Raw genomic sequence first — 119,170 nt, 5'->3', positions numbered from 1 at the left:
GTATTAACAAGCTCTAAATTATTTAAACCATCTGCAGTATAACACTAACAGTCCTTTGTTTGTTCCATACGCACTTATTGTCTACATTCACTCACTGAATGTAGGAAACGTAGCTTTGCCCAATATGGTTCGCTGTTGTATAACAAACTCCCACTTTCTTATCAGTCATGCACTGATGCACATCATGACATTTGTTCAAAAAGCAATGCCATCTTTTTAGGCATGATTCTGGCGTTTTAAAAAAATTGACCAATTAATTGAAAAATTATATCGTTAACTTTTAAAAGTGCAACAGGACTACTTTACTTTATTCCTTTTGTAATTATTTTAGTATATCTGTTTATCTATTTTTAGTTTTTGTTTTTGTTTAAGGCGTCGTAATTGTCAGTGTAATACTTCAGTATTTATTTTTGAATAATTGATTATAAATATATATGATTAAAATAGTGTTGTTTTTAAAAGATATATGTCTATGTTGATATTTTACATGTAATCCTGCGTATGCAGGCCTGCATGTATGTACAATTTTCAATGTTTGAATTATTATAAGTCGGTATACTGTGTTATTGTATTATGCACATCTTTCTTGAAAAGCAGGTCGACTGGCTTTCAGTGGAACTGAATGAAACTACCCTGTTGAAAGAAATCATGAATAAATTAAAACCTCAAATTCAATTAAGTACCTGCACCTTTACAAAATCATTCGGCAAACAAGAACCACGCAGAATTTGTAAATGGCCATTATGTCTTTTCATTTTCCCTATTTAACAACATTACATCCGAATGCATTTAAGTTCAAGGTTTTTTGCTGTAAATCACAGGTAGTCGTTTTACAAATGTATTTATTAAGGAGTTATGTCTAATAAACTAACTGTTATAGGTATTAACCTCATACAACATTTCCCTTTAAGCTCCAAAAACAGTATAGGCCTACTGTTTTTGTATATTGTAGACATTAATGTATATACAGTATATACATGAATGTTCAGTCGAAATGCACCTTCCTCAATGCCTGACCTTAGACCTGTTTTCACTATCTCGAGATTGCCAAATATCCAGCTATTTGAACTATCCCGATCGCAAAATATCCAGCTAATTTGCGTCTTCATCAGACCGAAGTGGCAATTAGCGGGATATTTGGTCGGGATTGTCATCCCAAGATATCTTGAGATAGTTTGCAAAATATCCAGGTATTTGTCCTGTATGTCTTCACTAGACCGAAGACTCGCACTATGCGCTAACGCTGAGCAAAATATCTCGAGCTAATTTCTCAAGGTCGAGTTTCAAGTTTCGAGGTCGAAACTCGAGCTGATGAAAACGCAATTTGTAACTTCGGGATTATTTCCCAAATCAGAAATAGCGGGCTATTTGGCAATCTCGAGATGATGAAAGCGCGCCTACATGTAACCGAAAGGGGCATGAGTCCCAATATTCCAATAACATTATAATACACACCGGTCAGAGCAGGGAGTGTTTCGAGCCATCAGAGAATAAGTACAGCTTCGGTCTGACAATTATATTATTTGGAAGATTGTTAAGCTGGGAGAAAAACAGTTGGTGAGTAAAATACTTTAACTCTTTGTATTCACTTAAATTTATATGTTCGATATTCAACCGTGGTGTATCTATAACTTTTCCATGTCGTACCTTGTATTTAGGCATATTAAAGTGGAATTTTTGTGAGAGAAACACAGGAAGCAGATGGTAAGGGGCCATATCATTTATTTTTATATCATACCTTTGTTCTACCCAGTACTTTGCGATTAAATAGATCATTTTCGTAATATAATCAAATTGAATGCATGAATATTTGTTAATAATAATTACCCTTGCTTATACAGCGCCTAACACTTACTTTCTCTAAGCGCCCTATAATGCAGCATAATTACCCTGGCTTTAGCAGCTGTTAAGCGCGGTGCGTTTCAAGGAATACATTTCTACCAGGTACCCATTTACTTCACCTGGGTGGAGTGTGGCAAATGTAGATCAATGTCTTGCCAAAGGACATGCCATGCCATGTTACAAATTATTTCATTCACATTTTATGAATTATTGTATTTTAATAGAAATAGTCAGAATTCAAATTACTTACATGTATTAATGTAACATTAATTGTTGCCATATAGGAAGGACAACGATTTTGACTTGTCGTACCTAACAACTCGTAATTTGCGATTCGCATTCTGACTAATGAAATTCGTAACAGGTGAATGAAATTATTTGAAACGAGGTAACAAAGATTTGTACTTTCAACTTGATTTAATTATGAAAATGACGGCCTATTGAATTGACTTATAGCTGTATAGACCTACACTCCTTATAGTGGGGGCTGTTAGGGATATTTTGGTGCAGATTCTTCTAAAAGCACCAAATTTGGCCCAGAGGTAGATTATTATACAAATAATGAATGGTTATGAGTTCAATAGTGCGAATATGTTCATGAGTTGAAAGATTAACATTCTATTCAACGAGGCGTCAGCCGAGTTGAATAGAATTAACGTTAATCTTTCAACGAATGAACATATTTGCACTATTAAACGAATGAAAAACATTCATTATTTGTTTTATACAACATCGAAGAAGACCTAATAGAACGTTAATCAACAAATTATGCTTTACTCCTTATAAAGATAAATTAAAGTTCGAGTCAAGCCTTCTCGATTACATGCAGATTGCCTTCGCGTCAGATACACGCAGGGATACGCGCACATGCAGCAGAGAGGTATACGCAGTCTGCATATAACCAAAAATGCACGGCGCATATAACCAAAAATGCACGACCGTGCAATATACCATCTATTGAATATCATGTGACCAACAATCGTCCAATCAAATGACAAGGATCCACGTAGGTGTTGTATAAACCATATTATACAACACCTACGTGGATCCTTGTCATTTGATTGGACGATTGTTGGTCACATGATATTCAATAGATGGTATATTGCACGGTCGTGCATTTTTGGTTATATGCAGACTGCGTACCTCTCTGCTGCATGTGCGCGTATCCCTGCGTGTATCTGACGCGAAGGCAATCTGCATGTAATCGAGAAGGCTTGACTCGAACTTTAATTTATCTTTATAAGGAGTAAAGCATAATTTGTTGATTAACGTTCTATTAGGTCTTCTTCGATGTTGTATAAAACAAATAATGAATGTTTTTCATTCGTTTAATAGTGCAAATATTTTCATTCGTTGAAAGATTAACGTTAATTCTATTCAACTCGGCTGACGCCTCGTTGAATAGAATGTTAATCTTTCAACTCATGAACATATTCGCACTATTGAACTCATAACCATTCATTATTTGTATACTATTACGATTTCTACTGTTTATCTATTTTCCTTGCCAATCCTCGAAAACGAATTTATTATGCATTTCACTGAGGAAAGTTTGCATATTGATGAAACCAGGGCTCAAATTAATTTTTTGTCCACGGTGGCTCTTCCCCCCCCCCCCAAAAGAGCCCACGTGAGCCTTCTCACGGGGGCTCTTTTAGTACTGACGGGGGCTTTTTTATACAAATATCCATTGAATTGGTACCTATGATACTCCTCAATTATTTGCTATTTCATCATTATCATTCTAATCAGCATTTTCCCTCTTACAAATTTACAAGCTACATAGCTGTTACTGACTTTCATCCCGTGATGACATTCTCTCGATTTTCATTATTTCCTCCACATTATTCGGAGCAACCTTTACATTCTTTCTTTACTGAGCCGCGTAGCGGCGAGGCGATTTTGTGTGTGTGCTATTTTGGACAGGCGCGGATCCACGCGCCGATTCTACCGGCCCGCCCCCCCCCCCCCCCCCCCTAGCCTCCCAAACCGGTAAAAAAAATAGGATAGTAACGTAAATTTTACCTTAAAAAATAAAATTAAAAACGCCCGCCCCCCCCCCCCCCCGACCTGCCAGTGACACAAATGCGGCATCAAAATATTTGTGCTTCTCTGACCATAATTAAATGCCTAAAACCCCTGACCCCCCCCCCCCCCACACCAATATACGCTCGCTACCCTCTACCTGATCGTAAATACTTTAGCCCCCCCCCCCCCCCCCACTTTGATAAACGTTCCGCGGGGCCTGTGTATATATACGCATACAACACTGATCTTTATGATGTCTTTAACGTGACATAATCTTCTTCTCCCCTTGCAAACGAGAAAGAAAACAAGGTCGTTAAAAGGGATTAAGCGACAAATAATGATTGTGATTCAAATTGATGCGAATATTTGTTTGAATAAGCACTGCTATTCACCCGAATCTTCTTTGTAAAAACAACTTTTACAAATCTCAGCCATGCTTACTGAGTTGAGACGTTCCATTCAATGTAAAATACTCATTAAAGAATACACTTCTCCTAATAGTAATAGCTAGTTTTTATATAGCGCTTTTCAGGTCCGAAGGCCCTCTCAAAGCGCTTTACAGAAATATATATATTATTACCCCGGTCATCGGATTCAGGCTTACCCGCACACAATGTATGCACATTCTCCACTCCCTGGGGAGCATTCCAGCCAGGCGTCATTTTTACAAGCGCACACTTGCTAATCTAAGCACATCTGAAAGTGATCTTACAACACAGTGGCAGAATTGCATGGCTGAGATTTGTAAAAGTCGTTTCTACAAAGAAGATTCTGGTGAAAAGCATTGCTTATTAAAAAAAAAAAAAATCCTTGCATCAATTTGAATCACAATGATTATTTGTCGCATGATACTTTTATTAAATAACCTTGTTTTCTTTTTTGTTTGCAGGGGGAGAAGAAGCTATGTCACGTTAAGAAATCAGAAAGATCAGTTGTATTATGCGTATATACATAATGATACCAGAACAAAATGTTGATTATCAGAATGTCATTTTGGAATACCTCTATACAAATACCACATTGTCTTTAGCCCGTATCAGTATTAGTATGAGCCAATATAAAGCTATTATTCTTTATTCAGTTCAGTATGATGCTTTTCCTCAAAAATAGTTTCGCTATTTTTTTAGGGTTGAGACGCTAAGATATGGTTTCAAATGTACATTTCACTAACCCTGAACCATTGCAAAATGATGGTGGTTCTCTCTCTCTCTCTCTCTCTTTATTTTAATCATGCATTATCAACTACATATAAAGCAGCAACCAAAAGCTTAGGGTTATCTGAGATAGGTGAAAGTAAGTGTTAAAAAGAAAGTCATGCTAAAACGGCGCTTCACCTCCCCCCCCCCCCTGAAAAAATAAATAAATTAGTGGTCCTCCTCTCCAGCATCCCCCCCCCCCCCGCTGTAATATTCACCGGCCGGCTGAGTCGGCGCAAAAATGTTCCCCAAAAACTGGACCCCCCCAAAAAACAAATATACTATGTGCATTTATCCAGCCCCCCCCCCCCCCTCCCCCTCCGCTCATTCGCCGATCGCCGGCTGGCTGATTCGCCGCTAAATATTTTCTCAAGATTTGGCCCCCACCCTCTTGCCGCCGGCTGGATCCGCCCCTGATTTAGGACCCCCGTAAGTGATGTTTCGTCCACGAGCCGCATAGCGGCGAGGCGATTTTTTGTTGTTGCTATTTTGAACCCCCGTATTGTTTTCCTGGCATCTACTAACATCTTACTGTGTGGGTCGACCTGGCGTTTTTCTATGCACATCACATTTTCACTTGGCAGCCCAAGGGGACCGGGGGGGGGGGAGGGGTTAAACCCCCTAACCCCCCCCCCCCCCCGTAGATCTGCCCATGTTACCATATCATTCCACGACATCTTGGTCTTCCTCTTCTTCTGAATAGAGACTTTTAGATTTGCGTGGACGTGGACGTGTTCTTTTAAGGCACTGGCAGCCACACGTCACGTCCTTTTAAGCACTGGCAGTGCCTTAAAAGGAGGTCACACGTTTCAGTCCACGTTCTCATCGTGCACATCTAAAAGTCCCTAATATTGATTTACTGGTCGAGGTTCATTATTTGCTGGTCATTTGAAATCATCAGATTTCAGCGGGTTTACGCTTTCACAACGAAAAACTTGCGCGATCGCCTCCATAGCTCCAGCAGACATGGCGCGGCAGCGTGCACACGTACCGTTACTAACGGCGCAGTAGGCCTATAACCACTGCTGACGGCGGCACTGTGAGCTGAATCGGTAATAATAGGCCTACTCATATAGAACGAGAAATCTTGCACGCTAATCTAAGTTCCATTTCATTGGGAAATTGAAAATCAATATTGTGTTAAAGTTATAACAGAAAAGATAATCTTTATTTTATAATTCCACGGGGGCGATTTTTAATTTTGCAATCGCCCCCTTGAGCAACCTGACGGGGGCGATTATGTAGCTCACGAGGGCGAATCGCCCACCGCCCCCGTATATTTTGAGCGGTGGATGAAACATATAGGCGCAGGCCAAGATTTATACCCACTCAAGTGTGAATTTGGCGCATCTATACCCTCATCTTCTTCAACCAGGAAATGTACTTCATTGTAGCCTTAGGACAGGATGATGACATAAAATTGATAAAAGAACATCATAATCGGATTATCCGACCCCGGAAACCCCATGAATTTATCAACTTTCATCATACTGGTCTTTTTTCCTTTTGGAACGACGATTGACCTTTAACTCGGATGGCAGCCATTTTTTATTTGGCCAATATGGCCAGCATGACAGCCCCAAGGAGACCTGTAATTGATACAAGCAACATCATAATCAGATTCTCTGACCCCGAAAACCCCTCACTATATAAACTTTTATCATACTAACCCTTTTCCTTTTGGAACTACAATTGACCTTTTACTCAAAGGTGGCAGCCATTTTAGATTTGACCAATATGACCAGCATGACAGCCCCAAGTAGACCTCAAATTGGTAAAAGAACATGATATCCAGATTCTTTGACCCCGAAAACTCCATAAATACATAAACTGTTATCATTTTAGCTCTTTTCCTTTTGGAACTACTATTGACCTGACACTATCAGATGGCGGCCATTTTGGATTTTACCAATATGACCAGTATGGCAGCCCCAAGGAGACCTCAAATCGATGAAAGAACATCATGATCGGTTTCTTTGACCCCGAAAACCCCAAATGTATAAACTTTTATCATACTAGCCCGTTTCCTTTCGTGACTACACTTGACCTGTAACTCAGATGGCGGCTATTTTGGATTTGACCAATATTACCAGTATGACCCGAGGAGATCTCAAATCGATGAAACAATACCATAATTAGATTCTCTGACCCCGAAAACCCATAAATATATAAACTTTTATCATACTAGCCCATTTCCTTTCGTAACTACACCTGACCTGTAACTATCAGATGATGGCCATTTTGGATTTTACCAATATGACCAGTATGGCAGCCCCAAGGAGACCTCAAATCGATGAAAGAACATCAAAATCAGATTCTCTGACCCCCAAAACCCCATAATAAACTATTATCATACAAGCGCTTTTTCTTTTGGAACTACACTTGACCTTTAACTCAAATGGCGACCATTTTGGATTTGCCCAATATGGCATACCCAGAGGGTGCCCTTCTTGGCGTCCGGCAGAAATCGTAACAGTATGGTATAATCTACCTCTGGGCCCAATTTGGTGTTTTTTAGAAGAATTTGCACCAAACAACCCCTATTTAGCCCTAACAGCCCCCACTATTAGTGATGGAGCGCCCTCCTTATACTGCGCCACGACCACATACAAATTACCTCAGAAAGAGCCCTCTCTATTCAGCCTCAAAACTTGTCAATAACCTACCGGCAAACATCCGATTAGAAAATAGCCTGGGAACATTCGCACGTCTTATATCCCTCTCTTAAATAATACACCCCCTCCATCGTTTCTGTTATCCAAGTAACTTTTAATTCATTTTGTTTGTTTTCATCTTATGTTGTTATGATAATTTTTGTGATTTCTTTTGTATATAATTTTGTATTCGTTTACTTGTTATGTTGTTGTTGTTCACGGCCTTGCAGGCTTTTTAACCGTGATTAAATAAATAAAATACAAAAATACAAAAAAACAACATACTATACAATCCCGGTTTGTCATGAATGTGACTGTGCCAGTGGGTGGGGGGGGGGGGGCTAGATGTCATCAGTATTATGCCCAGACACACCTCCTGAGATCGATGGCCCACGGATCGACTGTTCAGTTCACAAGACTAACAATTCACGAACTTGACCGATTTATATGTCGGATCCGTGGGCCTTCCAATAACCTTTTTCTGAGGATTGACACGAGACTGACATGTCGGTCTCGTAAGCCTCCTGTCAACTACTCTAACATTCAATTAAGCCCGACCTTGTGTCTGTCTAGATCACGTCTATTACAAAGGAACAACTTAGAGTAACTATATATAATATTTTTACTTTTCTTTGTAGATTAGCAAAACATATATTATATAGACTTCAGATTCAATTAACTTATTTTGTTTCGACCCTATGAACAAAAGCTAAAGATGAACGTCGGGTTTTTAAATGTTAGTAGCATCATGGACTGTCATGCCTGTGTATGCGTAGTTTCCCTTTTAATCTTTTCAAATTTTTTGAGTAATATATTATATATAATTTTCAATTCAATTCCGGCTAGGACTGTTAGACGTAAAGAAAACCCATAAAGACCAACACTTGCAGTAGGGTAGTCCCTGTCAAGAGAGTTAGATAGATAGTTAGATAGATATAGAGAGAGAGAGGAAGAGAGAGGGAGAGAGAGAGAGAGAGAGAGAGAGAGAGAGAGGAATAATACGCCCATTTCTGGATGCGCCTTGCTCACAATTATGCGAGACAACATATTTCATACATATTGGTACAACTTACAACAAATCAGACTCATGTAAACAATTAAGCTGTGAAATCAAAATTCAGTAGGCCTACTGGTAAAGAAGAGATAGGCTAACAAAATGAAAGAATAATATAGATCGGAGAAGTCGGCATAGTCAAGAGAACGCCCACATAGTGAAGAGTAGAACGCCCATAATAATAGGGGAGGTATAGGGACGTAACACATTATGTATCGATCGCTAATACGCTCCAGCCGTTTACATGGGTTTTTGAATGAGTCACTGTGTTAGATCCCAAATCGAGAAACTTTGTAAAGAATATCAAAACACCTGTTACGCATTGGCGGAATACACGCAGTGCTAGACTTGCATGCGTGCACGGTGTTTACACGTCCACTGAATAACACAGCTGTCTTGTTAAACAGTTTTGATCTGTCACCGATTGATGAATCTAGATATGATTATGATATGTTGATGATTCTAATACGATCAGATGATGGCACCTTTACGAAGAGTACGGGGGGTGTTTTGGTTGCTTTGGGTGTGTTATATTCCGGTGGCAATCCACTCGCAGAACTCGTCAACAATAGTCACAACAAGTAAGTTTATAGTCGGTAGGAAAACTAATGTGTGAAAAGTTCGTGTGTTGAAGTGAGTTGTAAAACAAGGGAGCCGGGAGTTCATATGCGATGTTTGTCATGTTTCTTGTGTCGTGATGGGTGTGGTATGACTGTGGACGGGCTGTCAGAATCACGAAGAAGGCCTATCATCCGTTCTATTAAATCACTAGTCTAAGTTTACTACATTAGATTAATAAACACTAATTGCATGGAGAATTACTTTTATAGTCAGTACTCGGATATAAATAGAAAAGTAAGCAATGAATATTGGTATTATTATACTCATCTACAGTGTGCTTATGGCCTATGGCTTTACCTACATGTAACTAAAATGTACAGTATATATCTGGATATTTATTAGAAAAGCACATGTTGTGTCACCACCTATACACGGTCATGTTGTAGGTAATACACAATGCGAGGAGGGGGGGGGGGGGGGGTTGACCATAGGGAGGACAGTCAACAGACTCTACTTAAAATAACATTCTCATTTACTTTTTATTTATTATTGTTAATTTGTATTTTTCTGTACATTTATGATAAAATATGTTTGATATCTTTGATTTCTTTCTTATTTGTATAAGTTACTAGATCAAGCCAATTATGTTTTCCTTTGTTTTGATATGATATGTTTAGTATTGCATATGTTTTTGTTTTGTTACATTTTGTTACTGGCTTTAGTTTTTATTATAATTTGTTCACACAGACTTCTGACCAACATCTGTTTTTGCTGAGAGGGTTACCGTTTTAAAATAAATAAATAAATAAAATGAAATGAAATTGTTTGACACTTTGAGACTTGCCTAAATCTAAAGCATATTGGTAATTTTTGTTTACAGTACAAGCTGATATACTTACATGTAGATGCCGGTCTATATATCTTGATCATGCCTATCATTAGCAGCTTTTACATGATGTATATGTTGTCGCATTCTTCTAGTAATCTTCGACGGGCTATGCAATGTTTTGGTTGCTTGAATATATATTTATTCTCTGTCCCTCTCTTTCACTCACTATAACTATCCCAACATTCTACAAGGAACCAAATGAGATTCAGAAATGAAATAAGAAACCAATAATTTATGCCGTAATTAAATTTCTTATACTTTGGGTCCATGCAGTCCTTCATGTAAATATTACACTCAGCAACACACTAAATGTTTACATTGTAGCAGTGTAGGCTGTTATATTTCATTTACCAGTAAGCCTTTTTCAGATTTTTGTTTGTTCTCCTCTCACTTTCCAAATATTTAAGTAGTGAGTTCTCTTCCCCTCCTGTAGCAAAGCAATGTGATGTACATTGCAGGCATATACATGCATATTACAGTATCATAGTTAAAAGTGATTCAAGCTGACAAATTGTGAATAAGATTTGTTGAAAGTATTTAAAGTACCGGTAAGATACAAAAATTGTAGTAAAATAACTGTTCTCTAGACTATATTTTAATTCTCTGTTTCCCAGTTATATTGTTTCTAATGTTGTTAGTGTGACATAATCACTAGAAAGTAGAAACTAGGGTTATTGTCAACCCTTCCAATCTACTCTTTCATTGTTCATTTGCAAAATTGTACACTTTACTGTAAGTTTTCCAAAACAAAGGATACTTGATGCACTCTAAATCTGTTACCGGTATTCTGATCTAATTCTGCCTTTTTCACTATAAAGCTGACCAAAATTACAGATTATTGTATGGCAAATTTAAAGTATTTTCAATACTACATGTATAAACAACCAGATTTTAAAAGGAGGAAAAAGTTTGATATGTGACTTCTTAGTTTCTCCATTTTCTGTCACATGAAATAGGGTACTTACTAGTTTGCAGGCTCAGATTGTCATTATAATAACATTGATGTCTCATGTTAGGGAAGCCAATAACTCAATATTAAAAACCAAAAGCTTGTGCCCACGTACAGTAACAAGAACAACGAGATAATGTGTAATTGTATAAATGTTTTATAATGACTAAACTTCATATATATATACAAATGTACATGTATGATGTAGAGCATACTTGCTTTTAAATTTGGATTATTGAATAATTCTTCTATGTAAGATGTATCAATGGGCCCTGGTCTAATTTCTAAACTACTGCACTTAAAGATGGAGTTGAGTTCTGGTCATGCGATTGCATTGTGAAAGAAATGTTGTGGAATCGATCAGAAAAGGTTGATCATCTAGCATATACGTATTCTGGAATCATCAAAACTATAAGAAATTTGGCCCAGTCTTGGTAAAGTTACAAGCACTGTACACAGAAAGATGTGTATAGGACTGCATGAACATGTGGCATAAAAATCTGTCCTGATTTTTATGATGTTACATGCCATATTTAGAATATTTAGGCATTTGAAGAGCCATGCTGCTTTTCAGGGAACATGTCTTATCTGATGTTCTTCCGCACTTCCATAATACAATGATAATGCTCACACATTATTTTTCTCCTCTTTCTAGAACTCAACCTTCTCTTTAAAAGAGTTTGTGAGTGTAGACTACACTGTAGTTGATAATTCAGGGCACCTCCCAGTGCTCCCAATGCTCCCATACCATCTGTTAGTAGATCAATACTTTACTAGTTGATCACAAAATATAGAATTGCTTTAACCTTCCTTACCCACTTTGCTGTGCACTGTATATGTATACGGCCTTCAAATTTATAGCATAAACTATCATGTATTAAAACTGTTGGATTTTTTTTTTTTAGTGGATTCTACATGTAGCAAGAATTTTCATAGAGTTCTGTCAGAGTTAAAGATAAACTCCAGTTCTGGTAAAAAAAAAGTAAATTAATTCCCACAGAATCAAACGAAACTTACACTGAATATTCAAGATTACAAATAAATGACATATGCCAAACAATTTTGGAAGAAAATGTAGACTGGCTGAGTAATGAGCATTGGAAGACAAGGAAATCAAGGTAGTACTAGCCCCGACACCATGTGTGTTGTCCCATATATAGCTTTCTGTGTACAGTGCTTGTTACTTTACCAAGACTCGGTCAAATTTATTATGATTTTGATGACTCCAGAACCTTGCAGTGCACACCAATACTTACATGCTACATGATCAACTGTTTCTGATCCTTTCCACACCTTTTCTTTCACAATGCAATCGCATTACCAGTACCGATACTAAAGTTTATCTTTAAATCTCAAGCTTAGTATTTAATGGGTTAATGTATTCATTAAATGCTGGCCTTAGTTATATTGATGTACTTTGTAAGAGCTATTCAGACTATGTGCATTATGAACAATTGTAGGTCATAGACTCACAAATATTATTGAAATATGAATTTGCAATATTAGCATTAAGCTTGAACAAGTAGATTTTCTGCTCCACCTTTATTTGAAACAGGATCTGTAAATCCTTCAACTTGTACATGTGTATAGTTTTCTTTTCCTTTCTCCCATCATTACAAGTGTTGGCACTTGGCAGTCAAAATGTTAAAATGTCATACTGGTATATATTTACTTGGTTTTCAAGACTGACCTATCTCGAAGTAGATTGGTAAACAATTAAGATTCTTATCTCGGTGAGGAAGCAAAGATTTGAACTTAAATTTATGCTGGGTGGGGTTCTCATTAGTGCTGGTATTACTGGTGCAAGGTAGATTGGTCTTCATTACTTGGTAAGACTTTGATTTTCAAGATTTAACAGGTGTATTACAACCTGCAAATTGCAGGGTACAGTGTACAGGTTTGTATGTTGAACATTTGAGTAAATGATGGCGATGGCGATGGCGATGGTGATGATGGTGATGATGATGGTGATGATGATGATGATGATGATGATGATGGTGATGGCGATGGCGATGGCGATGGTGATGATGGTGATGATGATGGTGATGATGATGATGATGATGATGATGGTGATGGCGATGGTGATGGCGATGGTGATGGCGATGGTGATGATGATGATGATGATGGTGATGATGATGATGATGGTGATGGTGATGGCGATGGCGATGGCGATGGTGATGATGGTGATGATGATGGTGATGATGATGATGATGATGGTGATGGCGATGGTGATGGCGATGGTGATGATGGTGATGGCGATGGTGATGATGGTGATGATGATGATGATGATGATGATGGTGATGGCGATGGTGATGGCGATGGTGATGATGGTGATGATGATGGTGATGATGATGATGATGATGATGGTGATGGCGATGGTGATGGCGATGGTGATGATGGTGATGATGATGGTGATGATGATGATGATGATGATGGTGATGATGATGGTGATGATGATGATGATGATGATGGTGATGGCGATGGTGATGGCGATGGTGATGATGGTGATGATGATGATGATGGTGATGATGATGATGATGATGGTGATGGCGATGGTGATGGCGATGGTGATGGCGATGGTGATGATGGTGATGATGATGATGATGGTGATGATGATGATGATGATGGTGATGGCGATGGTGATGATGGTGATGATGATGATGGTGATGATGATGATGATGGTGATTATGATGATGATGATGATGAGGATGATGATGATGATGATGATGATGATGGTGATGATGAGGATGATGATGATGATGATGATGATGAGGATGATGATGATGATGATGATGATGATGATGAGGATGATGATGAGGATGATGATGATGATGAGGATGATGATGAGGATGATGATGAGGATAATGATGAGGATGTTTTTGATGTTTTTTTGATGTTACGTATTATATCTTGTTTTCTGAAAGGGTTGGCCTCTGACAAGGTTTGTTTCCTTTTCGGCCACTGCCTTCCTCACTTTTTATCCTATGTATTGTCATACATTTGTCTGTTTATACATGTATGTATTTTTATCTGTTGAGGAGAAATAAATGAAACTGAAATGGAAAAATTGAAACTAATGATCATTGATGATGATTATTACCGTTATTATTATTATTAGTAGTGTAAAACAAAGAATCTTTCCTTTAATATATCCACAGTACCTCATGTCCAAAACTTGGGAAATCATTTTTAGACTTTGAGAAAGTTCTTGGCATGTCGGAGTGGTGTAGCTACCGGGGGCGCATTGGGACCTCTAGGATAGGTGCCCCTATTTGAAGGGCAAACAAAAAAAAGATTGGGGAAGGGGAGACAATATGAAAAGTATGCACCCTCTCCTCAATGATTGGATGCATCCATCCTATGCCATGAATATAGAGTACATGTATATGTTTTTTTCTTCTTCTAGATATATGGGATAGTACATGTAGGTCTAGCAAATATTATTCATTAAAATCATGAGTAGAACCTCTATTCACTGAAAAAAACTAGAAACTCTCATTGATTTGAAAGCAACACCCATTTGCAAGGCAAACTTTGCAAAATGTATGAATTCACATTTAAAGATAAACTTGAGTTCTGGTAATGCGATTGCATTGTGAAAGAAAAGGTGTGGAATGGATCAGAAAAGTTGATCATATAGCATGTAAGTAATGGTGTGTAATGCAAGGTTCTGGAGTCATCAAAATCATTATAAATTTGGCAGAGTCTTGGTAAAGTAACAATCACTTACACAGAAAGATGTATATGGGACAACACACATGGTGTCGGGGCTAGTACTACCCTGATTTCCTTATCTTTCTATGCTTATTACTCAGCCAGTATACATTTTCTTCCAAAATTGTTTTGCACATGACATTTATTTGTAATCTTGAACATTCAGTGCAAGTTTCGTTAGATTCTGTGAGAATTCATTTTCTTTTTTTACCAGAACTCAAGTTTATCTTTAAGGTAAGATTTGATGATTTTGATTATTTTTGTGATATATTAAAGTGATGAAACTCATGAATTTAATCCACTTGCTAATTATACAAACATTCCCACAGGTGCAAGTCCACTTTCTTTATCAGGATGTGTAACAGTAAATTAATGTTGATTTGATGAAATTTCTGTTGAAGTAAATGAGCTAATGAGGATAATGAAGCAATCATTTTCATATAAATATTGATTGATACGACTTCTATGAATTTATTATCCATTATATCATTCACAGCAGCATCCAATGATACAGCGACAGAACCTCTTCAAAATACATCTCAATACTCACCAGTAATCACCGAGTTGATTACAGAGTTATTTACAGTCTACGAGGATACAGACTCAACGACCCTAGAAAGCTCTACTGAGAGAGGGACTCGCATTCCCAGGGATGCTCATGATGAAAGAGCTTGCCGCTATCAACCATGTTTAGACAATGGAGATTGTATTTTAGATGACAGTGCTAGAGGTTATAGGTGTGACTGCAGACCAGGTTATTCAGGTAAAATCATATTTCTTCTTCACAACTGCTAGAGTGAAAGACGAGTAAACATTTCTTTGCTCAATATCTTTGAATGAAAACTGGTGATAAAAATTATTTGATAATGTTGAAAAGTAGTTAAGGACTACTGTTATCATTCAGGTAAAATCATTTCTTCTTCACAACTGCTAGAGTGGAACACGAGTGGAAAACATTTTTTTTTGCTCAATATCTTTGAATGGAAACTGGTGATAACAATTATTTGATAATGTAGAAAAGTAGTAACGGACTACTGTTTGTTCAAGTCGTAAACAATTCAAGGAAAATATTATTCATCTTTCTAGTTGTGTGTCTGTACATACTTAGCACGTAAACTTCACTGCATTGCTAATAGGAGGTTCCCAAATCATTAGTGGTTTGATTTTGTAAATATATACATACAGTATCTTATTACATGTACCGGTAGGTGTTGTACGTTTTGTTCCAACTTTCATGAATCTGTTTCTCTGAATTTGTTTGCTTCCATCTTGTTAAATGTCTATTAAAGGCCTAAAATGTATATATATCATATAATATGTAATATATAATATAATATATAATATATGATATAATATTTAATATGTAATATAATATATAATACAATATTTTATATATAATCTACCTGTACGATGTAGGATAGAAATTATTTCCTGAGCAAAACTGTAATTGTAAATTATCTCTGGTTGTGCATGTACTACTCTGTAATAGATTAGTTGATAACTTGTTCATTTCAAACTTTGTTTTGATCTTTATAGGGAGACGATGCGAGGTTTACACCGATCCATGTTCATTGAGTCCATGCTATGAGAACGAGATATGTGAAACTATTGTAGATGCAGACTTTACTTGTACTCTATTCAACATGACTACGCCTGCACCACCACCACCGGTTAGTACAAATCTTGATTTTTAATTTGTTGTTACTTCAAAATACATCTCAATACTCACCAGTAATCATTTCAGTCAGTGCTGAGTCATACTTTGCATGAATAAGGAGTAGTTCTAGAAGAAGGATTTAAGTGGGGTTTTTTTTTTTTGGGGGGGGGGGGCCGAGTTGTGGCTTCTTGCATTCATTTTTAACATGTACCCAAGCCTGATAATTACCTGTACCCAATTTAAATCGGTTTTCTGTTTTTTTCCTGATTTTTTTTTTTTCCGATTTTGTTTCTTCTTTTTCTTCCTGATTTTACCCCTATGTTCTTAGATGCCATTTTTTTTTCCCTGGCTCTTTTTTCTTTTTTTACACAAGGAGGTGGTGGGAGGGGAAAAACAAATCTGCATGTACAATGTACCCTGCAAAAACAAAAATTGGGGGGGGGGGGGGGGGGGGGAGGCTACTGCCTGCAGTGTACAATGCAGTTAGATTGAAACATCTTTTATCACCAGCAGTCCTTGTGATATACACTCATCTTACTCTTTTTCATGTTGTTATTTCAAATATGCAGTTGTTTTTATGCCTCCATTACGAAGTAGCCGGAGGCATTATGTTTTCGGGTTGTCCGTCCGTCCATACGTACGTACGTACGTCCCGTTCTTGTGATCGCGTTATCTGAAGAACCGATTGATGGATTCCTGCCAAACTTTGGTCATGTATGTATCTTGCAGAGCCGATGAACTGATTAGATTTTGGGGTCACGAGGTTAAAGGTCAAAGGTCACAGGGCTCATTATGTATGCAAAAACAGCTCGAGATCGCGTTATCTCAAGAACTGATTGATGGATTGCTGCCAAACTTAGGTCATGTATGTTACTTGCAGAGCCAATGAACTGATTAGATTTTGGGGTCACGAGGTCAAAGGTCAAAGGCCACAGTGCACATTATGTATGCAAAAACAGCTTGTGATCGCGTTATCTCAAGAACCGATTGATGGATTCCCGCCAAACTTAGGTCACGTATGTTACTTGCAGAGCCAATGAACTGATTAGATTTAGGAGTCATGAGGTCAAAGGTCAAAGGCCACAGCGCACATTATGTATGCAAAAACAGCTCGTGATCCCGTTATCTCAAGAACCGATTGATGGAATCCTGCCAAAATTAGGTCTTGATGTTACATGCAGAGCCAATGAACTGAGTAGATTCTTGGTTCATAAGGTCAAAGGTCAAGGGCTTATTCTGTATATGAGAAATTGCTTGTTATCACGATATTCTGAGAACCTGTCAATGGATTACAATTGAAATTGAATTCGAAAAATTTCTTCTGTTTTGAATTGCTCTATGACGGAGGCATCATTTTCGACTGCGCGCAGTCGAATTCCATCTAGTTTAAGCCCCAGTCCCATATAAAGCCGGACCAGCACGGACGAGCACGGACCACTCCGGACCATCCCGGACCATGGTCTGGGGTGATCCGGGATGGTCCGGGATGTTTTGTTAAAAAAAGTGTGATGCTTTTAAGCTACAGTCCCATATACGTCCCGGACCGTCCCGGACCATCCCGGACTCCATCCGGGGTGATCCGGGATTCGGTCCGTGTTGACACCGTGTTGGCACCGGGGTGGTCCTGGATGGTCCTGGATTGTCCTGGGCGGTCAATAACTCACTCCCGGACTGCCACGGATCAACACGGACCGCCCCGGCGCCACTACGGATGACCCCGGACCCAGCACGGTGGCTACACGGATCACCCCGGATCAAACTATTGTCCCGGACCGTCCCGGACCACCCCGGCAGTTTTTGACCGTCAAAAACATCCGGGGTTGACTCCCGGACCGCCCAGGACCATCCCGGACCATCCAGGACCATCCAGGACCATCCAGGACCACCCCGGTGCCAACACGGTGTCAACACGGACCGAATCCCGGATCACCCCGGATGGGGTCCGGGATGGTCCGGGACGGTCCGGGACGTATATGGGACTGTAGCTTTAGTAAGCACATCTTCTGTACCGATATTGTGGTTATATACATGTTCTAAAGAAAATACAATTGAATCTAGGCCATTGAAAGGTAGGAGATTTAGGCTTGTTGTGTTCATACAGTCATGTATGCCCTACACTAAAATGTGCATCTCTTTTTTTTTCCTCAAAAAGGGAGAAAAAAATGTCTGATACAATCACTGTCCAGTGTTATCCTGTATATATTATATGCTGTTCATCTATCCATGCAGAAATGCATGTGAGAGCTTTCCATGCATGCAATGAACAATGGCTGTTTTGGGGTTTTAAGTCTGCATTCCTTTTTTACTCAACCAACCCAGTTTGTCTGTCTAATTCCCAACTGTGTTTTTATGCAGCAGTGTTTGTGTACTTCTTACCAAGGAGGAAGTGTATCAGTGTATGGTGTATTATCATGGATTACAATTGTTGTCACTCCTATGACAATCCTTAGGACATCGCTAGGTTTAAAACCCCCCCCCCCCTCCCCTTCCCCCCAAAAGGAGAAAAAAGAAAGGAAATATACATACCGGTAATTGAAAGCAGCAACTGATTGTGAAACAGAGAGAGAGAGAGAGAGAGAGAGAGAATTGATGGTTCATCATGAACACCGGTACACTGAAATACTCTGAAAACTCTAAATACTACACATAACTACATAATGTAAGGTAATATATACAGATGTAATTGTATCATCAAATCTTATGATGTTTAGACGTCTTTATAATTCAGCTTTTTCATCTTAATGGATCTTCTTCATTTTCTTTCTTCCCGACATGGTCCTTTTGCAGATGATGTATTATAATAGTTTTGAAAATTCATATCAATTTTCCTTGCATTCTTTGAAAATCTTACTTTCTTCATCTAGTAATATTTGTGTATATCATCATTAGTCTACTTATACTGGGATACAAACGTGTAACTCAACAGCGATACAGCTACATCCAAATTAGAATGTAAAATCAATTTTAATTGTATTCTATGAAAATCTTGCTTCCCATCATCTAGTAATATTTGTGTATAAAAAGATCATCATTACATGTAGTCTACTCATACTGGGATACAAACGTGTACCTCAACAGCGATACAGCTACATCCAAATTAGAATGTAAACAAAGACAATGTAAACATTGATAGTCATACTCACATTTCTTTTCCAGCTGCCACCCATCGTATCAGTCATGTAGATTTACTTGTACCGGTATATGTTTCCTATGCATCAGCTATCAAACACAGCTCATTCTTTAATTATTACAGTTCTAACACTTCCCTTAACAGCGATACAGCTACATTTAAATTAGAATGTAAACAAAGACAATGTAAACATTGATAGTCATATATACTCACAATTCTCTTCCAGCTGCAACCCAAGCATTGTGTTTGTTTCGTATCAGTCATGTAGATTTACTTGTATATGTTTCCTTCAGGTAACAGCTATCAAACACAGCTCATTCTTTAATTATTACAGTTCTAACACTTCCATCACAATGGGACATCCCATTGACATCTATGACATGCAGGCTTACAATACTCATCTATCAATACGCGGGATGATGTGTGTGAGATTGTATTGTCTGTTGATGAATATTGATTAATTAAATGAAGCATGCATACTAATGAGATAGTCGGCCATTAGATTGATATAGCTCAATCAGGTATCTTTAGGCTTATAGATGATGAATGTTTCATCTCTCATCGCGGTGCCATTTTATGTGTTAGATGCACATTGGGTAAGCTGAGTTTAAATTCACTTAGATACATTTTCTATCAAAGTTTGCTAATCATTATATAGCAGCACTTTGATTAAGAGTGTATTTGGCATGAACACAATAACTACTGTTAAAGATCTCGGCCATCATGTTTTATAACATCTTGATGTCTTACATGTATGCCGTATGTTTTGTATTGTATGTTCTGCTTAGGCAGTTATGAGCCATGACCGGGACTACTCTTACTACACTTATAATTATGTCTGTGATCGTGTAATTCTTTTATTTTTATACTATGTTCCTTTATTGAAGATTGACAAAGTGGTACAAAATCAAATTGTACCGTTAAGACCGGGCATTTAGATACACACAACTGTAGGTGTATGATTTCTGTAATTTGACATGTAGTTGTTATAATTGGTTTTTGAGATGGATGATGTATTTGGAGAATAGGTGTTAACTTATCCTTCTACAGCTAGTAATGGATATAGTGGTGATTATAGCAGATTGACATGATATTTGGAATGGGTGTGATTATTCATTTCTATCAAACACAATGAGATATTTGATTGTGGTACAATTAAGTAACCTAACATTTTACCTCCCTGATATCACATCCTGCTCATATATTTGTCTACATATACATGTGTATGTAGTAGATTATAATTGAATATCTTATTACAAAGGTTATATACATTAAGTTTGTAATTGTTCTGTATGTTACTATGTGTAATAAAATTACCTGCCACATGATGTAAATTGTATACGGTACCGGTAATGAGTTTCTCTGATTCCTGAGCAATACACTTACGGTAATACTACAAAATGCATGTAAAGATTATTTCTTTTATCTGATAATTTTCTTGTTTTTATTATTAAACACTCTTGTTTTGAGAATGTCTACTAGTCCATCCACATTTTATATTACTAGTACTACTATTACTACTACTACTACTACTACTACTACATGTACTACTACATGTACTACTACTACTACTACTACTTCTACTACTGCTACTACTGCTACTACTACTACTACTTCTACTAATACTACTACTACTACTACTACTGCTACTACTACTACTACTACTAATACTAATACTTCTACTACTACTACAACAACGACAACAACCATGACGACAACCATGATCAAGAGGATGATGGATCATGATGATGATTACGATAAATCTGAAAGTAACAATATATTGAAAGTGATAAAACTAACAACATCAGCATCTTAATCTGTAGATCACTAGAAAATGGGATCTAAATATCTAATGTTCCAAGCTTTAATCTTTTGTCCTATCCCTGTCACTAATGTTGTTGTAACAAGGCATCAATCAGTATTTGGTGCTCTTAACCCAGGTAGCAATGTTTGTGATACATGTAGGATGACGGACAAAAGCTGATGCAATTACCGGTATATGATAATAAATACAGCATTTGTTTTGCACCATCGATCTAGTAAACTATTTTGAGGCGCAAAGGTATAGAATTAGAATGAGTTACATAGAGAAATGAGAACAAATATGCATAGATGTACATTCAACATATAAGTAACTAAAATAACATGCGAACATGTATGACTTTAGATTCTTTTTAAATGTTTTGAGGGATTCTGCTGATCAGATCCTCAGTGGAAGAGCATTCCAAAGAGATGGTGCTGCAGAAATAAAAAGCCTTTTCATCAAGAGTAGACATGGTTCTCGGCTGCCATGTGATATGCACATCCTTGCTGTACTTTGCTGTAGAAGTAGAGGTGTGCACCCGAAAGCTGTACTTGCTTAGGAGGTTTTGAAACTGCTATGTGTTGGCTCAGTCAGTAGAATGTCCGCCTCACAACCGGGAGGTCATGGGTTCAAATCCTGGCCGCATCATACCAAAAGACGTTAAAAGACGGGAGTTGCTGCTACCTTGTTTGGCGTTCAACAATAAGGGATAGAGCAACGTCGATCTGGCGCTGCTCAGTGGCTGCCGGGCTCATGATCAATTGGGGAAAAAGAATTTCCATTTTCGGTTTACCTTAATAAAATTTGGAGTGGATTTGAAAAGATTGTTATTATTATTATTATCAAGATGAAAATTAATTTGGTATTTTTATTTTTCTATCCACAGCCCAAGCAATTATCACTTGGTACGATCATCTCCATTGGGGTTCTGTGCGTGGTTCCTGTTCTCTTTCTTCTCTTCATCTTATTGCTGTTGTGGTTGACAACATGGCGCCATATACATCAAGAGCCTCTATGTTCATCAGGTCCTAGTCATTCAGATGGAAAATATCAACAAGATAATGGAGAGGTCTACTATGATGTCTATAATGTGAGTTCATCTTAAAATGTAATTTTTACTTACCGGTAGATTTTTAGTTTACTTACATTGATTTGATCTATATGCAGAGCTAAAAAGCTGCAGTACTTGGGGAACCCCTGACATTCATGGACCACCAAACTTGAATAATTTTTAGTTTGTGGTTCAAAATCATGAAACTACAAAGCATTATTGTAAAATATTTGTGTGTAACTTTTGTCCATCTGTTTGATTCCTTTTCATGTAATATACCTATAGCAATCATTTCAACATATTAGTTCTCCTTTAAAAACAAAAGCATTGAGATATCAGACTTTTAAGGAAACGTAAATACATGTAACTTGTAATTTTCTAATCTTAGATATTTTCCCTTTATGTACCCCCACCTGTTCTTGAGTATAAACTCTGGTTCAATAACAAACACATTACAACTTCATATGGATAAAAAGAAGATTTAAATGATAAGTTCGTTTTTTAAATGTTTTTCCTCAACCTCTCTTTAATCCCTTCTAGTAATCTGCAATTCAAAAATTCACAATAAATTGTGTTTTTTGTTTGAAAAATGATTCTGTTAGAAAGACACTAAACAGAAAACAATAATGTTGATATTACAGAAAAGGGCATCTAAGATCTACCTGATCTCGAATGGGAATGCTACTCATCGAACGCAACACCTTCAAGAGAAATGGAGCATTCCTGAGAGTGAGCTGGAGATGGGCAAACTACTCTACAGCGGAGAGTTCTCATATGTATGTGAGGGAGACCTCAAGCAAGGCAGTGATGTCCCAATCAAAGTCGCTATTAAACTACACAGAGGTGAGTAATCCTTAAGCCCCACTGCACTACTTATAGCTACTTGCACCCTCTATATAGCAAACAATGCCTTAGCGGTGACCATTGGTCCCCCATGGTCCCCTTTTTCTGATGTAAATTGAGAGCTGATTTGATGAAATAACCACCTGTCAGTGACCATGCAGGGAGGTCTAATCCGTCCTGGCCAAACTACTGCTGAAGTAAACTGATCATCCCTCAAGTTATGTTGGCAAAGGGCTGCTGGTCTTCGGTAGGGATTGAGTTCTCATATGTCTGTTCCACTCTAATAAGGATGAAAATAATTATCTACCATTCTTGTATGGTACGTGTCCCAAGGTTCGCGATTCAAGTCCCGCTGCGGCACTAATGTCCTTTTGATCTACATTTGCCACTTGCAACCCAGGTGATAGAAGTGGGTACCTGGCAGGAATTAATTCCTTGAAATGCTAGAGTGCCTTAATGGCCATCTTGCTAAAGCCAGGTTATTAATTGGGCAGCGCCAGGAGCGTCACAACGAGGTGGACATATAAGAAACCATTATTATTATTATTATGATATAATGTCTTTATGCATTTCCAAAGGAATTTGGACATTTTTACCCAGTGTCATGTGTGCACATGCCTTCAATTCTGTAAAAAGTATTTATTTCTCTTTCTCTTTTCAGATGAGAATGATCAAGAGTCGATAACTGAAATGAGGAATGAATTCCAGGTTCTAGCCAACCTTGGCAAGCATCCAAACATCCTCATGCTCCTAGGACAATGCAACAGAGTCTTTGAACAATCAGGTACATATGTGAAGGGATGCCGGGGTAAAGAGGAGAGGGAAATATCTGTGTGATACCAGTCAAATCAATGAGAACAATACCTTACAGAAAACAGACCAAATACAAATTAAAGTACATCCTAGGCCCAGGAGTCATTGGGTTTCAAGTGAGTTTGGCAGTGCGTCTGAGGCATAAACAAAGGGTAAATAGATATAATGTTGAATATTTGATAGAGATTAACCATCCTACGTGTATATATGTGAGGGGATTATTAATTCTGTAAATTAGATGTCGATCTGGTGCTGCTCAGCGGCTGCCGGGCTCACGATCAATTGGGCAAAAAGAATTTCCGTTTCGGTTTAATAAAATTTGGAGTGGACTTTAAAAGATTATTATTATTATTATTATTATTATTATTATGTTACAGGAGGATTGGAAGAGAAGTCAATGATCTTTTGAATAGGGGAGATTAAAAATGGCTCTTTAAATAGCAGATATAAGGGAGAGATTACAAGTTATAGGTTGTGTAGGTGAAACGCTTTTAAGTCTGTTAGAAAAGAGACATATGGAATTGTGTGTCAAATTTGTGATGAGCACCTTTAAGGAATGATTAATACAGTTTAACCTGTCTGTAGCGACCGCCCAAGAGAAAACACAAAAAGTGATCTCAGCTAGACAGGCTCTTTTAGTACATGTTTCAATGAGAAACCATGTTCAAGGGAAACACAAAATGTGGTCTTTGTAGACAGGTGGTCACTAAAGCAGGTTTGACTGTATAAGAATGATTTATAATTATGATTATTACCCATATCAGACATCTGAGCAGTGGTTTTACAAAATCATATTACACTTGTTGTAATCCTAAAAGAGATAATCAGTAAATATGAGACCGTATTACCCTCTCATGAAAAGCCTATGGATTTTACATGTTAAAAAAGCAGGAAATAAAGTCTCATTTTCATTGCGCCCTATTTTGAGTATTATGAGTACGAGAACCTGCACACTTTGCACGCACTCTATTGTGACGTAATAATCACACCAAATTAGGTACACTGTTTGCAGTGTATCGAAAATGTTGTAAAGCGCTGGATGCACAGTGCTGGTTTGACAAAGTTTTTTTCAGTTCTATGAGATTGTCATGGCTGATTTATGTTTTTGCTCTAGATGTCTGATTTGGATAACAAATTGACTGGCTTAACTTTTGGGAGATACAACATATATTGCCCTCACAAGACCCATATTGCCCTCGTCTTTGACTCGGGGCAATATGAGTCTAGATTGGGAAATATATGTTGTATCTCCCTCAGGCCATTCCATATTATATAATTACTATGATTACTGTAACTTTCTTTGTATTTCTAATCTCTCCATGATATGATGCATGTTTTCCCCTACTAGTTCAAACATGCCTGGTGATGGAATACGTTGCTCGTGGTGACATGCTGCGAATTCTTCGTCGATGTCGTAGTCGAAAGCGAGATCAACCTCCTTTTGAACCATTGCCTCAGGATGAATTACTCAACTTTGCTTGTGATATTGCACAAGGGATGCGACACATAGCTGCTCTTAGGGTAAGTCACTAGGAACTTTTCGCGCGGCGACGTAAGTGCTGACTACGGGGTATTTCAATGAGCTCGCCACCCCGTACTAGCTCGACTCCCAACATAGAGCTGAATATTGTCTTAGGGTTGGATGCTACGTGGAAATTTTCGCTCTGAGTGAGGAACCCCCGTGAAGATTAGCGTTGTAGAAGGCCGCGTTGCCAGTTGCGAAAACTGCCTAATTACTAGTAGGAAGAAAGGTTTTTGCTTCAATCTCTTACTAGATATTAGGACATAATTTCAAGGTGTTATTCATCATATTGCCATATTATTCTTTTTATTGGGAGAGAAAAAATTTTGTTGTGTGGAATGTGTTAACCATAGAGTTCAGATATGACGCGGCAAATCTGCAGCGTTTTTTTTATGATGACATGAAGTGTAATAGGCTTCACATTTCTGTATTTTATAACACAGAGCTCTCTAAATATGCGCAGGACCTTTGTTGCGTGCAGTTGCTATTCACGTACACAGTTAACTCATAGCCTGCCATAAAGCTGCATGCACGCTACCGTAATAGTGCTTTGTACATGCGAGCGAGCCATTGCTTCGGTGCCTTGTGCATGCTTGCACGCATACGTAACAGTAGTTATTGTTATTCATAGAACCATCGCGTAAATAAAATTATCTCAAAATAAACTTGGCACGGGGGGATTTGGGGCTTGGCACAAAGGGGATTAGCCCTGTGGCATGATTAGAGTTAAAGAATGCAGTGGGTTAATTACTGTGTCGTATCTGAACGAGCCTTAGCCCATCAGATTGATCTTATTTCATGTTTTGTTATAATCAAACTGAGATCAATGAAAGTATATGTACTCTATATTTATATTAGTGACATTGAGTCATCTGAAATTATATGAAATCAGGATATTAATGGAATTTGTGTTTTTCTTGTTTTACTTCTAGTACGTGTACATGAACCTATGTGCCAAGAATGTTCTTATTACGTTCAACAACAAGGCTAAACTGTGTGATTTCAGCATGGCTACAGAGGTTCAGAAACCATTGAATATACCAATACCATTCATCGAACCAAGAAATGTAAGTATTCAACAAAATTTAGTCTTCGTGTATCTTCAGTAACTTAACAGATATCATTTTCCAGAGTATTTTTTAAACTCACCCACCACACACTATATGACCTGACTAGTCACTACTCTCTGATTTTTGAAGAATTTCCAGTAGCATTTGATATGAACATCCAAACATGTAAAATCGTACTAATTAAAGGTAAAGACCAGTTTTGGAAACGCCCCCCCCCCCCTCTCAAAAAATGAAATGGAAGCTCTTATTACTATTCATGTGAAAGAATATGTTTTGAGTAATACGTGATCATACAAATTTTGCCGAGAAACCGCCTACTAATTGATATATTTGGTAAATTATTATATCTATTTGGACCTGATAGATATAACGCACATGCCGTGGACGTGTTGGGGTAATCCCATATACATCTTTCTGTGTACAGTGCTTGAAACTTTATCAAAACTTTACCAAATTTCTTATCATTTTGATGATTCCAGAACCTTGCAGTACACACCAATACTTATATGCTAGATGATCAATATTTTCTGATCGATTCCATAACGTTTCTTTCACAATGCAATCGCATGACCATAACTGGTCTTTATCTTTAAGGTTCTGAACAATTACATGAATGACAAAATAACAATGTTGGCAATCTGCAAACTTTGTTGAAGGAGGAAAACTCATATCGGCTTGAAAGCTGATGCAGCTGTTACCCCGACTAACATTTGATTCTGGGCATATCATTATTTTGGAGGCGCGATAGCTCAGTCGGTAGAGCAGTGGTCTCGTAGTCTGGTGACCCGGGTACGAAACAAAGGCGATGCGCTAGTGCCCTTTGGTAAGGCATTAATTCTCATTACATCGGCCATCTGGTTGCTTACTTACCGTAGGTCTACTGTTTATACATGAAAGCAGGGCCGTAGCCAGAGTTTGATGTTTGGGGGGGGGGGGCACATACATGTAATGGATCGACGTCCTGGGGAGGGGTCTAAAAAAGCTCAACTGATCTTGGAAATTTTGGGGGGCATGTGCCCCCCCCCCCGTGGCTACGTGCCTGCATGAAAGGGAACCTGTAAGTCACATGGAGTTAGATAAAAGAACTGCTTTTACTGTGATATTGATTAAAAGTAATGATTCAAGTGTTTACGTGATACAGTAATTAGGCTCTTATTAGTTGCAATAAATATGTCATATTGTGTTAGAAACATTAGTTTCCCCAATTATTAACTAAGTGTTCATACTTAGAATCTCTTTTTGAGAGAGTATTCTATACTGTAACTGCATCTTACCAGTCCAGTTACCATGGTAACATCAATCTTGTACACCTTAATAATAAATAATAATAATAATAATAAATAATAAAAACGTTACTTATAAAGCGCTTACCACCGAAGTCTCTACCATTTTTTCCCTACAGCGTGGAATGAAGAGATGGATGGCTTATGAAGCCTTGTTAGAAGGCCAATATACCATGAAGAGTGATGTGTAAGTATCCCTCCTTCATTGTCAGACTGGGGAAGGGTGGGGTGAGGCAATGGAGGGGGGGGGGGTTCAGATGGGTGGCTTATGAAGCCTTATGAGAAGGCCAGTACACAATGCAGAGTGATTTGTAAGTATCTCTCCTTCATTGTCAGACCGGGGTAGTGTGGGTGAGGCAATTTTTTTTTTGGGGTGGGGGGGGGGGGGGGGGGAGAGGGGAGGGGGAGGGAGGAGGGGGAGGGGTTTCAGATGGGTGTCATGTGAAGCCCTATTAGAAGGCCAGTACACAATGAAGATGTGTAAGTATCTCGCATTCCTCATCAAATAGGGGTGGGGTGAGGCATGGGGGGGGGGGTAGGATGGATGGCACACAAAGCTCTCTTAAAAGGCTAGTAAGCAAATATTAATCGACTATGAGGGTAATGGTACAAACTATCATCGCCGAGCCGCAAGGCGAGGGATGACGGTAGCCCCGAGATCACTGACGCGATTATAGTTTGTATCCATTACCCAAGTAAAGGAGGTTAATATTTGTTTTATATCCCACATCGGCAATAATGTCTATTTAAAGTGAATTTTACATAATTAAAAGAACTGATTCTGCAGACAGTTTAGCTTCAGCTAGAATTTACCAAGCACTACATGCATACATGTATAAAGTCGATGCACGCTCATTTGACATTGACATTGACATTTTGCGTAACCTACTTTGCTATGCGGTATATGCTTATTCAATGGGCAAGTGCATGGGGCAGCAGCAAAAAATTATGGTACAAAAGTCCTATCGCAGGGAGTACTTATCCATCATTGATCATGTGACCTCGTTTAGACCAATCAGATTGCATGATTCTTAGAATGCGGGATATAATAAACAATGAAGAGTGATGTGCAAGTATCCCTCATTCCTTGTTGGACTAGGAAGGGGTGGGGACCGTGGGGTGAGGCATGAAAGGTGTGGGGGGGGGGGAGGTTTTGAAGATCTAATATGAAGCCCTATTAGAAGGCCAATACACAGTGGAGAGTGATGTGTAAGTTTCCCTCCTTCATTGTCAGATGGGGTGAGGGTGGGGTGAGGCATGCGGGGAGGGGGTAGGATGGAAGGCATATGAAGCCCTATTAGAAGGCCAGTACAAAAAAGAGTGATGTGTGTTAAAGTAGTCTTTAGTCCTAATCAGACTGTGACTCTGCAACTTGCAGATTTTTCTTTTGGTTGGTGGATATTTTCTTATGTTGTATTTGTTCAATAGACCTCTTTTAAAAGGGAAATCATTTATTAATGAAACTGCCTGCACTCTGTTGACACAAAAGAACTTGGCACAGTTTTGATCATTTCTTTACATTGACTTTAAAATCTGCATGCAGTGCATTTTCACTGACAGATCGCCTCACACACATCCATCATTTTATATCAGTGGTGCTTATTACATGTTTCTTCCATTCTTGTACTTCTTGTTCTCGATTCAGATGGTCCTATGGCATTGTCCTGTGGGAGATTGTTACCTTAGGTGAGTAAAATTCCTTATTAAAGAGATCTGGGAAGAGGTGAAAAATAATTTGTGAGCGTTATCATTGTTATTATGCAAGTGTGGAAGAAAATCAGATAAAACATGTTCCCTGAAAAGCATGCATGGCTCTTCAAAATGCTTTCATATTCTAAATACTGTTAGTTGCTGAAAATCTCAGATTGTGAGAGATAGTAAATCAATTTGCTTGAATCTCTTCATTCGCTGTTTATTCAGAATGGAAGGAGGTTATGAAGCAGCCAGAGTTACAGAGGAAGTCAACCAGATATAACTATTTTTTTTATCTTGATAAGTTTTATTGGTCAACAACATTTGTTTCAGGACATCTTGTATGGATAGGTAAGGGAATAGTTATGACATATGGATGTTCAATTTATGTATCGATGGATTCTGCCTGAAAAACTTTATTTTATTTTGAATTACTCAACGTATAATTGAAAGCTTCACTTTGACAGTTCTATGTACATTAGGACTTGGAGTTTGAATGAAGCAAGGAGTGCTGGGGGCGTTTCACAAAACTTCTCATCAGTGACAAATGACAGTTTTTGTTATAAGCTACTGAATTCCTTGCTTCTGATTGGTTATCAGCAGTTTTGGCACTGATTTTTGTCATTTGTCATTGAAAAAATGCTTTATGAAACGGGCCCCTGGTATCTCCTTGAATGAAGTAAATAATGAATTGAAAACCATTGTATATTTTCAGGTGGAGTGCCGTATGCTAACAAGCGTGAATCGGATGTGATCAATGAGCTTCGTGATCACAATCGTTTAGAATGGCCCAAGCATTGCTCCCCAGACCTGTATGATGTCATGCTAAGATGCTGGCACAGGAGACCAGAAAGCAGACCAACCTTCGATAGAATCCTCAAAGATATGAAGGCTCTCAAGAAGACTGGCACGGTAAGGTTCTTCTTTTTATCATGTAACCGTTATTCATTATAATAATTGCTCACTACCCCCCCCCCCCCCTACCCTTAAGCAAAATATCGGGTCGGCGCAATTTTCAATTTTCAAACACCCTCCTTGAAAAAATCCTGCGTACGCCACTGGTACAGTGCATATAAAAACAAGTTTATCCAACTGTGGTAGATTCCTATTTAAAAGTTAAAACTTATGTTACCTTGAATTATATTTAATTTTAAAGAGTACCTAAAAACAAAGTATTTTTTTAAAATCCTGGTGCTCAATCAGCTGTGGACATAAGACAGAAAACACATCAATTAGGACTTTTTTAAAATCTTCAGCTACCAAGTTTGGATAATTTTTCTTTTATTTAAACAGGGGCGGATATAGGGGGGGTTTGGCAGTTTAACCCCCCCCCCCCCCTTGGGCGGCCAAGTGAAAAAAAGGAAGGAAAATAGAAGGGGAAAAAAAGAAGAAGAAAAAAGTAAAACGGCATGATTTTTGGAAAATCCTGGATCCGCCACTGGGTCAACCCCCCCCCCCCCCCCCCTTGGCAAAAAGCTAGATCTGCCCCTGATGTAGATAACATTTTAATACTCCTTTTCATTATTCTTGTTTTGTTTGATCAGCCTCAGATCAATTTGAAGGACTACGCATATCAGATGTATGCACCCATCAGACTGGATCTAGAACCAAGCAATGGAATTACAGACTCATTCGTCTAATCAACTCAACAATACTCTGCTCTTGCTGTAGGGTAAGAATAGCCAGATAATGAAACGTGTTTCATTTTCTACGACCGGAGAATGAAGGCTTAAGAGCAACAGTGTAACAAATGTGATACGTTTACTTCAAAATGTTAGAATTATTATCACACGAGTATCATATGAACAAGGAATAATTTGGGTTTTGAATAATATATGATTATATTCTCATTGTAAAAGGGTAGTTTGCAAATTGTCTGTTTGGAGTCAGATAGGCGTTAATCTGTATACTTTGATACAGAGTTGATGCACTTCTGGCTCTGAACAAATGAAATATAATGTAAACAGGGAATGTTTGGGATTTTTAAAATATAATCTCATTGTATTTGAAGAATATTATTGTATTCATTGTCATAGATAAATTGTTGTATTATGGATGTAAACAATATGAATAATGTATGACTCATGTCAAAATGTTTAATGGCCAAATGATTCATTAAAGATATGATACAATTTAAAAGCCTCCTCAAAATGTACAATGTTATATCAATAGCTGATATTGATAAAGAGCCTTTCAATATATACTAAATATCAAGTAACTTATATATGCAACTCATTAATTAATAACAAGTGTGTTTCAATTAATTCTTTGTGTATCGATCATGTGTTTACTGTGTTTTCATGGTTTTGTTTTGTGGAACACACACCAGGAAATATAATTTTCTTCTTTAAAGGTAGCAGTACCTATTTGCCAAACTACTAAGCAAACTTCCATTAAATAGTAAATGACAACATTGATAGTAATGAAAAAACAGACAAATATGGAGCATAATAAACACATAATTATTATGTCTTTATTGAATATTTTAAGGACAAAAAAAGTATATAGTGTTAAGGTAAACATTATTTCTCTAATATAAATTCACTTACAGAAAAAAACGTTTATGACATTTTGACATAAGAAAATGTCAAATCTTTAAACAAATGCATGTTGACCAAAAATAATGTTATTCAAAGCAATTATGAGAATTCCTATCCGTTCATAGCAAAGCATTCGGTAGTAGATATTGTGGAAAGTAGACATATTGGAAAGAATACTTATCTCAGTTTTTTATGTGATATGGTACTTGTGAGAAAGATATTACAAATTTAAAATCTAAACATCAACTAGGTATACTTTGAGGCAAACTTGAAATGTTATTGTAATAAGATAGTGTACAAATAATACACAGCAGTGAGGGCATTAGTAAGAATTATACACACAAGGTACCTTTGGAACAGTCTAACACGCCCGAGGGTGTTTGGACTGTTTTGTAGGTACCGTGGGTAATTTTACTAATGCCCGAAGAAAATGATGTGTATTATTTGTTTGATAAAATGATGTTTAATAATATGATTTTACTAATGACCGGTCATTATCCAAATTACATGTTAGGCAAAATAAATGCCTGGTCACGTGTACGCTCTTAACCAATCATTTGATTAGGATTCGCTTCATCATCATATAAACTATTTCTATCTACATGAAAGTGTTTAGCTGATTGACTTCCATCGTACCTGTTAATCCATTAGTGCCTTGAAATAAACTACTTATAGAATTATAGTGCAGCTTGATTATGTGGTCTTCCATATGTTACAAAGAAAAAACCTTGAAAATATTCAGATATTAGTCTTTCATCAATCTTCCATTTTAAAAGTATTTATTTCTATTTTAATAGTCATTCATTAAATTTAAGATGTGACTTTATGGTCTTCCATTTAATGTGCTGAGAACAAAAAAACTGCCTTGATATCATGATGGACTTTCTTCCATGTCTGTATTATGTATTATCAATATTCATTGAAGTTGCCAGTGCCTTGTGTTATTGCTCTTTACAACATTTCATATTCATCTTGCATTTATGACATTCCTAGCAGTATCATTTAAACTTTTAATGTTACATGTACATGTATTCAATATGAATGACCCCAACATATAGGCTGATCAATTGCATATCTTTCTTCAGTACTATTAACTATTGAAAGATATTCTCTACGCCGAAACAAGGTAACGTAAGTGGAAAGGCTGAAGTATGTAAGTGCGTTTTGTTTTATCCACCAAATGTTTTAATATTGTAATCTTTCTCTATATTCTAGTTTTGAATGTACAGTCAAACCTGTCTATAGTGAACACCCAAGTAAAGCACAAAAAGTGATCTTTGTAGACAGGTTCCTTCAGCCAATTTTTCAACAACAAACTATTTTCAAGAGAAACAAAACATATGGTCTGTGTAGACACGTGGTCACTATAGCAGGTTTGAATGTATTTGCAGAATCTGCCCTTTGACAGTACTTAGTATTAATCGTTTACAGACATTTTGAAATGGAATAATATTGATGAACACTGTTTATGCTTTCATGTTGTGATAGAAGCATATTTTTGTTTACTAACGATTCAGATTCTTTAAAGGTTTTCCAGGAGTATACAATGTCAGTGAAACATTCAAAATGCTCATTTGAAAGTAGTTGAATCTTTTACAGAAATAAAGAGACAACAAATTCCATGAAATGCTTTCATATCGGGTATTTATTGGGACAATTCAAATGCACAATGCCTACCCTAATTTTTTCAAAGATTTCAAAGACATTATTTCAGAAGAACCTTTCATGCATAGTTAGCAGGACCATGGTCCCAATCTACACTTGTTGCAGGTCATACATTGTTTCATGGTACCCAATGTTTTTACGTTAGTCTGTCTGTTTGTACTGTGTTTTCATCAAATCAGTGTCCCCTCAATACAATGTATTTTCCAATTTAGTATAAAACAAAACAGCATTATGGTGTAAAGAAAGTTTGACATTGCCCTCATGCTACCTTTGAGGGCGTCCTCAAAATATAGCAATTTATTATAGTCATGGTGTAATGACAATGATAAAATGGTACACTCTCATAGGTATTAAGGGTCTTTGGTTCAATATATTATTGAGGTAGGGATCGCATATATCAATGAAGTTAAAGGTAAAGACCAGTATTGGAAATGCCCTAATTTCAAAAAATGAAATGGAAGCTCTCATTACTAATCATGTGAAAGAATATGTTTTGACTAATACATGATGATAAAAAATTTGCCGGGAAACTGCCTACTAATTCATATATTTGGTAAATTTGTTTCTCTCATGGTCTGTGAGAGATATAGGGTAGTCCCATATATATCTTTCTGTGTATAGTGCTTGTAACTTTACGAAGAATGGGCCAAATTTCTTATCATTTTGATGATTCCAGAACCTTGCAGATGCTAGATGCTAGATGATCAACCTTTTCTGATCGATTCCACAACGTTTCTTTCACAATGCAATCGCATGACCATAACTGGTCTTTACCTTTAAGGTAATGGAACAACAACTGATGAATATTATCCATAAATCTCCATTTCTTTTATCGGTGATGGAGTATATATATTTTCTTTAGTTATATTATATACTACTTAAATTATACTATACTAAAAGATATTGTAGAATAAATCCCAATTGTTTATATGGTGCAATTCGGGAAAAAACTAAACTCTCATAAGAATGATCGGGATCTGAAGTAAAATGACTTCATGGTGTATTTCAAACTGTGAATAGAAATTGTATGTTTTTGTTTGGTAAAATAGATAAACAAGTACTATCTGTTGTTTATTATGTCTGTCGTATATATTATAATGGTATGTTAATATCAATAAATATATATATATTTTGGTGATATTGGAATTTTTGTAATATTATTGGTTTATTCTGTTGTTTCATCATGTTTTTATCTCAGTAGTACCTATACTGCCTAGTTACAAGGAACATTCAAACAGCACATGCAAAAAACAACAACTTTGTATTTGATATGTAATATTCTTCGACGTTGTATTCATACCTGCCAACCCTCCCGCATTTTCCGGGATATTCCGCATTTCTGGAATTTTAGGACCTTAAAATGCGGGAGATTCCGCATTTTGGAAATTTAAGCCAAATTGGGCTTGTATTACCATTTGCCGCGATTTGTGCGAGAGCTCTCGTATAGTATACTGTGTGTGTGTTGATGGCCGCGGAAGCTCATTTGGCTTGTAATGACGATTTTGCAGCGTATTTGTGCCACTGATCTACAGCGTAGAGATCAGCATTATGTGTGTGTGTGTAGCGTCTGGCCTGGCATGTACTCTCCATACACGTACACACACACACACACACACCAATACAAGCGATGTACAAGAACATGCACACTTCACCAGCGATAAATTTTGAGCGAACGGGTTAGCTTCGACGTGTGATCGTGAATGGTTACTAAACTTGCAAAAAGTTTGTCAGTTTTACTTATAATGTCTTCCAATCCCAAGGAATACGCTTGCTTGATGGATTCATGGAGTTTACCGTACCGTACTAACTTTTCAATTGTCTAATCCAGTATTTGGAAGAAGTGTGTCGGGACTATGGTATACAGAGTGAACGCACGCTGCAGTGCGGTACCGGAGGTGAGTCGGTGCCAGTGGAGTGGGGCAGCGATGGCGAGGCGTACCGTACATGTACTGTGTATAGTTTGATCGATGCATGTCAAATGTTGCCGTAACTGAGCTGTGTTGGACAATCGCTACACCGAATTGAATTCAGCGTACCTGCCAACCCTTCCGAATAATCCGGAATATTCCATTTTCTGGATTTTTAGGACCCCAAAATCCGGAATATTCTGTTTTTTTTCTCAAAATTTCGATTTTTTTTTTGTTTTTTTGTTTTTGTTTTTTGTGTTGGTGTTGGTGTTGCTTAAGCCAAATTAAGCTTGTTTTATCCTTTGACGCGATGTTAGAGTTCACGTATTGCGTGTGTTGAAGGGCTGCATGATTAAAAACTGCCGCTGCATGTGCTAACGCCTGTTAAGTGTACAGATTTCTTATTTTCGAAGACATACCGCGCTAAAAATTCTTAATTCTCATTTTCAAATGTTGGCAGGTATGTGTATTACAGATATATGGACTATACATAATATAAATGGCACAACATATTAATGACAATCTGTAGAAATGACCAAACTCTGACAATAACCAACCATATTTCTTTCTAAAATCTCTCATAAATTAAAGACAATATTTTGTAATGAGAATAATGAGAACAAATCCTGAACAAGTCAACCAATTTTTAAATTAAAAAACAAAACAAAGAAAAGAAAGAAAAAAAAAAAGAAAAAAAAAATCCGTTTTCAATCCATCCGGGAAAAAAAATCATCAAAACAAAATCATCAAACATAACTCATATACACTCATATACACTCTCCACCCAGGTGTTAAATGGGTACCCGGTAGGATGCGAACGTTCATGTGGTTGAACGAGCAAGTGTGCGCCTGTAAAATGGCGACTGGCTGGAATGCTCCCCAGGGAGTGGAAAATGTGCACACATTGTGTGCGGGTAAGCCTGAATCCCATAACCGGGGTAATAATATATCTGTAAAGCGCTTAGGTACATCGTTGGATCGGTGTATTGAGCGCTATATAAAAAACCGGATTATTATTATTATATATTTAGCAATTTTTCATGAAACCTGTCCACAGTTCTAATAGTATGATGCCTCATGTGCTATGCGATCCAGGTAGATGGTCATTGTAGCATGAAGTCGCCACCAAGTTTCTTCATCCAGTCGTTCTAAACAATCAGAAAATAACAAATTAATACTTTTGATCATCATGTCCGTAGCCAGCACATGCTTGACGTATGAAATTGATTAACTTGCAGGGGGTTTTAGGCATTTAATTACGGTCAGATGAGCATATTTTGATACCTCATTTGTGACATTGGCAGGTAACTCATTTTTTTTCCTCTCTTTCTCTCTTTTTCTCTTTAACATACTTCTTCAAAAAAAATAAGAGGGCTCGAGCCCCCGAGCCCCGCCGTTCTGCAGGCCCTGACACGAAGGCTTCTAAATAAGCATATTTTTTCGCCCGACTGTAAATTTGGGAATTCTTAATTTTCCAGCAAACGCAAAAAAAAGGTATGATTTACCCCAAAAATGAGAAAAAATACCAGAAAATCTTGTCATTTCAGCATCATTTGTAAATCAAAACGAAATGCTGAATTGGTTATAGAACAATTGGATATCAAATCAAATGGTTTATAGACACAATGAACACTTGTCTTAGCCAGCGGGAAAGTACTAAACGGTTATTGGAATAAATGTTAGTAGGCGTAATGGTTATTAGACCAAATGGTAAAAGACCGAATGGATGATATCTTAACGATCATTAGACCAAATGATAAGAAGACGAAATGATTATTAGGCCATATGGATAGTAGACGGACTGGGTGTAGACCAAACAGCAATTTGCCGCTCTGCTCAATCTAACCCACTGCCCCCCCCCCCCTCTTCCAGCTTCCCTCCTTGCACCGGAAATAGATACTATGATTAATTAGAAACTTAGATAGATCAATGGATCTTTCGATAGATAAAATAAATAACAAGATGTAGATAGATAGAAAGATAGAGAAATCTATCACCCCCTCTCCCCTCCCCATCTCTCTCTCTCTCTCTCAGTCCTCTTTGTATCTCATTCTGCCGTATTATATTATGTCTTTCTTCATCAGTCAAATCTGGTTTTATGATGTAGCCCCTTCAGTGACAACTATTTCTTCTTTAAAGAACATGTCCTTGTTTGTAATAACAATGCCCCCGCGATAGGAAGCATTATCAGAAACGTGCAAATAGGTGTTAAAAAAAACGTTTTCAGGGACTTTTTGTTCAGAATATTGTACCCGCGCAATATCTTCTTTCTTGTTTCCTTTTTCTTTCTTCAAATTTTAGATTTGACAATTACAGTGCATTTGGATGCTGAAACGTTATTTCGTCCATTGATCTATAAAAGAACCAAGACCACATAGGAGAAATGTAATTGGGTTGAACTTGTCCAGTTAGTCTTTATTTCTGCAACAAACAAATGACAACAACGTGACTTTCTCATCAAAGTTTAGATTTTTGATGCATGTACATGAGCAGGATAACTTGATAGAATATATACTACAACATTATTGAGCAACTATTTGGAACGGCAGAATCAGAATTTATAAACCCTTTAATATAGGAAAGAAACAAATACATCATGTGTGACAATTAATTTGAGTGCCTATATTTGACAGTTGAAATACTTTTTTTGGGGGGGGGGGCGTTTCACAAAGCCTTTTTTCAATGACAAATAACAAAAATCAGTGACAAATCTGCTGATAACCAATCAGAAGCAAAGATTTCAATAGCTTATAACATAAATTGTCATTTGTCACTGATGACAAGTTTTGTGAAACGCCCCCTAAAATACTTTGGCTTGCAACTCGTGGGGCAACTCCCCCCTCATCGGGTGAATACCACGTACGTGTACAATGTTTTGACTTTGTGATGGCCCGCATATCGGAGAGGGCTATTGTAAATGAGTCATGAATAATAAATGAAAGGAAAAAGATAATAGTAACATTCAGTGCCTAGAAAAGATTGTCATGATTACAATGTTTCAAAAAAACTTTTAAAATAAAGATATACATGTATTCTAACACGGATTTACATTCTCACTATCATGACAATTAAACTTTTAGAAAATGGATGGTAATTTATATCACTTTGTTATCGTGAAAGGCGCATGATGCTACTTCGCTCTATTTACAGACCCTTAAAGTGTAGAATGATATATCTTCAAGTTCAAGAAAAACAAACACATGTTATTTGTTCTTTGAAAAAAGACATCACCTCTTCCGATGATTGCCAGATTAGCTTAACGAAGTTGCATTTGAACGTAATTAATACTAATGAAATGTGATATGGATAATGTATGTAAAGTAAAAATCGGTGACTGGTCACCTATTATGTCTGAAATGTTAAAGGTAAAACGGATCGAGATAACAACACAAATATATGATTGTATTTATTAAAAATAAAGCGTTTACTTGGTATACACTGTTAAAACTTTTCCATATTCCTTCTTCTTCCTTTTGACCTCTTCAAAGAGTATTATCGTATTATACTGGGGGTGTGTGCAGGTGGACCACTACACCGGGGTTTCCCCCTACTCTTATACGAATAGTGCAGTTGGTTCTTAACGTGCAAAGGTAGTGACTCTTCTCTACTCGGGGCATCAATTTTACGTCCTATCAGAGGGACGGAGTGTTTTCCACTTGACATAACCTGCGTCTATGAACAAGGGAAGGGGCACGTTAACACACAACGCAGGCTTCAGTCATCCGCCTGGGTGGGAGTCGAACCCGGGGTCTTTGGTTAGACAGACGGACGCTTTACCGACTGAGCCAACTCGCCTCCGAAACAAAACAAGGAATCATAATTCATCACCCTACACATCATCCTTCTTATCGTCATCTAATATATCCCAAGCTTCCGCCGAGTAGACACGAATCACCTTCCCCGTATGCATGATCACGAGGTCGTTTCCATAGTTACCAATGACTGGCCACTCGTCTGACTGGAAGTCTGCTGACACATCGAGTTCGTCGATGATTTTCTCGAGGGGACCACCATCTTCCAAGGAATGCTTGGCGAGCGTGACGATGTGGCTGCCCCAGAAGGCAGACAGAACGTAGAGGGCGTCACTCTCTGTGCAGGAGATGGACAAATACATCCTGCCAGGTTCCTTGATTTCAAGCTGGACTCCCCCGTCTTTGTCAGTGATGACGACGGCTTTCTTATCCCAGCGGAGGAACACCAACTGACCTGTCTTGGCGGCTGCAAGACTTTGAACCCTATCAAGTGGAACCTTGCAACTATCTGAAGATAACTGAGACCCTTGGTTTACAGGAGTACCACCAAAGCCGAAAGTAGGCGAGCGTCGAGGTTTACCCCTATAGAGTATCATGGATGATGTGAAGATGGATGACCCCTTCTTGGTGATTCTCTGTCTTGTATCCTTTCCTTTCGAAGCCGATGGAGAGATTTCGTTTTCTGCCTTGCTTGGAGACTTGTCGAAAGAAGATACTGTAAGAATAAAACAAGTTGAAACAAAAGGCTTGATTGTAACAGCTGAAAGAATTACAGATCATTGTCTGAAAATACCGCACACTTTCATAATTTCATGCAATTTAGTTCTTCAATTCATCAAAATATTCAGCCACCAAATTTTGTGATATAATTCATAATGAAAACGAAAACAGTACACAAAAAATGTATTGATACATTAGGGCATCTCAATGAATAAGCTTTGATGAATGCTTGATATATTAAAACGACATTACGTGGTACACATAAGGTAATACATATCTAATCCATTTGTTAAAGTTGCTATATGATTATCAAAGTGTTTTTACGTAAAAGATGAAAATGTCTTCATGAAGGTATAATCTTCAGCTCTAGTTATGGCGGGTGGAGAAAACATCAAATTGCATCCATTTCGAGGAATGTGACCGATTTTTTTATATAGTTTGAAATTAGCGATTACATCAATTTACTTTAATGGTTCATTATTTACCTGTCTGAGAGATGGGGCTTATGCCAGCAAAGCCGTGCTGATGTTGAGGCAGTGTCAGACCAAAGGTAAATCCACCACCACCCGCCGCCACTGGTCTCTTATTTGAGTTACCTCCTCTAACCAGAGAGACAGATGATGTGTTCACATTTGTCACAGATGGTGTCGTGTGTTTCCCCTTGGTTTCGCTGTCCGATTCGGACCTTGAGGTTGCCTGAATAAAACATGGCATGACAGGCTTGTTATCGGCAACAATGATGCGGGACTGTGAATCAACAGTGATTCTTGCACTGGGGTTCAGAGGACACGGTGGGACCGTTGAAACGGATGACGAAGGGGCGGCATGTCCATGAGATGTTGGAAAATCATCAAGTTTGAACGTGAAGAGTTGCATACTAGCTGCGTTGGTTTCAGCAATGAAAGAGAAGGTTAAGTCCGTCGGTGATATGGCCATATCTACCACCTGTTTGATGCCTGTATTATGATGAAGCTTCATCCAAGTGGACGGGTTGGCTTCGTGAGGCAACAGTTTCTTGAAAATCCCCTTTTTGCAAGCAACGTACATCGAGTTTCCATCGCAGAAAATGTTCACAATGTCTTCATCAGGAATTGGAAACATCTGAGTCTCTCGCCAAATATGCGGCAATGACAGCTTAGCAAAGCGCGCCAATTGCTCTGGCAACTTCGACCCTTCTATCATGGTAAATTTCAGAGCCATGAGATCCATAGAAATTGTCATAGTGACGTCTGATGACGCGATCAATTCTTCCAGTTCTTTGAGAACATCTTCAGGTAAGAAGGGACCTCTAAAGATGTCAGTAACATCTTTTGCCGAAACAACCTTTTTAGCCTTTGATTGCGCCTTTGTGAGATTTTCTTTTGTTGTGTTCATGTTATCTCTGAAAGCTTGCACTTTGTCGTTGAGTTTTTCCTCCAACACTTCAACCTTGTGCAAAAGTTCTTCCTCTACTTTGTTCAAATGTGCAACAGCCGTTGATTTTAGGTCCTGAATTCTTTCTTTCATCATATGAAAATTCTGGTTTGTTCCTATTGCTTGTACATCCACATCATTTAACAGGGTACTCACATGTTCCTCCTTTTCTTTGCAGCTTGTCAAACGATCGTTTAACTTCTCCTTTGATTCCTGAAACAACTTCTGCATTGTGGTGCAGTCATGATCAGGTTTGGTATGGTCGAGAACGATACAGTCCCTGCAGATACGTTTCTTGCAGGTCCTGCAGTAGAATCTCCGCAGCTCGCCGATATGCTCTCCACACTCGTGCGCCTTTCTCCACAAGCCCTCTTCCATCCAATTGATTTGGAAAGTCCCATTGATAATCTTGTCCAGGGGAACTGTATGGTGGTCCTTCAGCAAGAGTTTCATTTTTCCATGGTAAGAAGCACATGAATCGCAGATGAAACTTAAACAGTCTCGACAGTAGGTTGTCAAAGGTGACTTGCTGTTGCCGCATGCATCACACATGATTTGGCTCGCGTTTTTCTTTGCCTCTAGCACTTTATGTAGCCTGCAAACCAGTGGATTCCATTTCAATCCTGCCACGCCTTCTTCTGGAAGATCCATTACCTTGCTGCATGCAGCTGGGAATTTCAGCTCACCTGAAAACACTTCTGTTTGATCACCCTGTTTCAAACACTCCACACAGAATGCATGAAAGCATGCAAGAAGTTTCGGATTCTTGAGAGTATTCTTGCAAACTGCACAGACCAATTTCTCTTTGAGGTTCTTCACACTTTGGGCTGTTATTTGTTTATTGGCAATTCTAATGTTCGAGTATAATGCAGCTACACTACTTGTTTCCGCTCCTAGGCAAATCATGAAAAACAAAATGTGATGTGATGTCGCAATACTAAGTAGCGCAAGTTGCTCAGAACTGTTATCGAGTGCAATAGTTGGTTTATAAAATTGATCCTTCCTGCCATATTGCGCAATCCTTGGGAATCCCATCCATTGCGCAATCCTTGGGAATCCCATCCACGCTATAGGGCCCTGTTTCCTTAGTGTCACAACCCAATGACGTTATTCACTAACAGCCAATCAAATGCAATTATTAAAAGCAGCGTACACGTTTCATGAAATAGGCTCGTGGTTTTTGAAGGTCAACCTCATACATCTTTATGCGTTGAATATTATTACTATTTTGGTCATATGGTCAATTATTTTGAAAAATCATCTCATTCTCACGTGTAATTTCAATATCCTACTGTGAGTCTCATAGAAATCATGTTTGGAATAAACAATACGTCATTGCCATGTTCGCACGGTTCAATAGGTCATAGCAAATACGGTCGTGTTCAACATTCGAATAAAACTTTCTGCCTCAGAAAATACTCCACAAATGTGTCTTAGAAAATACTCCACAAATGTGTCTTAGAAAATACTCCACAAATGTGTCTTGAAAAACTTTTCCAAAATCATGCAGAAGTTCGAAAGAAACAAGGAAAATACTTGTAGGTTAATTAAAGCGTTTTTTTCGAAAGCAAATTGATTCTATAACAATCTGATTATAGGTATATTTGTCTTGGCCGAGAAGGGAAGATGGATGGGCATGAGCGTAAAAGGGGTGGCGATCAGTAAAGGATCCAGGGGGGGGGGGGAGCCCGGGGGCCCGCCCCCCTGTGAAAAAAGTGTATTTTTACTTTTTTTAACGTTAATTTTACCTTTTTGGGGAGATGGCAAAGGAAAAGAAGGAAAAGGGAAAGGGAAAGAGGAAAGAAAGAAGAGGAAGACGAAAAGAAAGGGGAGAAGAAGGAGATCAGGGGGGCCGTAAGAAGGAAGAAGAAAAAAGGAGGAAGAAGAAAAGAAAAGAAGGGGGATATCAGTTGCAATTTTCCCGCCAACAAGTTGTGGATCGGGGGGGGGGGGAAGGCCCTAGCCTTCCCCCAGCAAGCCTAAAAGAGAGAGAAGGAAGGAAAGGGAAAGGGAAGAAAAACAAGAGAAAGAAGAAAGGTAGGGGAGATCAGTAGCGATTTTTTTTTTTCCGCCAACAAGATGTAGATCTCGATACCGGTGATTTACAAATGTTGCTGAAATAACGTAACTTTCCGAGATTTGTCCTCACTTTTTAGTAAATTATACTGCGTTTGTTGGAAAATGACAAATTCCTAAATTTACAGTCAGGCAACAATGAGAAATATGCTTATTTCGAGGCCTACATGTCAAAGCCTTCGGAACGGCGGGGCTCGGAGGCCTCGGAGGCCTCGAGCCCCCCCCCCCCCATTTTTTTTGAAAAAACTTATTAAAGATAAATAGAAAGAAAGAGAGAAAGAAAGAAAGAATAGTGACATGTCAGTGTCACAAAATTATGAGATATCAAAATATGATCATCTGACCGTGATTAAATGCCTAAAACTCCTGAGCTTCCAGGGGCGCTGCCCTCGGTATGCCATCAAGGGCCCTAAAGCCAGCCCCTAGATGCTCATCTGAGCGTAATTTATTTCCTAAAACAACTGAGCTTCCGGGTTCGCCGCCCCTGGACCCCACGCCAGTTAGTTACCTGCCAGTGTCACAAATAAGGTAAAACATAAGCACATCTGACCTTAATTAAATTGCCTAAAACCGCTGAGCTTCCGGGGGCTCTACCCCCGGAGGCCACCTAGGGCTCTATACGGCGGACCCCTGGATGCTTATCTGACGGTAATTTAATGCTTAAAACCCCTGAGCTTCTGGGGGCTCCGCCCCCCTGGACCTCGCGTCAGTTAGTGTCCTGCCTGTGTTACAAATAAGGTATCAAAATATGTTCATCTGACCGTCATGAAATGCCTAAAACCTCTGAGCTTTTGGGAGCTCCGCCAAATGGTCCCCACGCCAATTAGTGTCCTGCCTGTGTTACAAATAATGTATCAAAATATGCTCATCTAAACATAATTAAACGCCTAAAACCTAAGAGCTTCCGGGGGCTCTGCCCCCTGAACCCAACCAATGGTCCTAGGGCGAGCCTATAGATGCTTATCTGACGGTAATTTAATGCCTAAAACCCCTGAGCTTCTGGGGGTTCCGCCCCTTGGACCCCACGCAAACTAGTGACCTGCCAGTGACACAAATAAGGTATCAAAATATGCTCATTTGACGGTAATTTAATGCCTAAAACCCTGAGCTTCAGGGGGCTCAGCCCCCTAGACCCCACGCCAATTAGTGACCTGCCAGTAACATGAATAACGTATCAAAATATGCTCATCTGACCGTAATTAAATACCCATACCCCCAGAGGCCAGTGCCCCCCACTTTTTCAAGCACCCGAAAGTGCCCCTTTTACGTAGGAAAATTGGCCCTTTTACTTTGACTTGTGCCCCTATTAATTTGTAAAAGTTCCCATTTTCCTTTGCAATAAGTGTCCATTTTCCATTCTCAAATGTGCCCTTTCTAATCTCTAGTAAGTGCCCCTAGTTAGGTACGAGAAGTGCCTCTTTTCACTTTTGATAAGTGCCCCTTCACCTCTGATAATTGTCCTATTCAAATCTGAGAGGTACGTGCCTCTTTTACTTTGACAAGTGCCCCCTTTTCTTTGTAAGAAGTTCCCCTTTTAATAACTTCCCCCATTTTAACTCGGATAAGCGCACCTTATATTTTCACATGTGCGCTTTTTCCTTAATGATAAGTGCCCCGTTAAAAAAGAGCCCCTTCCCCTTCTCATATGTGCCCCTTCTATGGTAATTGACCCTTTCACGTACGAGAAGTTACTCCTTTTCACTTCAAATAAGTGCCCCCTTCACTTTAGATAAATGCTCCTTTAAAATCTGACCGGTGCCCATTTTCTTTTAACTAATGCACATTTTCCTTTATTACAAGTGCCCCTTTTTTCATTCCCATAAGTACCACTTTATATCTGGTCATTGCCCCTTTTCAGGTGCGACAAATGCCTCTTTTCACCTCTGATAATTTCCCTTTTAACAATATAAATAATATCTTATAAATGCCCCTATCAAAATCTGATGGCCCCCCCCCCCCTTTCCGTCGACAAATGCACATTTTCTATTTTCATGACTGACCTGTTTCATCCCTTGTGAGTGCCTCTTTTGGAGAATGTAAGAAGTGCCCCATTTTCACCTCTGATAATTACTCTTTGTACTTTGGCACATGATCCTTTTCTTTCCTGATAAGTGTCCCCTTTTTCTCTCATCATCAAACGCGCCCTAGCTAATTTCAAGCGACTAAGAGCAATTTCCCCCAAATTTCGCACTCATCTATAGATGATATACTTATGTTACTTATCAAAGGTCTTTTCAGTCTTCCGTTATGAGAATGTGCTTACAATACAGTACCTGTAATAACTCCATTAGGATTGGGTTTTTGCCTCTTTATAAGATGTAATTTTTCGCACTGAGACCTCACACATCTTAAATTTTTTTCTCGCTCGCTCGCAACAATTTATTAAACAATCAAACCAAACTGCAAGGCATGATGCTTAAGCAATATCTTGTATGGTGTATAAAGTGAAACAAATACTGAAATCATACCTGATTGTTGTAATCACAATGTATGGATATGTTGTAAATTGGAATTTATGTTGTAAATTAAATAGGAATTATGTGGTGCAAAGATGCCCCCTTGCTTCTTCAGTCAATGACAAATTGTTTCCCCTCTAGAGGGATTCCCATTGTATTGTTTCCCCTCTAGAGGGATTCCCATTGTACTGTTTCCCGCCTTTTTTTGGGTATCTCTATTAAACTCTTTGCATGAGTGGATTTCTTTTGTGTGATTGCTAGCATTGGTGCATGCTATAGCAGGCAGGCAGCGATTCTAAGCTATGTTATAGGACTGCAAGCACTTGTACATTTGGCCTGCTGTAGGAGGAAATGTGATCAGACTTTGTATAAAGTCTGCTGTATTTCTACGAGCTGTGGATATGATACTTGGTAGCATGCATTCAGTCACTGTTGTTTAGCGTTTTGGCTAGTATTGGCCGAGGCTGTTTAACGAAGAGAAACAATAAAGTACAGACTCTACTTCACTGACTCCGGATGCATTATTTGGTCGTCATGATCTCGAACCCTTTCAGGTATACCAATTTCTAAAAAATGGTATATTTTCGATTTGAGATTTCCCTTTGTAGGGGCCCTTTTCCCCCCAGAAAGTGCCCTTTTTCTTGGTGCCCCCTCCACTTTGGAAGTCGCTCGGCCGCCCCTGCATACCCCCTGAGCCTCCGGAGGCTCCGATTCTTGACCCCCGCCGGAGTTTTGCCCCTAGACCCCACGCCAATTGATGCTACGCTCTACCTGATCGTATATAATTTAGCCTCTCCCCACCCACTTCGAAAAACGTTCAGCATGTAAAAGTGGGGTGATGCGGATTTTTTTCTTCTGCCCCTCCCCTAAACATTTTTGCTCATTACGCCACTGCTGGTCACCATTACGTACCAATATTTGGCTCGCATAATTTCAAATCCCCCCTAGGAAATCCTGGATCCGCGCTTGATAGACGATATCTATAGACTATTCTAAAAAACATCGCATAATGCTGAATGCTTTTTAAGACACAGGGATAAAGCAAATTTTCCATTTTCTATTTTTGTATGCATAATAATGCCAGAAAAACACAACACTTCTTAATTATACACATGTCTTGATAAACATACATTTAAGGCCAAATTGATGACCCTGTCGTCTATCTTATATATATATATATATATATATATATATATATATATATATATATATATATAAACAGGTCTTGATAAACTTGCCAATAATGTGAAGTACTTCATTACTTTCTGTATGGAATAGAAATAAAAATGATATAATTACCATTTGATGAATGAGTTGTTTTGAATACCATAAACCACCGTCTTTATGTGCACGTTGATAGTTAAGACGCCCTCTTTCACCAGGCATTTTGACAGGATTTGATTCGTCAACCTGTCATTCAATCAATTTAATCAAACTCATCTGTCTTATAAACCAACCGATGTTGATATAACGACGCCCCACAAAAGCTCTGAACGTCAAAAAGACAAAAAACTATAATATCTTAATCAATAGTAAGTATACAGCTTGAAATATTGACGTTTCTTTGGAATGATTATCGATGAAGTTTCTATACTGTGACTCTAAAACACACCATCAAAAATTCGTCTTGAAACTTTCAAACTTCAAATCTCCTTATCACGGAGTTGCGATTTGATATTTGCTTTGGTTAAATCAATCTCATCTATTTGTCGATTCAGTTGAAGAGTAAAGTTCATCCACTGTATACTCAGCTGATCGAAAATGTGAAAACATAATTTTGGTGCGAGGTAGAGAACGGACTATTTTTTTTAGTTTAGAGGAACGATACTTAACCTTTAAAACCCTTATTGGTGTAAGTTGATTTTATAGAAACGTATTTTGTCAATGTTACTTCCTTGTAATTGATTTATGGCATTGAAACATATATTTACATCAACCTTAAATCTTGGCAAAATGAGAAGTTGACATTAATTTTTCATATCGCGTGTATCCATCAAAGACGACATAGACATAAGTCTACCATCTTATAACAATCAAGGATCAATAATGATAATAATAATAATAGTAATTTAAACAATAATAAGTATGATGATGATGATGATGACGATGATGATTTATTTTGTATTTGTTTATTTGTTATGGTTGTACTTCAACAGGGTGGTCTCATTTCAAGTCCATTTACCTGCTCTCCCAGAGAGCCCTGCATTCACATAAAAAAAAATATGTACAATAAAAACATGAATGATGATGATGATAATAATACTACTACTTACTACTAGCCTCCTACGACTCTTTCTACTATTACTACTACTACTACCAATACTACTACCAATAATACTACCACTACTACTACTAATACTACTACTAATACTATTATTGCTACTACCATAGAACTACTACTACTACTACTACTACTACTACTACTACTACTACTACTACTACTACTACTACTATTACTACTACCACTATTACTAATATTACTACTACTACTACTACTACTACTAACTACTACTACTAATAATGACCATAACATTTCAATTTATACATGGTATTAGCTACTTACAGGTTCTAGATGACGGCAATAATCCAGTAGAAATTGAAGTCTGTCCGAGAATCCGCCACCGAAATGACTTGGGTCTATAGCAATGAACGTCTGTCCCTGTACAAACATGTTTCATACCTTCAGCATTGGCGTATCAAGAACGAGCAGGGGGTCCCGGGGTAACACATTGAGCTGTACATCCGTTTACAAATTGTTTTAATTTTATACATGGACCTTAGAACGGAGGAGAGGCGTATCCCCACTTCTGCCGTTTGCTGGACACGGCACTGATCATATAGTGTACAGTACAAAGTAAAAAGGAAAATATTGAAGTTTCGCAATAAAATTGGCTCCTACAATTATTGATATAGATTACTACTATATACGTGCGTTTTCCGCAAACAAGAAATGTGGAATATTTGCCCTGAATGTCTTTTTTCTAAACATTTTCCCTAAATGTTACAAAGGTCTATAAATGTGACATTGCAAAGTGCAAACAAACCTTTCTGTTTTACTTTCCTTCATTGCATACGTTTCCTTACATTACAAATTAAAAAAAGAAAAGAGCCATGAATTGTGAAAAATATGATCGTAATTTGATCATTTTGCCATGCGGACCTGTGTAATGTACCTGCCCACTTTACATAATAATGTTCCCCGCAGTTTTGACATAATACTTCCCCTGTACATTTGCCACCAACGTGTTGGAAAGCATCATAAAAATCACCCGATGGAACCAGAAGGCACTGCATGAGAGACATATTTCATTCAAAATATGTACTCCATCATGTGTTTGCAAAAGTAGAATAAGATTCCTTTTTTTTTTCTTCCCTGGATTTGATATGTATTCCTTGTATCATTGATTGTCAAAACTTGTTGAAAGGGTAATAAATCATTCATTGAACGGATGTAGCAGTCACGGAGAAGGAATCTATACATTTTTGATAGGGCCTATATACATTCTATCGTAGATTACTCACAAAATCTTTGCCAACGAACGCTCCTGACTCGCCATCCTTCTTCCCGATATCCGAAGAAAAGGCAGATCCAGCTAGAACACTGGTTAATACTTCGACTAACAGGATAAGACCAAAACCCTTGTGACCACCTAAGACCAAGAGAATAAGAATGAGGCAGAGAGAGAGAGAGAGAGAGAGAGGGGGGGGGGGGGGGAGAGAGAGAGAGGGAGAGACGGGAGAGATATATATATATATATAGAGAGAGAGAGAGAGAGAGAGAGGGGTGGGAGAGAGAGAGACAGAGAGAGAGAGAGAGAGAGACAAAAGAAGGAAGGGGGGTAGTATTGAATTTAATACTTTATATCAATGACTTTCGTCAATGTGTTTATTAAACAACATATTCAAAAAGCAAAACAATTATTCTTGTCTCACTCAAGTTTTACACTCTTTATATATATAACTACATGTATTAACAGCAATTTAGAGCTGTGTTATAAAATCAAAGATTTAGTACAAATCTATGGTTCTATGGTGTTAAACAAAAAGTTCCTAGCACGAACTAAATGTATATCATGTAGTTACTTTAACAGCTGGCTCAAATGAACCCAGCTATCATAATTGCACATCCATCAATTCAGAAATTACATAATGCGAGTGAGCAAGGCGAGCAAGTAATTTTGAAGATGAATCCACCATGGCCCCGTTGCATAGGACTTACAATTGATGGTAACTATGCCATCAATGGCAACTACCATGGTGACAGGGCAGCGGGCTCAACAGCTAATCAAAATCCAGGTTTCCATGGTAATTTCTATTGATGGCAAAGTTACCATCAACGGTAAGTTTTGTGCAACTGTTTTATTCAAGAAAAAATTGAGTAAGACATTATATGATACGTAGTTGATACCTGTTAACGGACTTATTCCACCTAGAGGCAGGAGGGCTCCATTGTTTAGAATACTAGCGCCATCTGTAGTTGGTTGACCGTTCTGATCCACACCCCATCCCTCGGGGACAGAGCCATCACCACTTTTTGTCTTCTCTTTAACCTAAACTCATACAAGTAATAATTTGCATAATTATTCTTATATTTCAACGATTTAGGCCTATCATGTAATTTTCAGCATTAAATCCCTGTCCATATAACTTCATGACGTGAAACATCATACTTTAATAATTGTTTAACATAAACCCAGCCAAAGACAAATCTAAAATTTGCTTGTGATTGGTATATAGATCATGTCGATCAATCCTTCTTGAGTTTCTTAATGGGTTGCGTGGAACTCAGAATCATTTACAGGGATCATGTGTTTCGAATTTGAATTTTATTTTGAATTTTACAATCATGATAATACGGATGGTTTCTTGTATAACACTCTGGCCATTTACGCCGTGACGCTTCCGGGTCAAGGCGAGTAGCCGAAATGATACCTAGAGCTTTCTATCGGGTATCCATCTACACATGGGTGGAAAGGACGTTAGTGTAAGGCTGGGATTTGAACCAAGAACCTTTGGACTGAGAGTCAATGAATGAACCACTATACCATGATAGATCCAAGTTGCATTTATATCATTCCATACCAATGGTTTAAACCCACCGTTTCAGGAAGCACTACCCTTTTTAGTCGTATGATTGCTCGTATTATACAAAATGAGGGTGTAAGCGCCCTCAGCTGATATGAATAGCAGTTTGAAAGCAAAGACTGACCTTTCGCATTGCGGTGACTGTTAACGCTGAATCAAAGAGAAGATAGTCTCCGTCCAGACCCGCTGCAGCTAGACAAATCGGGTTGGTTCCTAAGACTCGCTGTTTAGAGCCGGGGACTACGGAGGCAGGCCATGTATTAGACATACATAGACCCTGGGAATATGATTAAAAGTATTTCAATGATAATTTGCACACTATGTGCTAGGGGGAATTATTAATAAATGTACTATTTACTATTCATTTTGTTATAATAATTATGGTAATCAGCCACAACACCGCAATTGAATTGTATGGTTTATCAACATACCCCCTCGGACAACTTCCCCCTAGGACAACTACCCCCGGACAACTACCCCCAGACAACTACCCCCTAGGATAAATAGTCTCCCGGGGGAGTTGTCCTAGAGGATGGTTGTCGTATAGGGGGTAGTTGTCCGGGGTAGTTGTCCTAGAGGATGATTGTCGTATAGGGGGTAGTTGTCCGAGGGTAGTTGTCCGGGGGGTAGTTGTCCGAGGGGGTAGCTGTCTGGGGGAAGTTGTCTGGTGGGTTGTTGTCCCGGGAGGTAGTCGTCCTAGAGGGTGGTTGCCCGAGAGGATAGTTGTCCTAGGGGGTAGTTGACTGGGGTGGTTATCCGGGGGTGGATGTCCAAGGGGTAGGTGTCCTAGAACCATTTTTTTTTTACAGCAGCGGGTGATCCAGCGGGTAAATTCCGTGCTTAACGAAATCTTGGTTTAGAGGATTTACAATTTTTTTTCTCATTTATTTTTTTGATGACTATAGGCCTAATAATGTAAAGATAATCTTTAGCAGTTTAGTTCTATTCAAGAACGTGTTATGAAAGAAAACCATTTTGTTTGACAAATTATAAAGTAGCGAAGATGTTTGACACACTGATAAGAGAGTACTTACAATCATACCCTGTTGACATGCTTGCATAGAAAACCATTCCAGAGACCCAAGATGATGAGAACCTGAGCAAAGAAACAATGATCATTTAGGCAATAATAATGTTATTGATTGACGTTATTTCATGTCATGTCGAATAGTCCCGTTTTCAGGCAGGATGGTTTTTAAAAGGTAGTTCCTATAATTTTTACCACAAAAAGTGTCGGAAAATAATTTGTGAGCTCGCATCGTTCGGGAGCAAGGAGTTAGGGACTGGAGATATCGTATTCGAACATGGTACTGTTTAGATATGACTTGTCAAAAAACCGCGGCGTTTTTTGTTTTTACGGATGACGTAAAATGTAAAACACTACACATTTCCCATACGCGCAATTCTTTTGTTGCGCGCAGTTGCCATTAATTTACATGTACACGACGGTTTACATCGCCATATCTGAACAAACCTTGAAAGGACACTAGGGTCCGGCATCTGTCAATGTCTGTATTCATAAGATATGACACCTTTTGTTAAAACGATCTTGATGACGCACCTTTTGCTGTTACCCATCCAATGCCATTTTGAGCTGCTTTCTCTATGGCTTTCTTAATAGCAAAGGATCCTACGACTGCCCCTAGACATCCCTGTCCGTCTAGCCATGCTGATCCAACAGTCTCATGAAGTACCACGGGTTCAGAGTCCACTATACTGCCCTCTGAGATATTAAGTAATATCATATCTAGGACATAAAGATAATTGTAATTGAATAGCACATTGTCAACATCATAATTGTTTGTACATAGATTACCAAAGGAGTTAACTCCTTGGATAACCAACGGACACGCAGCAATCACTCAATATCATGTGGACTATAATATTAATCGGAAGTTGTGACCGTGTCCGGAGTCCGGACGCTTAAAGATAAAGACCAGTTATGGTCATGCGATTGCATTATGAAAGAAACGTTGTGGAATCGATCAGAAAAGGTTGATTATCTAGCATATAAGTATTGGTTGTACTGCAAGGTTCCGGAATCATCAAAATAATAAGAAATTTGGCCCAGTCTTCGTAAAGTTACAAGCACTGTACACAGAAAGATGTGTATGGGACTACACACACGTGCGCGACACGTGCGTTTATCTCTCACAATCCAATAGATAAACTAATTTACAAATTATATCAATTAGTAGGCGGTTTCCCGGCAAAATTGTTATCATCATGTATTAGTCAAAACATATTCTTTCACATGATTGGTAATAAGAGCTTCCATTTAATTTTTTGAAATTGGGGCGTTTCCAATACTGTTCTTTACCTTTAAAGATAAGAATGAGTTCTGGTAATGCGATTGCATTGTGAAAGAAAAGGTGTAGAATGGATCAGAAAAGTTGATCATGTAGCATGTAAGTATTGGTGTGTACTGCAAGGTTCTGGAGTCATCAAAATCATAATAAATTTGGCCCAGTCTTGGTACGGTAACAAGCACTGTACACAGAAAGATGTATACACAAAATGGTGTCGGGGCTACTATATACCTTGATTTCCTTATCTTTCTTTGATCATTACTCAGCCAGTATACATTTTCTTCCAAAATTGTTTGGCACATGACATTTATTTTTAATCTTGAACATTCAGTGTAAGTTTCGCTTGATTCTGTGAAAATTCATTTTTTTTACCAGAACTCAATTTGATCTTTAACAAAAATAACACATTTGGTTTTCGGTGTACTATGCATCAAATAGTTCTAACAATCATAAATATTCATCCTTTATAATATATAATTGTCTAAACTAAGTCCAAAACGATTCATGAAATATTGCATGATTACACTACACTTTTTCAAATTATCTACTTAAATCAACTGTCCGGACAAATAACCTGTCTGGACAAATAACGTCTGGGTATACAAAGAAAATCATAAACACTTGACTATTGACACTTGACGTCAAATTATCTCGACCGATCCAACCAATCACGGCAAACATGAAAGGAGAGTTATATTGACCATGCAGCAGTCCCGAGACTACAGGTGACATCAGGAGCACAATCCTCCTCATTTTTTCTCATTCTTTGTTTACATTGCTAAAATATATAAAATAATCTTCAGATTCGTTTGATCATTAACATTTTGAACGACATCTTACTTTAATTTCGCAATTTTCTTATTTAGACCTTCTAAGGGTTAAATGATTGTGCCCATCCAAGCGTGAAAGTTCAAAACTTGATCTTAATTTATATTAGTAGAGTAGTCATTTTCCTTTAATTTGATATAAATATTATTATATATCATTAATGGTTTGATGCTGCTTGTACGTATCGTCTTGCATGGTGATGTATATATACAGTAGGCTTGCGGGTGCACCATGTGAAAGACTACACCAATAGTCCTTTTCAGGACTACAAACCCCAAGAAAGATTACCGAGAGTCTTTTTCAGGACTCCTCAATCCTCCCTCTCTCTCTCACACATGGTGCACCCGCAAGCCTACTGCATACTAATGGTTTATATGAACATTTTGAACAATAAACTTTTTTTGCCGATTGTATTGGAACTCACGAAGTAATCCAAGACCATGCGAAGTTTTTCCTTTGCAGTCTGCGTCTACTAGTACTTTAGCTTGTAATTCAGCATAACTGGTCCGCAATCCAGATAACTCTATAGCCTCCTTGATGAACTTCCTCACATCATCGAGACGTACAAAAACCTTGTCTTCCGAATCGTTGACTGACGTATCACCCGAAGCAGCCATGATATGGTTGTATTGGATTGACAATCCTTCTTTGGAATGGTTGTTGCGAGTATGTGTCTTGTTTACATGTATTTCGCTCAATAAATTGTCTAGTCTTTGGACTTTGGTCTCGGTCAGTTCATTCATTTATGGAAAATAGAGTAATATTATGCAAATAGACCCCGATCCTAGAGGCAATCAGATAATAACAGAGGCGAATCCAGGAATTTCTTACCGGGGGGGGGGGGGGCACAAAATCGCATTGGGTAAATATATGAAAAACGATGGAGCGAAGCAACAGAGCGAGGCGACAGCGGTGAGGGAGAGGAGCGACCAAGCGGTGGTGGGTTTGGGAGGGGGTCAGGACTCTCTCCCTGAGTAGGAAGCATTTTCAATTTTAAAACCATATTAGGCGCATTTTCAGGCACTTCCTGGAGTAATATGACGCAAAATTGCTTTCTCCTACCTCCTCCAAGAGTAGGAATCTTTTGGAATTTGAGAACCACATTTGGCGTATTAATGTCCACCGGGACTTCCTGGAAAAAATGAGGCCTTCTGATTGGTTAGAAGTTAGAGAAAAAGTGATCTGTTACGTCGCGAGACGCTTCGTTGCTGCACAATGCACAAAAACGGTGGTCCGGTACTTCACCAATTGTACTTGCAAAAAATATCTCGAGTGTATAAACTGTGTTGTTATCAGGAGCGTCGCTATAGACCTTGTTCAGTGAAGTGGGGGGGGGGGGGGGGGAGGGGGGTGTACAGGCCACCGATTACCGACAAAACTAGCCACAAATTACCGACAAATATATTAATGCCAATGTTCCAATGTCTACAAATTTAACCCCATAAACCCGGGGCTAGGAACTAAGTTATTTTTTCTCCCCCCCCCCCCCGCGAAGTGCGGAAGCTTTGACACCTCATTAAATGATTAGAGAAAAAAAGACAATTCGTTGTACCGTTTCCGACTCTTAATTCTTGTTTCGCCCCTCCCGCGGGAAGTACGGAAGCTTTGGAATTTCATTTAATCATTAGAGAAAGAAGACGATTCGTTGTAATGTTTTCGACTTTTCATCCCTGTCTGAATTCAGTTACCTCCCTCCCGCGCGAAGCGCAAAAGCTTTGATGTTTCATTAAATTATTGTTCTCAATCCATGTCTGAATTCCCTTTTGCCCATCCCGCGCGAAGCGCGGAAGCTTTCACGTATCATTAAATTATTAGAGCAAGAAGAAGATTCGTCGAACCGTGAGACCTTTAATCTTAGTCTTAATTTGGTTGCCTCCCCCCCCCCCCCTCCCGCGCGAAGCGCGGAAGCTTTGACGTTTCATTAAATTAGTCTTAATCCTTGTCTGAATTCAGTTTTCCCCCTCCCGCGGAGGCTTTGACGATTTATCAAATTATTAGAGAAAGAAGACGATTCGTCGTACCGTTCTCTACTGTTATTCCTTGTTTGAATTCATTTCCCCTCCCGGCTATGTTACACAGTGCCAAATCCAGGGATTAGGGTGAACGGGGCAATAATTTTCGTATTTTGAAGTAGAGAATGATGCCACTGCATGATTTCTTTTTGGAATGCATACGAACATGATCAATAAATAAATCACTCATTAATGATTTCCCATGATCTGCAGTGGCAGAGTCATAAACTGCTTAATTTGACTTATTCTGGTTTTGAAAAAGAAGAAGAAATGAATGGGGAAGTATTTATACGAAAACACACATCATATTTAAGAAAGGTAATATTCTGATATAATCATTCATATATTATTATATATATAATATTCTAAGGGTAACTGACGTTTGACTGAACAAGCATAGTGTAATTGGTAAGGCACATTGAAATTAGTTCTACTGCCTCATTTTTATATTAATGTGACTTAAAAATACTTAAAATTAATGTGTTTTCATTAGTACAATTAGAAAGTGTTCTTAATGATGAACACAAATCGAGATTCAAAAAGGACACTTCCTTTTCTTTCCGACTACGACTAAATATAAGGCACATGATCATGAGGAATAACTGTGTGAAATCGTCTTGTTTGAAGCTACTGATTTATAGTCTGATAACATTAAAAATATACAAAAATCATCTCCGATAATATAGGAGAAAAAAAGTCTTCGCATACCCTTCCGATTTAGTGGCTATCTGGCCTTTTGCACAGAAAGTCTGCAATATTTTTTTAAAATTATGCAGGGGCAACCTCATTCTTAAAGAATTAATATCTAAACCATACATAAATAACCTCTACCATATTTTTAGGAACCCTCGGTTAATAGCTATTCTGTAATAGCCCAGCTGAGCAGTTTGATCCTTCCGAAATTATGTTGCCATTATCTCTATGTTTTTATAAATATATACTAGGTAAATAAAATCGATTATTCAATAAAAACCGCAGCTAGTTAAGGTTATTAGCTCTGGCAAAGAAACATATCCAAATTATCTGATCTCGTGTCAAAGATTTTCACTAGAATCAGATGATGTCATGTCTATTTTGACGTTTTTAAAGACCGCGTGCTTAAATGATTGAGTTTGGTGCCCTATACCGTTTTAGAATAACCATAGCAACGATTTCCTGACCATTGTTAAATGCGCTTGTGTTAACAAAAGATATTAGCGCATTGCATTGTCAAGTAAAGTGCGCAGACGGTTTAATTGTTTAGTATTAAGTACATTGAACGCTATTAGTACCCATGGCACCGGCACCGCGCATTAAGTGAATGCGCGTAATACAAACAAAGGAAAAAATACTTGATAAGCGCGCGCTATATTTTGCCCTTGGTCTCAAAACAACACAAAATACAGGGGAAAGAAACTTAAACCAGCCATGGATGCAGGGATAAATATTTAGGGTAACAGCGGGATCAGAATAAAAAGAAAGACATTTCGTCCAACGCGCGTGTGCATTATGGCGCATGCACGACACCTGTTCCTATTGTTGGTCGCCTTTACGATCACGATAGTGACTGCGAGATTGGACTTCAATCCAACCATCATCAACGAAGATCGCGGAAGAACCAAGATTCACGTTGGATTACTGGCAGAATGGACGACCGCAGACGGAGACCAAGGAACATTGGGCTTTCCCGCTCTTGGTGCTTTACCATTAGCAATATCACTGGCCAACCAAGATTCTAACATTCTAAATGGTGAGTCCTTTTCCTTGTTTTATTAATTTCTTCCAAAGTCATTGTGACCATGATGACTGTGTTGCATTCAAACTGTGGAGTGTTTTTTTTTGGGGGGGGGGGGGCAAAAAAGACCGACAAGAAAGGGCACTGACCTAGACTACAAAGGGAAATCTCAAACTTTCAAGGCGAAAAAAAAAACAATTTATTTTTTAGACATTAGACTCTAGATCTATACTACTAGGTCAATACCCCTAGGCCCTAGACCTACAATATGATTAGACTAGACTCTAGGCCTACATTTACATCATCAATATCAGGGATGATTTCAATATCATGATATTCGTTTCTCTTTATGCCTAGAATATATTTATAAGATAGGGTCTACTGCTTATTGCTTAAGCATCATACTTTGCAGTTGGGTGTGATGCCGGTCTGAAAATTCATTCACGAGCGAGCGAAACGAGCGAGGACATTTTTAAAGAGTTGTGAGGTCGCAGTGCATGAAATTATTTATAAAGAGGATAAACCACAATCCCGATGGGAACATAGACTAGGTCTGGACCTAAGCACATTATCATAACGTAACATCGAAAAGACCTTCGAGTTTGATAAGTAACATAATGATATCATACTAGTACTATAGTATTACATGTATGAGGCCGCCATCCATCTCCAGTCTAGCCGCTTACGATGGTGGTCTCCTGCGTTCTAAATGACCTCTCTAATTTATTGAAAAATATTTACTAGGGTCTAGATCTAGATCTACTTCTACGACGATACTCAGCAGGATCCATAAGTCAGGATGTAGTGCTGTAGTGTTGTGATAATGTGCTTATGATCTAGACTAGATCTGTATAGACTAGAATCTATTTCTTATCATATTTGTATGCTTCGTAGGTCTACATGTTTATTGTATGATATAAGTGTATATGATTTTCTGTTTACTTACTTTTGTAAACATTTTATTCATTGCATTTGTTATTGTTCGAATTTTTGTACTTTGAACTTGAGTTTTTATCTTTTTGCACTCAGAAATAAAATCAATCAAACAAACAAAAACCAAAATATTGAGAGAAATTGCTTGTAGACTACTGTCTTGTACTATTTGTAGGCGCATGAAATTAGGGGGCGCGTTTAATGATGAGAGGAACAGGGGACACTACTATCTAGACTACTTATATTTAAAAAATAGTCTAATACTAATTTTACATACTTTACATACATGCACATATAAACGCTACCTCATGTACATTAATCCGATGGTACATTGATGATTTTATTTAATTTATATTTTAAGGATTTGACGTTCAGTTTGAATGGGTTGACACCCACTGTGATATTAACATCGGAATGCATGCCGTAAGTGATTGGTGGAAACGAGGCTTTGTTGGTGTTATTGGACCGGGTTGTGGTTGTACCTATGAAGGTCGTCTTGCCTCTGCTCTCAACATCCCCATGATCGACTATGTAAGTATTACCTTCTTCCGCTCATCTCTCTTATGCGTCTTTAGCTAGAGCCCCTAATTCGCCAACAATTTGATTGCAAAGTTTCACTTAAATTGTATCATAATGTGGAAGAGGATGTCATTTAAGACATACTTCCTCAAAGAATCCCCTTCGAAAAAAAAAATGAGTTTGAAGACAATTATTGATAAAAGAATACATAGGTCTAGGTCTAGTCTAGATAGATCTAATATCTTTTTTATTTATTTATATATATATATATATATATTTTTTTTTTAGGGGGGGGGTCGTATTCAGGAAACCTAATTTTGTTATTCTTTCATCATCAATATTCGACTTCGAATACATTTTTTGGGGTAAAAATTATCTGTACAGAGAGCTGAATAGTTTTTCTTAAGAGGGATGACAGGTACTTCTAATCCTCGAGAATCTGATGATCGAGTAGTGAAGGCAATTGATTTGTAGATTAATTGAATTTAAAGAGAGAACTGTGTTCGGCTTTGGCCGAAACATTGAATATAATTGAGAGCATTATGATAAAATTGAATGCATTTCTTTGACTGCTATCAGGTTTGTGATGAAAATCCAGTATCGGACAAATCCATCTATCCAACTTTCCTTCGTACCATTCCACCAAGCATCCAAGTTGTCGAAGCCATGATCCTTACACTACAAAGATACGACTGGGATCAGGTAATTGATTCGTTCTTATGCTTCTTTCTGTCTTCTTTTCGATTTTTTTCCTAGACAATGCTATGTTTTTTCATCTCTCTGTTTTATTTGTATTGCAATACTTACATTTATGGTGTAGGTATCCTATTGTTGATTGCATTAATCACATCGGCCATTTAAATTTTTAGAGATCTACCTCTATACTATGAATTTTTAAGTGTGAACTTGCCCTGCCGCTACTACTGGGATTATTATTTTAGTAACCACCACCACCGCCACTAATATGTATTATCTTTTTTTGTTGAATAAAGGTGTCAGTAGTTGTTGAAAATATCACAAAGTACCGGAACATCTTTAACACAATGAAGGACAAATTTGATGAGCGAGATTATGAGATTCTGCACGAGGAGTATTATGCAGGATTCGATCCATGGGACTACGAAATGGATGATCCTTTCTCTGAAATTATCCAACGGACTAAAGAAACAACAAGAAGTGAGTATTGGTGGTAATTCGTGTCTATTTAGATGCACACTCTACCGGTCTCTTGCATTCAACTCATAAATTCAGACCAACTTGTTATTCAACCAATCAGGCTTGCCCCTGAGATATTCCTTTAAAAATTGGTTATCTGTATTTGAGTTCAATTGAAATGAATTGTTTAGGAGCTACATATTTTTTAATGGAAGAGGTCCCAGATTGTAGAAGTATTGTGGTCTTGCGATTAAGCGACTGCGCATAGCGAGGTATGAGTTTCGAATCCCTACTACAGAACTAATGTCCCTTTTGCAGGAAATTCATCTACATTTGCCACTCTCCACTCAGGTGAAGTAAATGGTATCCTGCAGGAAAAGTTTCTTGAGTGCTTTAGCGACTTATGACCTCTCAGCTGAAGCAGGGGGGGGGGGGGGGGGCTAATGAATATCGTTAGTATGGATAATTATGAGCATTTATTTAAATTTTCCAGTCGAATTGTTGGAATTATATTAAAGAGTATATTTTGTTTTATAGGATGATGGTTTAAACCACGACTTTTGTAAAGGAGAATCTTCTCGTTTTATCCATTTAAATATTTGTCCAAGGTAGAAATCAAGCTCAAAATCTTTAATTATTAAATAGATAAACAAATTTGATTGTAATACTCTGTATACACGGTTGAAGAACATATTGAAAGTCATTGTAATATTACCTGTCATCTTTGGTAATTTTCATTATGCTCGTGTTTACCAATCATTGCATCCTGTACCTTATATCAATGATTTATGTTTTATCTAGTTTATGTATTCTTTGGTGATGCTAGCGACCTTCGTCAATTTGCTATGACAGCCTTAGATGAGGGAATCTTAGACTCGGGTGATTATGTGATTCTTGGAGCCGTCGTTGATTTAGAAGTCAGAGACAGTCAAGATTATCATAGTCTCGATTGTAAGTAAACCTAATATACTGAAAAACCTGGAGTGCTATTAAGAGATTGATTTTTTGTCTCAGCGAGACAAAATACCCTTAGTGATAAAATCGTGCTCAGAATACCGCCCGGTTATTGTGTGTTTGTTTTTTTGGTACTCTGTGTATTACAGTATATATAAAACTCACTATTTTTTGCTAAAGATTTCTCCTAACATTTAGCTCGAACTTTCGAAGGGAAGCAAACATATGTCACGGCAACGGAGAGCTGTTAACCTAAGAAAAGTTTAAAAAGTACATGTACATATGCATTGTCTTAGACAATACATACCAATCATATTTGAAATTGTGACTATAATATGTATTTCTCTGTTTTCCTATTTATACGGTATTTCCCTTTCAATTTTATGTTCCTTCATTTTGATATTCATATTCATATTTACATTGTAATACAATGTTATCTAATGTTATACTCATGTTGCAGATATCCTGGACACATCTGAATACTTGAATCAGATAAATCCTGATTATGCACGACTCTTTAAGAATCGGGAATATACTAGAAGTGACAATGACCGTGCGCTTGAAGCTTTGAAGAGTGTTATCATTGTTACTGGAGCACCTGTACTTAAAACAAGAAACTGGGATCGATTTTCAACCTTTGTGATCGACAACGCACTTGATGCGCCTTTCAATGGTGAATTAGAATTAAGAGCTGAAGTAAGTGCTCGTTTTGTTTATTCATTTACATTAAGAATATTGAATCGTTCTGTTTTTATAAATTTACATTAAGAATGTTGAATCTGCTCTCAATCTATAGTGGATATGTAATCAATTTCATCAGGAATTTTAACAGCTCATTAATGTTTTTCTTTCTCCCATCCATTTCATTTTGTTTCTTATGTCTTGAATAACATGTGTCGTACTTCCATTCCTTCCATTCACCATGTTCAATTTTCATCTAATGTCCTTTGGCAAGAAATTGATCTACATTTGCCACACTCAACCCAGGTGATGTAAATGGGTACCTGGCAGGAATTAATTCTTGAAATGCTAGAGCGCCGTAATGGCAGCACAGCTAAGGCTGGGGTAATAATCTGCAAGTTTGGAAGCGCTTAGTGATTGTAATAATTAAGCGCTATATAAAAACTGAGGAATAATATTATTATTATTGTCTTTGACAGATTGACTTTGCATCGGTGTACATGTTTGATGCCACGATGCAGCTTTTGGAAGCATTGGATCGCACACACACGGCCGGGGGTGATATATATGATGGAGAAGAAGTGGTTTCGACCCTCTTAAACTCTACGTATCGAAGTAAGATTTGAATCCAATATCATTGGATTGTGTAAAGCTATGTAATATGTTTCCTACCATTTGTGTAAGGCACAGTGATTCCATCTTAAAAATAAAGTACAAAATAGAATCATACAATTTTATTGGACAGTGACTAATATAGATTCAAGGAGGCGCGATAGCTCAGTCGGTAGAGCAGTGGTCTCGTAATTGAAACCAAGTCGATGCGCTAGTGCCCTTTTGGTAGGCTTTAATCTTCATTACCAGGTCCCTCTGAGAGGACCTAAATCCATCGGCCGTCTGGTTGCTTACAAACAAGCATTTATGCTTTCTTAGTCTATTGGTCCTTATTCAGCCGAGTTAGAATGAAGTCAAGAATGGTGGCATGATGTGGAGGAGTTTAAAAAAAGGCATGCTGGGTAAGATAGAAGGCATTTCCATTGTAACATATCACAAAGTTCACATACACATAACAAGGTAAAAAAAAAAAGGTAAAGAATCATTTCCCTTTAAGTTATAATATTTTGGGAAGAAATTCCAAGTAGAACATGGCCAAAGTCTAAGCCATGACAGGATAGAATGTACAGCCTGATTCTTCTCGAGTAGAAAACCCCAGTATAGATAACCATTATGTTCCTCTGTCAAGATCACATTTCTTGCGATAGGAGTCTTTGTTCATTGATATAAACTTGATGCAAACAACTTACAGTGCGATTTTTTGTTGATGGTTATATGTTTTTTTTTCTCGCTTCGCCTAGTATACAACGATTGTTATTGACTTAAAAATAAGTGTAGGATCTCGGGATGTTGTTTTAAATATGGACAGTGAGCAATGTAAATTTGTCATCTCTTGTTGATGTTTCGAATAAAGCGCTTGTATTTCGATCTGTTTGTATATAGGTAAGACTGACACCTTCTATCAGTTCGATGAGAATGGAGACGGTGTAAAGCCCTATGTTCTACTGCATCTTATACCTATACCTAAAGGAGATGGAGGGGCGACTAAAGATTCGCTTGGCATGTATCCTATTGGAACATTTAATAGAGAAAACGGCCAATGGGTAAGTACATACTAATAAAGAATTCATCGCCCTGGCTCAAATATTTAGAAGACTGTTTTAAGACTTTTGCTACTTTCATTTTGTTTCAACATTCGTCTTAACATTTTCATGGATGGATAGTTTTCACGATTTTATACACTTTTTCCTCGATTTCTTGACAGGGTTTTGAAGAGGCTTTGGATGAGGATGCAAACGTTTTGAGACCTGTTTGGCATAACAGAGATGAACCTCCTCTGGACATGCCTCCTTGTGGATTCCATGGCGAACTTTGCACAAGTAAATAGTTATCATATCCTCATTTCTATCTATGTCTGTATTATTAGTTGGTTCCCCCAATTTCTCCTCTCCGTCAATATTAATTTATTCTACCCTTGTTTCCAATGCGCTTTGTTTTTTTTGTACTTCTCCATGTTTTGTTGTTTCTTTCGTTTTTGGGCAGTCAATGTCAATCAGTCTGTAGTCACCAAGGAAACACCTTAATTTAACCCTTTCCCTACGGGAACCGGCCGCTCTGTGTACAAAGTCTATGGGAATATCAGAATCTTGAAGGGAAAAGGTTAAAGGGGACCCTTTTCTCCCTACAAAAATAAGGATAATATTGCAATGTTATGAAGCAGTTACAATAATACGAGCAGATAACTTCTCAAAACTTACATGTACATCATGCCAGCTCAGTAAATTTATGTTAATTCTTCCCTTTTCTCTCTCTCTCCCTCTCTTCCTTCCTCTCTCCCTTCCATTTAGTATTATATTTACCCTATTTTTAGGATTATTTATCAAATACTTCTTAAAGGTGATAACATACTTACCTCTGATATCATTTCATTAATATAAATATAAACATTAACAGGGTTTTCCGCATATTTTTTCTTTTTGATAACGACAATATAGCAGCCATTTAAACTAACTTTTTCTAATCTAATCTATATGAATTTACTTCATAATTACATTCTTTTAACATCTTTTTTATCTAAAGATTGGGCACTTTACCTTGGAGCTTCTATACCAACGTTCCTCATCATCTTTGGAGGACTAATTGGTTTCTTTATTTACAGGTAAAATCACCTCTCTTTCTGTTAACATGGCTGCTTTGTTTCGAAGCTCATTGACCTTGATATTTCAAAAAGCATTACAAAAAGTAAATCAAAAGAATTATGGAATGAATTTCAGTTCGTTATGAAAGTTACAAAAAAGTGTAATAAAACTCTTGAGGTGATACTTAATGAATTGCTTGTAATTAGTCCTCTCAAATATTTGACCAGTGTTTTTCATGGAAGTTATAATTTGAATATGGGATACTCCCAAAACCTGTTTTGTATACAGAAAAAAGTTTACAGTCTATACAAACCAGCTCGCTGATCTCACACTTCTATTCATATTGTCCAGAAACCTTGTGAGGCTTCCCATTCTATAGTATATCCCAAGTTGGCCACCCAATATTCATATGTGCATCTTCTTTTTTAATCTTCATATATCAAATTGAAATCCAAATACATTGTACCACACACATCTGTGAATCTTGATGTACACCCCCCCCCTCTTTTTTTTCTCTCTCTCCCCTTTTACCAATATTTGTTCCACCATATTCGTATTATTATGTATCCACTGAGGGTAGTCATGCTACCAAGCTTTGCTTACTTTGTCAACCCTCCTGTTTGATGTTTTTGATTAGTTACTTTATTCGACATTATATTCTTTTGAAATGTGTTACATGTGCAATGTTTTGTTTGTTATATATTTGTAAAACTGCAAAAGAAAGAGAAAATCAAACGGAAATAAATAAATCAAATCAAATCAAATCAATTGAAATCGGGATGTAATGATTTCTTGTAGGAAGCGGGCGTACGAAGCAGCACTTGATAGCTTGGTGTGGAAGGTTGACTGGAGTGAAGTACAAACTAAAGCAACGGATACAAATTCTCAGGGATTCTCCATGAAGAACATGGTTATGAGTGCCATCTCGGTCATATCGAATGCTGAAAAACAACAGATATTTGCTACCATTGGTACATACAGGGTAAGTCGCTGTTTAGATTATCAATTGATGATGTCAAATTGCTCAGTTTAAGTGAGATGCATGCATGTATCGTTCATGATAATCATTCGCCCCACCATGTATAGTACTCGAATAGAAGCTCAGGTATTTCTAACGAAATTGTAGCTTTATTTCTTAGTACACATGTATGTACAGCACATGCAAAGTTGCCGTGAAGATATATTCTGTTGTTTCCACAAACGCGTTACAATAAATGTGTACATAAGATCGTTTTATCAATATATCTTTAATTAAATAATGTTTCACGACTTATTGAGAAGTATTTATTATAAGTGATTTTTCTTCTCTTTTTTATTCAGGGTACAGTGTGTGCTCTTCATGCAGTTCATAAGAACCACATTGATCTTACAAGGGCTGTAAGAACTGAGCTGAAAATAGTAAGTACTGTATACAGAATGATCATATCAGTGACCAGCTGAGAGGGGAGCAATTGTATTAAACTCTATTCAAATGTTACTATTATCAACATAGTTATCCTTATTAAGCAATGAAATAATGAACTTAACAAACTTTAGGAGACACAATGAAATCGATATGACTATTTAAGGAACTCGGGAGTTATATTTCACTTTATTTTCCGTTTCGGTTTAATAAAATTTGGAGTGGACTATTTGGCTATTATTATTATTTTTATTATTATTATTATTATTATTATTATTATTCTTTTCTATCGTACATTATTTTTCTCGAATACAGAGTTGTAATTTAAAAAAAACCCCGCTTTTACAGTTCTAATTCTATGGTTCTCAAAGGAAATGAACAATTGCTTCTGAATTTAGTTTGATCTGCAAAAGGCATATAGTGTGAACATTCTTCTACGATGCTAGAAATATTGGCATTTCCACCAAGGCCATTTTTTAACCAGTTTGTATTATTTTTGATGTACCTTCTATCAGATGCGTGACATGAGACATGATAACATTTGTCCTTTCATCGGAGCTTGTATTGATCGTCCTCATATCAGTATCCTGATGCACTACTGCGCTAAGGGAAGCTTGCAGGTAATGTTTTACAGCACCCCTCTTCCTTTCATATATTTCTGTTTCTCAGCTCATAGAGACGGTAAGGCAGTGGTATGCGCTATAAGAGCAATGTAGTATTATTATCACGATTTTTATAGTTATATATAAGATGATGATGTAGATGATATCTATATTTTATTTACCTAAATGAAACAAAGAAAACAGGCTCGTAGAAGTACACCCTGCACCGAAAACCTGAAGAAAATCAAAATCCAACTCGTCCATAATTATTTAAAATTTGAGACCCAATGTTTCAAATATCTACTTACTCTTGTTTCTATGTAAGGCATTCTTGGGGGGGGGGGGCGGAGGGACATAAGGGTCAATTGTTTGGTAATACAAGCGAATAGTTCATTAGAACAATACTCATTGATTAAATTCTAGGATATTCTTGAGAATGATGACATCAAGCTGGACAGTATGTTCCTATCATCACTGATTGCTGACCTGGTCAAAGGCATCGTCTATCTGCATAGCTCAGAGATCAAATCACATGGGCATCTGAAATCAAGCAACTGTGTGGTCGATAACCGTTGGGTACTTCAGATCACTGACTACGGCCTGAATGAATTCAAGAAAGGACAGAAACAAGATGTCGACCTCGGTGACCATGCAAAACTAGCCCGTAAGTCATGGGATTCTCACATTCCCTTCATTAAACAACACTGCTACTTTGCTTATTTCTGTAGCCCTCCTGCCTCTAATGTATGTTAATCATGCATTCAATATATTTGTTTAATTTCGTTTATTATCTGTATAAAATTATATACACTTAAAATATTGTATCAAACCATATTATGTTCTTGAAAATGTATGATGAAAAAAAGAAAAAAGATGCAGAAACCAATAAATCAAATCAAATCAAATCAAAAGGCTAATTTTCATTGTATACATAATAACAATGAGCTATTTATGCCATACATGTATCTTGACTATTATGTATCGTATTATGTAAATAATGTAAATGAATGGATCCCTGGAATGGAGTTTATGATATTTGTTAGCAATGATATTTTTTAGCAATGGCGTACATGTAATGTGGAGAGAGAGAGAGAGAGAGATAGAGGGGAAAAAAGGGGGGGGGGGGGTAAATGGAACAGAAAAGTAAGTCAAATTACGTGGCTGAATGATTAGAGCGCCCGCCTCATGAACGGGAGGTCGTGGGTTCGATCCCCGGCCGAGTCATACCAAAGGCTTATAACAATGGGACTTTGCCTTTTTAGCTAGGCACTCAACATATTAGATTGGAGAAGGTTAATAGTAACATTATGTTATGCAGGGCCCGCTGGAAGAGCAGTTTCATAACTGAAGTGGCTACCCTGGGTAAATAAAACGTTATTATTATTTTATTTTTGTTGGAGATTGAAGACAAAATACCAAGCCACCTTTTTGGTAGAAGTGAATTCAGAGGTATAATAATTATTTTTCAAATGTTATTTCAGGTCAATTGTGGACATCACCAGAGCATCTCCGACAAGAAGGGAGCATGCCTACAGCCGGCTCCCCTCAAGGAGATATATACTCGTTTGCTATCATCTTGACTGAACTCTACTCAAGACAAGAGCCCTTCCATGAGAACGAAATGGATCTAGCAGGTAACACCTTATATACTGGTCCACTTCCATCTCATTCCATCCAAATACAAAATTGGTTATTCCTGTAGATACAGTTTTGTACTTTTTTATGAAATGTCATTTCTTTCTGTTTATGAGGTTTTATGATTTGTTCTTCTATGTTCTTCACTAGAAGTAAAGGCCACTGCCGGGGGGGGGGGGGGTAATATCGTACTGTGTATATAATTGCTGTTCCGTTTGTACTTGATTCGTCTAAAAACGTTTGAATGACTGTAGAGATCAACAAAAAAATCTGCTACTAATCGATTAAAGGTCTGTATATATGTATATGTATGAATATTCTTTTCATTTCAAAATTGTCTTCATTTCTCAGATATCATTGGACGAGTGAAGAGTGGTGAAGTGCCGCCGTATCGTCCGATCCTGAATGCAGTAAATGCTGCTGCTCCAGACTGCGTACTCAGTGCGATACGTGCATGCTGGCCTGAAGATCCTGCTGACCGACCCAATATCATGGCAGTACGCACCATGTTAGCTCCATTGCAGAAAGGATTGTGAGTTTCTCTTCAAACACTTCGACTTCCATCAATCATCTGTATCCTTGTTCTTATGTAGTTAAATCTCTTTTCACTTTATTTCTGTCTTCTCTTGTCTCTCGATCATCTAAATACTATTTCTCGATATTAAATCTGTGCTCAAGCACTGTTCTTCGCCTAGCAGAATTCAATGAGAAGAAGAGGAAAAAAGAAGAAATGTCCACAATATGTAAATCAAATTTGAACAACAGAAATGGTTCGAGCGAATACTGCTATGAAAAACAAGATGTAAGACTCAACAAAATGGAGGTTAATAACATGCTTTGTTTGCTTAATAATTGCTCGTAGGAAACCTAACATTCTGGACAACATGATTGCCATCATGGAACGCTATACCAATAACTTGGAAGAACTAGTAGATGAACGAACACAGGAACTGCAGAAGGAGAAGACTAAGACAGAACAACTACTTCATCGTATGCTTCCACCGTAAGTACATCACCTAAAATATGATATATTCATTAATCCTCATTACCAGGTCCCTCGGAGAGGACCTAAAGCCGTCGGCCGTCTGGTTGCTTACTTACAAGCATTTATGCTTTCTTAGCAGTCAGGTAAAATAACCAACCAACCAACCAACCAACCAATCAAAATATAATCTCGATTAGTAATTTCGACTTCAAAATATTGAAATTATGATATGATTATCACAAACCTCTATTTGCTGTTACAGGGTCTTTGGAGTTATAAGTAGCTGATAAAAGCGCATTTCACTGTATTATTCCCTTTAAGCTAACCATTTTGCTCAAGATTCATCTTTCCTTGTTCGTTTCAATTCTTGTAAATGTTTCCCTTTTGTCTACAATTTCTGTAAATCTAAGTCACTGTATTTGTTCGTCTGCTTGTCCCTTTGCCTGTCTACCTCTCTTCATCTCCTGTCTGTATCTCTCAATATTCTCCCTTTATTTTTGTGATTGCCTTTGAATCAGATCCATTGCATCTCAGCTGATCAAGGGTATTGCTGTCTTACCCGAAACCTTTGAAATGGTATCCATCTTCTTCTCTGACATTGTTGGTTTTACTGCCCTCTCTGCGGCTAGTACACCAATTCAGGTAGGCCATCTTTAATCCCTGCACACCTGTTTCTAACAAGTTACCTTACAAGGGTACTATATACCAGCAGAAAGGTTCTGTTGTTTCCCGATGTGATAATTTGTCCATATTTTGGTAAGAATGATTGCTAGCTGGACAATATATTGACTATAATCAGGCTAATCGTATCTAGATCTATAGGCATCTCACTCCCATGTCTGTGGGATTGAATCTCATTTACACATACCAACGACTGATCGCAAAGTCAAAACCATGTAAAACTGTAACTTTTATGTCTGATGGAAAATGACAACGATAATGATACTGACAATTACAATATGACTGATACTGTCTGGTAATAATTACAATGTCGATCCTGGTGAATATTCAAAGTTGGGATATATAACAAATGTCATGTAAACTTTTTTTAAAATTTGTTCACGCAATTTTGTGGTCTTATAACATCCAACTTAAAACCATAATACTACATAAAATATCTTTCATACTCGGTGTTCTAAATAGGGGATAGATATTTAACACGCAAAATGAGACATATATACTATTACTAGAATATTTCTAACTGGTACTACCATGCCATCTGTTTATCTAAAATAGTACTTACTGGATAAATAATAACGCCCCATGGAGGGAATTAGACACAACTTAAGAATTTTATGTTATTTGTCTCTATAGGTCGTGAACCTGCTGAATGATTTGTACACTCTTTTCGATGCCATTATTTCCAACTATGACGTGTACAAGGTATGTAGTTGAGTGATATATGATAGTCAGTGCATCAATTTACAGATCTATTCCTGTAAGTTGTTCATCCATGATATTGCAGTTTCTCTCGTTTAATCCAAGAGCTGTGTAAATTCAATTTTCTGAATTACATTTTGAATTTAAACACTCGCTGGACGACCTACCAGTAGGGATATCTGAACAAAGAGAAAGCAAAGAGAAATAAGGTTCTAACATTTTAGAAAGGAGAGGGTAGGGGGGGGGGGGGGTGTGGAGGGACTGACTTAACACCATCTGGGCCCCATTTCACCAAAAATGTCACTGGTTTTTGTCATTTGCCATTGAAAAGGGGCATTGTGAACGGGTCCCAGATCTGCCAATGGCAATGTCCTTGAATATGGCTGCATAGCACATCGTAATGGAATTTGAATTGACATCCCTGGTAATTCATGAGTAATCCAATTATGTATATCTTATTCAGGTCGAAACCATTGGAGATGCATACATGCTTGTATCCGGTTTACCTCTCCGTAATGGAGATCGTCATGCTGGTCAGATCGCATCTACTGCTCATCATCTCTTAGAATCTGTCAAAGGATTCATTGTACCTCATAAACCCGAGGTCTTCCTTAAACTCCGTATTGGTATCCATTCGGGTAAGCTTCACTTAATTACCAATACCACTTAATTGATGGCAACATGATTTATCAATCTGCACTTTCTTCTCTCCACCATATACCCCCAAAGATGCAAATATATTGTAGTCAAGTCATCTATCATTTTGAAACCGAGTTTCGGGTTTGATCGCTCTGGTTGAATCAGATAGGATCGGATTTAATTTGAATTTGATACCAAAGGTGCATATTTAAAAGAATTACATTTCCAATCAATGAAATTTGTAAAGCGCAAGTATTTATCTGCCTAATCAAAGACATTTACAAAAAAGAAGATATTCTGGGAGAGACTGGGGTAGTAGCTAGTTGTAAGAATGTGGAATGGGTATTACGCTGATATTTGAAAGTAGATAGCAGATCACAAGAGTGAAGGTATCGAGAAAGACTAATTTTGAAGTCATGAAATTGTTGATCATAAGCCTGTTATGTCGATTCACGTATTTCTGACTAGTAACAGTTATATCCTTTGTGTAATTTGTTAACATTCATTTTTTTTTAAATGCGATTAAAAAAAAAATTAAACCAGGTATTGGGCGGAACAGATTTAATACAGTTACATATTGATTCTCACCAAGGTCTTATCTAAATTCGTTGATATAATGGTTGTATTGAACTTTCCTTTTTGTACAGGTTCATGTGTCGCTGGCGTAGTTGGTCTAACGATGCCTCGTTATTGTCTCTTTGGAGATACCGTCAACACAGCATCCCGTATGGAATCAAATGGACTTGGTCAGTTAACATTTGGATTCTTCAACAAAAATCATTTTAGCCTATCAATATCCAGATTTAACATTACTCCAATTTTTATGCCTCCGTTACGAAGTAGCCGGAGGCATTATGTTTTCGGGTTGTCCGTCCGTACGTACGTACGTCTGTACGTACGTACGCCCTGTTCTCGTGATCGCGTTATGTGAAGAACTGGTTGATGGATTCCTGCCAAACTTTGGTCATGTATGTATCTTGTAGAGCCGATGAACTGATTAGATTTTGGGGTTACGAGGTCAAAGGTCAAAGGTCACAGGGCTCATTATGTATGCAAAACGAGCTCGTGATCGCGTTATCTGAAGAACCGATTGATGGATTGCTGCCAAACTTTGGTCATGTATGTTACTTGCAGAGCCGATGAACTGATTAGATGTAGGGGTCACAAGGTCAAAGGTCATGGGCTCATTATGTATGCAAAAATAGCTTGTAATCACAATATTCTGAGAACCTGTTAATGGATTACAATTGAACTTGAATTCGAAAAATTTCTTCTGTTTTGGTTTGTAAAATTGCTCTATGACGGAGGCATCATTTTCGACTGCGCGCAGTCGAAGTTCCATCTAGTTTTTGTAATGATGTTTCTCTTTATACTCATTCAGCTAATTCTAAATCTTAAACGGTAATAGGTACACATTAAAAAGACTCGGCCCTATACTGCAATACAGAAATCTCATTAATATTAAAACCGAGTAATGTAGGCTTAAAAAGTAGCTAAAGTTACTCATTTAATTCGGAAATAGTTTTCATGCGCTCAAACTTGAAATGTATTCCCTATTTATTTATTTTTACTACTGACCCATAGTACCTGGAATCATAGTTTGCTTATAGATTTATTCAAATCACGGGTTCATGTGACATAAGAAAAAGCATTGTTTCCTTTCTTCATATCTACAACGAAAGGCCTAAGCAAATTTATGGTCTATATATTTAGGGATTTCATTTTCGAATTGACTTGGGTGATTTTTTTCACAGCTCTGCGAATCCACGTTAGTCCATGGTGCAAACAGGTTCTGGATAAGCTTGGTGGTTATGAACTTGAAGATCGAGGCCTTGTTCCAATGAAGGTAGGTAAACCAACAACATTATACCTTCTAAATATTCCAGCTGTTGAAAACAAACCCTGTGATAAATATGTTCTTCAATCGCAAATTTTTTTTTTTAGTGAACTCTTGACATCTAGCCAATTTGAGTGGAATACAACGAGAAGTCTAACAAAAATATTTTTCGTTACAACTTCCAATGATAATGTAATATAGTTTCAGATAGTCGCAGTTGATGTCAAAGACATGTCATCTTTCAATCGCCAGCAAGTCTTGAAGATTAAATTTATACAATCATTAATTTTTGAAATGTTCTGTGCAAGGGTGTCGATTTGTATCTGTGGTTGGGGGAATGATAGGTGCCAAATATTTTCGGCAATGGATCAAAGCAACCAAGAGGTAGAAGTGTGTGGCAGGTTGCACCCTCTTCCCTAGCGCGTATCCATGCAGGATTTCATTTTAGGGGAGGGCGGTAGTGAGCACGCGGAGGTAGTGAGCATTTATCGGAGGTTATGTTTGCATATGTTTGCATAACGCATATAGATCTAGGCCTATACTATTAGTTTTTATGTTTTTCGTGTATAAAGTTGTATACTTACAGAGCGCGCTCCCTATATATAGTGCAGGGAGGGGGGGGGGGGTGGGGTCCCCTCTGAAGTTTCATTCAATTATTTGAAAAAATTCGTTGGACCGTTCTCGACTCTCAATCCTTGTTTGAATCAAGTTCCCCTTCCCCCGCGCATAGCGCCGAAGCTCTGACGTTTCATAAGATCATTAAAGAAAGAAGACGATTCGATCTACCGTTCTCGACTCTTAATCCTTGTTTGAATCAAGTTCCCCTTCCTCCGCGCATAGCGCGGAAGCTCTGACGTTTCATTAGAATATTAAAGAAAGAAGACGACTCGATGTACCATTCTCGACTCTTAAATCTCGTCTGAATTCATGTTCGCCCATCCCGCGCGAAGCGCGGAAGCTTTCACGTTTCATTAAATTATTGGAGAAAGAAGACGATTCGTTGTATCGTGTCCTTGTCTAAATTCAGTTCCCCCCTCCCGCCCGAAGCGCAGAAGCTTTGACGTTTCATTTAATCATTACTCTTAATCCACGTCTGAAATCATTGTCGCCCATCCCGCGCGTAGCGCGGAAGCTTTCACGTTTTCTTAAATTGTTAGAAAAAGAAGACGATTCGTTGTATTGTGTACCTTGACGTTTCATTTAATTATAACTCTTAATCCTAGTCTGGATTCATTGCCCCCCTCTCATGCAAAGCGCGGAAGCTTTGCCGTTTCACTAAATTAATAGAGAAGGAAGATGATTCGTTGTACTGTTCTCTATATTAATCCTTGTCTGAATTCAGTTTCCCCACACGATGTACGTATGTATGTATTATGAAAATGAGATAGCAAAATGTGTATATTGATGGTCATCTTGCGAGTAATAACCATTAACTACTCTCATCGGGCTCTCGTTAATTTTTCTCTTCATGTTTTCATTTTTTTTATGGTGAATTATTGGGGGGGGGGGATGATTGTACAGGCCATCCCCCACCTAAAATATTGGGGGGGGGGGGATATATCCCCCCATCCCCCAGGATCGACACCCATGGTTCTGTGTGATTTGTTCCCAGGGTAAAGGAGAAATCCATACCTTCTGGTTGCTAGGACAAGATCCAAGCTACAAGATCACCAAGGTCAAACCACCACCACAGAAGCTCACTCAAGAGGCCATAGAGATCGCTGCTAATCGTGTCATACCTGATGACGTCTAAATATACAACCCACTGGTACAACTACAATCAACAACAAATGAAGAATGTTACCAGATACTTCTGATAAAATACAAGGAATGTTATTCCCGACCCCTTCACGTGAAATATAACGTCGGGTAAATTCATTGGTCTTAAAGCTTACATGATTCAGTAAGCATTGTAAGAAACATATAAAATGTCTGAAAATATTTCATACATTTAAAGAACCAATAAATGTTAGTTTGGTCTGTTGATAAAATGAGTTAGAGCAAACGTTTAGCAGTTACTACTCCCCTATGAGCAGTGGTTAGATGAAATTGAGTCTACAATAAAACTACTGTTTCGAGTTAGAGTTTTCTTATTGAAATAAGAATGAATGACCTCCATTGCTAGCAAAGGAAAATTGAATGTAAAACGTTTGTATAATCGCATTGACATTATGTTGCTTCAATATGGGGTATAAATTACGTGTGCCTTAATTTCATCTATAAAAAAAAGCCACTTGGTAATGTTTATTTACGTACAGCGTCAAAATTGAATATTGTATGGTAATTTTACATTAAAAAAAACCCTCATGTAGTTTGCATTAAATATATGTAACTTGAATTGTTCATGACGAGCAAAAAAAGAATGGAATAAATTATTCGTCAATTAACAGCCTCTTGTTTTACATTGTTGCCAGTTTGTTTTATCGAAGTCTGTCGAGTGATATTTCCTTTCTCATAGACAAACAGCTTGGATCATTTTCAATTAGATATTCAATTAATAACTACAACCTTCACAAAATTATGAACGGCAGAATAGAATGGACTAGGACAAGAAGAATTAATGAAAAAAAAGGCATATGGGAATGCGAACGACTGCGCAAAGAATTTCATATGACGGTGATTTGTAATGAAGATTGCGTTTTCTATTCCAAAATATTGATCAATTTCACATATATCACTTTATCTAGTTTAGGTTAATACATATTAACGCAAAAAACGCGATAATCAAAAAGTAATAGTTGATAGAAATATTAATAACATTTTTGTCTTTAATCACTCGATACAAGCAGATTAAAATACCTGAATAATGCATCGGCAGATAAAAAGATAAAACCGTATTAAAAAACACCGTCAAAATAAAGATACCGTGTGAGCAAATATACTGTTTTCCTTTAAATCGCTTGATATATAAAGTGACTACTTTATTTCAACAATGCATCAACAGAGGATAACAATTTGTGAGAATGAACATAAAAACACAATTTCAACCAAAGTAATGCACTATCCTGTTGGTTTAACAAACTTCGATAACATATGAATAGCCAAAACAGTTATATTATATAACAACAAGTGAATACCATAATAGACAGAACGCAATACTTCATAATTATTTTTAAAATATTTGATGTCAAAAGAATGAAAAGACTTATTAAAGCTTTATTCCGATTATAAATTGGTTACAACATAATTGCAATTTCGTATACTATTCCCAATATTTGATGTACACATTCTAAATCTCATTCCTCAGTAAAAAATTACTATAAACTTACAATTTAATATATTTCAGCAATGATATTGAGAAATACCTTTATCCCATACGGAGAATGTAATGATAATGTCCACCGTGCATTATATACATATTGGTCAACATAAAACAAAATCTCACAATATAAAAATAAATTTTTAATTCAAAGTAATCCAAAAAATGTACAGTTTTGATAAATCGAATATATCTGAACGTAATATATATTTCTAATGCATTATTCGTTAAGGGACGCCAAAAAGCTTATATCGATTCACGTGCAAGTAAATACAGTATTTCGTGTAGGTATGATTTATTTTGTATGTGCGTGTGTGTGTTTTAGTGGGTATGGTGACTAAATCGTATTTAATTTGTGTTAAGTGGTGGCGTTTTTATGAGCAATCTGCTTCTTTGTGGTCCTGACCATATAATTGCTTTTTATTTTGTATGTTTATTCTTTTTTCTATTGAATGTTTTTCTTTTTACATGTAGGCCTATATGGTTTGATGAATTAAATTCAATGCATGTTCTCAAACCCACCGCTTTCTACTCAGCTTCGGCTGATTCTCAATTTAAACATAACTACGTATCTGAAGTTTGAATTTATTACCGAATCATCAACATATACCTTCATTTTTAGTCAATACAATATACATACATATTATTTGGTAACTAGAGCTGACAATAGCAACATGCTAATCGAGGTTAGCTCCTGAGTAAATATTTTGTTGTTCAATAGTAAATATTTCATTATTTTCTTCAAATTTAAACAAAGTTTTCGAATAGGAAAGAGGTTGGCAGGGGTCAATAAGTTTCCAAACAGGAAGGCTCATTAAGTGTCGGTCAGTATACAAAGGTTTTCGGAAGGGGTCACTAGGTTTCGGACTAGGAAGGCGGTTTGAGGGGTCACTAAGTGTCGGTATAAGAAGTTGTTTTGGACGGGGTCACTAAGTTTCTACATAGGAATTGTCTCAAGGGGTCACTAAGTGTCGTAATAAGAAGTTGTTTTGGAAGAGGTCACTAAGTTTCGAATTCGAAAGGACGTTTGAGGGTTCCTAAATGTCGGTATAAGAAGATTTTCTGGAATGGGCCACTAAGTTTCTGAATTGGAAAATGGTTGGCAGGGGTCACTAAGTGTCGGTCGGTCGGTATAAGAAGATTTTTGAAAAGGGTCATTAAGTTTCGGAATAGGAAAGTCGTCGAGGGGTCACTTTGTGTCGGTATAAGTAGGTATTTCACAGGGGTCACGCTTCGGTATAGGAAGGCGGGCGGGAGGGCCGGTTATCATTCTCGAAGCTTCGATTACTGATTCCACCAAACTGAACCTATCAAGAATAAAGAATTTCTCCAGTTAATAATATTATACGACAATTAATACTTGTAGATGGTGGATACCACTCAGTGCTCTATGCATTTTGGGCATTTCAACTATAAACATTAGCGTTGGAAATTATGAACACAGTCTGCTGTGACCACTGTAATGTAAATAAACAATGATAGATGTTATTTCTAACAATGGAAAGACGTCTCACTTTAGTGTGTATAGTGTAATTTTCATTGTGTTTATAATTTACTGGTTTACTGGTTTTGAAATACAGAACGCTTCTAAAAGAACATTAGCTTTATTCATAGAACCTTTAGGTTTGTACGCGCACAATGGCTGATTAATACATAAGGTTGATTCGGCCTTAATGTAATGGGTAACTATAAATACCTCTCCTCCTGTCATTCGAACGGAGCTGTTGATCGTATTCAGATTAGCAGAACCAGTCCGATGACGATATCTATTATGAATGAAAAATAACGATTGATACCAATATACTCAATTCTAACGGGTACTCCGAAATACGATACGATGCAATTATCCTTCGACGATTATTGTTCCAGCCGATTTAATTTGTTTTTCTAGAAGTTTAAAGCATCTTTGGGCATTTAATTTACATAAGTGCCAGGGATATCGGTCGTATGGGGAAAGCATCTATCCTCCAGTCATCAAAACTTAATAAAAAGCCTATAGTCCTTTTAAAGTTAAGGAGTAATGTACGCGATTATGACATATTTTAAAAACATTTTGGTTTTACAAAAGGACTTTTTCGATAAAAGAATGATGATTATAGTTACAAGCTGCCAATCAATACTTACATTATGTATAAAGCACATGTGATGATGAAGACAATGAGAAGTACTCCAAGCAATGCAGAAATCATTACCAGAGCTGAAGAAAAGACATCAAGAAAAATCATAATTTGTTGCCCTATCCTTGAAATGTATTGTCGGAAAACCCCGGGTATACTATCACCATAGCTATTACATATTTTGGACGTTAGTAAGTTTGACTAGCTTTAAATATTTCCTATTTTGAAGTCGACTGTGAAATCTATTCAACCGAAATGATTTTTTGGCCAGCACAATTGGATTTTTTATGAATAAATTTGAATCTTGATGGATGTAATCATCTGCAATATCAAATTAGATCTAAGATGGATATGCAATCAATTCGAAGCAGGGGAAACTGGGGAAAAAAAGTTGTTTAAAGAAAATTGTGTTAGATCGCGCTGGAGAAAATGCTCTACTGCTCTACATATCACGGCAGGATATCTCGTGCCAGCATGGAAACGTTTTCTCGATTATTTATGAATAAACATCGTGACTAGAACAGACAAGGCCAGGTATACCTGGGCCCTTTTTCCTAAAACTTGTTGTCAATATCAAGTTACAATAACTGTTTTAAGCTACTGAAAATCGTGGCATCTGATTGGTTGTGAGCAGTTGTGTTAAAGATCTATGGCAGCTGTTATTGATAATAAGTTTTATGAAACAGGGCCCTGGGCTTAGGTTAGCAGGTGAGAGAGAGTTGAGACCTAGTATGTAATCTACTTACTCTGCTTTGATGAGTCTGTTGTACAGACTAGCTCGTGTTTGTTCCAAGTGTTAGTACCAAGGCAGATCCACAGAGTAGAAGCTGACGAATCACGGCATGAGACAGTCAACACGTCACCGTAGAAGTATAGATTTGTCGGATTGGTGAATTCTGTTCCTTCTGGTGGATCACTTAGGGGTGAACACATTAGTTCTGTATGTATACAGAACAAAGACATTAATTGATGCAGAGGTACTCCCAATATTGCCTTTAAAATTATACTGGAAAATGTAACAAATAAACGGTTTGTACCCTTCCTATTTTTGCATTTTAACCCCAGACAGACGAATGGTTTACAATAATTTACAATGTATTCGATATGCCTTGATTAATCGTTACAGAATTGATTTAGAATATACAGTACATGCTTCAGAGATCCGAATAACGTAAGTAAATGAATAATGAAGCACTGACTTTGTCAAGTGATAACATATTGACCTAGGTCAAGTAGGTAGCACGCAATTTAGTAAACAATGAAATAATGAAATTTGGGAAGGTCTTAATTTGGAAGTGAAAAGTCATAGAACAATGATGAGCATGGAATATTGTTACATTAACTGGAAAGTTAATATTCGGGCAAGAGATATTTGCACACCCAACAACAAATTGTTCCTGTATGCCTATCAAGGATCTACACATGTGAGTTCGTTGTGCGAATGAATTAGGTGGTTCTGCAATCTACTATTTTTTTTTATTTAAGTCTCATTTTCGCATGTAAGTACAGAAGGAGTCATACATTTTCTTCCGCGAGTAACGCTTACTCAATATTCTGTAACAAAATTATTTAAACATATTTGTGGGTTACACCCAGTAAATAAGATCGATTGATCGATCTGTATTGAAAAAAAAGTCAGAAACAAAATCCTGGAACCAGCGGGACTTGAACCTGCATCTACTGCTTGCCAGGCAGCGACTCTACCACCAGGCCATCACTGGTCCATGGCACAGTCACGATGAACTAGAACAAATACCTAAGCTCTCCTGATTCATTCTGACTTTTATAAATGTAATGCTTCCTGGGAGAAATTTCAATTATTTAAACATATTTGTGGCTTATGCTATGGTCACATAACCCAAAAGTAGCCTGCTCGGCGGCCGAGCGGCGAGTTTTTAACCAATTCTGCCCGGCGGCTGCCCGGCCACCGAGCGGCGGCCGCCCAGGCACCGCTCGTTTTTAGGGCATCGCTCGGTCGCCGCTGAAGTTTTAGCGCGGAGTTTAAATTTGGGCGGCGCCTGCTCACTTTTCAGTCGCCGCCCAAAATACGCTCGGTGCCTGGGCGGTCGCTGACCGGGCACCGACGTAATCGCTGGGCGATGCCTAATTCCAGCAGCGACCGAGCAGGCTACTGATCGGTCGGTCGCTGCTCTGATTTGTGACCATAGCTTTACACCCAGTAAGCAAGCAGTAGATGCAGGTTCAAGTCCCGCTGGTTCCAAGATTTTTTCTGACTTGTTTTTCAATACAGATCGATCAATCGATCTTATTTACTGGGTGTAAGCCACAAATGTGTTTAAATAATTGAAATTTCTCCCAGGAAGCATTACATTAATAAAAATTATTGTCCTATGGCGGACTAATGAATATTAATGAGTCAGAATGAATCAGGAGAGCTTAGGTATTTGTTCTAGTTCATCGTGACTGTGCCATGTACCAGTGATGGCCTGGTGGTAGAGTCTCTGCCCGGCAAGCAGTAGATGCAGGTTCAAGTCCCGCAGGTTCCAAGATATTTTCTGACTTGTTTTTCAATACAGATCGATCAAACAATCTTATTTACTGGGTGTAAGCCATTATAATGATATTACATGTAGCAAGAAAACATACACTTCACGAAGATGCACGGTGCCTGTGACAAAGTGATTTGATTCTCCACTGGAATTTCAAATACAATTTGAAATAGTATGATTGTAATAGTTCCCTTTCAAATTTGTACACAGAGTTTGATGTATGCAAATGTATATGAACATAATGGCCCGAATTCACAAAGGAGGTTCGTCGACAAACCTTGATTTTCATACGTCAGATGACGCGTTTTTACGCGTTTTTTTTACAAACCTGGTTTGTTAAAAACAAAAGGAGGTTTGGCGAAACAAAAGGAGGTTTGTCGACAAACCTCCTTTGTGAATTCGGGCCCTTAAGTATGGAATTAAAAACCCTAGGAGAGTGCATTGGATTCTTACCTGTATCGCATGAAGACCCTGTATAACCAGCGTCACATCGACACTGGTACCTCTTATGATAGTCTACACACTGTCCGTGAATGCAGGGATTACTGAAGCACTCATTCGATCCTGTAATATAGGAAGGGTACGTACAATGTCTATATAATGCTCTATGATCATTTTACCTACACTCACATTTTTAAAAATGTTTAATTTTGTTTATAAATATTATTATTATTTAAAAAAAATAATAATAATAATTATTATTTTTTGATTTAATATATTTTATAAGAATATAAAGTGTTTATTTTTAGTGGTATATTTGCAATTATCTCTGTTAGATTAAAAGTTACATAATTACGTATACATGTGTCGTACTTGAATATATTTTCAAGTGGATGTTTTACTCCTCGACTATCAATTTGTCTCTCTCGCTGTAACACACGTACACACCCACACTCCCTCTCTCTCCTTCTCATCTCTCTTGGTATATATAAACATATTTCATATGTCTGTGAGTGGATTTGTTTGTGTAAAGAAAAATACAAACTACTAAACGATTACATTAATGCAGTCTAAAAGAAACAAAAGAATAATAGTAATGAGTCTTTGTAATATGTTTGTTATAGGACGACACTAAGAAGTAGTTTTGATGTTTTAGCTGAACTACATGATTAAGCTCCCATTTCTTTAGGCAATAAATGAATGTGATTGTAAAGACCTTACTTGTTTGGCAGTTTGTTTCTAAAAATCCCTCTCGACATAAACACGAGTAAGCAGCTACAAGATCGATACAGGTCCCTCCATTCTCACAAGGGTTACTCGCACAGTCGTCAATATCTGTACAAAGGATAAAACAACCCGAAATAGTTTGTCATTTTGTAATAAAATCTGGATGAATGTCTTTCCAACCCCACAGGGTTAATCTTGAAAAGTCAAGCATTAACAACAAATCCACTTTCATCTTGTGTATGCATGGTCTTAACTTGATATCTAATTATCAGAGAAGAAAAGCCATTGGGTGGTATTCTGTGTTTGAATTGACACGTCCTCTTCTGAGGCTATGTGAGAGCTTACACTTTACTTATATTACCGTGATTACGGGCCTGGTTTAAAAAAAAAAATCATCAACCAAGGTACACATGATGACGAAACAATACGAGAAGAATCTATTCAACTCCAAATGATTCATCAAGGAGTTACTCGAGAGTCATTATTGTAGAGAACGAGTTTTCAATTTAAGTAAATGTAGTGCAAAATATTGATCGTGTTTAACAAGACAAAATATCTACAACCATCCAATAAAAGATCCACTTCTATGATTTCATTTAACAGAAAGTTGTACCAAAGCTTTTACAGCTCTTACTCTTGGCTTGCAATAAGAGAAACGCTTTCCGATCAGGTCGGCTTTCGAGGCCGCCCCACTTGTCGCCTAATTTGCGACTTAATTGACAATATTGGACTGTGTGATGGTTGTACCTAGGCATAATGTTTCACACATACTCTTTCTGTAATGATTTAAATATTTACCAACAAATTATTGTTTCTCTTGATTTCTTGCTGGTATTATGTGACCCCTCCCACACAAGAAGCCATATTAAAACAGAAACGACAGAGAATAATGATACATAAAAAAGGCTGCTAACAGGAGGATTATCGTTTTCTTGTTTTCTATTATCCTTTACCATTTCAAGAGGCAAGTCATGTCTGAAACTCATGTATACAAGTCCGCCATGGCTTCCCGAAGCCTTCAACTTAAAGGCCGGCTGTACTAGTTCAGCCATAAGGGATTAGAACACCCAGTTAAGTCACTGACAGGTGGCTTTCTCATTAACTCAGCTCTCAATTAGCATAAACAAACAGGATCATGGAGGACCTCGCATCGATGGGGAAGTTTTCTATATAGAGGGAGCAAGTAGCTACAAGTAGTACAGTGTGGCTTTAAGATTAACTTTTATAGCATTTGTTATTGCTGACGATATCCTGTAGATACATTACCTGTAGCACAGCGTTCGCCAGTGAAACGAGAAACACAGGAACAAGTAAACCCATTCACATCATTAGTGCATGATCCTCCATTTAGGCATGGATTACTGCTGCATTCATCGGTATCTTGAAATATAAATAACAGAAATGGTTTGATTATTTTTTATACGAATATTATTATCTAAAGTTAGTCCGCTTTCGAGAATACCAACCCTAAGGTTGAATACTTTTTAAATGAGTTACCATGAATTAAAGTTTGAATTGGGCAAACAGTTTGCTGAAAAATTAAATGGAATTAAAATAAACATACAAACGAACAGGTTCCTCTGCCTACAAACGTTCGTAGAGGGCAGTAATTATATTGTTCAATCATTAAAGTAGATATTCATTGATTTTAAATCTAGCTTTATTTTCATTATTGCAAAGTTGAAACTTTGACTCGACAAGGTTATCAAAATTCAATGCTTGGAAACATTCGAAGTAATGATTATTATAAATTACAAAACGCTGAAATACAGCCCCGGCATAGCACCTGAATAGCTCTCCGAACGCTGCTGAGATGTGTGAGATCACAGCAGGGACATGATTTGCACAAGCAGACGATGTACCATGACATCTCACACATTTTCAGTGCCTGTGTTTTCATCTTCTCTTGAGTTCTTTCTCTTACTTCACTACCGCCAGGCTAAATGTATAATCTATTGCCTCACTCTAAACCCCGCGCATGGTTTTATTTTGATGACAAATGCAGCGATACAAAAATAAAGGAATCTGTCGCTTGTAAACAAAATAAAATGCCATTGTATATTCAGCTGCAGACACCGCGGTATGTTCGGCGCTTTAAGAGGGAACAAATGCCGTCCTTAATATCAATCCGGGGGCTTTTCAATTTGAAAGGCTGGTTTCTTTGATTGTTAATTAACCCCTATCCTGTGTATTTACAAGCATAAGATTTTAGTTATCAGAATCGGGTCATGTCCCCTTTTGATCGGTTTGACGTGCCAGTACATTTATATACACTAAACCCATTATAATTTGACAAATAATAGCTTTGCAATTATGTTTATTCTTTATGGGATGTCGTCTGCTTGGGCAGTATTGGTCCCTGTTGTGACGTCATTAAAACATCGTAATTTTCTGGCGAATCTCTCGTATATCCCAGCTGCTATGGAGGTGGTTCTATTTTTATTTTTATAAATCACCCGATATGTAGCTGACCTCAAACTTGTACGATGGCCATCTGTTAGCTTACCAGTTTCTAGTGATACATTAGTTGACATATTTGTGATTTTCTTTGAATTTCACCTTTAACAGGACGCGAAAATTTCGATTATTCGAGTTATCGAATCAGCGCATTTGTGAGAGAATGCAACGTAAACAATATAGTTCAGGGTCAAAGTTGTTTACGCTAGCAAAGTGCAGAAAGGTCAAAAGAGAAACTATTAGTTAAGCGCATCGCGCGTGATACCGGTAAAGTGCGCGCATTCCAAGTTAGCATGCGCGGCACAACAACTGAATTCGTCTCACATACTCAACAAGTTCCACTGGGGTTGGATGTTTTTCTTTTAGTTCTCCCAGATTTTAGGAACAGGAATATTCACGTAGGAACAGGAATATACACGTAGACCTATACTTTTTAGGTGTCTACACTTGAACAATTTTATTACCAAGACAACTTTTACCGTGCTGGCTCGTCGAGGATGGTTTAGCCCACACTATCGCCTGGTATAACTCTGGAAGTGATTATTCTGGATACATAAACTAAAGGGGATCTATAGATCTAGACTCTAGATCAAGTCTAGATCTACTCTATAAACTAAACCGGACTATCGCGCTCGATCAAGCCCGAACTTGACAGTGACAATGGGGAAGAAAAGAGGCGGGCAGACGACTAAACGCAAAGATCGCGAGACCAGAGCATCAACACGGAATGTTAGTGTTACCACAGGACCCAGCACGAGAGTGACAAGGCCTAGATTTAGTACTACTAGCTCTAGGCCTACTAGTAGTAGGAGAGGGAGATACACGTCAAGGTCAATGCCAAGGGAGTCGGTGTCGCAAGATCAGCCAGTGACCGGCCCAGGGACGGTGGAGCAGGCGCCTGCAGCCCAGGCAGCAACACCCAGTCAGTCGTCGGGACGACCCTCGGTCGTGACACAACCGGGTGAGTTTACGATAAACAACCGTCAGCTTGACATTACAGGCATTAGGCCTAGATCTAATGAAAGCATAGAGACCAATTCAGCCCTCGTCCCTACCGTATCGTTCCCTTCCATAGTACCAGGGCGGGATGGAGGTCTAAATTCAGACCTGGGGGATCATACGGGTTACTAGGCAACCAGGGGATGACGGCTCGAGGGCAGGGATACGTTCCAATGGAACAGTGTCAATCGGGTTTTACTGTAGTTCAAACGGGACAACAACTCATGCTTAAACCAATAGTAACAGCAAGAAACAAGATCTACAATATTGAGGCGTGGACAAACGCCTGTTTGACATTTGCGAGTGTCTATTTGCAGGCACATCCAAACTTCGCACAAGAGATCCTAAAATATTGCCAGCTCATACGGTCGGCATCGAGCAAATACACAGGGTACGGATGGCGGGACTATGATGTGGAGTTTCGCTCCCGTAAATTAATATCTAATAAAGATCGTGGGCTAGTATCGATGGAGAGTTGTGGCTCATGCACGTTGTAGGGGGTGGGGCGCCTAGACTAACATTAACAACAATAGGAACCCCCACGGCTAAGCCTCCAAGAGTGGGGAGGCCAGGCGGGCCCAGACCATTTCAGTCCCAATTTCCCAGAACATCGGGCACCAAAAGTCAGGCTTACTGGAGTCAACCAGCCCGCCGGCTGGGCGGCCGCCAGCTCGGAGCTCGCCAGTCCGGTCCCGGTGTATGCTATGCACTTAACTTCAGACATGGAAAATGTGAGCGTCAGCAGTGCAAATTCCTCCACAAATGCTTGGCATGCGGCAATACCGGCCTCGGGAAAGTTACCTGCCCGCGGGCCCGGGAGGCGATCACCAGCCAAACCGCATAAAGCAGATCTAGTAGGCCTAGATAGTCTAGTAATTCTTAAATACTGGGGATCAATATAACGAAGGGACATCAATGGCCAATAATAATAATGTTAACGTAAAGTCGGTACAAGATCATCAACTACACTCACTAGCTCCATCTCCCATTAAAGTAGAAAGACTAGTAGCAGAGTTAGAAAGATATCCCAATAAAAAGGCAGCGCAATTCTTAGTAACCGGTTTCACCCAGGGCTTCATATTGAATTACAACGGCCCTCGGTTGCCTGATGATCTACCAAATTTGAAATCGGCAGATCAGAATAAGGTAGCGACAAAAAAGAAAATCGATAAGGAAGTTACTTTGGGACGCTACGCAGGGCCATACGAGAAAAGACCCCTTCAAAATTTGAGAGCAAGCCCAATTGGCTTAGTCCCGAAGAAGAACCCAGGGGATTTCCGACTAATAAACCACTTATCCTATCCGAAAGGGTACCCGATTAATGATTTCATTGCCGATGACGCATGCAAAGTAGAATAAGTCAGTAGCTATGATACTGCCGTAGATTTAGTTTCTAAGACGGGAATAGGGGCTGAGTTAGCAAAAGAAGACATAAAATCTGCATTCAGACTGCTACCCATATCAACCCAGGACTTTGAATTATTAGGAATAAAATTCGAAGGGAAGTATTACGTAGATAAGTGTTTACCAATGGGGATCCGATGCGCACCGGCATATTTCGAAAAATTCTCCTCATTTCTAGAATTCTGTGTGAGGGACAGGCTAGGAACAGATAGGATAGTTCACTACATGGACGATTTTTAGCAGTAGGGTCGGCAAATGCAGGAGGTATTAAATGTTTAGGAATAATAACCGAATTTCGCTCAGTAGGCAGTGAACTAGGTGTCCCTCTGGCTATGGGAAAATCGGAAGGGCCCTGTACAAAATTGACATATCTAGGCCTGGAGGTCGACACCAGCGTCATGCAAGTTCGGATACCTGACGGTAGGTAGCAGCCTTGAAACAGAAAATCCGCAGGGCCTTAGAACAAAAGTCTTTGGATCTGAGGAATATTCAGTCGTTAATAGGATCCTTGAATTTTGTTTGTCGAGCCGTACGGCCAGGTAGAGCGTTCCTAAGGAGGTCAATAGATCTCCTGAAAACAGAAGACGGGTCAAAGGGTTCACGGCGTTTAACGGATGGAGCCCGTGCTGACCTCGAAGTTTGGTTGTCTTTTCTGGAACAACTTAACGGGGTTACAATCATTCAGCCTAGGCAATGGTCAACTGACGACATCCACATGAAAAAAAGCACGCCGCGTTTCATGCTAGTAAAGATAAGATTCTCAAAAACAGATTAATATGGAGAATTAACAATTTTTTGCATAAGAAAGAATGGCATACACAACAGTTGCCCAATTGCCGCAATGTATAGTTTTCTCAACTTGAGACCCAAAACCCATGGCCCTTTGTTTTGCCATGCTAATGGGGCCCCATTAACCAGGTATTAATTTAGAGCAGTATTGATTAAGGTGTTGATCTTTTCAGGGGTGCAATCAGCCCATTATGGCACTCATTCATTTCGTATTGGTGCTGCCACAATTGCTGCCTTGAATGGATTACCCACAGAAAAAATAAAAGAGATGGGGCGATGGCGCAGCGGGGCCTACAGGTCTTATGTAAGACCCTAGTCATATTAGAATAGAGATATCCTCCTTCCAAAGGTTATAGCGTGGAAGGTTGTAGTTTACATTAATAAAATTGAGAGTGCTCTTCCTCATCTCTCACATGAAGCAAATTATTGTAGTTGATCATAAGTTTTCAAAAAGTCATGTATACAGTGTAAAAATAAATAAATAAAAAATAAATAAATAATAAACAAATAATAAGAAACCGATTATCGTGCTTACCAAATTATAGCACGGGCACAATATGATGCTCGTTTTAACCTTAACTACAAACAAGTCGAATAGGGTGGACTATGAATAAACATATGATCGCGAAAAGAATTATGTACATGTATACTTCCCCGGAGAACTCTTTTGTTTTCACCACAGGTACTCGAGCCCAACGGTTGTGGCTATTGGGGGATAGCTTCGTCAGGAGAGCCGGCGAGAGGGCATCCTGGACAGGCAACCACAACCTGAGAGTAAATGCAAGCGAGGTTAAATGGTTTGGCAGAGGCGGCCTAACCCTACACGAATTTCCGAGAGCTCTCCAGGACTTACTAAGGTACAACCCAGCTCCTACCATCATGATCATTCACGTGGGTTCGAACGACCTCGGCCGCTATGGAGCCAAGCAATGTCGACAGGCATTAGATGATGCCCTCACCACAGCCCGGGAATTATTACCGGGGTGCCATATTTATTTTTCAAGCATAATACCTCGTTTGTTCTACTATGGATATGGCCGTACAGTGCATTCGCAATTAGCGATTAATAAGGTGAGGAAATCCCTGAACAAATATGGTAGAAGAAAGATCAGGCGCATGCACAATGCATCGTTCATCATGCACAACTTCATCGCGCAAGAACACCAATATTTTAACAGGGACGGGATACACCTGTCGGACAGTGGATGTGACATTTTGATACAGAGTTTCGCAACGGCGGCTCGAATGGCTGGGTTAACTTAAAACTTGAAATCTCTGAGAAAACGCCGTTTAAATATAATGACTCCCTCAAAATAATGCACGTGAGTCTTGCGACTCAACACTTTAACATTTAAGCTGAATATAATATTATTTGTCTGCGGTACGATTGTATAGCAGACAAATGTTGTTTGTATCGTTAATGAATGCATCTTTATGTTGGGTCCGGGGCTGTGCCCCGATGGAATGTAATACGCATAGGCAGCTCGTACAGGTGTGCGAGCTAATTCTGCCACGGAGACCAGGGCGTGGCATGAATTAGTGTGTAATTGAATCATTTTAGCTTGAGCTTTCAACGAGACAACTTTTATTTACAATAAAAGTGCGTTGTGTCATGTACTGTTACATGACTGCGTTTGAATAAGGTTTTCCAGAGTTTTTATGCTCGTTGAGTTTTATCTCTGGTTTTTTATCCTGGACCATGATAGGTCCGGTTTCCAGTGAAGGAAACGGTTTCCAGTGAAGGAAACGAGAAGAAATGTTTGTTAAACATTCATACTGAATAAACGGCCGGCTCTCAGTAGTCGTTGTCAGGCTATTCCACAATAATTGAAGTGTATTATTGTGTTATTTGGGTGTATTGGAAAGCAAGAGGGATGACAGACGAAATAATATGTGAGATTATAGGACAGACAGATCATTGCATAATGTATATACATGCACATGTCAATAGAACAAGGCAGAATCTGATTTGGACCATGATATGGCTCGTTGACGCTGCTATCATGGTTGTTTTGTTGTTGGTTTTGGTATGGCAGCTCGTCAAGTATACCTACATGTATATTTCTAGTTTAGGGAATAATGCCAAAGATAATAAGATAACAGTGGATTGTACAGATGAATACAAGGTGTACATGTAAATAGACGTTCGATCAAAATAGGACAGTCGACTAATGACTGAATCTTATTTGAGGCTGTGCAGCTCGACTGTACACGGGCAAACATGTTATTATTGTCTTCAACATAGTGATCGTGTTTAATTGATTTAACGTGGATTCATAGATCGTAATTGTTCATTTCAATTTTGCTCGGCAAAGTCACATAAAATGTGATAATGGTGCAGAGAATTTAAGCACCTGGCTTGGTATTAAGGTTTTGGAACCGATGGAGAAAAATAATAAAAATAAAATTGTTAGTATTTTTGATAAATGCCCTTAAAGAGATGACTATAGTTTGCTTTGTTTGAATGGGTCCAAGTGACAACAGATAACATCATTTCATTTAATTGTTCGTCCATTTATGGCAGAAAGTAACAATTTAGAAAACAAAACAGGCAAAACTATTTAAGAGGCCAAAAAAAAAAAAAAAAAAAAAATGGTTTGTATTGGCTGTTTGGGGTTGAAAATTGTCAAGGTTGCTTATTGCTATTGATATTTATGTTAATTGTTGTTCATAACAGGGGAGAGCGGTTTGCCCAATGGCAAGGAGGGGCTCTCAGTAGGAGAGGTTGTTTAGGGGAATCCGTAATCTCAGGAAACTGGGACTTCGGTTGGATGTCTTCCTCCCGGTTGGTCACGTGACCCGGGTTCCCCTACTTAGTATCTCGTTTTTATTTAGCCTCTCCCCTCTTCCCTGTACAATAGTGCGGGTACAGATATCGCCCCTTTTTAATTTCATTGCATTTCTGTTATTTGATTGTGACATTAATTGTTGGACGGTTTGAAAGGGGGAAATTCTATCCCCAGTGGAATAAATGTTGAGAAAATGGCAAACAATGTATCCATGTTGTATTTCTTCTCACAAGTCCTGCTAATGACCATGTCTACTTTATAATGACTATTTTTGTTACTTCATATGTCCGTCTAATGACTCTGTAAGATGTATATATATATATATATATATGAGTGTTTTTGTTTGTGTTAAGAAAAATACAAACTACTAAACGATTACATGAATGCAGTGTAAAAGAAACAAAAGAATAATACTGATGAGTCTTTTAATAATGTTTGCTTTAGGTCGACACTAAGAACTACCTTTGATATAATGGCTGCACTACATGATTATTCTCTTATTTCTTTTGGCAATAAATAAATGTGATTGAAGACCTTACTTGTTTGACAGTTTGTTTCTACAAATCCCTCTCGACAAAGACACGAGTAAGCAGCTACATCATCGATACATGTCCCTCCATTCTCACAAGGATTACTCGAACAGTCGTCAATATCTGTACAAAGGATAAAACAACCCGAAATAGTTTGTCATTTTGTAATAAAATCAGGGTGAATGTCTTTCTTACCCACAGGGGTTAATCTTGATGCCCTGTCGAGTTTATAAGATCATTTCAAGCATTTTGTGTCCACGTTCATCTCATGATAATAATAATAATACTAGCCTAATAGTCCACTCCAAATTGTATTAAACCGAAACGGAAATTTTGTTTGCCCATGTTTTTGCATGGTTTTAACTTGATATCTAATTATCAGAGAAGACAGGCCATTGTTTCTGTATTTGAATTGACACGTCTGCTTCTGAGGCTATTTGAGACCTGATACTTTACTGACATTACCGTGACTACAGGCCTGGTTTTAAAAAAAAATCATCAACCAAGGTACACAAATACGAGAAGAATCTATTCAACTCGAAATGATTTGTCAAGGAGTTACTCGAGGGTCATTATTGTAGAGAAGAGTTCATGAATGAAAAGAAAAATAAAGAAGCCTGGGGTAGATCTAGCTTTTTGCCAAGAGGGTGGTTTGACCCAGTGGCGGATGCAGGATTTTCCAAAAATCGCGCCGTTTTACTTTTTTTCCTCCTTTTTCCCCTCTTCCCCCTTTTTTTTCTCACTTGGCCGCCCGGGGGGGGGGGGTTAAACCGCCAAAACCCCTCTCCCCTAGATCCGCCCCTGGAATCTAAAGTATAGATTGATGCAAATTAATGTTATTACTTTGTCACGACCTGGAAAGTCATTAATAATCGTTTTAACATTCGAGGAAAATGAAGTTACAAGACGTACTTGCTTCGCAGGCATCTCCCGTGTATCCTGGGTCACAGATGCATTTATATGAATTCGCTTGATCCACACAGAAGCCATTGTTGGTACATGGATGGAACATCAGTGCGCAGGAACCGAGGTCTGAAAGAAAATACAACATAACATTGAGTCGCGTTGTGTATGGCGCGGTAAAACCGCGGCTGCTTTTTTTATAATGAGGATGAAAAGTGTAATATGAGTCATATTTCTGTGTCGTGATTATAACACAGAGCTAAGTGCATACGCGTAGGACCATTGTTGCGGTTAGTTGCGATTCATTTACAAGTTTGAAAAAACCGTGACGGTAATATTAGCGGTGGTTCACCGCGTCATATTTGAACGAGTCTCATTTAATTTAAGTAAGTGTAGTGCAAAATATTGATCGTGTTTAACAAGACAAAATATCTACAACCATCCAATAAAAGATCCACTTCTATGATTTCATTATAAAACAAGCTGTACCCAAGCTCTTAAAGCTCTTACTCTTAGCTTGCAATAAGAGCAACGCTTCCCGATCAGGTCGGCTTTCGAGGCCGCCCCACTTGGCGCCTAATTTGTGACTTCATTGACAATATTGGTCTGTGTGACGGTTGTACCTAGGTATAATGTTTCACACATACTCTTTTTGTAATGATTTAAATATTTACCAACAAATTATTGTTTCTCTTGATTTCTTGCTGGTATTATGTGACCCTTCCCACACAAGAAGCCATATTAAACAGAAACGGTTAAGAATAATGATACATAAAAAAGGATGCTTACAGGAGGATCGTTTTCTTGTTTTCCATTATCCTTTACCATTTCAAGAGGCAAGTCATGTCTGAAACTCAATTATACAAGTCCGCCATGGCTTTCCGAAGCCTTTAACTTAAAGGCCGGCTGTACTAGTTCAGCCAGAAGGAATTAGAACACCCAGCTAAGTCACTGACAGGTGGCTGTCTCATTAACTCAGCTCTCAATTAGCATAAAAACAAGATCATGGAGGACCTCGCATCGATTTGGGGAAGTTTTCTATATAGAGGGAGCAAGTAGCTACAAGTAGTACAGTGTGGCTTTAAGATTAACTTTTATAGCATTGCTTATTGCTGACGGTATCCTGTAGATACATTACCTGTAGCACAGCGTTCGCCGGTGAAACCAGAAACACAGGAACAAGTTAATCCATTCACACCATCAGCGCATGATCCTCCATTAAGGCATGGATTACTGCTGCATTCATCGATTTCTTGAAATATAAATACAGAAATGGTTTGATTAATTGTTATATGAATATTTTTACCTAAAGTAAGTCCGCTTTCGAGAATACCAACCCTAAGGTTGAATACTTTTTAAATGAGTTACCATGAATAAAAGTTTGAATTGGGCAAACAGTTTGATGAAAAATTAAATGGAATTAAAATAAACATACAAACGAACAGGTCTATCAAGTCTAACGAATACTCCCCAGGGAGCGAAGCGTGTACACTTTCCTGTGCGGACTAGCAATTTAATCTAATGAGCGGGGTAACAATAATTACTAGGTAAAGTGCTCTAGAAACGTAATATATAGCGCTGTAACAATATGGCTATATGTAAATTATATGAGATAAAAGAAGTAGCGTGGGGTGTTTTTTTCTTCTTACCATGTTGGCAATAGGAACCGGTGAATCCGGCCATACAGCTACATGTAAAGAAATTGATACCATCAGTACACGTTCCTCCATTGAGACAGGGTTGACTCAGGCACTCTTGATAATCTGCAAGTCAAATACAAAATATAAACGGAACGACAGACGTTAATAAAGAACAGTTAATAAATGCTGCAATCATGAATAATATAATTGAAAGAACAAAGGATCCATGAAGTGGGTATGTATAATTTCCCCTCTTTCAAAATAAATCTTAGAACGTACAGTAATGTGGTTTAACTCATTTCGTATTATGTTTTTACTAAACTTGGGTAAGCGCGATGGCATCGTAAACATCAGCGATGTGGTCACAATCAAGCTGCTAAGAACCCTGTCCACGGTGACTGAGGATAAGCGTGAGGAGCCTCATTTTAAATTCTATGGAAATCGTGATATTTGTGTGTTTGGATACGATTGAAACTAACCACAAATACGGCTATACTTACTGGTTTCACAGTTGTCTCCAATATAACCAGGAAAACAATGACAGCTGAAACTGGCGATTTTGTCTTCACAAAAAGCGTGCTCGCTATGACAGGGATTGCTCATACACTCATTCTCTTCTGTAAAATTGAAAATGAAAGGAAACGTTACTAATAAATAGTACCAACTTCAAACTTATTCCATACTCTTAACCAATATCTAGCCAATGACAATGTTGTTGTTGCTTAAAGGTGAAATTCAAAGAAGATCACAAATATGTCAACTAATGTATCACTAGAAACTGGTAAGCTAACAGATGGCCATCGGACAAGTTTTAGGTCAACTACATATCGGGTGATTTATAAAAATACAAATACAACCACCTCCATAGCAGCTGGGATATACGGGAGATTCGCCTGAGAAATAACGATGTTTTAATGACGTCACTATATGGACCAACACTGCCCAAGCAGACGACATCCCATAGAGAATGAACATAATTGCAAAGCTATTATTTCTCAAATTATAATGAGTTTAGTGTATATAAATGTAATGGCATGTCAAACCATTCAAAAGGGGATATGACCCGATTCTGATAACTAAAATCTTTTGCTTGTAAATACACAGGATAGGGGTTAATTAACAATCAAAGAAACCAGACCTCCAAATTGAAAAGCCCCGGAATGATATTAAAGACGGCATTTGTTCCCTTTTTAAACGCCGAACATACCCCGATGTGTGCAGCTGAATATACAATGGCGTCTTATTTTGTTTACAAGCGACAGATTCCTTTATTTTTGTATCGCTGCATTTGTCATCAAAATAAAATCATGCGCGGGGTTTAGAGTGAGGCAATAGATTATACATTTAGCCTGACGGTAGTGAAGTAAGAGAAAGAACTCAAGAGAAGATGAAAACACAGGCACTGAAAATGTGTGAGATGTAATGGGACATCGTCTGCTTGTGCAAGTCATGTCCATACTGTGATCTCACACATCTCAGCAGCGTTCGGAGAGCTCTTCAGGTGCTATGCCGGGGCTGTATTTAGGCGTTTTTAAATTTATAATAATCGTTACTTCGAATGTTTCCAAGCATTGAATTTTGATAACCTTGTCGAATCAAAGTTTCAACTTTGCAATAATGAAAATAAAGTTAGATTTTAAAATCAATGAATATCTACTTTAAAGGAGTCATATAGTCATATATATGATGATGGGACAAAATATTTAATGCATGTAGTAACTTAAATGAAATTATATTAGGCCATTATGAGAAATCATAATCGTACGTGATGTGTACAATTATTGATTTGATATGTTTTTGCAAAAATGATTACAAAATTCCTACTTACCACAATCACCTTGATCAGTTTATCCACAAAAAAGGGCATAAACATGTGTTATATAGTAAATGTACTTCGTTTGTTTACTTCTTTGATTTTGCTAAATGGCATGTCACATTCTGAAAGCGGATTTAAGTTTGTTTTTTATTAGCATTAGCACGACTGAGACGGTACGAGGTGGACCAAGTAGACTCCGTGTCTCAAGGTTGTTTAATCCTTTTTAAAAACATGGACTGTATTACGTAGTAACATTGATTTGTAAGATTTTTCCGTATTCAGTCTATTCCGGTACTTAACATGTATGACGTTGAATATCATACGATTAACTATTCGCTACCTGTAAATATATATTTACCGTTTAAACATCTCTCTCCTGTGTAGCCTACAGGACAATCACAGCTCCACTGATTTACAATGTCATTTATGCATGTTCCTCCAAACAGGCATGGAGTACTAGCACACTCGTCGATATCTAATACAAAGAAACACATGGATACTAGTACATGTATTGATGTCTAGTGTAAAAAAAAAAGACGAGGGCTAAAATGGTACACTCACTGAAATCAATATATAGCAGTTGGGTCCTGAAAATTTGATTGTAAAGATGGACAAGTGATACAAGAAGAAAGGGCACTGTTCATTTTTGGAAATGAGCGCTAAAATAGCCATTTCATAAATAGTTGGTCATTTTTGTTATTCAAGTGAACACATGTTGTAAGGAAAGTGTAAAATAGAAGTAAAAGAAGACGCTTCCACGAAAGTGAACCTCTTAAGAAAATACAAAGGGGTACCGATTTGAAATAAACAGTGGGGGTACTGGCCTTTCACCCCCCCCCCCCCCCCCCCATCCCGGATAGCATTCGCAAAATTGCAAATAATTGTTCTATAAAAATGATAAGAACGAACCAACTTCACAGTCTACTCCTGTATATCCGGGTGTGCAGACACATGTAACAAATTATTGTTTCTCTTGATTTCTTGCTGGTATTATGTGACCCTTCCCACACAAGAAGCCATATTAAACAGAAACGGTTAAGAATAATGATACATAAAAAAGGATGCTTACAGGAGGATCGTTTTCTTGTTTTCCATTATCCTTTACCATTTCAAGAGGCAAGTCATGTCTGAAACTCAATTATACAAGTCCGCCATGGCTTTCCGAAGCCTTTAACTTAAAGGCCGGCTGTACTAGTTCAGCCAGAAGGAATTAGAACACCCAGCTAAGTCACTGACAGGTGGCTGTCTCATTAACTCAGCTCTCAATTAGCATAAAAACAAGATTATGGAGGACCTCGCATCGATTTGGGGAAGTTTTCTATATAGAGGGAGCAAGTAGCTACAAGTAGTACAGTGTGGCTTTAAGATTAACTTTTTTAGCATTGCTTATTGCTGACGGTATCCTGTAGATACATTACCTGTAGCACAGCGTTCGCCGGTGAAACCAGAAACACAGGAACAAGTAAATCCATTCACACCATCAGCGCATGATCCTCCATTAAGGCATGGATTACTGCTGCATTCATCGATTATTTGAAATATAAATACAGAAATGGTTTGATTAATTGTTATATGAATATTTTTACCTAAAGTAAGTCCGCTTTCGAGAATACCAACCCTAAGGTTGAATACTTTTTAAATGAGTTACCATGAATAAAAGTTTGAGTAAAATAGAAGTAAAAGAAGACGCTTCGACGAAAGTGAAACTCTTAAGAAAATACAAAGGGGTACCGATTTGAAATAAACAGTGGGGGTACTGGCCTTTCACCCCCCCCCCCCCACCCCGGATAGCATTCGCGAAATTGCAAATAATTGTTCTATAAAAATGATAAGAACGAACCAACTTCACAGTCTACTCCTGTATATCCGGGTGTGCAGACACATGTGTATTCTCGTATCCCGTCAAGACAGTCTCCTTCCTTACAAGGGTTACTCAGACAATCATCCTCAGCTGAAAAGAGAGAATATTTTAAAGAGAGGTTTAGGCTCTAAATATAAAAATATCTTTTAGTATATACGACTACCTTTTGGGTTGACCAGTAGGTTGATGGATGGAAAGACGAGTAGGCTGACAAATATGTGCCAAAGAGGTGATAATAAATATGACGAGTGGGTTAACATTTAGGGTGACGAGTACGTGAATGAAAGCAAATTAGGATTACGAGTAGGTGACGAGCCGGTGAACAAATAGGATGAAAATTACGGTGACAAGTAGGTGAACGAATAAGGGACGACTGGGTTGACAAACAGGATGACGATTAGGTGAACGAATTGGTAATGGATAGGCTGACAGTTAGGGTGACGAGTAGATCAACGAATGGGTGACGAATAGGCTGACAATTAGGGTGACGGGTAGGTGACGAGTCGGCGAACAAAAAGGATAAACATTACGGTGAAAAATAGGTGAACGAATGAGGGACGACTGGGTTGACAATACAGATGACGAGTAGGTGAACGAATGGGTAACAGATAGGGTTACAATTAGGGTGATGACTAGGTGAACAAATGGGTGATAAATAGGCTGACAATAAAGGTGACGTGAAGGTGAACGAATGGGTGACGAATAGGCTGACAATTAGGGTGACGGATAGGCTGACAATTAGGGTGACGAGAAGGTGAACGGATGAGTGACGGATAGGCTGACTGTTAGGGTGACGAGTAGGTGAATGATTGGGTGACGGATAGGCTGGCAATTAGGGTGTCGAGTAGGTCAAAGAATGAGGGACGACTGGGTTGACAATACAGATGACGAGTAGATGACGAATAGGCTGACAATTAGGGTGGCGGATAGGCTGAAAATTAGGGTGACGAGTAGGTGAATGAATGGGTGATGAATAGGCTGACAATTAGGGTGACGAGAAGGTGAACGGATGGGTGACGATTAGGCTGACAATTAGGGTGACGGATAGGCTGACAATTAGGGTGACGAGTAGGTGAATGAATGGGTGACGGATAGGCTGGCAATTATGATGACGTGAAGGTGAACGAATGGGTGACGAATAGGCTGACAATTAGGGTGACGGATAGGCTGAAAATTAGGGTGACGAGTAGGTGAATGAATGGGTGATGAATAGGCTGACAATTAGGGTGACGAGAAGATGAACGGATGGGTGACGAATAAGCTGACAATAAGGGTGACGTGTAGGTGAATGATTGGGTGACGGATAGGCTGGCAATTAGGGTGTCGAGTAGGTCAAAGAATGAGGGACGACTGGGTTGACAATACAGATGACGAGTAGATGACGAGTAGGTGAACGAATGGGAAACGGATATGGTGACAATTAGGGTGACGACTAGGTGAACAAATGGGTGATAAATAGGCTGACAATAAGGGTGACGTGAAGGTGAACGAATGGGTGACGAATAGGCTGACAATTAGGGTGACGAGTAAGTGAACGAATGGTTGACGGATAGGCTGACAATTAGGGTGACGAGTAGGTGAATGAATGGGTGACGGATAGGATGACAATTAGGGTGACGAGTAAGTGAACGAATGGTTGACGGATAGGCTGACGATTAGGGTGACGAGTAAGTGAACATATTGGTGGCGAATGGGTTGATGAATGGTTGACGAGAAGGTTGTCTAATTTGTCACCTACAATTCGACTAACTAACTATGGGTTACAAGAAGCGCTCTGACTTTGCTGCAATTATACATAAATATCATATTGCTGTGTTCTAAACTAATGACTGATACACAAAACAGAATTGACCTTCAATCGAAGAAAGTGAAATTTCTCATCGTATGATTTTAATAGTATTTGAAAATAAATTTAACTTACTTCAACTGATTGATGCATGTATATTTCTACAACTTTACAATGAACAATACAAACTGATACGACTCTGAACTCTTGATTTATATGAATGAAAAGTCCTTCTTTTATCTTATACCTAGTATGTTTATTTACACTATTGACAACTATATAAGTATAGTACATGGAAAACTAAAATTAGAATATCATGAAAACAGTAGCCAATCAGCAAATTGAATTTTAATACCTGCGTTAAGAGTTCCTGAATTAGCGTAGTTTGATTACTTTTATGCAAGAGGCATTCTGGCTAAAGACCAGTGTTGTTAATTTTCACTGAATAATTTGTCATTAACTATGATGCAATCATTGTATTCACTGATGAGATTCGTTGGAATATTTCCCAGTGGGTTAATCATGTTTTCTCCTAGATGAGCAATCAATAGAAAGCAGTTCATATTCACTGGTCCTGATATACGTACATATTTCACAGTTCTTTCCCATATATCCATCAATGCACACACATTCGTAGTCGTAGACCTCGTCGATACACGTGCCACTGTTTTGACATGGAGACATCTCACACTGCCTGACCTCTGTAAATGAGAATAATCATAAATGAAGGAATGACGATTAGTCAAAGATATTTTGGAAAAATGGTAACATTTGAAGATTTTTTTTAAATTCTAATCCTTCTTAAACCTTGCCGGGCTATGTGTCGATGTTGTGATGGCCTTGAGTTGCAGAGACATTACGACTATTTTATGGTACGAATCCATCAATAAGGATTATTTGGAGTGTTGTGTAGCATTCCTGTTATGTTCCTTTGTTTCGAGCTAGCTATGGTTAATTCTAAACGAAACTAAAAGCAGCATTGTGAGAAGGTCATAGTTACTATTCTGGGCTCGTGGAAGTTAATTATTAAATTCTATGGCAACGATAAGGAGGGGGGGGGAATAGGTATGCTCATTCAGATTTACTTGGCAAATGAGAAGGAAGACTGTGGGTAAAAAAGGCTTTTTATATTGTTAGAAATTTAGTTGATGAGGTATTTCGGCAGCTTTTCAATTTGAGCAATGTTTTGATTACTTGTGGACAGATTTGAAAATCTAAATACTTTTTTTTCCCAGCTCGGAAAAAAATATGTTCGAATTCGGTTCAACATTACTCCGTTCGAAATGGCCTATTAAGGTTAATGAAAGAACTCTTGTTGGTGATGTTGTGGTGGATTAATACTCTTGAACTGTTCTAGGACAATTACCCCCTGGGCAATCACCCCCCGGAAAAAATACCCCCCGGAAAACTATCCCCAAAGGACAATTACCCCCTGGAATATCACCCCCCGGGGAATTACCCCCCGAGGACAATTACCCCCCGAGGACAATTACCCCCCGAGGACAACTACCCCCCCGAGGACAATTACCCCCCGATGACAACTACCCCCCGAGGACAACTACCCCCCGAGGACAATTCCCCCGATGACAATTACCCCCCGCGGACAACTACCCCGGCCCGTGGACAATCAGGATTCAATAGCAAAAGACGATCTGACACATTGAGAGACACAAAGATCGGTTGAACCCTTTTAGACCCCTCCCCAGGACGTCGATCGAATACATGTATGTGCCCCCCAAAAAAAACCACAACAACAACAACGAACAAACAAAAAAACAAACTCAAACTCTGGCTACGGCCCTGTGGATGAGGGCCCATTATACATACAAAGACAAATGCACGATCAGCTGATTAAAAAAGTTACAGAGGGGGCATAAAGGAAATCTTACATCCTAATTTCTTTGTTGTGCCGTTGATGGTGAGAGAGGCTGTAACGCGTACTCATCTGCGAGGAATGAATTGTTCAATTTCTAAGAAATTTAATTTCTATTCTTTACTCGGTAGCAAAACTACAGGGAAATTGGGCAACCTCCACCCCTCCCCCAATATCGAATTGAATAATTTGAAAAGACTGAAATGAACTTCATAAATAACAAAGAAAATGAGGGTTTATGCAATTACCTGTAAATAGCAATTTGGAGAGAAGCTTGCGTTATACTTCACAGTGTTATAAATTCCTCGGGGGTGATTGTCATTGTCCTCGGGGGGGGGGGGGAAGTTGTCCTCGAAGGGGGGAGGGGTAGTTGTCCTCGGGGATAATTGTCCTCGGGGGAAGTTTTCCTGGCGGATAGTTGTCCTCGAGGGTAATAATAATGATAATAATAATAATAATAATAATAACGTTTTATTTACCCAGGGTAGCCACTTCAGTTATTAAACCGCTCTTCCAGCGGGCCCTGCATAACATAATATTATATTACTGCCCTTCTCCAATCTAATATGCTGAACGCCTAGCTAGAAGGCAGAAGGTCCCATTGTTAAAAAATATTTGGTATGACTCGGCCGCGGTTCGAACCCACGACCTCCCGTTCATGAGGCGGGCGCTCTAACCACTGAGCCACCATGCCCAGTAGTTTCCATGGAGGGTAATTGTCCTCGGGGGGGGGGGGGGTAATTGACCTCGGGCGTAGTTGTCCTTGGGGGGTAATTGTCCTCGGGGGGTAATTGTCCTCGGGGGTAGTTGTCCTCGGGGGTAGTTGTCCTCGGGGGGTAACTTTCCATGGGTAATTTTCCGGGCGATATTTGTCCTTGGGGGGTAATTGTCCTTGGGGGTAATTCTCCGGGGGGTAATTTTCCGGGGGGTAATTTTCCGGGGGGTAATCGTCCTACGGGGGTAGTTTTCCTGGGGGTAATTTTCCGGGGGGGGGGGGGTGATTGCCCAGGGGGTAATTGTCCTGATACGAAATTATTGTTCCAGATTCCCCATTGCAAAACTAAGGTAACTCTCAGGGAACGCGCGTTTGCCATTGCTGCCTCCAAACTATGGAATAGCTTGTCAATAGAAATACGAAGCTCTCCATCTCTCAATGTCTTCAAATCCAAATTGAAAACATATTTGTTCAATCGAGAGATTCTTTTTTTTTATGTTGTAGAATTTAGTAAAAAAAGGAGCTCTGAAACAGCGCAGGTGAATATATTTTGTGTAAAAGCTGCGCTATACAAATGTATTATTATCATTATTACTACCACTACTTTTACTACTACTACTACTACCACCACCACTACTTCTACTACTACTACTACTACTACTACTACTACTACTACTACTTCTACTACTACTTCTATTACTACTACTATATACTACTACTACTACTACTACTACTTCTACCACTTCTGATACCACTACTTCTACTACTACTACTACTACTACTACTACTTCTTAGTAAAATTAGTAAAATTTCTGAGTTTATTTGTTTGACATGTCCAATATTGTCAAATTTATAATGTTGAACATCAGAGAGTGCCTATTGTGAAGATTTATCTGAAAGTTTCTTCAAACCCATTCACTCATATGTTTCAAATCAATAATAAGCCCGGGTAGTCATTATCCTTTCAGTATGACCTAGGACATATCTAACTCATTCCCTTTGTACCATCTTCGATGCCGCCAGGAGAAAAAATGTCAGGCATGTGCTTAACTGGATCTTCCATGCAGATATGTAGAAAAAAGATTCATGCCTAACTGCAAACTAACGGGCCACTTTCAAAGGGAAATATGCTTTTGTAATGATAATTACTTTTCGCTACCACTCGTCTGATAATACGAGCAGGACATAGTGCATACCTTTACAGGAGGCAAGCGAAAGGAAATGGAGGAAAATTTCCCGAAATATTAATCAAGATTACTCGACTGGGCATGTGTGGGCACTAATCTGACATATAACATCATAAATTCACTTTTAATTTTCGTGTGCAGGAATCAATCAGCATCAAATTGCAGGTTTTAGGATTGTAAAATGTAACTATTTTTCACAAATTAAAACAGATATTATACAATGTAAGCAAATTTCTGAACATAATTAGGCTTTTGTATTCATATTGTATCATCTGTTCGATTTTCCCCTTGTTAGTTCAAATAAAAAGTGAAATATTTACGATATTTCTTTTTGAAAAAAAATCACTACTTAAGCTTTCCAATTATGTTGGCGGCATCAAACCTCGAACATCAAAGGTAACAGCACACCTGTAGATTCTATTGTGATACCTTAGAAAACGGCAACTGCTTGTGATATTTTGTTGCCAGTTGGGGCTCCATGCTCTTAAACTCCTTGGTATGACCCCCCTTTTCAGGAAAGATATTTGTTTGTAAAGGCTACATTGATCATATATTGTTCTCTAAATTTGTATTAATAATACTTTGCTTTGAATACTTCATTGTTCTTATTCTAACAGAAAGAAATGTCTCTGAAAACAATATAAATATTTAGAAATTTGGTAGAAAAGTCGAAACATGGCCGATTTCTAGATTTTGTTGCCAATTTAACGATTCCTTTAAAGCTTATTTTAAAATAAAAATACTATTCCTGTCGTCAAACGGAATGTGGTCATGCAACGAAAGTGGACACAATGGCCCGAATTCACAAAGCAAGGTTTGAGCTCAAACCTCCTTTTGTTTCGCCAAACCACTGAAAACACTGACACTCCATCGTTCCATTGTTATCCGTACATACACCATTCAAACATGGTTCGGTTCCATCTGCTCCACATACACACGCACAGTGGGCCAGGGAGGAACCAAAGTGCGCCAAAACTAAGTTTGGGTGATTTTTTTTTTTCAATTTTTTTCTTGCCCAGTTGAAAGGTAATACATAGAGGAATACCTCAGTGAAATATTTAATTCCGTTATGCACAATAAGGGTATAAATTTACTACTTCAAACAGCAAAATCCTACATATTCACAGTTTTAGTGCAAAAGTGACTTATTTTATAAATCTTTCAATTCAACATGAAGTTTTTAAGTTATTGATATGAAATTGCTCTCACATATTTCTGATAGTTTATTTCGTTCAATGAATGGGTTAAAATTAATAGAAACACAATCTTCATGATATATTATAGGGTAATTCATTGAAAAATGGACTAATTATCCATGTTTTTTTTATAAATCCAGAAGAAATGTTTAGATCTCCGCAGTGTACCGCTTAAATTTTAATACCACCATTTCCTCTGATGTCTAAGCTTTAAGTTGATACCAAATTTGGCTGCCCGATCTTGCCCGTTGTTATGTTAGAGCCGATTTCCCTTGCCACATTGCCCCGAAAAATGTGGGTTTTGGGGGTCCGCGGCTGAATCATGAAGGATTCGTGGTCATAAATGACGGCGCGAGGGGGCGTGTGACACTTGTTCTGACACCGCGGACCAAAATAAACACATTTTCGGGGCAATGTTGCAAGTAAAACGGCTCTACCATAATAACGGGCAGAATCGGGCAGCCAAATCTGGTATCAACTTAAAGCTTTTAGACATCGGAGAAAATGTTGGTAATAAAATTTTAGCGAAAATCCCTGGAAATCCAAACAATTCCTCTGGATTTATAAAAAGAAAATCCCCAAACATGAGCTTTGGCGCACTTTGGTTCCTCACTGGCCCACTGTGCAGCGGTATGAGCTGTACAAAAAACAAGGTAACTTATCAGAGTTCAAATATTTCTCTTTAATATCAATTATTCACAATTCTTGATGTAATTACCTCCTTTAAACACGTGTAATTTCTCTTTCATGACTGCGTTTCAATCTGTCATTCTGAATTTCTATTGTTGTTTTGTTTATTGAAACTAAGCTCAGAACTATCTTGATAATAAGAATGATTGATGATTATAACTGGTTTTAACCTTGACAAGTGCCCCTTTTTCTTTGTAAGAAGTGCCCCTTCCCTTTTTAATAACTACCTTATTTTAAACTCGGATAAGCGCACCTTATTTTTCAACATGGGCCCTTTTTCCTAATGATAAGTGCCCCCATTTAAAAAAAAACTTCCCCTCCTCATTAATGCCCCTTTTCATCTCTGGTAAATGAACCCTTTTCAGGTACATGAAGTTACTCCTTTTCACTTCAGATAAGTGTCCCGTTCACCTCCAATAATTGCTCCTATTAAAATCTAAGAGACATTCGTTTTTTTTATTTTTTACAAATGCCCCCTCCCTCCTGATAGGTGCTCTTTTCATCTCTAATGATTGTCAATAACCGCCCTTCTTTTTACACGTGCCCCGTTTCTTTTATATTAAATGCTCTTTTTCCTTCCTATAAGTGCTCCTTCTCCTTCTCATAATTATCCCTTTTCATCTCTGATAAGTGCCCCGTCTATTTTAACATGTCCCTTTTTTTCTTATTAATGAAAGCAAGTTCCCCCTTCTCATAAAAGCCCCCTTTCACCTTCGATAAATGCCCCTATTAAAATCTGGTCGGTGCCCCTCTTCTGTTAAGTAATGCACATTTTCATTTATTATAGGTGCCCCTTTTCACCTCTGATAATTTTCCTTTTAACAATAAAACGTGCCCCTTTTGCTTTCTAATAAGGGACCAATCCCCTTTTCACCTGTTATATATGCCCCTATCAAACCTGATGGGTGCCCCTTTTCCCTCGACAAATGACCATTTCCCATTCTTATAAGTGCCCCTTTTTAATCCCTGTAGAGTGCCTCTTGTTGTAGGTGTAAGAAGTGCCCCATTTTAACCTCTGATAATTACCCTTTGTACTTTGATACGTGCTCCTTTTCTTTTCTAAACAGTGTCTTATCCATTTCGATAAGTGTCCCCTTTTCCTCTCATCATCAAACACGCCTCTAATTTCAAGCGGCTAAGAGCAATTCCCACAAAGCTCGCTCGCTCGCATTTATAGATGATATCATTATGTTATACAGTAGGTTTGCGGGTGCACCATGTGAGAGAGAGAGAGAGGTTTCACACATGGTGCACCCGCAAACCTACTGTATATCTACATCACCATGCAAGCCGAAACTTACAAGCAGCATCATTATGTTACTTATCAAAGGTCTTTTTAGTCTTCCGTTATGAGAATGTGCTTATAACCCCATCCGGACTGGGTATGTTCTTCTTTATAAGATGAAAATTTTCGCATTGGGACCTCATTTTTTCAGACCATCACACCCAACTACAAAGGTCTTGTACGGTGTATAAAGAGAAACAAATATTATCACAATGTAGAGGTTTATGTAAATGTCTCAAAAAAAGTATTGCTTTGAGATTTTTTTGTTTTTTGTTGGTGCCCCCCCCCCCCCCCATCTTCGGAAGTCCCTCCGTCGCCCCTGGGTCCTGCAGTTATTTTCACGCTACCAAATGCCAGGTACCCATTTAAACGTGGGTGGAGAGTGGCAAATGTGGTATAAGGAAAGAACAGGGAGTTGAATTTACTGTGAGGAAGGTGAAAGTATTTTTTTTAAAACTATAAAAAAGCAGCATACAAAGCATTTGAAAAGTATGACGGCAACGAAGCGGCCAATTGTTACTAGCGATCTTCTTTTGAACAGATCATAATTAGAGTAATCTTATAAAACGAATTGGCCCATAATCATCACCTTGATTAATCACAATTCCAACAGGAGATCGAAAAGAAGCAACAATTTCGAGTGTGCCTTGCGACCGATCGAGTACAGAAATATGATCGTTTCCAGTATCAGCGAGATAGATATCATCGTCAGATCCTCTGAGTGCCATACTAAACGGATTAATATTAACAATCGATGATGTATATGTGTGTCGTATACGATCACTCCCGTCTAATAGCACCGATTCTATTAAGTCATAGTACGCCTCTCTCCAGTACAAACGAACCTCTGCGAAGAAAAAAATTGAACCATATTTTAGGAATATGTATTTTTTAATTCTTCAAAACGAATTGTGTAAATGCACAATCGTTGATTTTATGGATTTCATATCATTCATTGATTCATAATGGCAATAAAAATGAAAGTGATAAAAGTAACAGCAACACCGACGACGATGCTGAACAAAATAATAATAATAACAACAAAAACAACAACAACCATACTACTACTGCTACTGCTACTACTACTACTAATATTACTACTTCTACTACTACTTCTACTACTACTACTACTACTACTACTACTACTACTACTATTGATAATTGTATTATAACGATAGTAAAAATTGAATAATAATAATACCGATAACATTAACAATAATAAAAATGATAATAATAATAAACAAACAAAATATATATATATAATAATTATGACAACAATAGTATAAATCGTTATTAATGCATATACAGCATTTTAAAGCCTCTCTTAAATAATGAGAGCTCAATTTTTTTATGGGAACATTTCGCCTAAACTGTATAATGATGTGAAAGAGGAGTGTCATTCAGGACAAACTTCTTCAAGGATTTTCAAAACAAATGTGTTTGGAGACGAATGTTGATGAAAGAATACAACATTTTGTTTTTCTGCGTACAACAGTAATAAAACCAAAGAGTATGGCATTCTGTCATCAATAAGAATATTCGTCTTTAAACACATTTGTTTTGAAAATCCTTGCAGAAGTGTTTGTTAAATGACATCCCCTTTCACATCATTGTACAATTTAAGTTATTTTTTGCCAACAATATGTGGACACATTTTGGGCTCTCAAAACTTTAGTGGGACTTTAAAAAGACAAAAATTGGAATCTCATAATCAAAATATCAAAGTTATGACAATTTTGAGAAACTACTCAGTCAACCCAAGAAAGGCAAGCCATAATCTCATCTGTATTTCGCTTACACACTGTCGCTCATATAGTTGGAATATTTTGGTTTTTCCCCAACTTATGGAATTATTTAAAAAATGATTTGTTCTTAAATGATCAAGATAATAGTATACATTCTCAGATTTTATTGAACATTAATTTACCAATGTGTGTTTTGCGTGACTGCTAAAGCCTGTGTATGTTACTATGCTTATCAACTAGGGGACCTACGCCCTTAAGTCATAAATGACAGTAATGAGGATTAATGCCCACAAAATGGCACTAATATAGCACATCGACACGATTTTGATCCTGGGGCCCCACAGTTACGAGGCCATTGCTTTGTCACTGAACTATGACTGTATACAGCGGGGGCTAGGGTAGGGAGCAGTTCCCACAAATAAAAAAAAAGAAAAAGAAAATGCAATAAATTTTCAATAATTCATTGAATTTTCTCCCGGTCCCCAACATAACAAAATCCTCTGTACGGCCATGCATTTTGGCTCGAGGCATGGGCACACAGAGGATTTTGTTTATGTTGGGGACTTAGTAGATTCTTTCTTTTGTCGTTTGGTTAAGAATGATAGTCTGATTCAAAAGTGGATGAGAGTACAATAAAGGTTCATAGTGTAGGAAATAGTGAAAAATCTGAACCACTATCTTCGAACAAGAGACAGTTGCTAGAGGAGCAACAGACAGATTCTCAGTTGATTACCTTGAATGAGAGAGCTGTTTCTGAGGAGGAGGCATCGACTGTGCCTGTTTGTTTTTACCAGAAAGCATGTGTGCTAATGAGAAAGTGGAGGCCAGCAAATGTCCCTGCAGGTGAGCTGTGGAAAGAAGTCCACCAAATCGTGGTCCCTTCTACATACAGGCAGGACATAATTAGACTTGCTCATGAAGCTCCACTTGCAGGTCACTTAGGGGTTCACAAAACACAGGAGAAAATTCTTTCTCATTTCGTTTGGCCAGGTATGCAAAAGGATTTTGAAAATTTTTGCAGAAGTTGCCATGCATGTCAAGTTGTAGGCAAACCGAATTGGAAAATACCGGCAGCACCATTGAAGCCAATACCGGCGTTCAATGAGCCATTCTCTAGGATCATAGTGGATTGTGTAGGTCCTCTGCCAAAGACAAAGGCAGGTAATGAATACTTATTGACAATCATGTGCGCTGCGACAAGATATACAGAAGCGATACCAACATTTACAGCGAATAATGTCGCAAAGGCGTTGGTTAAATTTTTCACTACTGTCGGGGTACCAAAAACTGTACAATCTGATCAAGGGTCGAAATTTATGTCTAAGGTGCAATCAGGTGTTGAAGGAACTGGGCACAACGCATGTAGTTTCGAGTGCGTACCACCCAGAATCCCAGGGAGCACTGGACAGATTCCACCAGACTTTAAAGAATATGTTGAAAACTTATTGTATGGAATCAGAGAAACAATGGGATGAGGGGGTTCCTTGTGGTTGTTTGCTGTGCGAGATGCTGTACAAGAGTCGCTTGGATTCAGTATTTTTGAGTTGGTATACGGTCACTCAGTACGTGGACCATTGAATTTGCTGAAAGAGGGACTGTTGTGTGATGATGCACAAGCAAATGTGTTGGAGTATGTGAGTACTATCCGTGAGAGAATGCACAAGGCGTGGGAGGTTGCCAGACAGAATTTGTAAGATTCTCAGGAGAAGATGAAGTCATGGTATGACAGGAAATCCAAAGAAAGAAATTTCGAGGTAGGAGATGAAGTCTTGGTCTTAATGCCGATAGTTAATCATTCTCTGCAGGCTAGATATTCTGGGCCATACACTATTGCTGAGAAAGTTGGTGATGTCGACTATGCTGTCAATACTCCAGATAGGCAGAAGAAGAGACGTGTGTGTCATGTGGATATGCTTAAGCCATACGTCCGGAGAGAGATGACAAGAGTAAAGCACAACCAGTGTTGAGTGCTGTTGAATGTGACTCAAAGTGTGAAGTTAAGAAAGAAGTGTGCAAGATTGAAAGAGAGAACCCTTGTGTGAAATTGAAAAATTCAGAGGTTCTAGCACACATAAATCAGAAACTAACCTATTTATCTGTGAAGGAAAGGAGCGACGTGAAAGAGCTGTTGAGTGAATATCCACAATTATTTGCTGATGTTCCCTCCCAAACTGATGCTGTTGAGCATGATGTTGATTTGGGAGACACGACCCCAATTAAACAGGCACCATATCGTGCAAACCCAACAAAACAGAAAAATCTTAAAAAGGAAATTGACTACATGCTACAAAACGGCGTTATCAAGCCAAGTAGCAGTGTATGGTCTTCTCCATGCACATAGCTCGTTCGTTAGCCGGACAAATCGAATCGTTTCTGTACGGATCACAGAAAAGTTTCATTTCCGATTCTGCACATAGACGATTAGATAGACCGTATCATAACCCTTCTTTTTTCTGAAGGAAATTTAAGAGGAAAACAAATTTTGTAGAAAATAAAAGAAATAATTTGTAATTATACACAAACTAGTCGAGGAAATAGTACAAAGTTTATTTGCGATTTGTTTAAAGATACCATGTCCCATTTGCAGCCAACATCAAATTCTGTAGAACTTTGCAGGAATTATGTCCTATATTTGAAAATTAAACGTTAGCAGTGTCCTAATATTCAAATTATGATAGGAAACCCGTTCATTTGCTAGACTTCACTGTCAGACACTATTGAGTGACTGACTGGCTTCTTTTCATCTTTGGTAATAACATACATAAAATGAGCTGTAAAGGGTACATGAGCATTTGTCTACATCAATAACCCACTTCTTGTAATGGCCAAAATTAAACTGATTGAATCTTTGCGCAGCATAAAACGTACGACTATTCGGTACAATTGTCTGAAAAATCAGACTATTACTTAATACTGGCTCTATAGCTCCAAAGTCGATTCGACAACTAATAGTTGTAATTTTCCCACTTAAAAACATTTTCAAGCCCTCTTTTTTTTAATGAAGTTCTAAATTAGTATTGTCTGTCAATTGCCGTTGGAATTTAACCTTTTCATTTTTTTTGGCCTGCAAATGGGACATAGTACCTTTAAAAAGTGAAAACATAATTTTGTTCATGTGAATATTTTTCATCTGTAAATGTGTAACTTTATGTGTAACCTTGTATGGAAATGTAAAAGTTCACTTGCAAATTTATTTAGACCTATGTGAAGATTATTTTGTTCTTTTGTATACAATGCTATAAATTATGTACAATTTTCTTTATGAGAGAAGAGAATAAAGACCTATGAAAACAACAAAAAGTATCGGCAAAGCAAAGTATGTAAGCAAATTTAAACTCTTAAAGGGATACTGGCAAATCCCTTTGACAAAAAGAGCACATGAGGTCTCGGCTTTTTTTTTTTTATACCGCGAGTCCTTTTCCAATATACAGTGATGCCGTCTGGTATGAATAAAATGCGCCTGCGACATTCGAAAGACTTGTGAATAGTCTTGTAGCGAATATCGAAGGTTGTGAAGCATACATAGACGACATGAGCATGTACAAAGAATCAGAGAATTGTTCAAAAGGTTGTCGGCCGCCAAAATGACAGTCAATTCGGCAAAGAGTGAGGTGCAAGTGTTTTTTTTTTCCTTGGTCATATTGTTGGTTCTGGTCAAGTTCGACCAATCTCGGCGAAGGTGGAATCGATACTGGCTTTCCCGACATCAACCAACCGGAAGGAACTGATGCGGTTTCTGGGCATGGCAGGCTACTACAGACGATTCTGCCATAAATTCTCTGATGTCGTGGCTCCTCTGAGTCTTACCAATCTACTACGCAAAGAAGTGACGTTCGTCTGGTCCGACGACTGTCAGAGTACTTTCAACCAGGTGAAAGCCCTCCGATACTGATGGCTCCGGATTTCAACTAGCCGTTGAGCCTGATGTTGGACGCGAGTGATGTGGGTGCTGGGGGCAGTTCTTACTCAAGCAGACGATGAAGGTATCGACAGATCAATATCATACTTCTCAAAGAAATTCAGTGCAAGTCAAAAGAACTATTCTACTGTGGAAAAAGAAACATTGGCTTTGATTCTTGCACTCGAACTATTTGTCAGTTGATCTCAACATCCAGTCAGGGTATTAACTGATCATAACCCCCTGACATTCCTCAACAGAATGAAAAACAAAAACTTAAGACTGACGCGATGGAGTTTGCTGCTCCAAGAATACAACTTGGACATTCAACATGTGCCAGGAAAGGACAATTTTATTGCGGAAGCTTTACCTCGTGTATGAACTTTGAACAGAAGTGAGCAACAAATTGATATATTGACATGGAAGAGTGAACAACCCTTGTGTGAACCATATTTTTAGTCGAACACTACATTGTAATAGTGAAGCATCATTCTTGAACAGTTGAACATTGGTGAATTAACTGGAATTCCATGTGAAAAAGGAGACAAAAACTTTTAATTTTCATGGTTTCTTTAATAATCACAAAGCATTGTGAACATTGACTGATTGGCCTCATGGAAACTGTTTATTGGACTCAAAGAAAAATGTTTTTTTTTCTTATATTTGCTTTCCAGATGTCTGTAAAAGAATATATTTCTGTACGTGATATGCTTATAATATTTGTTGACAGATTTGAACATGCACGATTATATTTTTGTGTTAAAACCCTTTTGGTATAAACACAAAGAAATAGAAAGACTAGTGTCGAATAGTGAGTAATCATTTAATCTGTGCATGTACATATATTTGTCAAAATCAAAACGGAAACAGTAAATTCAATGATATGTTTTATCCAAGGCAGGATAAATATTAAAAGTAGGAATTTTGGAACAAAAATGATTTTGGTGTTTTACCATATCTTTGGTTATGGATATAAAGTAATACAAAAATCTTTAAAATACTCACTACTCAACCAACATAGATGATATGGTTTTGCACTAAAACGCAAAAGTTGAGATTAACAATAACATATTTTTTTACAACTGACGTGAAGGTTACAATATATGTCATTTATTATATATTTGAAATGTGTTGTAACGATTCAAGCTCTATTTGCTTATGTTTCATCACCTTTGTGTGTTCATTCTTTAAACTGTATAATGGTTGTAACTTGTCTTTGTTAAAACATTGTTATATTCTTTTCCACGTGAAGTCAATTCAAATGGATTGTAAAATTGAAAATGATTTATTATATTATATTGTTTTTCATGTGATGTTAACTCCAATGGATTGTGTAATTGTGAACATGCATGCATCCACGCATGCACAAATAAATAAATAAAATAAATAACTTACTGAAATAATTGAATTTTACCGGCTGAGGAGAAAAACCGTGGTAGTTGCTATTCAAGGAAACTAGTATTAAACATGGATCTAATATGGATTGAAATTAATTCTAACGTGAAACAAATTGAGGAGTTCATCAAGATGAAAGTTCAAAGTTCAAAAGATGTACCTGAGCTATCAATAGTGACTCCGCTGGGCCATGTTAGGTTTGTACTGACAATAACTGACCGGTGCATCCCGTCAATATTGGCTCTCTCTATTTTAGGTGTTTGCCCCCGGTCGGTCCAGAATAAGAGTCTAAAATCGGAAGGTAGACACATTACAATCAACAAACTATTTATTGAATTAATGATTTAAAATGAAATATGAAAATATTACTTTATAAAATTATATTTCGTTAAATATGGGCCACAATGCCATTGTAAATCTGTGTGTGTCTAATGGGTATACATTTATTATCATTCGTACAATAAAACATGAGATGAATATTTGTGTTAAATTTTCCTTTTCCGTTGACTGTTTGATCTCTAATTTGGGAGTCTTTGCGAGTGACCGAGCTTCACCCCAAACCTTGCTTGTTCCCATACCGACAAACACTGTACATGATTTTTTTTTAAAATTATAAACCGCAAATTATAACACAAGAAGGAGATACAATAGGGGTCAAATGCCAGTTGTTAACATTTCAATTTCGAAGTAGATATTTTTCAACCTCAGGCATATTTTATAGATCGACATAGCTTTACATCTAAAGATTTGTTCGACTAAAAGCCGTAGGTCGAGTCGTGACAGGTATAGTTTATTTCATGGAGATTGATGCTTAGACTGCAAGACAATTATTGTCCTTTGGTATCTTACTGGGATCTAACATTTCTTGATTTTTAATAGAAAATGGCGAATACAATTGTTGCCCAAGTACTGTTTTAATTTTACCACATTGCAATTTTTCTTAAACCAAGTCTTTTTTTTATGAGAGCCAACTACTAATTACAGGAAACATCAACCTAGAAATAACTCGAGTTGTTTTGAGAGAATTATTGCATTCTTGCCCATTAAACTGCAAGATTCCCCATCAAAGTGTATAAGAAAGAATTATAGCAAGAATAATGTACACTTCCTCAGCACGACATTGGGCATCGCCATTTTCTTGATAACGTGACGTACTATGCGAAGTCGCGATCAAGTAAATGTATACAATTTATTGATTCTTCCTTCCCAGATGTGTATGGTGATGAAGCATTTCATTTACCTGCTATTATCCTTTGTACTACAATTGCCAGAACGCAAATTGCATAAATAATTTGGTGCTCTTCTGGGGTGAAGGTATCACATAAATGAAATAGATTTGTCAACTGCTATTTTTCCGTTTTGTTAATGAACTAAAGAGTATTTCCAATCAAAGATTGGTGCTTGATATATGTACAACTTCGCTTGGTACGTCACATTTTCAAAAAATGGCTGCGCCCATGTCATTCTAAAAGGCATCAAGTCATGCCAAGAATATTTTTATTTATATATCTCTTGTACACTTTTGGAAGGAATATTGCACATCAAAGGGGCAGAATACATCTCATTTTGTTCAGAATACCTATACTTATTGGGGTGAGGTTTCCTTTCAGGCCTTTAAGATTGGACTTTGTCGTAACAATCTTGAACTGTGTGTAATATTAACAGCAAATCAAGAGAATTAAAAACGACAGCATTTTTTTTTTTCCAGAAAAAGTAAAAAAACGATAGAGGCAATTATTTCATTAATGTGACGGTATCGTGCTAACCTACCCATGTGTAGACGATACTGCTATCCCACGAGGTAGATCGTGATTGGTATCTGCGATTACCGTTCGGTTTGAACCGTCTAAATTGGCGGATTCCACAAGATCCAAACCGGAATCGGTCCAGTACAGTCGATCATTTTCAATATCAATAGCTAATCCTTGTGGGGCTACATTGAAAAAAAGAAATACATTATAAGCATTTTCTATTGTTCAGGATACCTTCATAAGGGATAGACAAACAAATGTATTTCTTGTATATTGTAAAAACACTTGATGTATTATAGGAAAAAGTTGTAAAAGATCATGAAATATGATATCCTGAATATACCGTATAGTAGAACCTAAAATCGATCGGAACAATTACAACTGTGTATTACTCCAAAAAGGGTTTGTTTTATTTCAAAGGTAAACTGACATAAGATTTACAGAGACTCTGAAACATATCTGGACCCACCTCTGATTAGGGGCTGATCATCGTGTGACTTGCTCTACAATGGAATGTAATCATACTGATCAGAATCAATACGTTCTACTTACATGCAAGATCAGAAATGATCTTCTCATGACCAGACCCGTTGATATTAGATCGGTAGATGGCATCCAAAGCAACATCAGTCCAGTATATGGTACGAGATCGTAAGTCATATTGGAGAGCGTAGGGAGCCTCAACGTTATCGAGAGGGAGCAGTGTGAAGTTAGCGTCTTTGAAGCTGCTAGTACCATTTACAAACGCCATGTAGATACCAGGAGTCCAGGACTCACATACAAACATCTCATCTTGGTAGAAAAGGGTATATATATATATATATATATATATATATGGATATATATATATATATATATATATATATATATATATATATATATAATATATATATCCATAATGAGTAAACAGTGATTTTTAACTATTGAATATAAAAAAAAGTTGTATTAACGAAACAAAATCACAATTCTCCGAAGAATCTCAAGATAGATAATCGATTTTGGGAATAGAATAAGCGATCAATAGTTGAAGGAGCCCAGATAAAGCAATCGACGTGTTCGTGTATAATGTCTTATTAAACTGAGATTTGGATGAGTTCGAACATGTTAAACAGTGTGAAGTAGTAGTGACAGTAGGTCCGTTGTAATAGGACACTTGTATTACAAATCATCATAATTATTATCATCATCATCATCAGTATTTTTACCATTATTAATATTATTATTATTATTTTTGTTGTTGTCACTAATACTATTATTATTAAAAGTGTGTTTTTGGTGCAGTAGTAGTAGTATTGTTAATAGTAATAGCAATAGTAAAAGTATTAGAAATAGTAATAATAATAGTAATGGTAACATTAATAGTAATAGTTTGAGTAATATTAATAATAAAAGAATCAGTAATAGAAATAGTAATAGTATTGGTAATAATATTATTAACAGTGTTATGTAGTACATGCATAAACCCTTTCTCCCTTCCAGTCATTCATCCCCCTTCCATGATATAAAACAGAACCCAATTATCCCTAGACACTGACCCCATTATCTTGTGATTATAAAAATTGACCATTAATGACCACCCAACTTCAAGGAACCACATTCCAAGAACCATGACTCATAGGCCCAACCCAAGTCACTTGCACTCTCCATTAACACTCCCCATAATACCATAGCAACCCTGACCATAGACAAATCAAAAGTATGTTGAAGTCATCCATCCAACATTGTTTCACTCCCCAACATTTTCCTGATAGTAAAGATTTCTTATCGAAAGGACTTGAATTTCAACCATCAACTGGCCCACACATACGACTTGTCATCTCGATTCTATACAATGTAATTGTATTGAGAGTCTGAACTCTGCCGAATAAATACATCTTAAACTGTAAATAGAACTTGCATTCAGTCTTTACATTCAAAGACTCCTCATCTCCATATAAACCGATCCCGACACGACACTAGCAATATTAATAGTAAAAGTAATGGTATTATCAATAGTATTAGTACTAGCAAAAGTAATACACTTCCTACCTGCTTGGATGAGATGCAATCCTCCTGCTGTGAGTAGGATGAGTATAGAGATACTCATCATTGTCCGGGATGACGTCATCTTCTATCATTGATATGATGAAGGTGGAGAAAAACATAAACATGACATATGTCAGTCACTTTATTTTATGTACTTTTGATGTATATCCATGAAGTAGCTGCGCTTTATAAATTGACCTATTATTATTAGGTGGTCTGTCAACGACAGATCACCTATTGATTTCGCTAGAATTTTCTTTCTTTATTCTTTATTCTTTATTTCTTTATTAGGTGGTCTGTCAACGACAGATCACCTATTGATTTCGCTAGAATTTTCTTTCTTTATTTATTTCTTTATTAGGTGGTCTGTCAACGACAGATCACCTATTGATTTCGCTAGAATTTTCTTTATTTATTTATTCTTTATTAGGTGGTCTGTCAACGACAGATCACCTATTGATTTCGCTAGAATTTTCTTTATTCTTTCTTTCTTTATTTTTATTTCTTCCGTACACTTTTTTGTACACACGTTTACTCGAAATCAACATGGTCAATTGCCTTCAAATTTCTGTCAGTTATCAAGCCCTATAATTTCAAGTCAAATTAACTTTTTCAAGGTCACTAAGTCATCGTGACGTCATCCAGGCGCCATTTTGTAAAAGTCAGGTCATTATCATATCTCGATAACGAGTCATCAAAAATCAACCATATTTAATATACATCAACTTCAGGTCAAAGTTCAACTAAAAATGTCAACAAATTTTGCGCGCGCACCTCGACGCGCACGTACGCGCGTATCAAAATTTTAAAATGCTCCAATTCGTTTAAAAAAAAATTTGCACACGTTTCAGTCCATTTTAAGCATTTTGCAAAAAAACGCGCGCACGGACATGCGCGCGCGTTTTCGCGCGTAATTGCATCTTCCAACATAGAATCGCCAAATTTTTTCTGTCATCATATTTGGCACATTTTTTCAAGCATTTTGATACCTTGTTCAACTTTTTCTGCCCATTAATAACGGAATGAGCGTCCGTTTAAGATAATTACCGTGCGCGCGAGCTTTTGTAATACATAGCATACATGGGCAAAAACATGCCTGTACAAAATCCATTGTAGCGCTTTAGGATGCAAGGTGACCCCAAGTTTTTTTTCAAATTTTGATAGAGTATGAATCGGAGATATGATTTCATGTTTCATTTGACCCTCAATTAACTCATGACGTCATCATAATGGCCTCCGAACTCAAAATTTCAATTTTCATATTATGACGTCAGCAGATTTTTTGAAAATTGATTGTATCTCTGCAAATGTTGATCAATTTTCTTTCAAATTTTGATATGTTCTACCTTAGAATATTCTCTACAAATGTAGTCATCACGATATTTCATTTTGACAATGGTATCATGGCGTATTTTTGCGATTAAAGGAAGCATGTCAATTTTTCACATTTTGCGTGTATTCTCTATGGGACATGACTTTTTCTCAAAACTGGATTCTACATTCTCGTCTTTCGCGAGCAATATCTCCGTCGTTTTATTTTTGTTAAGGCTGAGCTTTGATTATGTTGTAGCTGAGACAATAAGCTATCACAAGTGTGCCCTTTATTTTTCGATCAGATGCCGGGATCATGCTCATATTTCACTTACAAAGTGGGATTAGAGAATTCCATTTTCCGTTTACGTGTAATCTCTATGTGAAATGTTTTGGTATATTGGTAACGCACTTGACTTCCGACCTCGAGG

General features: G+C 37.9%; 5 protein-coding genes across 7 annotated transcripts; 2 read left to right on the top strand and 3 right to left on the bottom strand.

The window, feature by feature from the left end:
- Positions 1 to 9,020: 9,020 nt before the first annotated feature.
- LOC593142 (fibroblast growth factor receptor 3) lies at positions 9,021 to 32,651 on the top strand. 2 transcript variants are annotated; one of them, XM_030996383.1, is made up of 12 exons: positions 9,021 to 9,355; positions 15,387 to 15,650; positions 16,424 to 16,557; positions 22,365 to 22,568; positions 23,171 to 23,372; positions 24,034 to 24,156; positions 25,534 to 25,706; positions 26,640 to 26,774; positions 28,180 to 28,247; positions 29,706 to 29,746; positions 30,468 to 30,664; positions 31,297 to 32,651. In XM_030996383.1, exons 1-12 carry the CDS (start codon positions 9,250 to 9,252, stop codon positions 31,390 to 31,392), a joined length of 1,743 nt encoding a protein of 580 aa, XP_030852243.1. In that variant the 5' UTR covers positions 9,021 to 9,249; the 3' UTR covers positions 31,393 to 32,651. The 2 variants fall into 2 exon arrangements, with proteins under 2 accessions (XP_030852243.1, XP_030852242.1); XM_030996382.1 differs by having other exon boundaries at positions 9,023 to 9,355; positions 15,384 to 15,650.
- A 4,242-nt stretch (positions 32,652 to 36,893) lies between these two features.
- LOC578436 (ureidoglycolate dehydrogenase (NAD(+))) lies at positions 36,894 to 55,137 on the bottom strand. The gene is made up of 9 exons (XM_030996751.1): positions 54,928 to 55,137; positions 52,928 to 53,113; positions 52,401 to 52,462; positions 51,491 to 51,643; positions 50,690 to 50,831; positions 49,804 to 49,931; positions 48,845 to 48,940; positions 47,581 to 47,691; positions 36,894 to 37,012 (listed from the first exon to the last, which is right to left on the bottom strand). The coding sequence occupies exons 1-9, from the start codon at positions 55,118 to 55,120 to the stop codon at positions 36,968 to 36,970; spliced, it is 1,116 nt and encodes a 371-aa protein (XP_030852611.1). The 5' UTR covers positions 55,121 to 55,137; the 3' UTR covers positions 36,894 to 36,967.
- LOC100891252 lies at positions 38,254 to 43,132 on the bottom strand. 2 transcript variants are annotated; one of them, XM_011669821.2, is made up of 3 exons: positions 41,906 to 43,132; positions 40,822 to 41,032; positions 38,254 to 40,331 (listed from the first exon to the last, which is right to left on the bottom strand). In XM_011669821.2, exons 1-3 carry the CDS (start codon positions 42,809 to 42,811, stop codon positions 39,694 to 39,696), a joined length of 1,755 nt encoding a protein of 584 aa, XP_011668123.2. In that variant the 5' UTR covers positions 42,812 to 43,132; the 3' UTR covers positions 38,254 to 39,693. The 2 variants fall into 2 exon arrangements, with proteins under 2 accessions (XP_011668123.2, XP_003730313.3); XM_003730265.3 differs by having other exon boundaries at positions 40,822 to 43,132.
- A 2,865-nt stretch (positions 55,138 to 58,002) lies between the features above and the next one.
- On the top strand, positions 58,003 to 75,576 carry LOC373321 (guanylate cyclase). The gene is given in 23 exon segments (NM_214540.1): positions 58,003 to 58,244; positions 59,524 to 59,693; positions 60,261 to 60,383; positions 60,674 to 60,857; positions 61,638 to 61,787; positions 62,251 to 62,486; positions 62,951 to 63,086; positions 63,966 to 64,126; positions 64,288 to 64,402; positions 65,103 to 65,181; positions 65,960 to 66,143; positions 66,482 to 66,559; positions 67,079 to 67,183; positions 67,589 to 67,829; positions 68,647 to 68,799; positions 69,152 to 69,332; positions 69,663 to 69,803; positions 70,304 to 70,427; positions 71,100 to 71,168; positions 71,629 to 71,803; positions 72,452 to 72,550; positions 73,559 to 73,650; positions 75,254 to 75,576. Coding segments are annotated over 23 exon segments (3,378 nt in total). The 5' UTR covers position 58,003; the 3' UTR covers positions 75,395 to 75,576.
- A 944-nt stretch (positions 75,577 to 76,520) lies between these two features.
- Positions 76,521 to 103,319, bottom strand: LOC592433 (fibropellin-1). The gene is made up of 16 exons (XM_030995870.1): positions 103,262 to 103,319; positions 100,256 to 100,369; positions 97,862 to 97,972; positions 96,380 to 96,496; positions 94,706 to 94,822; positions 94,215 to 94,328; positions 93,704 to 93,817; positions 92,575 to 92,694; positions 91,672 to 91,785; positions 83,961 to 84,074; positions 82,689 to 82,802; positions 81,981 to 82,091; positions 79,764 to 79,955; positions 79,025 to 79,097; positions 78,597 to 78,666; positions 76,521 to 78,207 (listed from the first exon to the last, which is right to left on the bottom strand). Exons 1-16 carry the CDS (start codon positions 103,317 to 103,319, stop codon positions 78,127 to 78,129), a joined length of 1,734 nt encoding a protein of 577 aa, XP_030851730.1. The 3' UTR covers positions 76,521 to 78,126.
- Positions 103,320 to 119,170: the final 15,851 nt, after the last annotated feature.

The sequence above is a fragment of the Strongylocentrotus purpuratus genome, unplaced genomic scaffold, assembly GCF_000002235.5.
Source record: "Strongylocentrotus purpuratus isolate Spur 01 unplaced genomic scaffold, Spur_5.0 spur5_scaffold_3, whole genome shotgun sequence".
Taxonomy (NCBI): domain Eukaryota; kingdom Metazoa; phylum Echinodermata; class Echinoidea; order Camarodonta; family Strongylocentrotidae; genus Strongylocentrotus; species Strongylocentrotus purpuratus.
Note: the sequence above shows the minus strand (reverse complement) of the source record. Positions and strands in the feature narration are given on the sequence as shown.

Coding starts and splice junctions, on each gene's coding strand:
- LOC593142 (XM_030996382.1), top strand. CDS start 9,250: ATGATGGCACCTTTACGAAGAGTACGGGGGGTGTTTTGGTTGCTTTGG. Junction 16,558..22,364: donor CGCCTGCACCACCACCACCG/GTTAGTACAAAT, acceptor TTCTATCCACAG/CCCAAGCAATTATCACTTGG. Junction 28,248..29,705: donor TATACCATGAAGAGTGATGT/GTAAGTATCCCT, acceptor TTCTCGATTCAG/ATGGTCCTATGGCATTGTCC.
- LOC100891252 (XM_003730265.3), bottom strand. CDS start 42,811: ATGGGATTCCCAAGGATTGCGCAATGGATGGGATTCCCAAGGATTGCG. Junction 40,332..40,821: donor AAGCCCCATCTCTCAGACAG/GTAAATAATGAA, acceptor TTATTCTTACAG/TATCTTCTTTCGACAAGTCT.
- LOC578436 (XM_030996751.1), bottom strand. CDS start 55,120: ATGGCTGCTTCGGGTGATACGTCAGTCAACGATTCGGAAGACAAGGTT. Junction 51,644..52,400: donor CATGTCAACAGGGTATGATT/GTAAGTACTCTC, acceptor TCATATTCCCAG/GGTCTATGTATGTCTAATAC. Junction 50,832..51,490: donor CAGTCACCGCAATGCGAAAG/GTCAGTCTTTGC, acceptor GTATGAGTTTAG/GTTAAAGAGAAGACAAAAAG.
- LOC592433 (XM_030995870.1), bottom strand. CDS start 103,319: ATGGAAGATCCAGTTAAGCACATGCCTGACATTTTTTCTCCTGGCGGC. Junction 82,092..82,688: donor AGAAACAAACTGCCAAACAA/GTAAGGTCTTTA, acceptor CCTATATTACAG/GATCGAATGAGTGCTTCAGT. Junction 78,667..79,024: donor ACATGTGCTTTATACATAAT/GTAAGTATTGAT, acceptor CATTCATAATAG/ATATCGTCATCGGACTGGTT.